We start from the raw sequence: 104,091 nt of genomic DNA, 5'->3' as shown, positions 1-104,091 counted from the left end.
GAGGATCGTGTGGTCATCTGCCCTCGATCGGATATCAATGATGAATCGTCAAATAACCTTCATCAAATTTCCATCACTCTCTTGCATACACATACATCATGCATGATTTTTATCTATATATGTTTTTATAAAGAAAATGTATTTTTGATTGAATCGACGTGCATTGATGGGATGAAAGGTGTCGATGTTGCACTATGTCGGTTAGTAACTTGGCATGGGGACATCGTTTCGTGGACCCACCTAAGGATGAGGGCAAGTGATAGAGTGGTAGGGTGGAAGATGTAAGGTATAAACATTGGAAACGGCAATGGCTCTTAACGGCATTTTGGCCTTTGGGATGAAAACGCATAGATGATCTTCAATTGTGTTTAATAAAATGCAAGGACAGACTGGTTGGGATTGTTCTCAGTCCTCTGCCTTAATGTGGAAGAATCAAGAAAGAAAACTCTGTTAGATGAGTAAAACCCTCTGCGAGTGTAACCCCATTATTTGCTTATTGGAAGGAAATACATGCATTGCCTCACCTCAATCTCGTTTTTGAGTTGATTGTGTTCTTCATCCCATCCCTTTTTCCTCACTAACCTATGCAGGTTCATAAGGAAAAAGGGTAAGGGCACCACTTTTCAGCCACCTTTATTTTCGATAAGTCCCATCGATGATTTCAAAATTCCATGTATTTTGTACAGAGAATTTATATGATGGGTGGCCGTGAAAACACGTGAAATCTGAAAAAAGTAGGTACGGCCCACTTTTTTCGATGATCCAAACCGTTCATCTGTTTGGGCACAACGTAAATAGGTTGTGCCCCAAAAATCATTTACATAGGATGATCCTAACCCTCCGATCTGTAGAAGATTCCATAAATGATTTTTGGAAATCTCCATTTACAGATCAGTTCAGATCTATGGAAATGATTTTTGGAACATACCCTATTTACATTGTGCCCAAACAGATGAACGGTTTGGATCATAAAAAAGTGGGCCGTACCTACTTTTTTAGACTTCACGTGTTTTCACGGCCACCCATCACATAAATTCTCATTTTGTACATTCCAAACTGGGCCATAGAGCATTTGTAGCAAGCAGGCTAATCTGGACCGTCAGATTAGCCTTTAATTACATAAATACTTAATGTTAAAATAGTACACATGTCTATAGATCTGAACCGTCCGATCAGCCGCCTCGTTTGACCACCTCAAAAGCTATTCTAAATAAGAAACTATTTCCTAATTTTATCACATTCGAGAAGCATATGATGAAGACCCACACGACACGGGCTTTACACCCTTCTTTTTCTTTTTCTTTTTCTTTTTAACTTGGGACAGCACTCTGTTGTGCAAAAGAGTATTCATAAATACGCAAGAGGGGGCTGTCCCAAGTAAAAATAAAAAAAGAGGCGAATATATCACTTCCCTTATTTATTTATTTCATGAGGAATGCTAAACTTACGGGGGGCCCTTGTAAAAATGAGGTGAAAGGGCGTCCCCATTGGATGAACCACACCATCATATTTGATTTTTCAGCCACCATTAATACACTTTGTTGATTTGCAGCCAATAGGGGCGCCCTTTCAACTTTTTTTTTGCAAGGGCGCACTTCATTCTAGCATTTCTCTTATTACATTTCACATTGTGCTTGCTTAATTGGCACAAAAAGTGGGACCCATTGACTCTTTTTTCTCTCTAACGCAAAATCATGACATGTTCCTTTTTTAAGGCATCAATAATGAGGATTGCTAATAACAATCGCCAACCAACTTTCACCCCTTCTTTTGGACCTATTTTATACCTAGAATCTGAATATGTTGATCCTGACCGTTCAATTTCCTGGCCCCACGGTATCACACCCTATACATCCTTGCACAAAATGATGATCTAAGTTTTGTAGTGGGGCATAGAAATGGGCAAGAAGAAAAGTTAGGGAGAGTGATACTAGCAATCCTCTAGAAGAAGGCAAAATAAAGGAGTGGAAACACATTTTTATCTATCTTGTGACCGTTGTTGAGTTGTTTAGAAAATTTCAAACGTCTAGAAGACTTTTGAGATTTCTTCAAATCCAAGCAATAAGAGGGAAACCCATTTAAGAAGATCTAAGTTTTATAGAGGTAATCCATTTAAAAATGGTCGCACCCTTTGATTTGGTGGGCCACCACCGATCCAGACCATTGTCTTCATAATCAATGCTATCGGATGATCCTGACCATCCAATCCGGGGGGAACAAGGGCGCTCCCATGGGTCTAACTTAAGAAAGTGCATATTTATGGTGGCAAAGAAAAATATGGAAATGATGTTAACAAGTATAAGATTAAAGAAACCATAAATATTGCACTTTTGTTGAAAAATGGTTTTAAATTTCTACCGAAATCCAAAATTTCGAATTTCGATCGAGACCATAACCTAAATGCACCGAAACCGAAATTGCCAAAATTTACTACATTTCGGTCAAAATTTCTATAAAATGGTTATTTTTTATTTTTTTACCGAATTTGGGACTAAATTACCGTAATTTCAGCCTAGAAAACTGAAATTTCGTATCTTTGTACTGAATTTCAGCGAAAATTTCGGTTTCGGCTGAGTCCGAAACCGAAACCGAAACCGAAATTTAAAACCATGTGTTGAAAAGGACCAATCAGAACCGCCCTTGCAGCTGGTTTTTGCTGGTTTTTGCAAGGGCGCCCTTCATTCTATCATTCCTCAAATAAGAATCCTTTTAAAATTTACCTATTATTATCAACGGTTGAGTTTCAGGAGGTCGGCCTAAAGTTTCAGGAGGTCGACCTAAAGTTTCGTTGTTTATTTGACAATGCAATGACCAAAGTGGTCAACGGTTAAAACTTTCCTTACCATAAACAGAAACGCGTTTGTTAGAAATACAGCCTGTAGAGATAACCGACAATGTGTCTATATAAAGAGTGTTTATGTTTCTTCAGAAATTCGTGAATTGTTTGAATCTTTATTATCTGTGTTTTTCAAATTCCAACAAGGGAGAAAAAAATACCAACTTGGTCATTTCTTTTTTGAATTTGTTTTCAAGTTTTGAGAAGGAAAAATGCCTTTGATTGCATGCAAAGGACCTTCTGGGTTTTCTGCTAATTCAACAGCAGAACAAGTCACAGAAGGGATTGATGGAACTGGCCTTGTTGCCATTGTTACAGGTTGGTTTTTAGTTTACTCTCAAATTTCTATTGGTTTTGGTTTTTTCAATTGCATTTTGTGTTGTTTGGGTTATTAGATGTGATAAAAGTGGAAATGATTCTGTGTGTGTGTGTTTTTTTTTTTTTTTTTTGGTTTTTATTGAGGTAGTTGGAGGTGGGTTCTGATTGGAATCTCGATTTTTCTAGTTTTTTTTTTGTTTGGTTTTAGATTTCGGTTGATGTAGATTAGTAATGAATTGGGTTGTGGATGTTATAGAAGTGGAATTTTTTTGGTTTTTCTATAGATATTGCAATTGGGTTTGGTGTTGAATTCTGTTAGCTGGTGTTTCTTGAGGACTTTGTTTTTTTCCTGGAATTGGGTTGATGAGAACCATGAAAGTATGGAACATTTGATTTGATGAAAGTGGGAAATGGTTTGTATTTTCTATTTTTAAGGATTCTGTTTGTTCTGTTTTTTTGCATTTTTTTTTAGTAAAACTGATATTTAATAAATAATTTCAGAATGCTTTATAGACTTAAAAACAATATCAACTTTTCTAATTTGACCCAAACCGCTATGATATTTAGATTGGGTTAATGTCTTTTGTTTGCTTTTATTGGGTTTCTATTATCACAAATTTTATGAAACAATAGTTTTTATATAATGAAGAGTAGCAATAGGCTTTTAAAATCATCCAATGATATAAATATGTAATTATGGGTTCTTTTCCTTTCTTTTACTTGATTTTTTGTTGATTTAGTTACATGGGAAATTGTGTAGTAGTGCTTTGGAAGATGTGAACACTATTTTTATTGTTTTTGATTTTTTGGTTACTTCTGTTTGAATTATTCTAACCTTGTATTTTTCTATATTATGCTAGTTTGTGTGTTTGGGTTACTTGATTGTAGCATACCATTGAAGTCTTGAGTATCCTTGTAACCTGTCTATTATACTTATTATTCCATATTCATTGTAATTGCAGGAGCATCTAATGGTATTGGCACTGAGACAGCTCGTGTTCTTGCATTGCGCGGTGTTCATGTTATTATGGCCGTCAGGAATGTTAAAGCTGGTGGGGATGTTAGAGAGACAATCATCAAAGAAATTCCCACTGCTAAAGTTGATGTCATGGAGTTAGATCTCAGCTCAATGGCATCAGTAAGAAAATTCGCATCCGAATTCAAGTCTAGGGGTCTTTCACTGAACATCCTCATGTAAGAAAATTTAACAACTAGAGTTAATTTTATCAATTCTCTACCAAGTAACCTCTTAAGACTGTTTAATTTCAGTTCATCAATAAATGGGATGTTGATTTATATGTCTTGTTTATCTGAAGTAACAATGCGGGAATCATGGCGACTCCCTATAAGCTTTCGGAAGATGGCATAGAGATGCAGTTTGCAACAAACCACATAGGTATGTGTTACATACTCACATTGTGTCCATGATTAATATATATTAGTCTGAGGCCTTGTTTGTTTTGGACTCGCAATCGATTCCCAAAATCCAAAACGAACAAGGCCTAGGAACGGCCCATTGGGAGTTCTAATTTTGAATGGCCTGATAGACGACACATTTTTTTTTTGCAGGTCATTTTCTGTTGACACATCTTCTTTTAGAGACCATGAAAGAAACAGCCGGGAAAAGTAAAATTGAAGGAAAGATTATTAATGTTTCATCTGATGGACATGGGTTTGCAAATAGCTCTGGAATTCCTTTTGATAAAGATAAGCTCAATGAGGAGTCAGGGTAATGTTATCTCAAAATCATGCAAAGATGCATTAATCACAGCTTTGTAGTTTACATTTTATGATTAATAATCTTTTTTTTACTCTTTTGTAATTCTTCTTTTCTGTTTTCGCTTCGAAATGCTCTGCAAACAGCAAAATTCATAACTGATTGGTCTTCCAACTTGTTTTACTTGCAGCTACACCCCTCTTGTTGCATATGGTCGATCAAAGCTTGCTAACATATTGCATGCCAATGAACTTGCCAGACGTTTCAAGGTAACTGGATTATATATAAGTTAATTCAATGATTTGATGCTGAAGAAGTAAAATAGTAGGTGAATCATTTTAAATGGAATTAGATAATTTTTCTGAGCCGGATTAATTACCGTGATTATTAAAAAAAACTTTCGGGGACTCTCAAATCAGAACTGTTTTCTTGTCCATATTATCTAAATAAGTTATAAACTTCTGAAGTCATACCATTGAATAATAATGGTTTTGTAGACCCCTTCTCTTCCTATTCTGAATTTTCTGTTCTGTATGTGAACTAGCATTTGTTGGTCATTTAAAAAAGTTTGGAATAATGGTTTAAGTTACGTCATTTCTCAAAGGAGGTTCAGGTTTAAAGTCATTATGCACATGCTATGTAGATGTTTTCAACATATCTTAAATCTATTTTATTGGTTTTTACCAGTTTGCAACCTCGAACCATTGTTACAGCAGTAATTTGGTATATTTGATATGACAACTAAAGGTTGCACTTAGCCATTGGGCCATTCATTCCATGATAACAGTGTAACATGCATAAATGAAACTGAAATGGGGATTTTGGAAGAGATCGAATATCATGAGACTTGATACATAGTACAATGAGTTTTTTAGTAGAGGTCTACCGGATCTTCTTTGATCATATTACCTAGTTTTTGAAACCATTTTATGCCTAAACTCCATAAAAGAAATCCATTTTTTCCATAGTTGCTTCGTTTCCACTTTCCAAAACTCCCTTTGGTTATACTTCAAAGATCCTTTTTTGTATCAGGGTCTTCAAAACATTTCCATATTGATCATTCAATTGTGTCTCAGTTTAAACCATGTAAAAAGTAGTTAATTGTTTCATACCCCATAAATGACCACATGCCTACAAAAATAACAGCATTTATGTGGAAGTTTTTTTGTCATTAAAAATACAAGCTCGATCTGAGACAGCAAACTTATAAAGGATGTGAAGGACTCCATAAATGACTCTAGTAGCAACGAGTATAGCTCTGTAGTGCCTGCTTGATTTATTCATTCACGAGGAATGTAAGTATAGGAAATAAATGGTAAAAAAAATGGAAAACAAAGAAATCGTAGAATTGCCAAAACATGGTTGTAATTGTCTACTTACGAGACACACGGTGCATGTGATGGTTTATGAATTGTAAATACAAGGTGGATACATTAAAACATAGGCTTATGTACATTATCTAACCAACAGTACAATTCTATTATCACACATAATTTAAGACAGTTACAAACTGTAATATTGTGTGCAATATATTCAATGTTAATACCCATTTCCATTTCCATCTTGTCATGTATCCATTGATATCACATTTAAATGGCATGATACTTCTATGGGCTAGTATGGCACGTGGATTCATTAACTTGTAAAGGTGTTCATACAATGTAGAGTTTGGGTTGTCCATTCCTTAGCCTATATGCCATCAACTAATCTATGTTCATAAATCTCTTTTCAATAAATTCTTCGTCGTGGAAAAAGAAATCTAGCTTCCTTGATGAACTGTGGATGTCGCTGACCTTGGTTTAATCTCATAATGTGTCATAATGGCTATGTGGTTTTTTTTGTTAAAGTGCTTGCATTGATCATGACAATGATTGTTTGTACTTTTTATTTTACAGGAAGAAGGGGTGGATATAACTGCTAATTCACTTCATCCCGGAAATATCCAGACCACTCTTCTGCAGCACCGCCCCATTGTACATGGTAAATCACTGCCTTAAGTTCTTTGATGGATCACTTTAACTTAAAAAAACATTTTGTTTCTTCAAAATCTTGCTGAGCCAGTTAACCATTGTCTCAATGGTTTTTTGAGGTAAATCAAGAGATTACAAACCTCTGGGAAATTGATTTTCACTTACTTTTTTGCCCGATTCTTGGTTTCATGCAACCATTAGAAAAAAAAAATTCACGTGCATAGTTGACAATTTTCTTCTGTTGTTTTGGTGCAGGTGCTATCACTATGCTCGGCAAAGTCTTTAAAACCATTCCACAGGTGAGTTCAACACTGACTGAACAGCAGATTCCTTCTGAAACAAAGGACATAAAAAACCTACACTAACTGAAACTGCATATGTGTAATGAGGAATATTTCAGCTAAAATTTATGGGAGCCAAAAAAGCACTTCCATCTTAATACCGACTATACGAACCTCATGGGAGCTGTTATCCACATTTTTCCTTAGTTTAAGCCATGGTTTTAAATATTGTGATATATTGATTGATATATGTCGGTGTTGGCCAGTGACACAAACAATTTCTCCAAAAGCTTAAGCTGTTAGAGTTGATGTTATTTAATCATTTATACTTCAACATGGCTCCCTTTCGACATGTTCATCAGTTTAAGCCATGGTTTTAAATATTGTGATATATTGATATATGTTGGTGTTGGCCAGTGAAACAAACAATTTCTCCAAAAGCTTAAGCTGTTAGAGTTGGTGTTAATCAATCATTTATACTTCAACATGGCCCCCTTTTGACATGTTCATGAATATTCTGGAATATTCCTGACATGTATGCTGATATATCAATATTGGAGGGGCTCCGATATGGTCGACACATTGGGACCTTCAAACCTTGGTTTACATCTCTATGATTGCATGTTGACAGCTTAATATTGGAGGGGCTCCAATATGGTCGACACATTGGGACCTTCAAACCTTGGTTTAAATCTCTATGATTGCATGTTGACAGCTTGTTGGGAACTCTAAAAGCCAATGATCTATCTTTACAATATAGGCGCCAATATCAAAACAAGAATGAAAATATCAGTTCCCTTATCATAACTATAGAATACCCTCATTGTCCAAGTGTTGGACGTCACCTCTCCTTGTGAGGGAGGTCTCTGGCTCCTGTCCTGCCATAATCTGGTTTCAGCATTCCTGAATCAATTTTTTAACAAAGAAAAAGAACTATAATTTCTCCTTTTCATTTGTATGTATGTCACTATATCTGTTACTTATCTTTGAACTTTGTTGCAGGGCGCATCTACACAATGCTACATGGCTTTGAATCCGCAGGTCCACAGGGTCACTGGCACATACTTCAGTAACAATAATGTAGCCAAGGCGCAGACCCAAGCTATGGACATGGAATTGGCAAAGAAACTGTGGGATTTCAGCATGACTTTGATTCAGTGATGTGTTGCAAACTAAAGACCGAAGTTACAGATATGTAATTTGCAAAGAACCAATGTGATTTCATGTTGCTTATGATTCTTTTCTTTGTATTTTTTCTCTTTTGGGGTGGGAGCTTGAGTTTTATCCAGTGATGTGCTTGTATTGTAGCAAATCTATTTTCTAGATGGGCTACTAAGGACATGAGTAATGTATGTATCCTATATAAAAATGATATGAATTAGCTTCTTACAAAATGTTTCATGTATCAGAAAAGCTCTAGTGTGTTCATATTCTATCTGTTTCTTCTAAGATAGAAATTTGATAAAGAGAAAAAAGAGATTACCTTCTGCGACCCATTAATTACTGAAAAAGTACTGGAAATTTGTCCCTGTTATCGATACGAACCCCATTCCACCTGACCAACTCTGCCATGTACGAAGTACTCTTCAATAAATCCCAAGTCGTCAGCTATCTTTTGCCTGGATGAGTTTTTCCCAAGACCCAATTCTTTCTATCAAGTCAACCAAAACTTCTTTGAGTACCTTTGACCTGAGCAATGGACCAAATGAATTTTTCTTTCTTAGTGGTGGTATAACACCAACTCCCGCACTGCTACAAGAACATCATATGAGGCATTATATGGACAGTCACCTCCTATGCATGTTGCTTATGGCTCTGGTGACCCCTTGTGTAGTCAATTTGGATCAACATCTAAAGGAACATAAAAGGAGAGAAGTGTGGTGGATTATTCTCAAGGTTTAAAATTTCGGTTTCGGACCTTGAAATTTCAAAATTTCGGTCGAAATCTGGTACAAAACCCGAAACTAATAATTTCGGTCGAAATTTCGGTGAAATATTAAATTAATATTAAAAAAAAAGATTTTTCGGGTCAAATTTCGGAAAAACCGAAAATTCGGTCGAAATAAATGACCGTTTCGGTTTTCATCGATTTCGGTGTCGGTCCGAAATTTTGGATTTTGGTCGAAATTTAAAACCATGATTATACTGTCTGGTCAGGACGACGGTGACTAATGTTCCCAAGATCTCGATGGCTAGTTGGAAACAGGGTAATGGTGTGCGCACACGTAGGGTCTCTTTCGCAGTTGGTACAGTGATAGGTTTCCAGGTTGCAGATGATGGTTGGAGGATGATAGTACCTGTATTGGGGAGGATGGATTGAGATCCCTCTCCAGGGTTGACTAGGTGAGTCAATGGGTTGGCAGCTACACATGTGGATTGGTCGTATTGATCGAATCGGGAGGAGTCAGGACTGAGATGATTCGAGGGTGTGTAGCTGGCACTTCCAAAGGCCAATGGTGGTTTGTGGCGATAAAGAATCGGTGACGACATCAACGGAAAATCTTCTGGTGACTGGGAAATAAGTCAACATGGAGATTGTTGGAAAAGTTGCCTTATCTCCCATCCACGTGGGTTGCTTGGGTGGGAAGGCAAAAGTGAAATAGAAAGTGGTTTTTCTAGAAAACCTAAGGCTATAAAAAGAGAACGTGTGTGTTCTCTTGGTGTGTGCGGCAAAAACAAGAGTGGGTGAGAGGTGTGCTCGGCTACCTCTTGAGAGAGAGAGAGAGAGAGAGAGAGAGAGAGAGAGAGATCCTTCTTAGGTTTTTTCTTGGGTATTCTCTCAGGGTTTCTCATAGGTTACTCTTGTGTACGCTCTTAGTTAGTGTGAAGCAACGAAAGGGTTGCGGCTTTGTGGGTTTGGATTAATCCATTGTAATCCTTGTATATTGTTTTCTCATAGTGGAAGATCATGTTTCCAGCCTGTGGATGTTGGCTTGGCCAAACCATGTAAAATCTTGGTGTTCATCTTGTGGCTTGTTTTATTGTTTTACTTCCGTTTAATTTGTGCACGATCGGATTAGATTTGCCCGGTGGATTTTCTCAACAAAATCATTATATCTATGTAACCTACGAAAATTTTCAATATATTACTTTTTATAACCATATTATCATGTAAAAAATAAAGTTTGAGAATGGGAAAAATAAAATTTTCTTTACCTTCTCTTTTCCCAATTTCCTCTTCTGTAAGAATGTAATATACACCCAAGGATGAGAAGAAACAAATACAAATTTTTTTTTTCTTTACAACTTTACAATTATGAGAAAAAGAATTGCAGGCGAAAAAATTACCCAACAGATTCTGGTGTGCCAGAAACAAACTACAACAGGTTGTTCTTTACCTTCTCTTTTCCCAATTTCCTCTTTTGTAAGAACGTAATATACACCCAAGGATGAGAAGAAACAAATACAAAAAAAAATTTCTTTACAACTTTACAATTATGAGAAAAAGAATTGCAGGCAAAAAAATTACCCAACAGATTCTGGTGTGCCAGAAACAAACTACAACAGGTTGACTGCTCGTTGAGACTCAAAATTCTCGATGATCCCGATGGATCCTGTTTGCTTGGCTGAATCCATAACCATCGAAAAACTTATCGGCAACCATTTCGGCTTCTTTATGTATTTGTATTTTCCTTTTTTGTAAGAATGTAATATACACCCTTTCAAGTTACCCCCGGGGAAGCCCATGGAACAGGTGTTGGAGGATTAGAAGAACCCGATGCTTCTTGATTTAAACCAGGCGTGGGAGTGGGCGTCGGGTTTTGCGGGGAGTTCCCAGTGACTCTTTGTTGGTGGAATTTGCTGTTGTCTGAGAGATGGGCATGGATTGTAGTTGGTTCTGCTGTGGGGGAGACTTCGGCTGGAGGCTCTCAATCTCCGGGGTTGTTACCACTAGATGAGGAGCTCCTGGTGGGGGACTGCGCCCACCACCTCCCTGCCACACTTTTCCATCTTTGTCGGCGAAATTCCTGACATATGCCTGCAATTTAAATTGCCAAAATCAGTTTATTGTCAGCTAAGTCACAAATATGGGGATTTCTCGACAAGCGGAAATCTCGGAATGTATTAATATTTTTTATTTTTTCGGGTTTATATCAGGAAAAAATGATACAAATAAAATTATTTAAAAAGGTGTAAATTAAGAAGAAAAAAGTTAAAAATATCGTGATATTATCGCGCTAAATGAAAATATCGCTCTATTTTTTTTTTTTAAATTCTAAGGATTATTTAGAGATTTTGTCGTTTTATCCAAATGTTGTGATAAAATCTCTATATTTTGAAAATGTTGGAGATATTTGTGACATAGATTGTCAACTGATCAACGAGGGACCTGTCATGCATGCATTTTTTCTTTCTGTTCTGTATACTGCACTGAATTTTCATGTCAGAAGATTTGTTGATATGGCAGTATGGGTGCAATTTGGGTCGGGTTGAGCTTTTGCTAAAAAAATGAATAGGAATCAACCCAAACTCGGTCTCGATTTTATGGTAAAATCTCAAACAAAATTCTTCAACATCGACCAGAGTTGCACCCCTATATGGAAGGAAGAGGGTTTGCAGTTTTGTACCTTAGAATTGAAATTCAATTCGCCGCCGGCCAAGTGAGAAATGCTCAATCGTCCGGTAATATCTTCGGGCTTCTTGGTTGAATCTGAGATTCAATCAGCAGCGAGATTTAGAACCACTGTTTAAACAATTGGAAAATTTGGCAGAAGACAATTCTCAAACCACTCTAGCCAATTAAGTAACACAAATTGCATTTAAAGCATGATGTTCATTCTTTCAGGGAATATGAGAATGAGAAAAATTACATACATTTTCACATTTCTTAGTACATTGATTGAGCCTTTAAGATGGACAAAACATTCCTCCAAATGATCATAGTGAAATTCATTTCCATGTAGGGTTTTCTTGTGGAGGCTCAGGCAATTTAGTCATTAATTTCGAATCATTTCAGAAAATTGGAAGGCTTTAGCCAAATTTTGAAGTGTGGGGATGTGCAAGTAACTAAAAAGATAAGTTATAAACACCTAACTAAAATAATTAAGTTATAAACACCTCTAAACTAGAATACAAAGGAACATTGAAGACAAGAAAAACTGCTTTCACAGTGTGCACTATCATGTTATGAAGCCTTAAGCTTAAGTAGGCCAGTTCTTCAAAACAGAAGCGTGTATATTCCCTTAGCTTGTCCAAAGTAGTCATCCAAAACACAAATAGCCAAAAAAGCACAACTTTTTTACAATTATTTTCAACAAGGTTTAACTACTACTTTTGTAGAAATCTTTTTTATTTTTCTTTTTGTTTGTTTTTTTTTTGGGGCAAAAGTCTGTGTTCTCCATTACGCTACAATCGAGATTTTAGATTTGTCAAAAAAAAAAAGAAAAAGAACAAACTTTGGTGCCTAGTTGATGTTACTGATTATGCTTCTTCCTTCATCTATAGCTGTTTTTCCTTTATAGATCTTGACTTTACTTTTTCAAATTCCAACAGTGATCTGTGGAGTGCCCTCCATTTTGATGGAATAGACAACATACATTCAGGTTCTACCTTTTCTTACGAACACAACAATCAATTTCACATGAGGAACACTAAGACATTAAAAAGTACAGGCGAAATCATGATTCTAGATTTGTTTAAAGGCTATTTTTGTCATAAAAAAGTTTTTTGCCTGCTTGAAGTTAGTGTTTATATGCACCTTTTGGAAATATTTTTCGATGAGTCGAAACCTTTTTTGGCCATTTCATGATTTAGAAGACTAATCAGGATACACTTTAGAAATTAAGGATTTGTAGGAAAAAATTGGTCAAGTACTTGTTAAAATAATGAGTAAAAAAATAAATGACTCATACCAGTAATCTGAGCTCTTTCACTTTTATTATGACTATAATATGGCTAGCCAATTTCCAGTTCGGGCCACTTTGCCAGCTGATTGCCCATAAAGAGCCAGCAACACCGCGGGTTCGCAGAGCCTGACCCACCTAGGCTGCCCAGCATTATGGTTTCCCACTTGTGTTTTTAATCTACGGTCCTTTGAAAGTACATATGTCCATGTATGCAAACAGATAGAAAGCATGCAAGGACATGCATCCATGGCTCTATGCAAAAGGGTATACCCACAAGTGATGCACAGAAATAAAGAGATCATTAAAAAGAACACATACATGCACATATAGTAAAATCCAACCAACAAGAAATATTCAGATGGCTCCAAGGATGTGGTCCTGAACACATGTATGTGCAGTTCTGGGCAACATAAACTAGATGCATCGATGGACAGGAAAAAGTCAGCTTTGCCCTTGTTTTTTTGAAAGGTAACAGTAAACATTCCATTCACCAGAAAAATCAAGTTACAACTCGGAGGGGACAAGTTGACCCAAAAGAGAAATAGAACATGATCACCTGCGATCAGAGTACAAGTAAAATATCAAAAGCCTAGGATACATAAAGCCTAAAATCCCAAGGTGTTATCATGCAAAAATCAAGAGGCTACCCGACACCATCGTGATGGGTATTAAGCACCACAGCCACGGAACGTAGATCAACCCCATCCTTCGCAAGTCAGTCAGCCATTTCATTGGCCGACCTTCTCATATGTTGTATTTTGGGGCAAATAACACGAACCAAGTCCTGTATTTCAGCGGTGATGTCTTCAAGTTTCCAAGCTAAATTGGAGAGTCGGAAACTGGTGATGGTGTGACTACAAGATAAATTGTAGATCTGATTAGCCAATGGGTCCAACCTGTTGACATCCCTAATACCTTTTTTTTTTGAAATAGATACCGATTTAATTAAGGATAAAGAATTACAAAAGCACTTCGGCGGAGCACGCGCACACTTGGGGGGGAGGGGGGGGGGGGGGGGGGGGGGGGGGGGGGGGCGGGAGGGAAGGGAGGTGGGGTGGGGTGTAAGAATTGCCCCATACACATGAGACACTTGATGCTTCTGATTTGGCATTTTGGCCGAGCGATCAGCCAAGTCATTAGCCCTCCTAGGAATGAGAGAAAATGAGAATACATCATGCAAAAGGATTCAGAGACATGGTTGGCTCCACGCATGAAACACATCACATTAATGGATATTCATGCATAGACTACACGAACAGAGGGAAGAATTCATCCTTCTCTCCTCTTGAGAGGGTGAATTGCTATTATTTGTGGATATGGTACAGACATGAGTGTCGCGTATTGACACGGACACGGCAAACCCCCAAAATTTAGAAACGGGGATACAGCTAAAATAGAAAGTAGATATAATCATAATTTGTGGAAATGGATTCGTATGTCAAGTTTTGACATGGATACGAGCTGTCCGGCATGACGATATCTAAAAATCTAAAAAAGGTGAAACGTACATACATATAAATTACCAATTACTGTATAATTTGTAACAATATAAATATGATAATCATTTAACAAATTAATAAATCTCAACTATAATCTAAAACAAACATGAGATAATCAAACAACAACACATTCATCAATTTAATCTAGTTCTGTTTCGTCTCCAATATACAGCGAGTAAGGGAGACCAATATGATATAATGAACATAGTATTGGTCCGATTGGAGTAAGAGTTTGTTTAGAGTTTTAGGTTTAGGAAGGGGGGGGGGGGGGGGGGGTAGGAGTGGGATGGATGGGATGGATATAACAACAAATATTAGTTAAAGAAGAGCCGAAAAAGAGTTTATAATAAAAGAAGAGTTAATAATAAAAGAAGTATATACAATATTCTATAATAAAATAGAATGTCACACTTGGCACGGTACAAAAACGTGTCCACACTCCCATATTAAGTCTAACACTTCTAGCATTACATTTAAATGTGTCTAAAGGAGTGTCGACGGGTGTGGACACGACATGACACGTGTGTCGGTAATAAATTCATAGTGCCAGCAAAATCATAGGTGAATTGGTAACTGCATCCAATCTCCGTAAAAGTCCCTATTGTTTCGATTAATCAAATTTTGGAATGGGATATGGACTGAATCCCTATGAATAGGAGCAAACCTTATTCCATGATTGTGCAGACAATGGCATAAGAAATATAAACCACTTAAGAAATGCATACAGATTCTGGATTTGAAGGCCAGAAAACGTTTGTAGGTGGCAAATTTGGAATCATGAATGCTAACCGTCAGGAGGTTCTTCGGCAATAATTATGTCCGGGTCAATGTTGGCATGGATAATATGACCATCAGTGCCACGGCGAACAGTTCCTTTTATGCCCATCAAGCAGTGTTCCTACTCCACAGAATGAGGACACAAATTATAACAAGATATTTATCCATAAAACAAAAAATGAAGATATATCCACCAAACAGAAAATATTAATGCAATTATAACCTACCTTAGAGGGCTGAAAAAGAGTATGCAAATCATGCCGCGTTCCTGGAGTCGCATTCAACCTGTTTGTCTTCACCCAACATATATCCTCACATCTCCGAAATCCCCACTAAATTACCAATGAGAAAAAAATACCATACTGACAAAAAAGAAGCACATTAGAGGATGAAAGGGTATATTACAGTTGAAAACATTACTGCATTCCAGCAGGGGGCAATGCAATGAAGTTTTTTTTTTGTCTGTATTCTGTGTGAGCATAAAGTTCAAAGCAACTCATTTTCCAAAAATAAATAAATAAATAAATGAATAAATTCCAAAGCAATGCAATGAAGTTGAGAGATGTTAAGAGATGTTATCATGTTAATGCTATCAGATATTTTCTATAGGGTCCTCTCTTAGCTGTGGTAATCAAGATCAATACTCAATTCCGATGTAAGTGAAATAGTAATTTCTGTAAAACTCAACTAACACACCTTTAGGCAAAGGCGTCCCTGCTCAAGACCCACGCCATCACCAACCCAAAGGAAGATAAATGAAGGAGTGTCAGCAATTGCCTGAAAACATGGTAAGAGCAGGGTTAAGACTTCAGAGAAAAGCACAAGGTTATAAAATAATATGAATGGACAGCAAATTTGCATATGTAATTATGTAAATAGATTTGAGAGAAAATAAAGACATCCAAAAGCCATATCATATACGCCAACACTGAAGTGAATAAACTTAGGACAAGTAAATGGCGTACCTCAATTTTTAGATTTTGTATTTCTTCTGGTGTCCAGTACTCCATATGGTCAGTAACTCCGGGAGCCCGATGGACATATTCCTCCCATGAGGGATCGACAAGAATGACATCGAACTTGGTGCCAAAAAATTCAGGGGACAACACATGCTCGGCGCGAGTGAGCACTTGTAATACATGGGTGGGGATGAAGATTTGGCCACAATTTCATCTTTCCTCTGAATAAGTTCCCTCAGCTTTGGGTAATCCTCCACAACACTGGTAAGTTCTAGCCCCCTGATGAAATTCTGTGGTCGCATACCAGTATCACAAAATTTTGGGAGTAGTCATTTTGCTCTCCCCTTGAAGGAGCTTTACCAGGGGGAGCACTAATCCTAGGTGGACCCCAACCCATTGGAGCATTATCATGAGGTACTCCACGTCCAATTGGTCCCATTATATTAAATCCAGGACCAGTTATGCTAGAAGATACTCCTCTTCCAGGGCCAAATTGATTAAAATACATTGCATGGTTTGGGCCAGTCCCCATATTAGGAAGGAATCGTGGTCCTGACAATCGTGGTGGTGGTATGGGGGAAAGTCCAGGTGGGGCAGCCAACGTATTCATATCAAAACCTCGCTGGAGATGGAGGAATGAAAATCGGTACAATTGGTGGGCCTGGAGCTGTGAACATGTTCGGGCCAATGGGCCGCATGGGTCCAGGTGGCAAGCCCAAGTGACCAAAGGGAGGTCCCACCATAGGCACTGGGATTACATGTTGCCCGTTCCTCCCCTGAACCCCTCCTCCTCTTCCTCTCCTGCTTCCTTTTCTTCCTTGAGGAATGCCCGTATTGAAAGACCCCGGTCCCTGGTTATTTCCAAATGGAGGCAGTGAACCCCGACTAGAAGTCTGGCCTGCACTAGTATGCCTAGAAAACTTGGATCCAGACTCCTCTCTCTCATAATTGAGAGACTTGGGCCTGATCTCTATCACATCAGAATACTCATTTTTAGTTCCAACACTCGAGGTTTTCATGCCTTCAGTCCTGGTTCTGTCTTTTCTATAAGCAGGTTTACCATGAAGCTTCTCATTATCCATTCTATCCTGTTCCATTGTATCCCGTTCACGCCTCTGTGAGTCCCATTCCTTTTTATAGTCAAAACCACCATCCCCATCTTTTGCCTCTTTATCATTCCTGCTCTGCTGCCTTTTCCTCCAACTATCTTTAGAACCTCCCCAATCCCTATCTCTGCCTTTGGATCTATCATTTCCGTAAGCTTCTTTTTCACTTTGCCTCCCTTTGTGGCTAATACTTCTTTCATTGTCAGATTGAGAGAAACCTCGATCAATTTCATCTGACTCTTGACGATGTCTCTCAATTCTCTCAGGGCTTCGTGACCTTTTAGTGCGCCTCACTTTCCTACCACTTCTATCTGTATTATCAGACCTCTCTCGACTTTCCGCGTCATCACGGCCACTATGTGCAAGGTCTCGTTGCTGTCTGTTCTTTTCAGTTTTCTCTCCATGGGCTCTGGAGCTCAGCCTATGGGCGCTAGACTCAACATCCTTCACCATTTTCTCTCTGACACTCATTTGCCTATTGTCTCTAACACCTTCTGATCTTTCTTCTTGAGCCTCTGACATGCCTCTACTTTTACTCCTCTCTCCATCAACCCTTCTCTCTTCCTTGTTGCTTGATCTAACACCCTTATCAATGTTTGAATCTAAAGCCCTCCTTTTACTCTCTTCTGATTCAATTCTTGCATCAACATTTTTCTCTCTAGAAGAAGCATGCTTATGATCCAAATAACCACCATCATCGGCCTTTCTGACAGATTCAGATTCATCCCATCTTCTCCTCGGATTCCTTTCCCGTTCACGACTTCCAAGACCTGTATCTCTGCCACTTTCCATCCTTCCTGAATACCACGAATCCTTATCCCGCGCATTTTCAAACGACCCATCATGGGAATTATCCGCCTTGCTTCTAATTTTGCCCTGAGAAGCCTCTTGAGAGGACGTCTTTGTGTTCGATTTCCTCAGAGAGTTCCTCTCATTTTCATCAGCTAAACAATATACTTCACTCCTTACAACATCCCTTCCCTTTCTACTAATTTCTGATTCTCTATCCTGACACACACTACTCAATATCTTCATTCTCTTCTCCTCATGGGTTTTCTTCATTATCTTCGAACATGATTCCTCGTCCCCACTGCCCCCTCTGCTTGAGCCCCCTAACTTTTTTCTAACATCATTTTTGTCCCCGACTCTCTTTCTTTTTCCACCATCGTCCCATTCTTCATTTTCTTCTGGAATGTTGCGCTTTCTTGCTTGACCCGCGCTTCCTATTATCAACAATCTCCCTATCTTCCTCTTCTTCAACCCTATAACCCTTCATGTCTGAATTCTCCTCCAAATCCTGTACCGGGTAACTCCGAATTGATTCAAGTGCATCCATTACAAAGAAAGACTGTCAAATACAACTGATTTACAATTGCAACTTCAACAATGAAATAACGCTAAAATTCATCTAATAAGAGTGTCTATAACATGATAAACCAAATAAAGCATTAGCCCCGAATCGACAACTCGTTTCCAAACCTGCAATAAAAGAAACAGAAAATCAAGCATCCATGGCATTTTAAACCAACTGATTAACTCACACAGACACGCATGCACACAAAAATACCGCAATCCCAAAACCCTAACCCTAATAAATAGAAAAAAAAACCTAATAAATAGATAAAAAACCAACAAAACCCTAAACAAATAGAAAAAAAAAAAAAATCACACCATCCGTCTAACCGAAGACACGAAAAGAAAATTGATTCCTCTAGTCCAAACCAAAACCCGAAAAACTGAAAAGAATTGATCCTATATATAACCAAAAACTAAAAAAAGAATTCAACCAAGACCCACATTTTCAAAAAAATAAAAATAAAAATCAACCAAGACCCTATATATTAAACTCGATTCAAATTCAAAGGAATCGAAATCCTATTACATAAACCAAAATCATAGAAGATGGGAAATATTCTATCTGCACGTATAAAAACCTGAAAATCTTCATCAGAATCAAATAAAAAAAAAAAAAACTAAAATCTCTTATAGTACAAAAGGAAAGAAGAAGAAAGAAATGAGGAGAGTGAAGAAGAGAAGGGTACCGGGAATTCTATATGGGTCTGACCCTAAACTCCTCTGAAGATATGAAATGATAGGATTTTTTTCGCTTTCTTTTTTTTTTCCCCTTGAATTTTTTGTTTGTTAAAGAATAGAAGAGTGATGTGTTGTACGCACTCTTCAGTGAGAAGGTGTGATTGATTACACAAAGTATTCGCGGAATGCGTAGTACGCACCCCTCTCTTTCTACCTTTTAAGAACGGAAAGAAGGAAGGAAGGAAGGTGTTCCTCCGGACAATCTTTGCCGAAGTTTATACGGTGAACTCGCGCCATATATATTGCGGCAAACGAAAGGGCAGTGATGAGGAGAGGGGGCGAATATATCATTTTCTGTAATAAATTCACCCCTTTTCGGATAAGTTCACCCTATATATTTTACAACCGAATAACTGATACACTCTCCCCATTTTTATTACAACGTATACTCTCTCTCTCTCTCTGACATGAACCTCTGGTGGGGCCTCAGAGGTGAATTGTTTAGATCTTTGAACCAGGTAGGCCCCACCTGTATGTGCTTGTTCTGGCCAAGGTTTAAAATTTCGGTTTCGGTAACCGTTTCGGACCCCACCAAAAACCGAAATTTCGGTCCAAAATTTGGTAATTTGGTTCCAAATTCCGAAATTTCGAACCGAAATTTCGAAATTCCTAAATTCCGGCCGAAATTTTGTAACACTTTTTTTTGTTTTAATAAATAATGTCATTAATTTCGAACCGAAATCCGAAATTTCGGTCCGAAATTTGGTAAAGGGCAAAAAATGAATTTTGGAAAATTCCGGTTTTGGTCCCCCACGGGTATCCGAAATTTTGGATTTCGGTCGAAATTTTAAACCATGGTTCTGGCAAACGGGCGGGTTGGGTTGGGTTACGTTACCCGCTGGTCATGTGGGTGCGGGTCAAACGTGTTGACCCACATCCATACGGGTCAGCACTTAGGTGACCCGCATCCACTGCGGGTGGCCAACCTGTTGGTTTGAGTACATTTTTTTTGGGTGAATAAGGAAATTATAGCAGAAAAAAAAAAAATAGAACAAGAGACTTAGAAAAATGCCGGAGTACCCCCATTGCAAACGAACCCTTGTCCCTTTTATACTAGGTTGCATTTCCTCTTAATCTAGACCGTCAAATTCTCTTTTTCTTTGATCTCACGGTTCGTATGGATTGTTTCTCAATGAAGTAACACAAAATGCGGGTACCCACGGGTTCACCCGACCCAACCCATGTTTTGGCGGGTTGGGTGACCTGCGGGTCACTAATTTTGACAGGTCACTCAAATGCCAACCCATACCCACAAATTTGCGGGTGATCAGTTGTGTCGACCCACGGGCATGAGTCGATTTTGCCTGGTCTAGTTCTCACAAATAGTACTCTCTCCTCTCTCTTTGAGCACAAACAGTCCAAAGAAAGAATGGTTTAGATCTTTCAAGAAGGTGGACATCATAAAAGGTCTATTTACAAAAAAGAGAAAGAAAAAATCAATTGTCCCGCTTGATTCGAAGATCCAAACTGTTCATAGGATGATCAATTGGGCCCACCTGGCCCATAAAATCAATTGAGCCCACCTGGCCCATAAAATCAACTCCGTAGGATGATCCACTCCGATAAGATTTTACAGATCGGAGAGTTAGGATCATCATAAAAAGTGTATTTATAAAAAAAATCACTTCGGCCCACTTGATTCGAAGATCCAAATTGTTAATTTTTTTGGGCACCAGTGTAAATAAGCCTTTCCCATAAAATCAACCCCAAAGGATGATCCAAACCTTCCGATTGGGGAGTTAGGATCATTATATGGAGATGGTTTTTGGGGAAAGGCCAATTAACATTGGACCCCATCAAATGAACGGTTTGGATATTTGAATAAGGATCATAATGAATTTTCTAATAAATATGTGTTATATATGGTACTGATATTGAAACCTATGCTTATAGACCATGCAAGCAATGCAAGGTCTTCCAAAACAAGAAGTTTGAAATTTTGTCTTCAACTTAGAAGGGTTGACAGCAGAGGAGAGACAAGATGCATATGCTAATCTTGTGACTATCGATGTGGAACACTTCAATGTGATTAAAGAGCTTAATGATGAAGAGAAGCGGAAATGGATCTAACTTCTAAGCCAACGCCCACCAACCTAACCGGCATGGCTTCTTTTTGGCAAAATCACATAAAAAGTCCTACCAATCAACATGCATAGTTCTGATTAGGGCTGCAATAGGGTCGGGTTGGGTCGGGTTTTTCAAAACCCTAGCCCAACCTTGGATCCCATTATCTCGGTCCTGACCCGCCCTGACCCTGAGTCAGGGCCGAAGAACCTCAACCCATGGCCCGCCCTACAGGGCTTAGTGCTGGCCCAGGCCCGCCCTGATTGGCCCTGATTGGGCATGGCCGGGCCGGGCCGGCCCTAATTGACCCTAGTGCAAATACCTGTTAACTTGTTAAGAGTGCCAAAAATAAAGCAACCACTTATCATATAGAACAAAATGATCAATAAACAGAGAAAGGGAATAAAATAAGACAATATGAATTCAACAACATGACGGGCAACAGAGACAATTAATAATAATAATCTAAAGAAACATCAATCCAAGATAATAGAAAACATTAGCAAAAGAAACATGCATAGATGGTTCAATTCTATAATAGAAAACTCAGGGTCGGGTCGGGTCAGGGTACCCGAGGCACTAACCCAGAACCTGACCCGACCTGAGTCAGGGTCTAAAAAAATGAACCCTGACCCGCCCTCAGGGTTGGAAAATCCAGCCCTGACCCTGTTCGGGTTCAGGGCGGGTCAGGGCTGACAGGACCAAACTTGCACCCCTAGATCTGATATTGATGAATGTTTTGTTCTTCATTTGTTTAATTTAAAGATCAATTAACTTTTATTTACATGATATGTGCTTTCTTCACTGAACGTTGGAAGAAGAATTTGGAAAGCAGGGTCACTGAGCCTAGCCTGCACTTGTTAAGCTTGGCATATTAATTAAATACTCCCTGTATACAAGAATCTGTCTAGATATGTCAACGTATGACTGAATATTCTCTCAATTTCATTGCAGTACTTGGATACAAAAAAAGGCATAGTTTAGCTCATTGCGCTACTTTCTTAAGGGTTATTGTTTGTTGTATAAATGTTTCCCAGCTGCATTTATTTTTTGCTATACATACATGTTTCCCAGTTGCACATTGCAGTACTTTCTTAGATCCAAATGGGATCCATGCTTCTGTAGCAAGTGATTTCAAAGTCAGACCCTTCTTCTTGTTTGCCTAAGTAAGCAGTTGAACCCTTATACATATCTCATGAGTATCTCATTATAGAGGTCCACACCACACATGGGAATTTGGCTCCAAGTCGCCCAGCTTTTGAATGACCCAACTGGTGTTGGATGCCATGAGGCAATCAATCAGCCCCTCTTTCAAGTTAATTGAGTTGTGATTAGTAGTCTTTATAGGACATGTAATCTGTGTATAGGAATAACTACTTTGCTGTTTTCTCCGCATTTTTAGTTTTAGCTTCTCATGATGAACACTAAAAAGGGTGGTTGCTATATCATTTTGCCATATTGAATACTAAATGGAATCCCTCTTTGAATGCGTGTGACCATGTTCACGGATTGGAAAGGGGCCCTGAGCATAGTTAACTGATAATGGTATAAAAATTAAAATGAAAAATCAGTTTCCCACTCAATATAGCCATTGAACCTGCTAGTTCAGCTCCGGAAATTTATTTGTCAGCTGAATTCAGCCATTTCTACAAGTACTTTTTGGTTCACAAACGGATAAAGATAGTTATATACCTTTCTGTTAACTTGGATGAATGGGCATGTGAAGACTCTGTATTCCAATTTCTAAGACTTAAACATATATGCTTGCATATTTGATGAAGATGTAAAAGTTCAAAGAAATAATTTTTTTTTCACTAACTTAAAAAAAAGGGTTTTTCACCATCATTTGTTGGGTTTGTCACTAATCTAATCTCTCTCCATTATCTGCATTTCTTTGACAGGCAGAGGTTGTTCAACCTGCCTTTGCACTAGGAAAGCCTCAACTTCAGGGACTCCTATACATGAATGGAGCATGGTAATGGAGATGCACCGAGTCATGATCGTTTTTGTACATGACAACTACTTTGAGAACAACCAATTTGTTATATACTTTTAGATCAAATTAAAGTCTGCCCACAGTTCATGTTAAATGGGGGGCACATAATCCTACGCGCGGGCGTGGGGTGGGGGATCATCTCCCCAAACTAATTTGTAAATAGTTGTAGACACCCAATTTTGTCAAGGTGGAACTAATGGTAGGTTGTCGCGAGGAAGAATCTCATGTCGAGTCCTAAAGCATCGGTTCCTTTTCTCTCAATCTCTCTTTAGGTTATTGAAACAGAAAAATACTTTTCGAAAATGATTTTAACTCAAAGATGCAACAAAAGCATGTCTTTACGCATCACCCTCCTTTTACGGTAGAACCAAAAAGCCCGTTATCACACGGCATGTCAGCCGAGAAGTTAACTTTGAGTAAAAAACATCCATTTTTACCCAACAACACTTCGTGTCCCGAAAGCTAACGATATTAGATTCATTAGAATCTCCCCGGAACGAGGAATCTAACGGATTTGACCGCACGCGATTCGGAGTCCAATCGGAGGAGTTATGGTCAGCCGAAATTCCCCAAAAGAGATGAAAAATCAGTCTTTGACAAAACACAAAAGACGGGAAATCACATTTCCCCATACAACCGGCATGGCACTGATGGGACTCCAAATTTCGTAAATTGTGAAATTGGATTTTCTAATTTCGCAATTTGCGAAATTTGAGTGGAAATTTACAAAAATACCCCCCCAAATTCTATAAATAGAGGGCGCGTAAATCAGATTTTAACTTCTCTCTGGTTTAGATTTTTAACTTCTGGATATTTCTCTTCTGGTTTTTCAGTTCAAAACATTTTCCTGATTTCCAGAAAACCCTAGTTTCTTTACTTTAGAAGAGAGAAAGTAGAGAAATTCTTAGGTAGCTCACACTGGGCGTCGGCATTCCACCGAATTTCCGAAGATCCGTAGCGACATCTTTCAAATATTGCCGTTCTTCCGCCGAATTTAATAGAACTACGAGCTATTTTTTTCAATAATAGCGTCGTTGTACAAATAAATCCTATGTCCAATTCACTTGATATTGATTCATATAGGCTCCAAAGGGTTTTCTAACTCCAATTGGCTTTCCAATTGAGTTTATGAGTGTTAGAATTCTGTTTAGAGGGTTAAGGAACATATATATAGGCTAGGGTGAAAACTAGTTGTTTGAGTGGCATTTTAGTAAAAACCACCAAGTTCGAAGAACTAAGCAGATCTCGGCGCACACTTTCTATCTGTTCTCTCTATTCTTGTTTGTACATTTGGTTCTATCTTTAGCTAGTTGCAGTCTTGTGCGATGCACGGGGCGAAGAAAAAATTATGATCTTACGGATTTGTACAAATCAATTTAGAAATGTTCCTATTTTTATGGGATTCTTTATTGGGAAATTTTATTGTGTTAAATATTTATTGGAAAACTTTATTGCGTTAAATGCGTATTTTGCAATTTAGATGAAATCAATTCAGAAAAGTTCCTATTTTTTTGGGACTCTTTATTGGAAAACTTTTTTGCGTTAAATGTTTATTGGAAAAAGATACTTTACTAAGGTTTCGTGTGATAGAGGAATACGTGTGAAAGGCGGTTCATTTTCCTATTTTTGTTTAGCTACTCTTAAAGAACTTTTGGAATTTCAAAAGTGTGAAACGGTGTGCAACATCCCCTTAAAGCGTTTTTAAATTTCGGAATGCAGTGGGGGTGCCACATGGTGCCACCCCAGCTTACCACATTCAGCTTTCTATATATAGATAGATAGATTTGTGGATTGTTGTTTGATTTGCCATTAAGTTTGAATTCCACATTATTTCTGGCAAAAGTTTTTAAGACCCAATTTACCCCGCTCTTGGGTTGCCATCTCACTTTGTATTTTCATAATAGTAATCTAGTTACCACAACAATAGTCAGTAAAACGTGATTCAGCAAAAAAATAGGAAAGACAAAATTTCGAGTTTTATACGGCATTGGTTAAGAAAAAGGAAGTAAAAAAACGGAAACACAAGAAAATGAGTTTAGAATTTTGTCATTTACAAAATATGGTGGGGTCAAATAAGAAAGTTGGCCCAAAAAATATGTTTAAAACGTTTAAAACGCCTTTAAAATGTGTTTTAAACATTTGCCTTAAAAAAATGGAGTTTTCTTCGTAGTAAAAGTTTTAAATGGCACACTAATAAAATACTTTTTTTTTTGGAAAAAAAAAACGCCATTTAAAACGGAGTTTTGCAAACAATGGTCAGTATTGGATTGGATTTATCCATATCCCACATGTACCTGTTGTAGTTATCCATGAGACCTGTCAGTTGTGATTACTTAGATAGAATTTCCCTTTTTAAAGAACTCTCAATTGAAGAGAGCATTCATTCGTTTCTTATCATCCTATTGACCACCACAAATTAGCTTAAAATAATGGGATTTTTGCTGATTAGTCCCTACATGACAAAATAATTGCTTATTAGTCCCTCAGAATAGCATATTAGTTGAACAGTCCTACTTTTAGAAAATATTTGCTAAAAGGTCTCTAAAACTCACGAACTTCATTTTTCTCGGTTAAAATTTTTAAAATGACAAATTTACCCTCCAACCCATTTAATTAGTTTTAGCGTTTTTTGATTTCCCTTCCAATATTTTTGGAAAAAAACTAGGAAATAAGCAACAATATTATCTCTTCCAATATTCTTGTTAAAAAACCTTTAAAAAAAATCATTGTAGGAATTAAACAAATTTAAAATCCCTCTAAAATAAATTAAATAGGGTCAGTTTGAGATATCTTTTCTTTATCGAAAAATAAAGTAAGAAATTATCGGAATATTTTTTGTTTCTAACTTTTCTAAGAAATTCCTATCTTGGTTGGACTGCAAGAAAATATCTCTGATGGAAAATTATTACTATGGAAATTTTTTTCCATTGAGGAATTATGTCTGATTAATTTAGAGGGATAACATCATAAACCGAAGGTCCCTAACACCTTGTCAATAAATATAGAAATGCTATCAAGTAATTTTTTTGGTTCAAGATGCTAATTTAGCCTTTGTTGCACTACATTATATACCTAATAAGTGAGAAATATTTTATAGAACTCATTGAGAATAGACAGGATGACGAAAATTGATACATTTATTACCTGGAGCAATGTACCCAATAGTTCCCTTTAATCCAGTTGTGCTGCTTTGATCTTTAGATGAGCTCTGAATGATTCTTGGATAAAACTTGGCTAACCCAAAATCACCCACATGAGCATTCATGTCTTCATCCAAAAAAATGTTGCTTGGCTTTAGATCACAATGAGCAATCGGTGTATGGCAATGATGGTGAAGATAATCCAGTGCAGAAGCTATGTCAATTGCTATGTTTAATCTCTTAATGAAGTTTAAACTTCCTAATTGATGTTGCCCATCTAATTTTGAATGCAACCACTTCTCTAGACTCCCATTTGGCATGAACTCAAGCACGAGAGCTTTGAAATCATTACCTCCAAAATCGATGCTTGAACAAGAAGTTATGATCTTCACAAGATTTCGATGACGAATGTTTCTCAATGCGTTGCATTCAGCTATGAAACTCTTTGAAGCTCCCCTTAAGTGAAGGTTGAGCACTTTGACAGCAACAACATTTTCAATGCGACTGAGGATTCCCTTATAAACTGATCCATAACTTCCCGTGCCTATCAAATTGGCTGAAGAGAACCCATCTGTTGCTTTACAGAGCTCTGCATAAGAAACCTTTAAATGCCGGCCCTCCATAGAAGATAAGGAAGATGGTTTCTTCCTTGACTTTCTTACTCAATAAAGTGAAGCAGGGACACACAATAAGAAAATCAAACATACAACCGCACAAACTACTAGGATGATTACTCTAGAAAGATGGGCTTTTCCTCGTCTGCCATTAGCTAGCACTGGGCATGCAGGCAACATTAATTTTGGGATACCACCACAAAGATTATCATTTCCGACGACTGAAATTGCACTGGCATTTCCAAAGACCCCTTGTTTTGGAACTTCACCCTCAAAATTATTGAAAGACAAGTTTAGATATTGTAGAAACTTAAACCCCTCTAGATATTTTGGAATCTTCCCTGAGAAGTTATTGTATGAAAGATCAAGGGCTTCAATGGAAGTTAATGTAGTAAAAACTGACGAAACATCTCCTTGGTAGGCATTACCCTGCATATAAAGTTCTTGCATGCTCTTACAATTTGCAAGAGTACGTGGAATTTCACCTGACAATTTGTTCCCAGAAACATCCAATAGCTCTAGAAGTTTCAAGTTACCCACTTCTGATGGGAGAGAGCCAGTAAAAAAATTTCTAGATAAATAGAGTGCAATTGATAGCGAAGAAAGGCCAATAATTTGTTTTGGTATCGTACCACGAGGGTTATTTCGAGAAAGTCTCAATGTTAAAAGTTTTGTACAGTTTGCAAGAGATAGAGGTATGCTTCCTTGCAGGTTGTTTGATCCTAAATCGAGGTTGGTCAATTGAGTAATATTTCCAATATCGTATGGGATTTTCCCGGACAAACTATTATTTCCCAAGTAGAGTCGTTGTAAGTTCTGGAGCCTCCCAATTGAAGTGGGAATAGAACCCGTGATGAAGGTTTCATATATACCCAAAGTTTGTAAGTTGATGAGATTCCCGATCTGACTAGGGATGTTACCAGAAATTTGGTTTTCTCCTATTCCCAACAAATAAAGGTGAGTTGAGAGATTGGCTATGGAGTTGGGAAGTGGGCCAGCAAAATGATTTCTCTGTAAGGACAACTCATATAGATTATTACAGTTGGTCAAAGAAGTGATAAATTTCAAGTCGTCAGCTCTACCAAGGCCTAGGTAATTATAGCTCAAGTCAAATCTGAGTAGATTCTTTGCCCATCCAATATTTTCAGGCACTGGTCCGCTAAACTGGTTATCATCCATATCAAGCCATTCAAGACTTGAAACATTGGATAATGAATTTGGAATGTGTCCGGTAAATTGATTGCCTCCTAAAAGTAGATATTGGAGATTAGGAAGAGAGAATCCTATGTTGGGTGGAAGGGTTCCGTGTAACTGGTTATTTGTCAAGGCAAACTGGTTAATAGACGAGAGATAATTATAAAAAGAGGAAGGAACCGTACCAGATAATGAATTTACAGAAAGGACGATTCATTTCAAGTTATTAATTCGGACCAGGTCATCTGGGATGTGTCCCACCAAACTATTTGCACCTAAATCGAAATAGATGAGAGATGAAACGTTCCCTACTTGAGGTGGAATGCTCCCTGTAAGATGATTATGACGAAGAAACAACCCGGATAGCTCCGGTGGAGTGCTAAGTTGTATGGGAATTTTCCCTGTTAACTCATTGTAACTCAATTGGATGACTCTGAGGTCCCTACAGTGGGTGAGATGGGAATTATAGCTCATATTAAGATGTCGCAGTCTAAATAGACGGCCAATATCTGGGGATATTTGGCCATTGAAGCTGTTTTCTTGGAGGTGTATTTCCCTAAGAAAGGTGAGGTTGGATATGGCAGGAGATAAAGTACCCACCTAGTTCTGCCCACTAAGGTTCAATACAGTGACCCTTTGATGCCTCCGACCGCACGTGATTCCATTCCAGTGGCAGAAATGGTTCCATGAGGATAAGGCTCCAAGAGGATCACTTCTTATCCCATCCTTGAAGGCGAGCAGAGCCATTCGATCGGTTTCGTTTCCAAGTAAGGTGGTGGTGGTTGCAGAATTCGAATGTACTATGTTCATGGCAAAGAAGAGATTTACAGAGAAGATGATTGACCAAAGCACACTAAGAAGACTCATACCTAGTAGCTCCATCCGGGTTGAAGCTCTTCTTGTGCCGAGCAGAGACAAGATTTTATTTATTTTTTGTCTCCCAATTTCATTTGATCACACTCGACCTTTATACAGTACGAAATGATGATCACACTAGAATACGAGACCCTCTAACTGGCACCAGCCGCCCCTCTCAGTCTCTCACACTGATATCGACACATATATTTTGATACTGACACCACTAACACACTAATATCCACAGTTATCTATGTTCATATTGGCACCACCCACACAGTTATCTATTTTGATACTGACACCACTCACACCGGGACCATTTTTCCACCGTCACTTCACGCGGCAGATAAATTAAGTTTGAAAAGGACACGAATACCCTTTATTTATAGCGTAGTATGGCCTATGGCCCTATGGGTGGCATTATGATCTTCCCACCCTTCCTTTGGATTTATGGAATCTTGTGGAAAGTTTGGAAAGGGAAAAAAAATTAAAATTGCCTACTCTTTACTCATGGAAAAAATAACTTGAACCCACCCAAAGAGAGCCACAACAATCCATTTCTTTCACTAATATAATTTTGTCCCTCGAGGTACTGTTTTCGTTTTGCTGTTGGGCGTTCTCTTTTTGCACCCAAAGGGGCGGATCGAGGCACATATAGCATGAGTGGGCCATGGCCCCCTAATTAATTGCAAAATCCCTTTTATGGTTTATGGCCCTACATGCATGCTTAGCTAGTTTAGTGGCTTTACATACAAGCTTAGTGGTCATGGGAAAGCGAAATGAATCATATGAAAAGGGAAATCGATTTTAGGCGAGGCCTGGGAGAGTGTTTTTAGAATTGATAAATTCACACCTAAAGAATTCAGTTAGGCCCCCAAAGGGGCAACTTTATCAGCTCCCATCGAAGGCAAAAAAAGTAGTAATTGTTGGTGTTGGGGATTTTAAAAATAAAAGTGGTGTTGAAAATAAAAAGGTTTTAATATTTTAGAAAAGAAGTGGTTTTTAAAATATAAGATTTGCAGGCAAAACATACAAAGAGTCAAAGATGACGAATTTTTTTGTCTCCCAATTTCATTTTAATATTTTCTTGACTCGAGTAGCTTTGGTCTTGCTCGTGTTTCACGAAAGCCTCACCTACCAATGAAATTTCTTGACACCTAATTCCACTCCAAAAAAATTCTTAACTTGTGTAGGGTATCAATTAAATTGACTTCATGAGTTTATTTATTAGGTCTTTAGATTAAATTACACGGCTTGCACAGTTATTAAAAGACCTCCCTCTAGTGTGTGTTCAAACTTAAAGCCAATCTGTCAAATGGGACCGAATTACTAAGAGAACATCCGGTTTGACTGATTCAACGATGTGGCATTACAGTTTCAATCGTGAGAAGGTGGATGATAACTACCTGAACAATGGAGGACCTCAGAATAAGGGAACACATCATGGGTAGTTACAAAAAATGTTCCCTCCAAGATAACGTTGGGTAATGAAGAACGGTTACCAGATTAAAGTTAGCAATGAATTTATCTTCTTAGGTGAGTCTATCTCTTTAATTAAAGTATCCCTCACCAGCGTTCTGTCTGTAATACACGGCCTCTCAACAATTAAATATAAGATTTGTTTTATGTTATTAGATTAGAAATTTAAATACGAAGTGGGGGCTACTTGAAGACACCTATAAGAAAATTGATACAACTACTGTCTTAGTTGATCGGCGGTCGGATATTTCACAAGAGAGATTAGATTGATTGAAAAGCTGTAGATCTTTGGTCGGACTGTTGGGACCCTCAGATCACCAATCCCATAATCAAGATTTTCGAACGTTTTAGCCCTGTTGAACGGCTTATCACATTGGATTTGACACCGAGTTTAGGAAGCGTATACCAAAAGCGCCTTTTGCACAAGTTGGAGTGTATGTTTTCGACTTATCTATGTTGCCTGATGCAAGTTGATTCCGACTTCGTCGATTGCCGAATCAAAATAAAATAAATAAACTAGAATCTTAGCTATGAAAGCGGATGCATTGCCCATCTAAAAAGGAGAGTTTCCAAACTTAACACAGCCTATTATAGATGCGCAACCTATAAACCTACCAAGAAATTTCCACTCCAAAAAATTTCTTAACTTGTGTAGGGTATGCCTCGGTTGAAAATTACTACAAATTACATCAACTTTTTTTGTGAGGAGGAAAAATCATTGCTCTCTTGGATTGAGTCCGCCATCAATTGACTTGACTTCATCAGTTTATTTATTAGGTCTTTGGATTAAATAACATAGCTCGCTCAAAGCTTTTGGCTTGTATGGGAATCTAGAAAGATGAACAGTTATTAGAAGCATGGTTTTAAATTTCGGACCATGGGAATCTAGAAAGATGAACAGTTATTAGAAGCATGGGTGGGGACCGAAACTGAAATTTGGCAAAATTTCGTGAATTTCAGTCCAAAATTTTGAGAAAACCCAGATTTGTTTTCAAAAAAAGAAATGTTACAAAATTTTGTCCAAAATTTCAAAATTATTTAAATAACCTTTTTAAATTATTACCAAACTTCGACCGAAATTTTGGAATTTCAGGGGTCCGAAACCGATACCGAAACCCATATTTTAAACCATGATTAGAAGACCCCTCTAGTGTGTGTTCAAACTTAAAGCCAGTCTGTCAAATGGGATCGAATTACTAAGAGAACATCCGGTTTGACTGATTCAAGGATGGGGCATTACAGTTTCAATCGTGAGAAGGTGGATGATAACCACTTGGACAATGGAGGACCTGAGAATAAGGGAACCCATCATGGGTAGTTACAAAAAAAGTTCCCGGCCTCCAAGAGAACGTGGGGTAATGAAGAACGGTTACCAGAATAAAGCTATATAAGGAGACGTTTGTCTCCATGGAAGAGGTCACAAAACCAAATCCAAACATGTTTTTAGCATTTTATCTTTTCTTTTAAGCACTTGTACCCTTTACTTTTCATAACTGTAGCTATACTTGGATTAAGTTAGCAATGAATTCATCTTCTTAGGTGAGTCTATCTCTTTAACTAAACTATCCCTCGCACTAGCGTTCTGTCTGTGTCCCTTTTGTCATTTAGCTTGAGTCCAACGATCTACTGCCCCTGAGAGTCTCTATGTTTAGAAGTCACGAGTACACTTGAAAAGTCCTTTCCATCTGTGTAAGTACAGAGGAACCCTCACACACCCTCACACACTCCACATGCACACACCAAAATCAGATGGTCACACTGACTGACGGCGCAGGAGCGCCCCTCCATACCAATCGAAAGCCACCACTCTTTTTGGCACGTACAGTGGGACACGATGCATTGCATAGCATTTAGATGGCTCACAATACATGACGTAAAACTACGGGCCTCAGTGTTTCCCGGAATTCTAGTGACTCTAATGTTTCTAGTAGTGTTGATATACATGATAAAGTGACTTCTAACTGGGAAAATCCTTTGCTAGAGGAAAATCTAAATAACGCTGAATTTTTTTGTCTCCCAATTTCATTTTTTCTCACTTGACCTTTATATGGAAAGAAATGAAGATGCATTGACTACCGATTACATTTTATCTATCAATGAAATTTCTTGACTCCTAATTCCACTCCAAAAAATTTCTTTACTTGTGAGGAAAATTACTACACATTGCATCAACTTTTTTTGTGAGGAAAAATTATTGTTCTTGGATTATGTCGGCCATCAAGTGACTTGACTTCATCAGTTTATTTATTAGGTCTTTAGACTAGATGAGTTGTTATATGATGAAAGGTTTCAGACTCCATTATTTTTCAAAAAGTACCGTACGGCCCACACCATAGGATGATCCAAACCGTCCATAAGATGGGACACAGCCTAAATAGGTTGTGCCCCAAAAATCATTTCCATAGGTTGATCCGAACCATCTGATCTATGGAGGGACTGCACATCAGAGGGTTGATCATAGAACGGATGGTTAGGATCAACCTATGGATATGATTTTTCGGGCACAGCCTATTTAGGTGTGTCCGAAAGTCCATAGTGGGCGACTCTTTTTGCAAAAACCCCTAGATTAAATAACACGGCTCGCTCAAAGCTTTTGGCCCTCTTTGTTTTGGATTTTTAGAATCAATTTTGATAACAAAACTGATTATTGGATGCAAATTACGTTTAGTTTTGAGTCCAATGATCTGTTTTGGACTCAAAATCGATTCACAAAATCCAACACAAAAGCGGGCTTAGAAAATTTCATGACTAACCGTTTATAGTTGGGTCAACATAGTATATGCCATGCTGGCATTTAATGAGCGTGTGGAGGAATGTGCCTATATGGGAATCTAGAAAGATGAACAGTTATTAGAAGACCGGCTCGCAAATCGTAGGGTTGGAATGATCCTATAGAGCTGATTTTTTGTGGACACCCTATCTATGTGAGGGCCAATTAAATGAATGGTGTGGATCACCCAAAAAATATGCCCTACACTGTATTTTAAGCTAGTGTGTAGACAACTTATTTACACTTGTGTGTAGAAACCGTTCTCTCTCTCTCTCTCTCTCTCTCTCTCTATATATATATATATATATATATATATATATATATATATATATATATATATATATATATGAGGAAAGTGTCTCTAGTCTCTCCCCTAGATAAGCTTATCTACTCCTCCCTTTAAAAAACCACAGTGGGCCCACGCTGTTTGGATGATCCAAAGCATTCATTTGATAGATCCTAACATAGATAGGGTGTGCCCAAAAACTCAGCACCAAAGGGTCATCCTAGAACTTCGTTTTGTTGGGCACACCGTGTCCAAAATGGACGCATATAAATGTGGACGTTTATATGTGTCCATTCTGGGTACCACAAGGCACCAGGGTTCCCATGGGTTAAATCATTCACCTTACCTTCTTGTTTTGATGCTAACAAACCAAAATTGATTAGCATTGATGGACTAATGTGTTGCTTTGATATGTTGTGTTCTATACAGAAATTTCATATGTCAATCGTCATTATACAACTCAACACAGCACATGGCTTGCAGATCCACACACATAATGATCAAGAGCTTGCACTCACAGTGAAGACATCATCCTTTGAAGATGTTCAAGTCAAGAAGCTCGAGATGAAGATCTCACAAGCTACCTAGCAAGTGTCAAGAAGAAGCTTGGAGTTGAACTAGCCATTGGTGACACCTCATGCACCTGTCAACATGCATTGAAGATTGGAGGAGTCATAAGAGCCAAACAAGGTCAAGAAGTTAACTCTCAAGTTGAAGGAGTCCAAGAAAGTGTTAGGAGCCAAGACAATCCAAAAAGAATCAAGGTTTACATCTTTTAGATTGTATTTGGAGTCCTCTTGGTTTTATGCACTTTCAAAGGTTTTCAAATGGTTTTCATACTTCACTTTTTATATCTTTGAAACCATACATACACTCAAAAATGTGTTTGAAAACCTAAGACTAAAGCCCAAAGACCATGGCCCAAAGCCCTTGAATTTTAAAGTTAAAATGAAATTTTATAGAGGGCCGGTCGACCGGGGTGTCCCGAGCGACCACGACAAGTTTGCTGGAATTCCACCACTTGCGGAAAAATAGCGGGCCGGTTGACCGGGGGTTAGCCGGACGATCACGGAATTGTTTATGTTGAAATAGAAACAATCCGTCATGGTTTGGGCGGGCGACTGCGATGGGTTGGTTGACCGCGATAGTATTTTTGAGCCGAATTTTTATTCAAATAGATTGCCCTTGCTGGGCGACCGCCATAGGGCCGGTCGACCGCGCCGGTTTGAAATTTGAATTTAAAAAAGAGAGCCCGATAAGGAAAAGCAATGTGTAGATAAGCATTTCTGGCTACCTAAATATGAATTGGGTAAGGAAAAGCAAGGGTTATTCATTTCTTTTTTAGTACATTGATGAATAAATTATGTCAGAACTTTGAACTTCAACTTCCCGGCCTGTCTAAACAATGGCTTAGGGGTTCTACCAGTTGTATCGGCTGCAATATTCATTTTTTTGTCAGATTTGATGCTGTATTTGACTAGAATTGCTTACTTGGTGTGGCCTAAAAATAAAGAAGTCTCGCAAGTGATATCACCTCAGGAGCCAGAGCTCCAACATAGATGCAACAATTTTGGTGCCAAAACAAATGTTTCCATTTACAGTCTTCCTAGAAAATAAATAGTAAGCATGCAGTTGTCCCATAGGAGGACATACACCATATCTTGATTAATTTAGTTTATGCTGGTCTTATTGACTTGATCTTCATATGTTTTAAGAGGCCAAGTCAGTCATTGCCTATCCAGGAAGTGTATTTTTCCCTTTCTTTTTCCTTTTTGTTACTTTTGATTTAGTGGTACTTGATAATAGTTGTTTCGTTCTATGGAGTTAAATAAACAATGTGATGATGGTCTTTGAATTTAAATGTTGTCTAAGAATTTGTTGGAATGAAACCAACGAGGTTGGGGGGAGAAGATGAGTTTCAAGAGAAGAAGATTGTTCTCTTGATGCCAAACACACAAAGAAAGTAACCCAAGTTGTTGTGCAACTCAAAAAACTTCAAATTTCACTAAAAAACCTTACAAATGAAGAAGATACAAGGTCTAAATCTTAGCCCTCATTACAAATCCGAAATTAGCTTTTCTTAGCTATTAGCTTTCCTAAGCACCACTAACACACTATTACATGAAAAGTAAATGGCTAGCACAATTCCAAAACACAAAACATAGTCCCTAGGCCATTAAATACCACAAAAGAGATTTCCAATGTGGTCAAGTCTTATCTTCCAGGCCAAGAAAGTCAAGTAGATAGATGATCAAGATCTAGTGGTGAAGATTAAATTTCAAACAACCCCCCTTAAGCTAGACCACTACAATACCGAGTTTTGCCTTCATCTTGATGAATGTACCGGTCTTCAAAACATTCGCAACTTGATCTTTAGTTTTGCAGAAGCGAACATTGACAACTCTATCATTTACCAAGTCTCGAATGAAATGATACTTGATCCTTATATGCGTGATTTTGCCATGAAAAACTGGATTCTTTGTGAGTGAAATCACCGAACTATTATCACAAAATAAACCTGTACCACCTTGTTGCGGATGTTTGAGTTCTTCTAATATCCATCGTAGCCAGAGAGCTTGACAACGCGCCGAAGATAATGAAATGTACTCCGCTTCCGCCGTAGAAAGAGCAACAACCGATTGCTTCTTTGATGCCCATGAAATTGCACCCGAACCAATGTTAAAAACATAGCCGGAAGTACTCTTGCTATCATAAACACTTCCGCCTGTGGACCCCGATCCGAGAGAGGCAGGGGGATGGGCCCCACACGAAGTCTCAGGGTCATCCACGTGAATGGAGAGCTCTACCAAGGAACTCTCGAAAAAAGTGCCCCTCACAGTATGAGTGGCGATAAAAGGTGAGATACCTCTCGATTCGGGAACTAGCCCAGATTCGAGGCGTACCTTAAACAAAGAAGAGTCGCCATCCAAGGAAGTGGGCCATGGATCCCATACTACGCTCTATTGCAACGGATAACCAGAGATATAAAAGAAGGTTCGTGCCTGGTTACGAATTTGGAAGGTCCGAAGAGCACCTCATCAGCCCAAGTGCAAACACTTGGTCTCTTATGCCATTTACTTAATGATTTTAAAGAGTTTTAGGTGAAAGTCATATGAAATGAGAACGAATATCTCCGAGAAGATGTCTATCCAATCATGCATGTCTCGAAGATGATTAATAAGCACACATAAAAGAAATGAAATAAGTGTCACCTGAGAATAGCTAGGTTATGAGTGTCATACCTAATTAGTGTCTAAGTTCTGGTGTGCAAACACATGCATGCTACAGCTAAAGGTATAGGATCTGTACATGAAAGTAAGAAAACACAGCAAAACATACAACACAAATCAACTCTATACATGACTGGACAAGATGAATCCTAAAACTCTAATGCAGGACTTGACTCGGACCAAGATGGCCATCCATCCCAGCTGCTCTACGTATCCCGGCCTCGGGAAGAATCGGAGTCAACGTAGTTCGATGACCCATTCTAAACTACGATGCCTAACCATCTAGAACCGCTATCCTAGACTCGATCCACTAGACTCGACTGATTTTTAAAGCTTTTTGTACGATTGCTTAAATTCAAGTGAATTATAATTTTTAGGACTCTCTATATGCCCTAACTAATGCAAGTTGATTAGCCTTAAACTAATGCAGGTGGGCCCTACATCCTATGTGTAACTAGGCTGTGCATCCTAAAGAACACCATGGGCTGACTATATGCTTCTTAGTCTAACCAATCAACTTGAGGCCTCCTAACTCTAGGGACACTCATACGACAGGACACACCATATCAATACAAATCAGGACAGCCTCTTAACTCTAAAACACCCCAAATAGTTAGGACAGACTCCTAACTCTAGGGGAAGATCTTTTTGAAAAGGTTTTGAAGATTTTTGTATTTTTGGGAAGGTTTGAAATGTTTATTTTTAAAGGTTTGGCTGGACTTGGGATGTGAATCCCAAGTTGCACTACGTACCCTATAGAAAGGGATCAAGCCAACGTAGTTCTGAAAAGAATTTCCTAACCACTCCTAATGACTCATGATTTTTGAGATTTTTGGTTTTTCAAATGTTTTACAATTGTTTTTGAATTTTCAAGTGTTTTTTACTCAAGAGGACAAATTCCTATCATCATGAGAGTATGACAGACACCTGATATCCCGCAAAGGTTGGACAGCGTCCTATGCTTTGCGGGGGAAAAAGACAGAATCACGACTCTGCAAGGGTTGGACAGCATCCTATACCTTGCAAGAGTGGATAAAAATCACATGATTTGATGAGAAGTTGGAAAGAATCCTAACCCCTATGATGATAGGACAGACTCCTGAAAGAAGGACTGACTCTCTATCTAAGGACAGACTCCTATGCTAATAATTCTAAGAGAGGTGCTAATGAGACATGGTTAGTCTCCTAAAAGAAGAGGAGATAAAGAAGGGTGCTAGTTAGACTGGACAAGTCTCCTAAACATAGAGATGGGCTCCAAGTAACCTTATCATTGCCCTTGCAATGAGAGAGGAGATTCTAGTGTTCAAAGGGGATACACATCTAAAAGACTGGGCAAGTCTTTTAAATAAAAGAGGGGAGTGCTACTTGGACTGAGCAAGTCCCTAATGATGGGCTTAGGCTAACGCCTTCATCGCCTACAGAAAAAAAAATTGAAATTGAATCTTTATACATTTACTTGTAGACACCCCATTTTGAACGAACCCTAATACTGTTGTTTGAATAAAAATCCTTTTAAATGAGTGATTTAATGTCCCCAAATAAACCATAGGGTAGGTTAGGATCCCATGTTGGTCCCTTCAAAATTTCATCGAAATCCGTCGAGGTTCGCCTAGCGAACGAGCGAGGTAGGTAGCATAGTGTACACATAGTGTAAAAAAGTGGAGTGAGTTATCCAATTTAGGGTGACCCAAGAAAGAAGGATGGAATATTTCTTAATGCATTTGAATGTGCTATAGCGGAGTGCACTATCCAAATGAGAGTTGTCCTAGAAAATAAAAGGGAAGGATGTATTATTGATTATCCAAGAGGTGATTGTCCAAGTAAAAAGGGGAGTATATTATCATACAAAAGGGGTGGCTGTCATGAAAAATGAAACAAAATTTAATCGTTCATCTATAAAAGGCAAAGGAAAATGTGAGAGAAGGGTATCCCATTCTCGTTAAGAAGGGGAGTGCAAATACCAAATCAAGGGGTGCTAATATCAGCCCCCATCTCCATCTATTAAAAGAAGTTTGATTGAGTGTTTTTAAGGGGGTCTCACTTTGTAACAGCAAAAATAGAGATAGCAGAGAGAGAGAGAGAGAGAGAGGGGAAAAAGGGGATCGGCATCATCTTCTTCATCTTCTCCGGCAATTTTGCCGGAATCCGGCGAAAAATTTCTAAGCTCCGACCTCATTGCCACCATTAAAGCTACCATTACTTTCGATCACTTCTGACCTCAACCATAGATTTAGCCATTTTCACCCTAGAAACCCTAGATTTCACTTTTAGAAACCCTGGCTCAAGTACAAAAGGCTGAGATTCCCCATTTTCTTCCTTAGAAACCTTGAAATTTTCGTGTTCCTGGCCTCAAACCCTAGATCGATGCTCTTTAACTATAGATCTGCTATTTTCAAGTCTCAAAACTGTGGATCCCTCATTTCTTCAGTGTTAGGCTTCAGATTCAGCTTAGATCGGAGCAACATTAATTTGGATCACTCTTTTCTGGAAAGTTTTCATAGAATTTAGAGGTACAAGAAGAGATTTGAGATCTGATAAGAGGATGGAGGAGCAAGTAGAGGAAAAATTCTATCGGAGCTAAAAGAGGCAGAGGAAAGAAGAAGAAAAAGTGAAGTCCAGGCCATTAGAATTCTGAAGTAATCTTCATTTTTTTTATGCTTAAGATCAAATTACATTTGATACTATTAAGTTGAATTGATGCTTGTGCTTTGTTTTATCTCTATGTCATAAGATTCTGTTGTGTTGCTTGATTTAGATCTGCTTTCAAATCATTTCCAATTTTTGTTAAAGGTTCATGTTCCAATTATTCAAGAGGATAATCAGAGTTTACATGTTTAATATGTTGATATGATATGATCTGTGTGCTTGCGTTACTCTTTGTGTTTGTGTTACTTTGATACTCGGATATGTAGAGTAGATCAGAAGCTAATCATGATTGAGCATTTGATTTGATGAAAAATCCGTTCCCCAGCTTGTTCATCACTTGGAATTTCTTATACTCAGTGTATAGTTAAATAGATCATTATTGTGGTACCTGTGTAGTCCAAATTATTTTGAATGGCGATAATAAAGGATAAGGGTTGCTAGTGTAGCTATCAAAGTAGAGCAGTAATCATATCATTATTGCATATTATCTACCGGTGGATGTTACTATATATTGTTTAATTGCACAAGGGCGGATTACCTGTTTTTTTTTTTTTTTAAGACAAGTGATAGATCATAGAGTTATGCATTTGGGAAATTGCAAGAATATTCACCTGCTTTCAAAATGAAGAAGGGGAGGAGATCAGTTCATACGGTTGTACAAATATGATACTTGCAGCCCACACCCCTTTTTGATAAGTGCAGCCCCTAACCCCTTTTTGATAATTGCAGCCCCTTACCCCTTTTTGATAATTGCAACCCACACCCCTTTTTGATAATTGCAGCCCCTAACCCCTTTTTGATAAGTGCAGCCCCTAACCCCTTTTTGATAATTGCAGCCCACACCTCTTTTTGATATGTGCAACCTCTAACCCCTTTTTATATTGTCAGCCCTCACATTCTCTTTTGATTTTGACAGCCTTTATACACTTGTGTGTGTGTGTGTGTGTGTGTGTGGGCGGGGTGTTCATGTTCACTTACATAGGAAAACTATATATACTGTTGTGGGCCTTATTTATCCTTGAGTTTCGGTGTTGGTATGTTTTAAATGATTGTCATCAGTTGAGTCAAGTAATGGATTTATTTTAGGATCACGATAATTAATTATAAGCCTGAGTATTTGAAAAGGTCAGGATGGAGCCATGGAATTACTGAAATATGGTAGTGTTTATATATGAATCTTTAGATTTTTTATAGTAACACTAATCAATTTTAATGGTCACACGAAGTTATTTTGCCTCCCTGACTTCAACAGATTCACTTCATTTTTGCTCTAACTGTTGTTCTGATAATCTTTAAGAATAGAAATGAAATGGTTGGTCATCAGTTATATAGAGTAATGAAAATGAGAAAGGGTAATGATGGTATAAGTTCATTCTAATAGTTTGTGGGTAGGTTCTAATTTTTATTTTGATTGGGTTTAGTTTTTATTAGCCAGGTTCTAATCTGTATGATTTTAGGGTGGTATCTTTCCTACCATTTGTCAGTTAAGAAATGGATATTATGCATGTACCTAGTGTGTTGGTCTTTTGTAGAGGTTATAAAAATTATGTTAATTTCTAAGCATTTCTTTCTCTTTCTTGCTTTTAGAAGGTTTCCTAGTTTATTAGACATCTACCAATAGACATAACCCTTTATCATTGTGAGGGCGATGAATGAGTCATCCCAAGCCCATCTTTAGGGTACTTGCTTAGTCCTAGTAGCACTCCCCTCTGTTGTTTAGTAGGCTTACCCAGCCTTTTAGATGTTTTAATATTTTTTTAAATCCTTCACATTGCAAGGGCGATGAAGGAGTCATCCCTAGCCCATCTTTTAGGAGAACTTGTTTAAGTCCTGTATAGCATCTCTTTCTCTTTATTTTAGAAGGCTTTCCAAATCTTTCAGATACCCTTTTTAGACATATTTTATCTGATTGCCGTTTCACTTGTTTGTGATCATGTGTAGACACCCCATTTTGACCGGACCCAAGTTCGCTATGCTTGGGCGAAATCCCGTTCAATCATTTCTGCCATGTTTCGCACTTTTCCGTTAAGTGTTGAGAGAGATTATTCCCAAGAATCCGAGCAAGAGAGAATTTGGATCCGATTGATGGGCCCGTCTTGAGCATTTGTTTAGATTTGGATCAAACAGGGTGGCCCGCGCATTGTTTTAGTGAAAAATGAGTTTTGAACCTACTTCGATCCAACACCTAAAGATGATCATCAAGAGAACGGTCAAGATCTCAGAGAAGTCGTTTTAACAACCAATTTTGTTACGATCATCAGGTTGAGTTACTCGGATCAGCCCATTGAAATGATTTAGGAGGACACAACCTACTTAGGTAGGGGACCCATCAATTGGATGGTCTGGATCGTCATAGAGGAATGATTTAAGGGGGCACAACCAATTTACATTGCGACCCACCATTTGAACGGTCAAGATCATCAATTGTCGCCCATCAAATGGACGGTTCGGATCATCAAATGGGAGTGATTTAAAAATGGGGTAACATATTCACATTTTGATCTATTGGATGGTTTGGATCAACCCATAGGATTGATTAGTGGAGCACAAATTAAATCACATCCCAGCCCACTATTTGAACGGTCAAGATCATCAATTGTCGCCCATCAAATGGACGGTTCGGATCATCAAATGGGAGTGATTTAAAACTGGGGTAACATATTCACATTTTGATCTATTGGATGGCTTGGATCAGCCCATAGGATTGATTAGCGGAGCACAAATTAAATCACATTGTCGCCCATCAAATGAACGGTTCCGATCATACTTTGGAGTGGGGCATATGATTTTATGCACAATTGGGAATTTGGTCACATATGGGACCCATTTGGGTTATCTTTTACCTACTCAAAAGGACTTTAAAAAACATGCATGGGGCCACACACATGTCAAAATTCAATGTCCACAATGGTGGCCACCTACCATGGAATATGTCCACAATGGTGGCCACCTACCATGGAATAAGTCCACAATGGTGGCCACCACCCTCCCATTCCTTTGCTATAAATGGTTCAATGAGGGTGAGTAAGAAGGAGAACTCATTTCTCTTCTATCATGTGTTCTAACAAAGTTGCTATGAGGGGTTGAAAAGAAAAAAAAAAGAAAAGAAACAAGAAAAGAAGAAAAAGAAACAAAAAAGAAGCAAAAAGAGAAAGAAAGCGGAAGCGATCGCACGGAGGCGGAATTTTCGAGTTTTTCGGCTCTCGGATTCGGCGAGGATTTCGATCACAGGTAGGTACACCGTTCTCGGAATTTTTTTTAGAATTATTTGGTATATTTTCGGATTTTTGCATGATTTTTAACAAAGAAAACTAAACGATATACTAAACAGATTCCAAAAATAATGAAATTTCGTGGGAAAATAATATGATAATGATACATTCTACCATGAATTTGTGAGAATTTTTGGATTTTGTTTGGTATATTATTTTACGCATTCTTTGAAAATTATCAGATTTTGGGAGAATTGTTACTGACGTCAAATCACAGATAAAATTCTCCAAAGTTTTACAGTAGTCTTAAATTCTATACTTCTTGCTTCTGTAAAATTTTCAAGTGATTTGGATCTTGTTTCATATGAGCTGTAGTGTTAATTCATAATCTGGTTTGAAATTTGAAAAATCCGAAACTGATAGTAAATAGTTTTCTAAATTCATGGAAATCTCACAGCATGCTATTTTCACTTATCTCTTACTACTGTAGAAATTTCATGGAATTTAGATATCTATTTCTAGTAGTTTATGTGTTATTTTTGCAATCTGGTTAATTAATTTTTAAATCCATATTAAATATGAGTTTAATGTAAAAATCTGTAAAAATCTTCCAGTAAATTACATCTCATCATATCTTGTTGGTGGAGAAGTTTCAACTCATTTCGAGTTCGTTTGCAACAGCTTCACTTATAAAATCACTCATATGGTTAAAAATTGGTAAAATCCATTAAAAAAATAAAAATTAAGTGAAAATCATCTTAAAATCTCTAAAGCACCTTCATCTTTGTGTGTGTTTGGGAGACCCGCCCGGTCTCATTCTCTCGTTAGTCCTCTTTGTGCGCCGTTTGGTTTTGGAAGAACGCCCTACTCGGCTTGGCTCCATACCCCTACCCTTATGGGTATTGGGTTGCACATTTGTTGCACCCTAGGGCTAGGTAGCTGTCCGGCCCGGCTGGGTGTTTTACCTCTGCCAAATGTGCAAATTCGTGTTTCCTTTTCTCTTAGAGAGTCTTTGACTCATCTATCCTTTAGTTGGTGTTATTGGAGTCTTTGACTCATGTTTCCATTTCTTTTAGAGAGTCTTTGACTCATTCGTTCTTTTGTTGTATTACTAGGAAGTCTTTGACTCATTGGTTCTTCTGTTGACGTTATTTGGGAGTCTTTGACTCATTCCTCCTCTAAGTTGTAGTATTAGAGAGTCTCTGACTCATTTGTTCCTCTCTTTAGTGTTGTTAGTTCGGAGTTTCTCCTTTAGAGTTGTTGATTACTTCGCTTTGATTAGAGGCTAACTCAGTCTTATTAAAGCTTTGCTTGCTTGGGATCTTGGATCGTTTTCTCTCTTCTTGGGACGCTATCTTTCTTGTTGTGGTTCGTCTCTTTGAGGCGTTAGTTGCTTGTTTGGGGTTTTCCCTTTTTGCTTTAGGGCTTTGCCCTAGTTTATGGTTATGCTTGTTTGTTGTCTGTAAGAGTGAATTCATCTAAAGGTCCTGAGCATTGGAAAAGCTTTAAAATCCAAAAACATTAGAAATTTAAAACTCAAAAACATTTGAAAACTTTAAAAAACCTTAAAAAATCTGAAGTGTGAGTGTTTCTTTTAGAAGCGTAGTTTGAGAGTTCGTTTCGAACTACGTTGGCTTGATCCTCTTCCGAGGTACGTAGTGCAGCTTGGGATTTACATCCCAAGTCCAGCCAAACTTTTTTGTAAATAACTATTTTAAACCTTCTTAAAAAACCTTTAAAATCTTGTTTTCAAAAGATCTTCTTCTAGAGTTAGGAGTTTCTCCTAGATAGAGAGTTTTAGAGTTAGGGTTTTTCTTTTGATAGGTTATTTGATTGTTTGTTTGTTGTGTGCTTGTTTTAGAGTTAGGGGTCTGTCCTAGAGTTATAGGAGCGCCTCCGTCCGGTCAGTCGGCGATCCACATCGCCGAGTGATGACTAGAGTATGATACGCTAGTCCACCCTTGGTTTTCCTTAAGAAATACAGCCTAGTCACACATAGGTTGTAAGAACCACCTGCATTAGCTTAGGGCTAATCTGCATTTAGTTAGGGCATATAGGGTGTCATAAAATCCACAATTCACTGAAATTTAAATAATCGTACAAGAAACTTTAATAACCGGTTCGGTCTTTTAGATCGAGTCTAGGATAGAAGTCTAGGTGTCTTAGGCATCCTAGCTTAGAATAGGCGCGGAGAACTACGTTGCCTTGATTCTCGTGGAGGCGGGGATACGTAGGCTTCTTTGGATGAATACCAGATCATCTGAGGACTCGGGCTAATCACTTTTAAAACTGTTGAAACAATCAAATCACTTAGGATTTTCCATGAAATTAGAATTTTAGGAGAACTTTCACTTAGATTACCAATTAAGAAATCAAGATACACATTTAGGATTCACATTGAAATTAGATCATAGGATGCATGTCACATAGATAGCACATTAACAGAGAGTTGAATGAGCCATTAAAAATGAATTTAAAAGAGTTAACTTTTGGAATTGAAGACCGATTATCGGGCAGGAATGGTGCATGTGGTGGATAAATCCCCATACCTTCCATTCTTGTAACCAGGTAGCGAGTCTAGATTTCTGGTTAATTATGGGTCCTAGATCCCACATCTAGGTGGCGACTCTGTCAGTCTCTTTTGTGTGGAATTCGGATTGCCTTAGTGATCCCAAGTTCACATAAAAGATGAATTAAAATTAATAATAAAAGGCACACGCCAATCGCGTGGGTACGAGAGACCAAGAGATAGTGCGTGGCGGCTCGCGCCACCACCCCTCTCGCGGGATCGGGTCCCACAGACTGGCGACTCTGCTGGGGACAACCTAACTTCATTACAATTCCAAAGGATAACTCATTTGAATCTATTTCAACCGGCTCATGAAAACTCTATCTCTTTTATGCTTGTTAGATTACTTTGTATGCTTTATTTTCTCATCACATTTACTCAAACTTAATCTAACAAAACCTGAAGGCATCATAGATTGCGCGAACTTATTGCACACACTTACATCACTTTCATCTAAACCCTGCATCTCACATGCACACACGTCCTATTTTAGGAACCCGGAGTGTTATCTAGCATGGTTGACTGGGATTTCATCACCTGGTGCCTCTGTGCTAGAGAAGCATTCCACCCTTAGCCTAGTACTTTTATGGTACGTAAACGGATCTCTTGTTCACGTACTGATACGCCGGACACTGGTACAGTATATCGAACATGGATTCGCGCTAAGGGAACTCTTGGCCTTACCCCTAGATTAACCCACACATGCATGTAGTATACGAACACATGTGCATCACGTGTGTGAGCCTAGTTTAGGATATCTTACCCAATTGTGTGTATGAGCCTAGTTTAGGATATCCTACCCATTTGTGTCTAGATTAGGCCGTAGTCCATCTTTCAATGGCTACGATCGGTCCTAGGTACACAAACAAAGTCATGAGTCGAGATCCTCTCTCCACTCCGCTAGATTAGGGTTAGGATTGATGCCTTCAGGTAACACTGATAAAATGTGCGAAGATTAAAAAAACTTTTCCTTTGGGGTTAGGATGTAAATCCCATTCATTTCCAAAGATCTCATAGGATTAGTCATTCATGATCCATCCGTTGAAAGCAATCTTATGCTATCTCATCTCATCTTGATCTAATCACATTGATCTACAGTTGTTGATATCCATCATTCAGATTTTAGATCTGGCCCTGGACTCTACTTTTGTCATTCTTATGGCCATGGTCTATTATCTGAGCCATTGATTTTTCATTGATCAATGTTTACCTATCATATATCTTTTACCTTTGGATCATATCGAAATCATTGATGGAAAAGTTTGATCTTACCTGTATTCTTTGAGTGCATGATCGTTGCTGAGATCGAAACTTATTCTGATTAGGGATGTTTATCGTTCCTGACTCTTTCATTCCCAAAAGAAGAACGGTTATACCCAAAGAACATCTTAAGGAATAGATTGAGGATTTTTTCCAAATTAACATACCCGTTGATGTATTTCAAGATTACTCTTTTCTCTATTTGTTTAGAATTTTTATCCCATGACTATTGAGATAGTGTGATTGCTTCTAAGTCAAAAGTCTGTGTTCAACAAAAAGCCCCTCTTCCAAAAGACTGACCATTTCTGAATTCATTCGATACATCAGTCTATTGCTTTACCCACATTGTCAGCATAAGCCTTTTGTTGCCCCATTTAACCTAGACCTTGTGGAGTTGCCTTTTCTGGGATTCCTACTTCGGGATCGAACTTTATAATTATCATTATCATGAAGAAAGGTGTATCACCTATAAACTTTCAGTGCCGGTTCACTACCTTTGAAGAAGTGTCCTGTGTCTTTAGATTTGTCTTTCATTAAGTGTACATCAACTTTCTTCTCTCGAACTTGGAAAAGTTCAGTTATGTTGATGTTAAAAAAAGAAAAGAAAATGTGTCATGTCAATCAGTCTTTCTCGTTCAGAGTCGGTGTTTAGCTTTTTGATTAAATTCAATGTAGAGCCTACTGAGGCGCGTTCAAAGTCATCTATGTACTTCAAAGTATTTCAATTCAATAAAGCATTTGAGTCTGTATCTTCAATTTTTTATGATTCACTCTTGGATTAAATGTTTAAAACAACTACAAGACCCCCTTCTTGGATGAGAATGCAGACGAAATTCCCCTCGAGATTTGAAAGATGGTCAAACGAGAGGAAGAGCGTCGAGCATAGCCACTTGAAGAAGAAATCGAAGCCATTGATAGTGGTATCGAAATTCGAAACTCGGGAGAAATGGATTGGAAAAACTTTATCTCCTAAGGAGCGCAAAGAATTGATAAACCTGTTTAGAGGGGTTTGAGGTAGTCTTGCTTGATCCTATAAGGATAAACCAGGGGAATGCCCTGTCGTTGAGCAAAGCAAGACTTCATCTGCTTTAGGCATCCAGTTGAAGAGTACAATTTTAAAGAGATAAGTATCAGATATCCTGTGGAGCTGATGAAGAAGTGAGAGAAGACTTTCTCGAAATGAAGTCATAGATTTGAGCCCTAAAAGAAAAATTGGGCTGTGTATTTTCATTATGATTTCAAGGCAAGATGGGAGTGAAGCACAATGGTTGAAGTTTTGCCAGAAAACCGCCAGACTCCTCGAATAAAAATTTTCAAAGGCTTTGAACCTTAAACAAAAGAGCTTGTACATCAAATACATCAGGAGGCCATCATTGGACGTTTGAGCCTTAATAGCCAAAATCGTAACGTTTTAAAATCCTTTTGAGAACCCTTTGGGCCAACAATTTAAAGCCAATGTTTCTTTTCAAACACATTATAAACCCGGGGCATTTATGCACCCGAACTACGTCGGACCTGATCCCCATTTCTTCAGGGGTACGTAGGCAACTTGATTAATTCAAGTTCGGTCAAACCTTGGGATAAAATCCCTTTTCAAAATTTTGAAGCTAAATGCTAAACCATTCTTTGAAAAATCCTTAAGCGAACTACGCGGACCTGATCCTCCATTTTTGGGGTACGTAGGTAGTCTGGCTAGACCAGATTCGGTCCAAATCCTTAGAACCTTAGGTATTCAACCCTTTTGAACCCGAGCCCACCTAGAAAGTCCTTCTGGTGAAACAAGTAAAGGTTCGAGGCGAATGAAAAGAAAAACAGAAAGAAAAGAATGAGAGTCTGAAGATCCGCTAGGTTGAAAACCCGAAAGGGCGGCCTAGAGAAAGGTGAAAGTCGTTTTTCTTGCTAAGTCAACAAGCAAAATGATTGACTTATCAGAAGGTAAGGGTAGTGGTATGCTGGATTGAAAACTTGAAGAGACAATCTAGTCAGAGGCAAATACTTCCCATGAAAAGTTGAGTTGAATAGAAGCAGAAGGAGGTCCTCAGTTACGTAGAATTCCCAAGTTTGAGTACAAGCAAAAATTGAGATAAGTAGTCTTTTAGACTGAAAGCTTGGAAAGCAAAAGTTGAGATAAGTGGTCTTTTAGACTGAAAACTTGGAAGACATTAATTTTGACTTCTTCCGAAAAGACAAATCAAGGAGACTGAGAAGCAACCTCTATAGGGCAGGATCCTGGAATCCGAATAGTGTCAGCAAGGCTTACTTTGACACCTTTTTAAACTAGGGGCATTAAAACCGAGCAATCCGAAGGGGTATAACCATGACGGATGTCCTGATGGAGGAAACTAGAGCCTTTTGGCATGGTTTTTGAGACTACTCTAAGAGTGGCTGACCTTACCATTTAAAAAATTATACATTTGATTTAAGAGTGAATCAAAATTTAGTCAAGTCCCTTGAATATTGTAAGTCTTCTTTGAAAGAGTCCTCAGGAGTCTGTTCCTTGTTTATCATTGTTTTCTTTTAGAATCCAAAGTGTTTGGCACTGAAAAGAATGGGTGTACACCTTCCGAAATGTAAAGAAAAATCTAGAGTAGATCCTGGTTTAAGAATCAAGGAAAGGGCAAGAAACATTTGGTCCAAACCTACCAGACACATCAAGCCTCAAGTAATGTTCATCAATGAAAGGAAGAATCTTAGTTCAGCCTTTGTGAAGGTGGTCTTACCATTATACCAAAGAAAGAACCCATGCAAACTCAAATTTTTCCTACTTACCTTGGTTCTGCTTTCTTAAAACCTTGTCATGGAAGCACATCATACTAGGGGCATCTTTTATGACTTGCGTCATAAAAGATATTACACAATGATAACTGGGATATCTATTCTTAGCAAATAGAAACCAGAGAAGCTTGAACATACTCTTTGAGTTGAATTCCCTTGATCAAGTTGTTTCTTTTGGAGTCAAAGTTTCATAAACTTCAATTCCCAGCGGGGTATATAATCTACTCCTGCATCCTTCAAACCTCATTAGAATGCTTTTCATCTGTTAAAGAGAGTCAGCACCTAAAAATCTCATCAATCTACTTGAGTTTTGCTTTCAGCAAAGATCATGCACTCCCATTTATTCTCGGCAGGAGATCGCTATGCTATCAATGAACTCGATATAAGATCGATAAATATTTTTGTGTTGATTTGAGACTCTTTGAGTAGTTGAGACCCTTTGAGTGTTACAGACTCTTCGGGTAGTTGAGGCTCTTTGAGTATAAATGTTTTGTGTTGATTTGAGACTCTTTGAGTAGTTGAGACCCTTCGAGTGTTACAGACTCTTCGGGTAGTTGAGACTCTTTGAGTATAAATGTTTTTGTTGATTTCAGACTCTTTGAGTAGTTGAGACCCTTTGAGTGTTACAGACTCTTCGGGTAGTTGAGACTCCTTGAGTATAAATGTTTTGTGTTGGTTTGAGACTCTTTGAGTAGTTGGGACCCTTTGAGTGTTACAGACTCTTCGGGTAGTTGCGACTCTTTGAGTATAAATAGTTTTTGATGTATTTGAGACTCTTTGAGTAGTTAAGGCCCTTTGAGTGTTACAGACTCTTCGGGTAGTTGAGACTCTTTGAGTATAAATAGTTTTTGATGTATTTGAGACTCTTTGAGTAGTTGAGATCCTTTGAGTGTTACAGACTCTTCGGGTAGTTGAGGCTCTTTGAGTATAAAAGTTTCTTTGATGTGTTTGAGACTCTTTGAGTAGTTGAGACCCTTTGAGTGTTACAGACTCTTCGGGTAGTTGAGGCTCTTTGAGTATAAAGGTTTCTCTATGTAGTTGAGACTCTTTCGAGTATAAAGGTTTTGCATGTGTCTGAGACTCTTTGAGTAGTTGAGACCCTTTGAGTGTTACAGACTCTTCGGGTGGTTGAGACTCTTTGGGTATAAATAGATTTTGGTGTATTTGAGACTCTTTGAGTAGTTGAGACCCTTTGAGTGTTACAGACTCTTCGGGTAGTTGAGGCTCTTTGAGTATAAATGTTTCTCTATGTAGTTGAGACTCTTTCGAGTATAAATGGTTTTTGTGTATTTGAGACTCTTTGAGTAGTTGAGACCCTTCGAGTGTTACAGACTCTTCGAGTAATTGAGACTCTTTGAGTATAAATGTTTTTTTGTGTGCGCTTGAGACTCTTTGAGTAGTTGAGATCCTGTGAGTGTTACAGACTCTTCCGGTGGTTGAGACTCTTTCGAGTATAAAGATTTTTGCATGTGACTCTTTGAGTAGTTGAGACCCTTTGAATGTTACAGACTCTTCGGGTGGTCGAGGCTCTTTGAGTATAAAGATTTCTGTGTATGTTTGTTTTTAGATTCTTAGAGTGTTACAGACTCTTTGAGTGATTGTTTCACATTTGTTTGAGTGATTGATTTATATTTGCATTGATAATGGCCTGCATTCTCTAAAAGTAATTTCATTGCGTTAGTTTTCTTAAAACTTTGTTGTTAAAAAGTGTGTGTTTGTGTTTGCTTTAATAGAGCCCTTGCGTATTTGTTTTAGATAGTTGAGTCGTGAGTATTAGAGAGAGGCCATCTCATTGAGATGTCGTGATTGCCGAGTTAAGGGTCGGTGAGAGGTCATCTCCCTTTTGCTTCTAGTCTTTCAGTCTCGTAGTGCTATTTTGTTGTTTTACCCTGGTGAACATCATTTTAAAAACAAAAAAAAAAAAAAAAAAAAAAAAAAAACTTGTTTTACTTTGTTTTCGGGCCGGCCAAAATGTGTCGTCTGTTCAGCTTTGCCATTCGCGTGTTACACACGCTTTGCCAAAGAGGGGCATCTGTAGACACCCCATTTTGACCGGACCCAAGTTCGCTATGCTTGGGCGAAATCCCGTTCAATCATTTCTGCCATGTTTCGCACTTTTCCGTTAAGTGTTGAGAGAGATTATTCCCAAGAATCCGAGCAAGAGAGAATTTGGATCCGATTGATGGGCCCGTCTTGAGCATTTGTTTAGATTTGGATCAAACAGGGTGGCCCGCGCATTGTTTTAGTGAAAAATGAGTTTTGAACCTACTTCGATCCAACACCTAAAGATGATCATCAAGAGAACGGTCAAGATCTCAGAGAAGTCGTTTTAACAACCAATTTTGTTACGATCATCAGGTTGAGTTACTCGGATCAGCCCATTGAAATGATTTAGGAGGACACAACCTACTTAGGTAGGGGACCCATCAATTGGATGGTCTGGATCGTCATAGAGGAATGATTTAAGGGGGCACAACCAATTTACATTGCGACCCACCATTTGAACGGTCAAGATCATCAATTGTCGCCCATCAAATGGACGGTTCGGATCATCAAATGGGAGTGATTTAAAAATGGGGTAACATATTCACATTTTGATCTATTGGATGGTTTGGATCAACCCATAGGATTGATTAGTGGAGCACAAATTAAATCACATCCCAGCCCACTATTTGAACGGTCAAGATCATCAATTGTCGCCCATCAAATGGACGGTTCGGATCATCAAATGGGAGTGATTTAAAACTGGGGTAACATATTCACATTTTGATCTATTGGATGGCTTGGATCAGCCCATAGGATTGATTAGCGGAGCACAAATTAAATCACATTGTCGCCCATCAAATGAACGGTTCCGATCATACTTTGGAGTGGGGCATATGATTTTATGCACAATTGGGAATTTGGTCACATATGGGACCCATTTGGGTTATCTTTTACCTACTCAAAAGGACTTTAAAAAACATGCATGGGGCCACACACATGTCAAAATTCAATGTCCACAATGGTGGCCACCTACCATGGAATATGTCCACAATGGTGGCCACCTACCATGGAATAAGTCCACAATGGTGGCCACCACCCTCCCATTCCTTTGCTATAAATGGTTCAATGAGGGTGAGTAAGAAGGAGAACTCATTTCTCTTCTATCATGTGTTCTAACAAAGTTGCTATGAGGGGTTGAAAAGAAAAAAAAAAGAAAAGAAACAAGAAAAGAAGAAAAAGAAACAAAAAAGAAGCAAAAAGAGAAAGAAAGCGGAAGCGATCGCACGGAGGCGGAATTTTCGAGTTTTTCGGCTCTCGGATTCGGCGAGGATTTCGATCACAGGTAGGTACACCGTTCTCGGAATTTTTTTTAGAATTATTTGGTATATTTTCGGATTTTTGCATGATTTTTAACAAAGAAAACTAAACGATATACTAAACAGATTCCAAAAATAATGAAATTTCGTGGGAAAATAATATGATAATGATACATTCTACCATGAATTTGTGAGAATTTTTGGATTTTGTTTGGTATATTATTTTACGCATTCTTTGAAAATTATCAGATTTTGGGAGAATTGTTACTGACGTCAAATCACAGATAAAATTCTCCAAAGTTTTACAGTAGTCTTAAATTCTATACTTCTTGCTTCTGTAAAATTTTCAAGTGATTTGGATCTTGTTTCATATGAGCTGTAGTGTTAATTCATAATCTGGTTTGAAATTTGAAAAATCCGAAACTGATAGTAAATAGTTTTCTAAATTCATGGAAATCTCACAGCATGCTATTTTCACTTATCTCTTACTACTGTAGAAATTTCATGGAATTTAGATATCTATTTCTAGTAGTTTATGTGTTATTTTTGCAATCTGGTTAATTAATTTTTAAATCCATATTAAATATGAGTTTAATGTAAAAATCTGTAAAAATCTTCCAGTAAATTACATCTCATCATATCTTGTTGGTGGAGAAGTTTCAACTCATTTCGAGTTCGTTTGCAACAGCTTCACTTATAAAATCACTCATATGGTTAAAAATTGGTAAAATCCATTAAAAAAATAAAAATTAAGTGAAAATCATCTTAAAATCTCTAAAGCACCTTCATCTTTGTGTGTGTTTGGGAGACCCGCCCGGTCTCATTCTCTTGTTAGTCCTCTTTGTGCGCCGTTTGGTTTTGGAAGAACGCCCTACTCGGCTTGGCTCCATACCCCTACCCTTATGGGTATTGGGTTGCACATTTGTTGCACCCTAGGGCTAGGTAGCTGTCCGGCCCGGCTGGGTGTTTTACCTCTGCCAAATGTGCAAATTCGTGTTTCCTTTTCTCTTAGAGAGTCTTTGACTCATCTATCCTTTAGTTGGTGTTATTGGAGTCTTTGACTCATGTTTCCATTTCTTTTAGAGAGTCTTTGACTCATTCGTTCTTTTGTTGTATTACTAGGAAGTCTTTGACTCATTGGTTCTTCTGTTGACGTTATTTGGGAGTCTTTGACTCATTCCTCCTCTAAGTTGTAGTATTAGAGAGTCTCTGACTCATTTGTTCCTCTCTTTAGTGTTGTTAGTTCGGAGTTTCTCCTTTAGAGTTGTTGATTACTTCGCTTTGATTAGAGGCTAACTCAGTCTTATTAAAGCTTTGCTTGCTTGGGATCTTGGATCGTTTTCTCTCTTCTTGGGACGCTATCTTTCTTGTTGTGGTTCGTCTCTTTGAGGCGTTAGTTGCTTGTTTGGGGTTTTCCCTTTTTGCTTTAGGGCTTTGCCCTAGTTTATGGTTATGCTTGTTTGTTGTCTGTAAGAGTGAATTCATCTAAAGGTCCTGAGCATTGGAAAAGCTTTAAAATCCAAAAACATTAGAAATTTAAAACTCAAAAACATTTGAAAACTTTAAAAAACCTTAAAAAATCTGAAGTGTGAGTGTTTCTTTTAGAAGCGTAGTTTGAGAGTTCGTTTCGAACTACGTTGGCTTGATCCTCTTCCGAGGTACGTAGTGCAGCTTGGGATTTACATCCCAAGTCCAGCCAAACTTTTTTGTAAATAACTATTTTAAACCTTCTTAAAAAACCTTTAAAATCTTGTTTTCAAAAGATCTTCTTCTAGAGTTAGGAGTTTCTCCTAGATAGAGAGTTTTAGAGTTAGGGTTTTTCTTTTGATAGGTTATTTGATTGTTTGTTTGTTGTGTGCTTGTTTTAGAGTTAGGGGTCTGTCCTAGAGTTATAGGAGCGCCTCCGTCCGGTCAGTCGGCGATCCACATCGCCGAGTGATGACTAGAGTATGATACGCTAGTCCACCCTTGGTTTTCCTTAAGAAATACAGCCTAGTCACACATAGGTTGTAAGAACCACCTGCATTAGCTTAGGGCTAATCTGCATTTAGTTAGGGCATATAGGGTGTCATAAAATCCACAATTCACTGAAATTTAAATAATCGTACAAGAAACTTTAATAACCGGTTCGGTCTTTTAGATCGAGTCTAGGATAGAAGTCTAGGTGTCTTAGGCATCCTAGCTTAGAATAGGCGCGGAGAACTACGTTGCCTTGATTCTCGTGGAGGCGGGGATACGTAGGCTTCTTTGGATGAATACCAGATCATCTGAGGACTCGGGCTAATCACTTTTAAAACTGTTGAAACAATCAAATCACTTAGGATTTTCCATGAAATTAGAATTTTAGGAGAACTTTCACTTAGATTACCAATTAAGAAATCAAGATACACATTTAGGATTCACATTGAAATTAGATCATAGGATGCATGTCACATAGATAGCACATTAACAGAGAGTTGAATGAGCCATTAAAAATGAATTTAAAAGAGTTAACTTTTGGAATTGAAGACCGATTATCGGGCAGGAATGGTGCATGTGGTGGATAAATCCCCATACCTTCCATTCTTGTAACCAGGTAGCGAGTCTAGATTTCTGGTTAATTATGGGTCCTAGATCCCACATCTAGGTGGCGACTCTGTCAGTCTCTTTTGTGTGGAATTCGGATTGCCTTAGTGATCCCAAGTTCACATAAAAGATGAATTAAAATTAATAATAAAAGGCACACGCCAATCGCGTGGGTACGAGAGACCAAGAGATAGTGCGTGGCGGCTCGCGCCACCACCCCTCTCGCGGGATCGGGTCCCACATCATGCTAGTTTACTTGTTTGTGACCACGCTGGTATACCTGTTTGTGAGCACGCTAGTTTACTTGCTTGTGAATCACATCTGTTTACTTGTTTAGCATTTTTATCTCGGAATATGTTTCGAACTACGTTGGCTTGATCCTCTTCCACGAGGTACGTAGTGCAGCTTGGGATCCATATCCCAAGTCCAGCCAAACTTTTGTAAATAGCATTTTAAACCTTTTTGAATAAACAACTTTGCAGCCTTGATTTCAAAAGCTCTTCCTCTAGAGTTAGGAGTTTCTCCTAGATAGAGAGTTTTAGAGTTAGGAGTTTGTCTTTGACTTGTTGTGTGCTTGTTTGTATTTGTTTTAGAGTTAGGGGTTTGTCCTAGAGTTATAGGAGCGCCTCCGTCCGGTCAGTTGGTGACTCACATCGCCGATTGATGACTAGGTCTTAGATACGCTAGTCCACCATTTGTTTTCCTTAGGAAACACAGCCTAGTTAGATATAGGTTGTGAGAACCACCTGCATTAGCTTAGGGCTAATCTGCATTTAGTTAGGGCATATAGGGTGTCCTAAAATCCACAATCTACTTGAATTTAAATAATCTCACAAGAAATTTTAAAAACTAGTCTAGTCTTTTAGGTCGAGTCTAAGATAGAGGTCCAGGTGTCTTAGGCATCATAGCTTAGAATAGGCGCGAAGAACTACGTTGCCTTGATTTTTGTGGAGGCGGGGATACGTAGGCTTCTTTGGATGAACATCAGATCATCTAAGGACTCGGGCTTAAACATTAGAGTCTTAGGGTCTGTTGTTAGCACTTAGGGCTTGTGTTCATATATCGATTCTTACATAGGATCATGATAGTTTGTGTTCATCTCCTTGCTTACTTACGTATTTAGCTATAGCATTTACCTGCTTATATGTTTTACCTAGTTGCTTAGCTGTAGTTCTTACCTGCTTAGCTGTAGTTCTCACGTGCTTAGCTGTAATTCTCTATCGTTATTAGGTTATTGATTATTATCTTTTTACTATCATCTACTGACGTTTGCTCATTGCGCAGGTTTATCTTCTTAGTTGTGACACTTTACGGTATTACTGCATTTCCTATCTGTCATTTACTGCTTTCTAGATGGGATGTGTTAGGATTTTATATTAGGCGCTATGTATTCGCCCCATTGTAGATAGGCGCTATGTGCACGCCATAGGTTTTTTACTGCGTTTCCTATCTGTCATTTACTGCTTTCTAGATGGGATGTGTTAGGATTTTATATTAGGCGCTATGTATTCGCCCCATTGTAGATAGGCGCTATGTGCACGCCATAGGTTTTTTACTGCGTTTCCTATCTGTCATTTACTGCTTTCTAGATGGGATGTGTTAGGATTTTATATTAGGCGCTATGTATTCGCCCCATTGTAGATAGGCGCTATGTGCACGCCGTAGGTTTTTTATTTCATTATTCTGCTATTTGTCTGGCATTTTGTTTATTTCTTATTTCATTTACTATTCATGATTAACTGTTAATTTTAGATTTACTTTCATGTACGGATCCTATACTTTTAGCTGTAGCGTGCATGTGTTTGTCCACCGGAACTTAGACACTCATGAGGAATGTCACTCATAATCTAGCTATGCTTAGGTGGCACACTTCTTTCATTTATCTTTTTTATACTTATTATTTCTATATTCAGGAAATGCATGCTTAGGTAAACGACTCCTGAGGATTGTTCCCATTTCATATGATTTTACCCAAAATTCTTTGGATCTAATAATAAATGGCATAAGAGACCAAGTGCTTGCACTCGGACGAATTGCAGGCGCTCTTCGGACCTTCTCCATTCGTAATCAGGCACGAACCCATTCATTTCTGGTTATCCATGGTATACAGAGCTTATTTTTTTTAGGATCCATGGCCGTATACCATGGATGGCGACTCTGAGTTTTGTTTTGTTTCGAGAGTTCCTTGGTAAAGCTCTCCTTCACGCGTGGATGATCCAAGAGGCCGCTGGGGGCTCGTCCCTCACCTCTCTCCCGGATCGGGGTCCACATTACTGTGACAGTATTCTTCAGTTTATCAAGAATGAAGACAAAGAAGGCCATAGATGTAACCTCAAACAGAAAAACAGCAAAGAACTTACAGATCAAGACAATTAATGTCCTAATTCAGCATAATCCAAGAACTTGTCCTTGTCATATCCATGAATACCAGAGAAAGAATCATCAGACTAGTTTAGATATACCTGTGACGTTAGCACCTGGCGAAGGCCATGAACGACGAGTAATTCACCGTAATAAATGTCTGGAAAGATGACCGGAATTCCGCTCAACACTAAGATATCACCAGATCTGGTGACATTGATTAAAAATCCCTTGGAAAGAGTCTGTAACTCTGTTTCATTGTTCAAAAGATCCAGATCTCCATTCGCATCAATTTGCCTAACACTTGGTGGCTCTTGAAGTGCTGGAAGTGGCACAGAGACCACAACATTTTGTAGGTCAAACATCCCGGAAGCTTCATATTCAATGTTTACGTATGTCTCACTTCTGGAAACAGAGGGCCAGCAGTTGATGGTCAATGGCACAATAGACTCATCTGTGCTCTGCATATTTGAAAAAGAATGAAGATAGAATGCCTTGTGCTGCATTGTTGAATATTAGAAACATCGTAGCCCTTGAGTGGCCTTGCAGGATATCAAAGCTGCCAGAGCCTTTGAAAATGGCCATGACAAAAATGCCAAGAAAGTTGAATATAGCACCGTAGCCATACAGAAATAAATTCTGAAGGTAGATGCATGTCTCAAATTGGCTCTTCAGAGCATATTCATTGAAAACTGAGGCCAGAGATAGCACAGTAACAAAAACCATTGTATATATGTATGCACCAGTTGCAACTGGAAGTCCCAAAGCAGTAGTACCCTCAGGTAGTGACCGAAGCAGAACCTTCAGGTTGCTTAGCATTTTCACAGTAGCAGGGTTAAAATAAAGCTTCTGATGTCTAGCCTGGAGCAAGAGCATAACAATAACAAAGAAAACCTTTGTCCCCTATGTTAAAAAGTTAACACTGATGGGACTAAACTTGAAGCTCCCATCAACCTTAGACATAAAGACCAAAATAGGCTGAAGACCAACCAAGATGCAATCGCCAACAGCCAAAGGGATGTTGAGAGCGCGATGCTTTGATGAAAGTTTGCTCCTATGCCGGTCATATGCCCTTGACACAGTTTTGGTGACAGGATTTACCAATTTGGAATGGCAGACATTGCATTCTAGTATCTCGTTCTTCATCAGCTCGACCCTAAACCCTCACCGAGTACAGGCACTGTATCAACAATACACTAAGCTTGCAAATCGAAGTTGCGGCAGAACAAAAACCAAGTCTCCTCAATACATCTTCAAAGGATCGGATTCGAGCAATCAAAGCAAAATGAGGGAGATTTCTCAGATCTGATTTGAACTTTTACGAAATTATAACGCCGTTTCGCGAATCAGGTGGAGATTTCTATTGGCAAATCAGGTAGAGATTTCTAAGGCAAAAATCTGGTGAGAATTTTCTAGGGCATAGGAACGGAAAAAATGTAATATCCCTGCAGATGCGAGGAATATGCAGAGAGAGAGATCAAGGGTTAGGGTTTGGGGAAAACAAGATAGGGTTTGGATTTTAGGATTTTTCTTTTTCTCGCTCTCTGCTTCTCTCTTCTCACGGAAATCTCTCCTTTTCTTCACAAATCTCTCTCAATCTCTCTCTCTCTCTCTCTCTTTCTCAGATCTGATTTCTCTCTAAAGCTTTTTTTTTGCAAATTTCCCCTAATCTTTAGATCTTAGAAAATTAGAAAGAAAATAACATAAATCTAAGAAATTACAGAGTAGTAAGAATAGTTAAGACAAAGGAAAATGATAGGCCCGCGGTTTGATATCTGATGATGATAGAAAATCTTCTAAGGCCCGATGAAGTGTGAAGAAGGTGAGGGGATGTGCAGCCGGCCAGAGTAGGACGAAATTCCGGTGGGATCGGATCAATAGCAGACGAAGAAGAAGAAGAAAATAAGAAAACCCTCTTTGCTCCCTACCCTGTCACCTCTCTCTCTCTGCCATTTTTTCTTTTTTTTTTTAGATCTGGAAAATGAGCTCTCCCCTGTAAACGAATTTTTTTCTCATTTTTATAGGTTTATTTTGGAATTGATATTGGCACTCCAATTTTTGATGAGCGCACGGTTGCGCAAAGAAAATGATAGGCGCGAGGTTTTGCGCGTCCTATATGGCTAAGTTCAGCCCTCCCCAGGATAAACTCACCCCTCCTTCAGGATAAATTCGCACCCCTTTTATGGTTTACACTATGGTTCCCACTCGGCTCGTTCGCTAGGTAAACGTGCTCGGATTTTAACGAAATTTTGCAGGGACCTTGGTGGGACCCTAAGCTAGCTTAGGGTGGATTTTGGGATTTTAAAACATTGGTTTGGTTAGGTTTTCCTCAAACATGGGAGGTTTAGGGCACGGTCAAAATGGGGTGTCTACTACCGCCCCAATCACTATTACAATAACCAACCAAACTTGAATATTCAACTCTTCCATAACATATCCCATGATCAATGGTTCCACATACATACCTTAAGATTCTTTTGCCAGCTTCCCAATAACTTCTTTTTAGTGATTCCATAAATCTACTAATCATACTCACCGCAAACATAAGATCCGGTTTTGTGGCCATCAAGTACATGAGACTACCAACAAGACTTCTATAAAGAGTTGCATCAACTCCTTTCTCATCCTCATTCTTGCATAGTTTTAAGCCAACTTTCATAGGTGTGCTAATATGTGTAGCACCTTCCATTCTAAACTTCTTTAGCAAATCTTTTTCATACTTCTTTTGAGAAATAAAAATTCCATCATATCTTTGGTTGACCTCAATACTAAGAAATAAATGGAGAAGACCCATGTCGGTCATCTCAAATTCTTGCATCATATTTCTTTTGAATTCTTCACACATGCTTGAACTATTTCCGGTAAAAATCAAATCATCAACATATAAGCAAACAATCAAAAGCTCACCTGTTCTCTTTGATGTAGAGGGTGTATTCATAAGGACACATTTTGAAACCATTCTTCATGAAATATCCGTCAATGCGACTATACCATGCCTTTGGTGCTTGCTTCAAGCCATACAAGCCTTCTTCAATCGACACACACTTTGCTTTCTTCACCTTTCTTCACATAACCGGGAGGTTGATCAACATACACCTTCTCTTCAAGAAACCCATTCAAGAATGCCGATTTGACATCCATTTGATAAACTTTCCAACTATTTTGTGCCGCCAAAGCTAGAACCATACGAATTGTCTCAAGATGAGCAACGAGAGCAAACACTTCTTTATAATCAATGCCATACCTTTGCTTGTAGCCTTTTACTACTAAGCCAGCTTTATACTTTTTAACTTCACCACTTGCATTCAACTTTGTTATGTATACCCACTTCACACCAATAGTCTTTTGCCCATTTGGAAGCTCCGTTAGCTCCCATGTATTGTTCTTTTGAATTGAACACATTTCTTGATCCATTGCTTGCTTTCACTTTTCTTCCTGACAAGCTTCTTCAAAACTAATCGGACCGGCATCGGCATCGGCAAACAAAGAAAAATTCGCCAACTCTTCATTGGTAATTCTTCTAGACTTTTCATAAATTTTCCTTATGCTTTTTGTCTTGCTTGGAGGAGAGTCGGGGCTTGTTGAAGATGATGGAGCTGAAAAAGATGGAGAAGAGTATGGAGTGATAGGAGGGGCTATATCCTCTTCATTTTCTTCAATTCCACCATCATGAGTATCTTTTCTTTCATCCATATCTACCAAAACTTCTTTCTTCTTCTCACTTTGATTCCAATTCCAAGACTCTTCTTCATTGAACTTCACATCCCTACTTATGACAATTTTCTTAGTCATGAGATTGAAGAACTTGTACGCTTTTGAACTTTCTCTATACCCAACAAGGATGCATTTTTCGGATTTGTCATCCAACTTTCTTCTTATTTCATCCGGCAAGTGAGAGTAGGCAATACTACCAAATATTCTCAAGTGAGCAACACAAGGCTTATGACCACTCCAAGATTCTTGAGGAGTCATACCTTGAACACTTTTTGATGATGCCCGATTCAAGAGATAGATGGCACATGCAACGGCTTCCGCCCAAAACATATTAGGCATCCCTTTTGCTTTCAACATACTTCTTGCCAATTCCATAATTGTCCGATTCTTCCTTTCGGCAACCGCATTTTGTTGAGGTGTGTACCGAGTGGTAAGTTGATGCCGAATCCCATTTTCTTTCAAGAAATTCTCAAACTCATGAGAAACATATTCACCACCTCTATCGGAACGTAAAGTTTTCAACATGAAACCACTTTGCTTTTCAACCAAGCTCTTGAAAGTTTTAAAGCATCCAAAAATTTTTGATTTTTCTTTAAGGAAATAAACCCATGTCTTTCTACTATAATCATCAATGAAGGTGAGAAAATATCGATTACCTCCAATTGATGTTGTTTGCATAGGCTCGCATAAATCCGAATGCACTAGCTCAAGAGGATTTGATGCCCTCCAAGTCTTTCCAACGGGAAAAGAATCTCTTTGATGCTTTCCAAGTGCACACCCTTCACAGACTTGATCTTGGCGGTCCATGTTCGGCATGCCTCTCGCCATATGCTTCTTGTTCATGAGAGATAAAGTGCTAAAGCTCAAGTGACCATAGTGAAGTGCCATAGCCATGACATATCTTTGACAATGGTGTTGAAACAAGGTAGACCTTCACTTTGAAACTTTAGAGGAAACATCTTGTTTTGAGTCATTCTCACCTTGGCTATGAGAACATGATTTTTGTCTTTGATTTCACATACATCTTCCTTGAAATGAACATCATGACCTTTCATTAGAAGTTGCCCAACACTCAAGAGATTGTGCTTTAGACCGGGAACATAGAAAACATTGGAGATGTGCTTGACGCCTTTCTTTGTTTGAACAAGAATATCATCACTTCCCCTTACGGAAAGCCTCTTGCCATCACCCGTTCGAACTTCACTTTTGAGAGATTCATCCAATTTTACAAACACGCCTTTGTTGCCTGTCATGTGGTTACCACAACCACTATCAAGATACCACGTCTCATCAAGAGCCAGTTCTTGCACATTATAAGCAAGAAAAAGAGTGTCTTCTTCTTTACTTTCTTCTTTCTTATGCATGAAGGTAGATTCTTTCTTGCTTTCTTCCGCAATCTTCCTTCTACAATACTTCATGGTATGACCAAACCTTTGACAATGATAGCATTGAATTTGGGATACAGGTCTTCCTCTCTCTCTTCCTCTTGTAGAAGAACCACCTTCATCTTTTTCATATTCTTGATTTCTTCCTCCATCATTTCTCCCTCTTCCACGAAAAGAATTCATTCATCTTCCTCTTCCTCTTCCTCTAGAGTCACCCCTAAAAGAGACTTGAGTTTGAAAAGCTTGTTCTAGAGAAGAAGAATCAAATTGCTTCATTCACAGTTTATGGGATTGGAGTGATCCCAACAAACTTTCTAAGGATAAAGTAGCTAAATCCTTTGATTCTTCAATCGCAACAACAATATACTCAAATTTCAGAGTCAAACTTCTAAGGATTTTTTCAACAATTCTTCGATCTTGAATATCTTCACCATTTACTCTCAATTGATTTACAAGAGAAATAACACGATTGTAAAAATCTTCAATCGATTCTGAATCCTTCATCCTTAATGCATCAAACTCACATCTAAGGGTTTGTAATCTTACCAACTTTACTTTGTCTTCTCCTTTGTATGATGTATAGAGTGTATCTAATCTTCTTTTGCCGAAGTCACCGATGAAATTCGTTCAAAGATGACTTCATCCACCGCTTGATAGATAAAGAACAAACCTTCTTGTCCTTCTTCCGATTGTCTTTCAACTCATTGAGTTGCTGTGGAGTGAGAGGAGCTCTGTGTGTGCTATTTGTTTCAGGCAAATTTGTGAGTAGTGTGATAGTTTAAGGCTTGGTCCACTATGCACACGTACTTTGGATCTAGTCATGTGTGATTACTGAAAAAGTTGAAATGTGCTGGTTCAAGGCTAAGTCCACCATGTACTTACACTCACAATTTAGATAATCTATTTAGAAATTCAAGTCTTCGGACATTTTCATTTTGTGCAATGTAACTAGTGCTCTCTAATACTTGGTTGATAAGTTTGAAACTTGTGGGGGATTGTTGGATTTTGTTCCAAGAAATGAGTTTCGAATCTTCTATTAAACCTTGAGCATGTATCTAATAATGGTGAATATTGTATATAGAGATTCATGCACGATTTTTTGGATTAGGATTCATGTATGGCTCTATACTTATTGAAACATTAAATGTTAGAAGTTTCAGTGAATGTGGAGATTCATGCATGGATCTTAAGGACATGGAAATGCATGGCTCTTAGGACTTGGAATTTATGGAGAGAGTCATCTAGGAATTCATGCATGACCTTTATGATTAAGGATTCATGTATGACTCTTAGAAGACTCACCTATAATTACATGAATCCATTAATGGTCACCGTTAATGGGTGACCTCTGGGTTGCTACTTGAACTCTATAAATAGAGCCCTCATTCTAGCATCCGGAGACACCAAGAAAGGAAACTACTCTAGAGCATCTAAAGATAATAGAAAGTGTGATTCAATAGAGAGCTTGCTTGATCGGATTGTTGAGCGGTGCATTACAACAATCCATTCTCCTACAGTTCTTGTAGGTGGTTCGGTCGTGTGATCCTTGCACTGGAGTTGAGCTGAATAACACTTTAAGGTAGGCGTTCGAGGACGTTCGGCAGTATCGCAATCCAGATTGCTTGTCATCCTTCATTCAAGTCAGTAAAATTTATATTTCTGATTTAGGACTCTTAATGAGTAAGGTTGCAACTTGGGTCGCGTTTTACACGACCCGCATTGACCCGACCCAAAAATAGCATGGGTCAGGTTTAGAAATCATGGGTCTTGGGTAGGGTCGGGTTTTAGATTGAAAAACCTGACTCAATCTTGGGCAAGGTCAGGTTTAAAGAAAAAAACGAAACCCGAAACCCGACCCAACTCATATAGATGTACTATGACTTTAGTAAATATCTCTTGAATAAAATAGCAAATTATTTTCCAATATATTAATATAATTGTTTGGGATTTCCTAGCGACACATTAGAAGGCATTTTTCGGATGGTTTGTTGCATGTCAGACCAGCCACATAGGCTCGCTTTTCAGCAAATTTTGTCTTCACTCATGAGGTGCTTGTTCTGACATGCAACAGATCATCCGATCCTCAAGTTCTTCAATACCATTCTCAACAATATCCCATAGATCTTGAGATCCATACAACACCTTCATTTGAATGCTCCATTGGTTGTAGTTCTTGCCATTGAATTGAGGAAGTTGAGTTTGCAACATATTGGAAGCCATGATCAACCTCCAACCTATGCTTTGATACCACTTTGTTGGAATGAAACCAACGAGGTTGGAAGGAGAAGATGAGTTTCAAGAGAAGAAGATTGTTCTCTTGATGCCAAACACACAAAGAAAGTAACCCAAGTTGTTGTGCAACTCAAAAAACATCAAATTTCACTAAAAAACCTTACAAATGAAGAAGATACAAGGTCTAAATCTTAGCCCTCATTATAAATCAAAAAATAGCTTTTCTTAATTGCTATTAGCTTTCCTAAGCACCACTAACACACTATTATATGAAAAGTAAATGGCCAGCACAATTCCAAAACACAAAACATAGTCCCTACGCCATTAAATGCCACAAAGGAGATTTCCAATGTGGTCAAGTCTTATCTTCCAAGGCAAGAAAGTCAAGTAGATAGATGATCAAGATCTAGTGGTGAAGATTAAATTTTCAACATCCTTTCTATAGAACAACTAATTTACGTGAATGTGCATTGCACATGACAACAAAAGTTAAAATTGTAACATGTTATCATTCCAAAAGAAAAATAAAATTGTGATTTGTTCAATATACTCAAATATAAACATAATACGCTAAAGGGTGATGATAAATTCACACTCCCTGGAGAATAATTTGTTGGAGGTAGAAAGCAAACAATCTGTATTGTGATACTACCGTACGTCCTCAAACGCCCACCTTAAAGTGTTATTTGGCCGAAACATATGAGAAGTTTATGTAAAACATGTGTCAAAAAAAGAAATGTTAAAATTAATTAAATAACGTTTTTAAATTATTACCAATTTTGACCGAAATTTCAGAATTTCGGTCGAAATTTCAGGGGTCTGAAACTAGGAATTAAATTGAAATTACCATATTTTAAATTGAAATTATTTGCGTTTGTCCTCTCTATGAATTATTTGGCATCACCTTGAAGACCACCCTTATGGGCATCAGGATTGTTTTCTAGAATGATCTGTTCCTCTTTTTTTCTTCTTTTTTATGAATTTCACTCTCTGGTTCTTAAATACTTTGTTGTGGTTCTGAAATACTTCGCTGATTTTCACTTCATAGTTACCTTACTGTGTGTTTTCTTTGTATTTGGCGGTTTCTTAGATCTATGGTTGTTTTTTCATGTCCCCACCTGATTGGCATCTTGAGTTTCCCCAAGGGGTCTGTTTAATTTGAGCACTCTTCATCTTACCAACTAATTCTTTTAGTTTATTTTTTTCCTTTTTACATTTTGCTTACATTTTTCAAAAATATTTGAAATATATTATTTTTTTATGTAATTTGAATCAACTTTTAATTATCAATAAAAGTTGATAATTTTTTGTGTAATTTGCTTACATCTCAAGTTTTTTTTCCTCTCATCGAATAATACCCTTCTATTTTTATTGTCCCCCCGTTCATCACAAGGGTTTTTTCACTAGTATATATATATATATATATATATATATATATATATATAGGAAAGTGTTTCTAGTCGGCTGACTAGAAATCATTCTCTAATCCGCCGGCTTAAATCTCTCTCTCTCTCTCTCTCTCTCTCTCTCTATATATATATATATATATATATATATATATATATATATATATAGGGGAAAGTGATTGTGAGCGGCCCCTCATATAAGCTTATATGAGGTGACTGCTAAAATCATGGTGGGCCCACATTTTTGGGGTGATCCGAACCGGTCATTTGATAGGTCCTGACATAGATAGGGGGTGCCAAAAAAATCAGCTTCTTACCCGTCCATTTTCCTCTCTTTCACCTCCACAGTTCGAAGGGTTGGGATGATTATGGAGGGGATTTTTTGGGTACCCCCTATCTATGTCAGAGCCTATCAAATGACCGGTTTGGATCACCCCAAAAATGTGGGCCCACCATGTTTTTAGGGGTCACCTCATATAAGCTTATATGAGGGGCCGCTCACAATCACTTTCCCCATATATATATATATATATATATATATATATATATATATATATATATATATAGAGAGAGAGAGAGAGAGAGAGAGAGAGAGAGAGAGAGAGGATAGTGAAGCTACACACTCGTGTAGCTAACTTAGCTACACCGCCGGCTTCAAATAAAGCTACACACTCGTGTAGCTAACTTAGCTACACCGCCGGCTTCAAATACAGTGGGCCCACATTGTTTGGGCGATCCAAGCCATTCATTTGATAGGCTTTCACATTGATAGGGTGTGCCCAAAAAATAGCTCCATAGGATCATCCCAACCCTTCAAACTGTGGAGGCAAAAATGGACAGATTTGTGAAGGTTTTTACACGTCCATTTTTGCCTCCGCAAATCATAGGGTCGGGATGATCCTATGGAGCTGACTTTTTGGACACACCCTATCTATGTGAGGGCCCATCAAATCAATGGTTTGCATTACCCAAACATTGTGGGGCCCACTGTTTGGATAATGAAGAGTGTAAAAATTGCGAGAAACGTTGGATAATGAAGAGTCACAATGTTTGGGGGTTTTGAATGTTTGGACGTTTTTGGGTTTTTTTAAATTGCGGGATGGAGGGTGGATGCCACGTAGGATCAAACGCCGGATGGGGGGACTGTTCAAGTGGGCGTGAACAGTGAAATCCCCATCCAGCTATATATATATATATATATATATATATATATATATATATATATATATATATATATATATATATATATATATGAGAAAAGTGTTTCTAAGCACGTGCTTAGATAGCTTATCTAAGCACGTGCTCAAAAACACATGTGGCCCCATATTTTTTGGGGGATCCAAAGCATTCATTTGGAGGGCCCTTTCATGGATCTACCAAAAATCAGCCCTATAGGATCATCCTATCATGTTATGAAGCCTTAGGCTTAAGTAGGCCCGTTCTTCAAAATTGAAGCGTGTATATTCCCTTAGCTTGTCCAAATTAGTCATCCAAAACACAAATAGCTAAAAAAGCACAACTTTTTTACAATTATTTTCAACAAGGTTTAACTACTACTTTTATAGAAATCTTTTTTATTTTTCTTTTTCTTTTTGTTTGTTTGTTTTTTTTGGGCAAAAGTCGGTGTTCTCCATTACGCTACAATCAAGATTTTAGATATGTCAAAAAAAAAAAAAAAAACTTTAGTGCCTACTTGATGTTACTGATTATGCTTCTTCCTTCATCTATAGCTGTTTTTCCTTTATAAGATCTTGACTTTGGTTTTTCAAATTCCAACAGTGATCTGTGGAGTGGAGGCCTGTGGAGTGCCCTCCATTTTGGATGGAATTGACAAATACATTCAGGTTCTACCTTTTCTTACGAACACAACAATCAATTTCACATGAGGAACACTAAGAAATTAAAAAGTACAGGCAAAATCATGATTCTAGATTTGTTTAAAGGCTATTTTTGTCATAAAAAAGTTTTTGCCTGGTTGAAGTTAGTGTTTATCTATGTTGCATGGATTCTTTGCCCCCCTATGCCGAATCTGTGTCGACACGCCTCCACACGCGAATCGAACATGGATTCTCGTGGGACACACCCGGATTCTTGTAATAGCCGTGTCCCGCACGAATACTGTTTTTTTTCGGATGAATCCAACTCATCGGATTCTCTTTTAAAATGTGAATCCTATATATCTCCCCTTTAATTTTTTTTTTCTTCTTAACTTTTTTTTATATGAAGGCGCAACCTGTACTTTCTTACTAAAAACCCTAGCCCCTCGACCCTGGAAGATCGACTCCCCTTCCTCCTTCGACTCTAAATTCAAACGCATCGATCCTTCACCCTCAAAACTTTCATGAATATATATATAATTTTTAAAATTTATTTTATTTAAAAATTGCCGAATCCACGAATCCTAGTTTTTGGGGCTTGCCGAATCCGACACCTCGAAACCGTGTCGGAGTCCAACACGCGAATCCTAATCCATGCAACATAGGTGTTTATGCACCTTTTGGAAATATTTTTCGATGAGTCAAAACCTTTTTTGGCTATTTAATGATTTAGAAGACTAATCAGGATACACTTTAAAAATTAAGGATTTGTAGGAAAAAATTGGTCAAGTACTAGTTAAAAAAATGAGTAAAAAAATAAGAGACTCATACCAGTAATCTGAGCTCTTTCACGTTTATTATCACTATAATATGACTAGCCAATTTCCAGTTCGGGCCACTTGGCCAGCTGATTGCCCATAAAGAGCCAGCAACACCGCGGGTTCGCAGAGCCTGACCCACCTAGGCTGCCCAGCATTATGGTTTCCCACTTGTGTTTTTAATCTATGGGTCCTTCGAAAGTACATATGTCCATGAATGCAAACAGATAGAAAGCATGCAAGGACATGCATCCATGTCTCTAGCAAAAGGGGATACCCACAAGTGATGCACAGAAATAAAGAGATCATTAAAAAGAACAAATACATGCACATATAGTAAAATCCAACCAACAAGAAATATTCAGATGGTTCCAAGGATGTGGTCCTGAACACATGTATGTGCAGTTCTGGGCAACATAAACTAGATGCATCGATGGACAGGAAAAAGTCAGCTTTGCCCTTGTTTTTTTGAAAGGTAACAGTAAACATTCCATTCACCAAAAAAATCAAGTTACAACTCGGAGGGGACAAGCCGACCCAAAAGAGAACAGAACATGATTGCCTGCGATCAGAGTACAAGCAAAATATCAAAAGCCTAGGGATACATAAAGCCTAAAATCCCAAGGTGTTATCATGCAAAAATCAAGAGGCTATCCGACACCATCGTGATGGGTATTAAGCACCACAGCCACAGAACGTAGGTCGACCCCATGCTTCGCAAGTCAGTCAGCCATTTCATTGGCCGACCTTCTCATATGTGGGCAAATAACACGAACCAAGTCCTGTATTTCAGCGGTGATGTCTTCAAGTTTCCAAGCTAAATTGGATAGTCAGAAATTGGTGATGGTGTGACTACAAGATAAATTGTAGATCTGATTAGCCAATGGGTCCAACCTGTTGACATCCCTAATACCTTTTTTTTGAAATAGAAATCAATTTAATTAAGGATAAAGAATTACAAAAGCACTTCGGCGGAGCACGCGGGCACTGGTGGGGGTTTGTAAAAATTGCTCCATTTTTTTTTTTTTGAAAGCCAATGGGTCCAACCTGTTCACATCCCTAATACCCTTTTTTTTTCCAAAATAGATACCAATTTAATTAAGGATAAAGAATTACAAAAGCACTTTGGTGGAGCACGCACACACTTGGGGGGGGGGGGGGGGGGGGGGGTGGTAAAAATTGCCCCATACATGTGAGACACTTGATGCTCCTGATTTGGCTGAGCGATCAGCGAATTCATTAGAGCTCCTAGGAATGACAGAAAATGAGAATACATCATGCAAAAGGATTCAGAGATATGGTTAGCTCCACACATGAAACACATCACATTAATGGATATTTATGCATAGACTACACGAACAGAGGGAAGAATTCATCCTTTTCTCCTCTTGAGAGGGTGAATTGCTATGATTTGTGGATACGGATATGAGCTGTCAGACATGACGATATCTAAAAATCTAAAAATGGTGAAATGTACGTACATATAAATTACCAATTACTGTATAGTTTGTAACAATATAAATATGGAAATCATTTAACAAATTAATAAATCTCAACTATAATTCAAAACAAACATGAGATAATCAAATAACAACACATTCATCAATTTAATCTAGTTCTCTTCCGTCTCCAATATACAGCGAGTAAGGGAGACCAATATGTTATAATGAACATAGTATTGGTCCGATTGGAGCTAGAGTTTGTTTAGACTTTTAAGTTTAGGAGAAAGGAGAGGGGAAGGGGGGATGGGGGATGGGATGGATATAACAACAAATATTAGTTAAAGAAGAGCTAAAAACGAGCTTATAATAAAAGAAGAGTTAATAATAAAAGAAGTATATACAATATTCTATAATAAAATAAAATGTCACACTTGGCACGGTACAAAAACGTGTCCACTCGCCCATATTAAGTCTAACACTTGTAGCATTACATTTAAAGGTGTCTAAAGGAGTGTCGACGGGTGTGGACACGATATGACACGTGTGTCGATAATAAATTCAAAGTGCCAGCTAAATCATAGGTGAATTGGTAAGTGGTAACTGCATCCAATCTCCGAAAAAGTCCCTATTGTTTCGATTAATCAAATTTTGGAATGGGATATGGACCGAATGAAAGGGTATATTACAGTTGAAAACATTACTGCATTCCAGCAGGGGACAATGGAATGAAGTTTTTTTTTGTCTGTATTCTGTGTGAGCATAAAGTTCAAAGCAATTCATTTTCCAAAAATAAATAAATAAATAAATGAATAAATTCCAAAGCAATGCAATGAAGTTGAGAGATGTTAAGAGATGTTATCATGTTAATGCTATCAGATATTTTCTCTAGGGTCCTCTCTTAGCTGTGGTAATCAAGATCAATACTCAATTCAGATGTAAGTTAAATAATAATTTCTGTAAAACTCAACTAACACACCTTCTTTAGGCAAAGGCGTCCCTGCTCAAGACCCACGCCATCACCAACCCGAAGGAAGATAAATGAAGGAGTGTCAGCAATTGCCTGAAAACATGGTAAGATCAGGGTTAAGACTTCAGAGAAAAGCACAAGGTTATAAAATAATATGAATGGACAGCAAATTTGCATATGTAATTATGTAAAAAGATTTGAGGGAAAATAAAGACGTCCAAAAGCCATATCATATACGCCAACAATGAAGTGAATAAACTTAGGACAAGTAAATGATGTACCTCAATTTTTAGATTTTGTATTTCTTTTGGTCAGTAACACCAGGAGCCCGATGGAAATATTCCTCCCATGGGGGATCGACAAGAATGACATTGAACTTGGTGCCAAAAAATTCAGGGGACAACACATGGTTGCGCAGGTCGCACTTGTAATACATAGGTGGGGATGAAGATTTGGCCACAATTTCATCTTTCCTCTGAATAAGTTCCCTCAGCTTTGCCCTCAGCTTTGGGTAATCCTCCACAACACTGGTAAGTTCTAGCCCCCTGATGAAATTCTGTGGTCGCATACCAGTATCCACAAAATTTTGGGAGTAGTCATTTTGCTCTACCCTTGAAGGAGCTTTACCAGGGGGAGAACTAATCCTAGGTGGACCCCAACCCATTGGAGCATTATCATGAAGTACTCCACGTCCAATTGGTCCCATTATATTAAATCCAGGACCAGTTATGCTAGGAGATACTCCTCTTCAAGGGCCAAATTGATTAAAATACATTGCATGGTTTGGGCCAGTCCCCATATTAGGAAGGAATCGCGGTCGTAGCAATCGTGGTGGTGGTATGGGAGAAAGTCCAGGTGGGGCAGCCAACACATTCATATCAAAACCTCGAGGTCCAGGCCAAACAATTGGCCCTGGAGATGGAGGAATGAAAATCGGTATAATTGGTGGGCCTGGAACTGCTGACATGTTCTGGCCAATGGGCCGCATGGGTCCAGGTGGCAAGCTCAAGTGACCAAAGGGAGGTCCCACCATAGGCCCTGGGATTACATGTTGCCCGGTCCTACCATAGGCACTGGGATTACATGTTGCCCGTGTCCCTACCCTGAACCCCTCCTCCTCCTCCTCTCCTGCCTCCTTTTCTTCCTTGAGGAATGCCGGTATTGAAAGACCCCGGTCCCTGGTTATTTCCAAATGGAGGCAGTGAACCCCTACTAGAAGTCTGGCCTGCACTAGTATGCCTAGAAAACATGGATCCAGACTCCTCTCTCTCATAATCAAGAGACTTGGGCCTAATCTCTATCACATCAGAATACTCATTTTTAGTTCCAACACTCGAGGTTTTCATGCCTTCAGTCCTGCTTCTGTCTTTTCTATAAGCAGGTCTACCATGAAGCTTCTCATTATCCATTCTATCCCGTTCACGCCTCTGTGAGTCCCATTCCTTTTTATAGTCAAAATCACCATCCCCATCTTTTGCCTCTTTATCATTCCTGCTCTGCTGCCTTTTCCTCCAACTATGTTTAGAACCTCCCCAATCCCTCTCTCTGCCTTTGGATCTATCATTTCCGTAAGCTTCTTTTTCACTTTGCCTCCCTTTGTGGATAATACTTCTTTCATTGTCAGATTGAGAGAAACCTCGATCAATTTCATCCGACTCCTGACGATGTCTCTCAATTCTCTCAGGGCTTCGTGACCTTCTAGTGCGCCTCACTTCCCTACCACTTCTATTTGTATTATCAGACCTCTCTCGACTTTCCGCATCATCACGGCCACTATGTGCAAGGTCTCGTTGGTGTCTGTTCTTCTCAGTTTTCTTTCCATGGGCTCTGGAGCGCAGCCTATGGGCGCTAGACTCAACATCCTTCACCGTTTTCTCTCTGACACTCATCTGCCTATTGTCTCTAACACCTTCTGATCTTTCTTCTTGAGCCTCTCACATGCCTCTACTTTTACTCCTCTCTCCATCAACCCTTCTCTATTCCTTATTGCTTGATCTAACACCCTTATGAATGTTTGAATCTAAAGCCCTCCTTTTACTATCTTCCGATTCGATTCTTGCATCAACATTTCTCTCTCTAGAAGACGCATGCTTATGATCCAAATAACCACCATCATCGGCCTTTCTGACAGATTCAGATTCATTCCATCTTCTCCTCGGATTCCTTTCCCGTTCACGACTTCCAAGACCTTTATCTCTGCCACTTTCCATCCTTCCTGAATACCTCGAATCCTTATCCCGCGCATTTTCAAACGACCAATCATGGGAATTATCCGCCTTGCTTCTAATTTTGCTCTGAGAAGCCTCTTGAGACCCAACTGGTGTTAGATGCCATGAGGCAATCGATCAGCCCCTCTTACAAGTTAATTGAGTTGTGATTAGCAGTCTTTATAGGACATGTAATCTGTGTATAGGAATAACTACTTTGGTGTTTTCTTTGCATTTTTAGTTTTAGCTTCTCATGATGAACACTAAACAAGGTGGTTGCTATATCATTTTGCCGTATTGAATACTAAATGGAATCCCTCTTTGAATGCATGTGACCATGTTCACGGATTGGAAAGGGTTCCCGAGCATAGTTAACTGATAATGGTATAAAAATTCAAATGAAAAATCAGTTTCCTAAATATAGCCATTGAACCTGCTAGTTCAGCTCCCAAAATTTATTTGTCAGCGGAATTCAGCGATTTCTGTAAGTACTTTTTGGTTAACAAATGGATAAAGATAGTTATATACCTTTCTGTTAACTTGGATGAATGGGCATGTGAAGATTCTGTATTCCAATTTCTAAGACTTAATCATGCTTGCATATTTGATGAAGATGTAAAAGTTCAAAGATAGAAATTTTTTTTCACTAACATTTAAAAAAAGGGTTTTTCACCATCATTTGTTGGGTTTGTCACTAATCTAATCTCTCTCCATTATCTGCTTTTCTTTGACAGGCAGAGGTTGTTCAACCTGCCTTTGCACTAGGAAAGCCTCAACATCAGGGACTCCTATACATGAATGGAGCATGGTAATGGAGATGCACCGAGTCATGGTCGTTTTTGTACATGACAACTACTTTGAGATCAACCAATTTGTTATATACTTTTAGATCAAATTAAAGTCTGCCCACAATTCATGTTAAAAGTGGGGCACATAATCCTACGCGTGGGGGGTGGGGTGGGGGGGATCATCTCCCCAAACTAATTTGTAAATAGTTGAAGACACCCAATTTTGTCAAGGTGGGACTAATGGTAAGTTGTCGCAAGGAAGAATCTCATGTCGAGTCCTAGAGCACCGGTTCCTTTTCTCTCAATCTCTCTTTAGGTTATTGAAACAGGAAAATACTTTTCGAAAATGATTTTATCCCAGAGATGCAACAAAAGCCTGTCTTTACATATCACCCGCCTTTTACGGCAGAACCAAAAAGCCCATTATCACACAGCATAGCCGAGAAGTTAACTTTGAGTCAAAAACATCCGTTTTAACCCAAAAATACTTCGTGTCTCGAAAGCTAACGATATTAGATTCATTGGAATCTTCCCGGAACGAGGGATCCAACGGATTTGATCGCGCGTGATTCGGAGTCCAATCGGAGAACTTGCGGTTAGCCGAAATTCTCCAAAAGAGATGAAAAATCATAGTTTTCGAAAAAACACAAAAGATAGGAAATCACATTTCCCCATACAACCGACATGGCACTGATGTGACTCCAAATTTCGCAAATTGTGAAATTGGATTTTCCGATTTCGCACTTTGCGAAATTTGAGTGGAAATTTACAAAAATACCCCCCCCCCCGAATTCTATAAATAGAGGGGGCGTAAGCGTAAATCAGATTTTAACTTCTCTCTCGTTTAAATTTTTAACTTCTGGTTATTTCTCTTCTGTTTTTTCAGTTCAAAACCTTTTCCTGATTTCTAGAAAACCCTAGTTTCTTTACTTTAGAAGAGAGAAAGTAGAGAAATTTTTAGGTAGCTCAACTGGGTGTCGGTATTCTGCCGAATTTCCAAAGATCAGTAGCGACATCTTTCAAATATCGCCGTTCTTCTGCCGAATTTAACAGAACTACGAGCTATTTTTTTCAATAATAGTATCGTTGTAAAAAGAAATCCTATGTCCAATTCACTTGATATTGATTCAATAGGCTCCAAAGGGTTTTCGAACTCCAAAAGGCTTTCCAATTGAGTTTATGAGTGTTAGAATTCTGTTTAGAGGGTTAAGGAACATATATATAGGCTAGGGTGAAAACTAGTCGTTTGAGTGGCATTTTAGTAAAAGCTGCCAGGTTTCAAGAACTAAGCAAATCTCGACGCACACTTTCTATCTGCTCTCTCTATTCTTGTTTGTACATTTGGTTCTATCTTTAACTAGTTGTAGTCCCATGCAATGCACGGGGCGAAGAAAAAATTATGATCTTACGGATTTGTACAAATCAAGTTAGAAATGTTCCTATTTTTATGGGATTCTTTATTGGGAAATTTTATTGCGTTAAATATTTATTGGAAAACTTTATTGCGTTAAATGCGTATTTTGCAATTTAAATGAAATCAATTTAGAAATGTTCCTATTTTTTGGAACTCTTTATAGGAAAACTTTTTTGCGTTAAATGTTTATTGGAATAAGATACTTTACTAAGGTTTCGTATGATAGAGGAATACGTGTGAAAAGGCGTTTCATTTTCCTATTTTTGTTTAGCGACTCTTAAAGAACTTTTGGAATTTCAAAAGTGTGCAACATCCCCTTAAAGCGTTTTTAAATTTCGGAATGCAGTAGGGGTCCACGTGGCGCCACCCCAGCTTACCACATTCAGCTTGATATATATATATATATATATATATATATATATATATATATATATATATATATATATATTATATAGATTTGTGGATTGTTGTTTGATTTGCCATTAAGTTTGAATTCAACATTATTTATGGCAAAAGTTTTTACAACCCAATTTACCCCGCTATTGGGTTGCCATACCCTCACTTTGTATTTTCATAATACTAATCTAGTTACCACAACAATAGTCAATAAAACGTGATTCGGCAAAAAAATATGAAAGACAAAATTTCGAGTTTTATACGGCATTGGTTAAAAAAAAAACAAAGTTAAAAAAAAAACGGAAACACAAGAAAATGAGTTTAGAATTTTGTCATTTACAAAATATAGTGGGGTCAAATAAGAAAGTTGGCCCAAAAAATATGTTTAAAACGTTTAAAACGCCTTTAAAATGTGTTTAAAACGTTTGCCTTAAAAAACTGGAGTTTTATTTGTAGTAAAAGTTTTAAATGGCACACTAATAAAACACTTTTTTTTTTTGAAAAAAAAAACACCGTTTAAAATGGAGTTTTGCGAACAATGGTCAGTATTGGATTGGATTTATCCATACCCCACGTGTAACTATTGTAGTTATCCAGGAGACCTGTCAGTTGTGATTACTTAGATAGAATTTTCGTTTTTAAAGAACTCTGAATTGAAGAGAGCATTCATTCATTCGTTTCTTATCATCCTTATGCTCAGTTCTCTCGTCGGGAAAGGAAAGGGAAGGGAAGTGAAGGGAAGTAAACTGATGTGGCAGAAAAGAAAGTGAAGGAAAAGAAACATGTCAGATGAGCATTTCGTTGCATAGAAACCTGACAGAAACCTCACAGAAACTAACAGAAACTACCGAAATATGTGTTTCATTGCAGGGAAACTCAATAGAAACCTGTTAAATAGAAACTGTGACAAACTGATATGCAGAAATGATGCCAACATAGAATCTAGTCTAAAATAAGTGGGTCTAACCCTCTGAAGTCAATCAAAATAAGAAAACCATGACAAACAGAAGTTGAACAATAACAATCCCAATCAAATTGTCAGAAATATAGAGCTGCCAAGATATAAATCAGGCAACCAACATAGACTTGACAAAAAATTGTCACAAATATATAGTTGCCAAGAAGAAGCAGACCGTAATATCGCATAACAAAAAGACCAAGCCAAGTCCTTACATCTATAAGTCCAAACCAACTAACAAAAATAGTACATAAACATGTTCACCAAAAAAAACAGACAAGCCAACCAAAAAAAAGATCATGTCCAAATGAAGTCCACATCCAGAACCATCCAACAACCACATGTTTATGTAAGTCCACATCCACATCCACATCCACAATCACTCAGAATTCAAGGGTTTCCATCTTCCTCCACATGTAGCGCTCCCTCCTTTCTACTGTGTACTTCATAAAAGCACGAACCTCCGTAGGGTTACGGTTGAGGTACTCATAAGCCCTCTCCAAGATGTCCTCCTCGTATCCTTCTAACCCAAACACGGCATCATGAAGCTCGTCATTGTCAAAAGGTTCCTTCGATAGATCCTTGATTGCATCTGCAACCTTCTCCAAAGTTGAAGTAAACCCTTCCATAGAATTCATATATTTTGCTGCACTACGCTTCGTCCCCCTCTGACCTTCATTGCTTCTTGCAAAATCTCTAACCGGAGATGAAGTTCTAGGCCCAAGTCCCCTACTGCTCTCACCCACCATAGGAGACTCTGGAATTGTTTCAGTCTCAGGGGATAGTCAATATGCGGAGCTGAACTCTACACCTCCTGACTAGGGGCAACGTCATCCCTACTCCACCCACCCGTGGCATAGTCTTCACCAAAAATGTGACGAAAATCATCTATCAACACATGTTTCTCTGTAAAATATTTTTTATGTTCAGGGTGAACCTACAAGAAATTCGGAAAAATAGTTATAAATATTACGAGCCAGAGTAATTAACAAATGAAACAAAGATGTCACTTTGTACTCACAGCGACCCAAGCATTGTAGACATCTTCCGTCACTTCGATCTTCTTATTGACGTCATCCCAGCCAAATCCGCTTGTGTTTATTATAGTGTTGACGGCCACGAATTTCTTTTTTAGGGTCTTGACTCGATTTTTGATATGCTCTTTCGTCATATCTTTCCCATATCAACTATTCATTGCTCTGCTTGCCGCCGTGTAAGCGACATCTTTAAAGCCATTGAGTATCTTGTGCCCTTCCGATACTTGTTCCAATAACGCATCCACCAACACCTTATCCATCTCAGTATTCCAGTAATGGTTCCTACCCATGCGACTTGCAGCCATCCTATATGAATTGAAACAATAACGAGAAACTCATGAGACCATACAATAACGAGAAGCTCATAAGATCATACAATAACGAGAAACTCATGAGACCATACATAAAACTCATGAGACCATACAATAACGAGAAACTCATGAGACCATACAAAAACGAGAAACTTATGAGACCATACATAAAACTCATGAGACCATAGAATACGAGTTTATTGTTTTTTAAAAACAAGCTACAAACAAGCCATAAAAAAAAAGGCGATACATAAATCAATGTTGAAAGTCATTCCACATATTCGTGGTCAATTCATTTCTAATCCTAGTCCCCTCTCGTGCATCATCGGCCCTACTAAGTGGAACATATGGGACAGGCTCTTCTTCCTCAGGCGGGACCACTGCTCGTAACTCTAGATCTACGTCATCAAGAAGATCATCATCTGCCATCTCCCTTCGAATGAAATTGTGGACACAACAACAAGCTAGAACAATATCAATCTGTTTTTCGTAAAGGTACATCGGTTCCTCGTTTAAAATTCTAAAGCGCTTCTTGAGGACGCTGAATGCACGTTCCACTACATTCCAGAGCGATGAATGTATGTGATTAAGGAGTTCCTCTGGCGTTCGTGGTCTTCGACCCCTGATTTCATTTAAATGATACGCTATGCCTCGGTGCGGTGTTATAAAACTACGAAGTAAAGGATAGCCACCATCGCCGAGATAAAACTTCCCTACAACGAAGAAAGTATATTCTCAGTATCGCCATTGTCTATTCATAACTAACATAATAAGTAGAACGAAAGGTAAAGGATACCTGGAAGGCAAGGAAGCCCATTAGGTCGTGATGTTGCATTTCCTAATATCCTTGAGTCGGATGCCGATCCTTCCCACCCAGCCAAAATGTAATTGAACTTTAAATCGAAGTCACAAACTGCCAACACATTTTGAGAAGGATAACCTTTTCGATTAATAAACCGAGGCTTATATTCGGCTCTCACTTTAGCAGGAATATGAGTTCTGTCTATGGCACCAATGCAATCCTAGCATAGAAAGATTAAAATATATCAGTCGGTCTCTTGAAATAAGGCCAGAATCTTAGTATTTGAGGTTACCTTGAAATAAGGCCAGAATCTTGGATTAGTGCGAATGACTTCTGGTATCTCACTCGTCGGAGGTTTTATAAACTCGGATTTCAAGCTTAGAATAGTTTTCAAGACCTTGTTGAAATAACGAGAAACCGTGGAACCTGATCGTTGTGTGAAGGCTCTAATTGACCGGTTCCGTTGATTGTGAGATACAATATGTAAGAACATTGCAACCTGCTCATCAATGTTACAATGTATTGTATCTTTAAGTTCGCCGGTGCTTCTAAGCAGTCGAAAAAATCGTCCGAAGCACCAGACGTTCATCCTGAGTGCTTGCAATGTTCGTCTGACGTCACGGCACGCGTAATAAATTCCCGATCTGTGAAGTAGTTGTTTTCGTATGGAGCTCTTCGTAGGTATTCGTCGTAATACTGTTGGAAGAATACGAGTGCAGTGGTTGCTGCGCTCACTATTGTCGCAACAGCACTCACAATCAACTTTGCCCTCTTTGTGGGGCGACCATCCTCGGTTCTAAGTCTCCTATCATCCATCTAACAACAAGTGGATAGTACTCAAAAACAAATCATGAGTTAATAATAACAATTAAAACGTGAACAGTCAAAACCCAATTAAAACATGAATCATGAGTTAACAATTATGTGGTTTAACACAGCAAAAACACAGAGTACACGACAGAAGAGTGCTATAACATAAAGAAAATAAATGTTCAGATCCCATCAAGACATGAAATAGTCTCAATTCAAATCATGAAAAATCAAAGTAGAGAAATTTGAACAGAGGAAACCCTAGGTTCAAATCGACTTAGATCAAGAGAGTACAAAAAAAAATCAACAGAAACCAACATGAACAATTCACATTACAAAAAAAAGAAAAAGAAAAGAAGACGATGAGAATTTGGGATCAGCATTACCTTGGGTATAGATCTACAAAATAGGAGCAGAAACTAGATTTTCTTGTGTAGCAAAACCAGGTGAGCTCAGCTTCTTAAATACCCAAACTCATCTCACATCTAACAACAATTGAAAAGGGGAAAAAATCGATTATTATAAAGAAAATAAGAGAGACGAATAATAATCAGAAAAATCAAACAGTAATATCAACATCAAGAACATGGATGTAGCTTACAAGATAATTCATAATCACAACGAAATCAATACAGTACAGATAATACAAGATCATTTCATCTTTGAGAACCTTACAAACATTCATAGAAGATAGAAAACCCTATAGATAGAAACAGAAAATCGAAAAGAGAATAACCTTTTTAGCATCTTAACTGAAAGAAAAAGATCTAAAAAAATTAGTCCTCCTATGCAAGCCAAAAAAGTTGGTAGTATCAAGAGCTTTACAAGTGCAAAAAATAAGGGATAAAACAAAAACCCTAAAATTACAGCATATCGAATCTAGTATTTCAGTAAATCAAACAATAGAGAGCAACTTGAATGAAGAAACTTCCATAGATTAAATAAGAAACGAGTAAGAAACCCCATAAAATCAAGATTTCACGACATCACAGTAAAAGCCCTATATTTTGAGCAGATTAGAAGCACGGCTTTCAGAAAGCGAATTAGATGTGCCATGGAAAGGAAAAATCAAACCAGAATAGTGTAAGAAATAAAAAGGAAAAACTAAAATAAAGACGGGATAAAAACCCCATTTACGCCATTAGGAGCCCCTTCTCCACAGCCTTCTTTGCCTTTCATGTTTGAAAAAAACCCCATTTACGCCATTGACAGATCATCTATCTTCTCCATTAACACCTATTTCTGCCATTAGGAGTCCCTTATCACATGTTCTTTGCTGCCATCAACGATGGCTGTGGAGAGAGAGAGAGAGAGAGAGAGAGAGAGAGAGAGAGAGAGAGAGAGAGAGAGAGAGAGAGAGAGAGAGAGAGAATACCTGGTTTGGGAATGGCTGAAATGGAAGATGTGGAGAGACGATGGAGGCGATGAGCAGCTTCTTCTTCTTCTTCTTCTTGCGGAAAGGTAAGCGAAAGTTAGGGTTTCCGATAGTTTATATCGGAAACTCAAGTGAAGAAAAGTCGAGGGAACCCATTTTCCACGTAATAAATTTTATTTTCCACGTTTGAAAAAACGTTTCCGAGGAAAGTCAAAAGAACACGTTATTTTTTTGTTTCCCTAGAAAATAAGGCTGGTTTCTGCGGAAACCAGCGTAAGAGAACAGAGCATTATTGACCACCGCAAATTAGCTTAAAATAATCACTGATGTTTTTACATTTGCCAGTGGTAAGGACCACCTGTCACATTTTAGCAAGGGAAATGATATCACCACAACCATGTTTTAATAGTTGCACTTCCCCAACTTGTCTTTTCTTTTAAATTTTCTTGTGGGAACTGTAATAACCTTCTGACATCTCTTTAAATATTAAAAGACAAGATGCTTTAGTGGAAATATAAAAACATGGTAGTGCTGATATCATTTCTTAGCAAGCAATTAACCATTTTTGTTACATGTTCAAGCAATTAGGGTTATTATATTAATGTGAGTTTTGTGCAATGACCATTCTACTCTTTTTCGTCGACCAATATTATAGATTATCAGTTTACATGTGTGCCACTTTAAATATTAAAAGACAAGCTGCTTTTGTGGAAATATCAAAACATGCTGATATCATTTCTTAGCAAGCAATTGCCCAGTTTTGTTACATGTTCAAGCAAATAGGGTTGTTAAGTTAATGTGAGTTTTGTGCAATGACCATTCTAATCTTTTCGTTGACTAATATCATAGATTATCAGTTTACATGTTTGCTCCCTGAATAATTGAGATAGTTGCAGCATGACATAAAATAACATATATTGCTTTGTTGAATCTCAGATTTATCCAAAATTATTCGGTGAAAACAAGACTCGAATCTTTATACGTTAGACTGTGAGCTTCGAAAAAACTCTTGACTGGACCATTTAATGTATCGTATTGGTTTAAAACTAGACTTGGGCTTTGTGCAATTAGCCCTTCCATCAACAATCGGTAACAGTATGAGTTGAAAACTCTTGTGTGCGAGGTAGTGTTGTTGTTTTAAGCTTAATAAATAACTAAGCTTAGATCTTTCGTATCTAACTTTTAAAATTTATGCTTTTATAAATAAAAATGGAAATGGAAATGGAAGTGGGAGAGTGAGGCAAAACAAACTATAAATGGCTTTTGTCTTTTGTCACCTGCTGTTTGTTTTGGGGAAATGATTTCAACACACACATCTTTTGACACAAGAGGCTCATGTTTCTTGTCTTTTATATTTAAAGAGCTGTAAAAGGTTTTTTACTGTCTCCAAAAAGCACTTACCTGACAAGTAAATGCTAAAAGACAAGATACATGAGCGCATGTATCAAAACATAGTTGTGCTGAAATCATTTCCCTTGTTTTTACTTCTCTTATTGTTTGACAGATAACCCACCAACCCCAAATCTCAATTAATCACTCCTCAATGGATTGGAATTGAAAACTTTTTCTTATTTTCATGTGGTTAGAGTAGAGTAGAAGGTGGTACTGTACCATTCACCCTTCCTAAAACAGGGTATTCTTCACCCATCTTTTAGGACAGTAGTTCTAGGCTTTATTCTTCCTAAAATTGGTTTTATATTACACATCACGGAGTAATATAAAACGTCCTTTATTCCTCATGTTTAATCATAGCTAGCAAAACTCTGTTTACTGGTACGAGTGTACAATGAAAGAAAATGTAGAACTTATGTCCTGTGTTGCATTTTTACTGGTAGGAGTGTCAAAATCTTCTGACATGGGTTTCTAGTGTCAAATTCAGTAAACCTAAAAAAGAATGATTTGTAGATTTGCCAAAATATTTTAATCATTTGACAAATTTTAATTTTTTTTCATAATACTATTATTTTAACCAATAACATATTTAACTTTTAATAAGTTAAATAAATATAATGTTTTATTTCTTTTTAAAAAAAATTACTAATAGGATGGGTAAAATTCAAAATGTGTGATAATTATAAAGTTGAGGCAGTAGCATCCAGAAAGAACTGAAAAGAGATAAAAGAGATCGACTGTCTTAGAGACTCCTGCAATTTGAGACATACATGTCCCACACGGGTTCTCAACATGATTTTTTCATCTAAAACCAACCAAGTCTCAGTGATTACACATGCAAAAGCACTACAAAAGTAGATCAAATTAAACTTCATACTATTTGTAAGGTAAAAAATTCGTAGAAGTAGAAGGAAATGAAATGATATCATTTTCTAAGTACAAACAAAATAGTTGTAAATATCATCTTTAATTTCACTTTCATGTTGACTTGGGAGAGGCAACTTAAAAGGCAATTGTTTAAAATCCATTAAACACAAGAAAGTAGAATGAATAGTGCACGCCAACCAAACGTGTCTCGAAAAGGGAAATGGCATAATTTTACCCTCCTTTCCAAGGGTAACACTATTTCAGTCACAACATTAATCCAAAAGTCTCATATTTATTATTAGTAATTATTAGAAACCTCCTTGACCTATATTTATCAAACACATTAAATTTAGGGGTTATGGGCCCTAAGTCCTGGACATGACTCTGTCTAGAACCATATAACTAGACTAGGAAAGTATCGCTTGTCATGTGCTCAAGCTCTTTTGGAGAACATAATTCATCTTTCTTCCAAACCACTTTTCTTTGAAAAAATCACCAAAAGTTGAAATGTTTGACTAGGGATTAATAGAAACAACTATTTATTAGAAAGAAAGCAAGGGTTCTTAGTGTGGGAAGCATCCTCCACTGACATCTAGAGGAAAGTGTGTGCACCTTCAGCAGATGGCGTGGAGTGAAACTGTGATGCGCCAATTGGGATCTTTGGCGGCAGTCATTTATCTGGAAATCCTTGTGAGGCCGATGCCAGAAAGTGGCTACTTGACCCCCACCCTTCGTACGAACCAGTGGAATGAAAACAAATACCTAACTCTATGTTTTTTTTTTTGAAAATTGACATTGCATTAATAGTCAAAAAGTATTGGGCAGGGACAAGATGTCCCACACATGATACTTCAGAGTGGTCCGCATACCCACTACAAAGCCTGTTAGATAGGTGGGATAACCGGCAACACGACTAACATGGACTCCCTAAGGACTCCTTCCTTTGCTAGAATATCTGCCGCCTCATTAGCTGACCTCCTATGATGCTCAATCCTTGGCTCCAATAATCTTATTAAGTTCAAAATCTCCACAATTAATGCTGTAACCACAAAATTTACAGATGCTGTAACCACAAAATCTATAGATGCAAGAGGAGACAATGTGTTATACCTTCGTGGATGAGTAGTTGCTAAATGTTCGGCTTTGTCACACTCCTCAGAGTGTTATACCTTCGTTCAAGGGTGGTTGCCGATTGTCCAGCTCTAGACAATCTTGGCAAATGGTTCACCCAATCTTTGAAATGGCAAAGGGGTTGAACACATGGTTTCAGGCTGTGGCAATGACGCCTAGCGGTAGTGGGATCCAATCAAACAGGGGCTCGTCCGATTGGCCAACTCCAGGGTATTTTGGTCCTTTTTGAAAAGTTGGATAATTTTGAAAAAAGGCACTTTTCATGGTACTTTTGCTTTTTTCATTGGAATATATTTTCTCTCATGGGTCTTTGGGGTGTTTTACTACTCTAGCTCATTTAAGAAGCACGATTTGATTCATCATTGGAGTGTTGGGCCATTTTATGTTGAGAAACATTAGTGATGGGTTTTTTTGGAAATTTACAAAATTTTTCATTATTTTCTAATAATATTAGAGATTTTATTGAATAATTGAATAATTACTACTCCGAATTTTTCCAAAATTATAACTTTTTAAGCAGTTGCGAGATTACCATTTTCTACACAACTATTTTGCATAAAGAACTCATGGTCATAGGTACTAAAAAGGCCGCCTATTATTCGGGTGACATGTACGAGACCACTTGATGTAAAATAACATTCCTATATACTCTGTCAATAAATATAGAAATGCTATCAAGTAATTTTTTTGATTCAAGATGCTAAATTAGCCTTTGTTGCACTACATTATATACCTAATAAGTGAGAATTATTTTAAAAAGCTCATTGAGAATAGATAGGATGACGAAAATTGATCAAATTATTACCTGGAGCAATGTACCCAATAGTTCCCTTTAATCCAGTTGTGCTGCTTTGGTCTTTAGATGAGCTCTGAATGATTCTTGGATAAAACTTGGCTAACCCAAAATCACCCACATGAGCATTCATGTCTTCATCCAAAAAAATGTTGCTTGGCTTTAGATCACAATGAGCAATCGGTGTATGGCAATGATGGTGAAGATAATCATGTGCAGAAGCTATGCCAATTGCTATGTTTAATCTCTTAATGAAGTTTAAACTTCCTAATTGATGTTGCCCATCTAATTTTGAATGCAACCACTTCTCTAGACTTCCATTTGGCATGAACTCAAGCACGAGAGCTTTGAAATCATTACCCCCAAAATCGATGCTTGAACAAGAAGTTATGATCTTCACAAGATTTCAATGACGAATGTTTCTCAACGCGTTGCTTTCAGCTACGAAACTCTTTGAAGCTCCCCTTAAGCGAAGGTTGAGCACTTTGACAACAACAACATTTTCAATGTGCCCGAGGATTCCCTTGTACACTGATCCATAACTTCCTGCTCCTATCAAATTGGCTGAAGAGAACCCATCTGTTGCTTTAAAGAGCTCTGCATAAGAAACCTTTAAATGCCGACCCTCCATAGAAGATATGGAAGATGGTTTCTTGCTTGACTTTCTTATCCAGTAAAGTGAAGCAGGGACACACAATAAGAAAATCAAACATACAACCGCACTTACTACTAGAATGATTACTCTAGAAACATGGGCTTTTCCTCGTCTGTCATTAGCTAGCACTGGGCATGTAGGCAACTTTAATTCTAGGATACCACCACAAAGATTATCATTTCCCACGACTGAAATTGCACTGGCATTTCCAAAGACCCCTTGTTTTGGAACTTCACCCTCAAAATTATTGAAAGAAAAGTTTAGATAATGTAGAAACTGAAACCCCTCTAGATATTTTGGAATCTTCCCTGAGAAGTTATTGTATTGAAGATCAAGGACTTCAATGGATGTTAATGTAGTAAAAACTGACGAAACATCTCCTCGGAAGGTGTTACCCTGCATATAAAGTTCTCGCATGCTCTTACAATCTACAAGAGTGCTTGGGATTTCACCTGACAATTTATTCTGAGAAACATCCAATATCTCTAGAATTTCCAAGTTACCCACATCTGATGGGAGAGAGCCAGTAAATTTTTTTTGAGACAAATCGAGTGCAATTGATAGCGAAGAAAGGCCAATAATTTGTTTTGGTATCGTACCTCGAAGGTTATTTCCAGAAAGGAACAATTCTAAAAGTTTTGTACAGTTTGCAAGAGATAGACGTATGCTTCCTTGCAGGTTGTTATATCCTAAATCAAGTTTGATCAATAGAGTAATATTTCCAATATTGTATGGGATTCTCCCGGACAGACTATTATTTCCCAAGTAGAGGTGTTGTAGGTTCTGGAGCATCCCAATTGAAGTGGGAATATAACCCGTGATGAAGGTTGAATATATAGCCAAACTTTGTAAGTTCATGAGATTCCCGATCTGCCTAGGGATGTTACCAGAAATTTGGTTTTCTCCTATTGCCAACTGATAAAGGTGAGTTGAGAGATTGGCTATGGAGTTGGGAAGTGGGCCAGCAAAATGATTTCTCTGTATGTCCAACAAATTTAGATTACTACAGTTGGTCAAAGAAGTGATAAATTTCAAGTCATCAGCTCTACCAAGGCCTAGGTAATTATAGCTCAAGCCTAATACGAATAGATTCTTTCCCCATCCAATATTTTCAGGCACTGGTCCGCTAAACTGGTTCTCTTCCATTTCAAGCCATTCAAGACTTGAAACATTGGATAATGAATTTGGAATGTGTCCGGTAAATTGATTGCCTCCTAAAAGTAGATATTTGAGATTAGGAATAGAGAATCCTATGTTGCATGGAACGGTTCCGTGTAACTGGTTATTTGACACGGCAAAGGTCACAAGAAACGAGAGATTATTATAAAAAGAGGAAGGAACGATACCAGATAATAAATTTGAAGAAAGGATGATCAATTTCAAGTGATTAATTCGGGCCAGGTCATCTGGGATGTGTCCCACCAAACTATTTTCCCTTAAATTGAGATACATGAGAGATGAAAGGTTCCCTAGTTGAGGTGGAATGCTCCCTGTAAGATTATTAGGACCCAGACACAACCAGGATAGCTTCGGTAGAGTGCTAAGTTGGATGGGAATTTTCCCTGTCAACTCATTGTAATTCAAATAGATGACTCTGAGGTCCCTACAGTGCGTGAGATTGGATGGAATTTCCCCTCCCAAGGAATTATGGCTCATATTAAGATGTCGCAGTCTAAATAGACGGCCAATATCTTGGGATATTTTGCCATTGAAGCTGTTTTCTTGGAGGTGGATTTCCTTAAGGAATGTGAGGTTGGATATGGCAGGAGACAAATAACCCACCAATTTCTGCCCACTAAGGTTCAATACAGTGACCCTTTGATGCCTCCGACCGCACGTGACTCCATTCCAATTGCAGAAATGGAGAGTATGGTTCCATGATAATAAGGCTCCAAGAGGATCACTCCTTATACCATCCTTGAAGGAGAGCAGAGCCATTCGATCGGTTTCGTTTCCTAGTAAGGTGGTGGTGGTTATAGTTTCTGAAAGTAGTACATTCATAGCAAAGAAGAGGTTTAGAGAGAGGATAAATGACCAAAGCTCCATCCTGGTTGAAGCTCTTCTTGTGCTGAACAGATACACCATTTTTTTTTGTCTGCCCATTTTCATTTCATCTCATCTCACTAGACCTTTATGTGGAATTTGGACTCCAAATTTCAAAGTCTAGTATTTGGTTTTTTTCCCCTTCAAGGGGGTCCACGAAAGTCACCTTTCAATTAAATTTCTGTACTCTTAACTCCAGTCCAAAAAATTTCTCCATCGTGAGAATACATTAGTCGAGGGAAAATCATATGTTCTCTCGATTATAGTGATTGGTGATGTAGCCATCAATTGACTTGACCTCGTCAATCCCTTCAATTATAACACTGCTCGCTCCAAGCCGGCCCAGTAGGGTTTTGGCTTTTCTTTTTTTTTTTGAAATGGAAATGGTTTTTGGCTTTTAAAATCAATTTTTTATCCAAAACTGATTACCGAGTCAAATTGTGTTTATTTTTTAGTCCAATGTTCAGCTTTGGACTCAAAATCCAAAACATAAACGGGCTTAGAGAATTCCATGACTAACCATTTGTAGTTAATGAGAGTTTGCATAGTGTCAGAAAACGTGTCACAAGGTGTCTAGGCATTAGAGTTACTAGTTAAGTCGGGTATTGAGAATCGGTTTTTAGACAAAAAACTGATTATAGTTTGGACTAAAAATCAATTCTCAAAATCCAAAACGAATAGGACCAAAGTCTTTCACAGAGGATCACTTGTTATACCATCCTTAAAGGCGAGCAGAGCCATTCAATCGGTTTCGTTTCCTAGTAAGGTGGTGGTGGTTGCAGAATTCGAGTGTACTACGTTCATGGCTAGGAAGAGATTGACCAAAGCACACTAAGAAGACTCATACCTGGTAGCTCCGTCCGGCTTGAAGCTCTTCGTGTGCTGAGCAAAGACAAGATTTTATTTATGTTTTGTCTCCCAATTTCATTTGATCACACTCGACCTTTATACAGAACGAAATGATGAAGAAATTATTTCCCTCTATCTAATGTTTTTTTATGAAATTTGGACTCCTAATTTCCATGTACACGCTTGTCACATGCGTTCACGATGTGTTACACACGACTCACATGAACGGGGTTTAGATTATATAACAGCCCAGAGCTTTAGGCCTGTTGGTGTTGGATTTTTAGAAGCAATTACTGGACTGAAATTACGTTTTATTTTGAGTCCTATTATCAGTTTTGGACTAAAAATCTATGTTGTTGTTGGATTTTTAGAAGCAGTTACTGGACTGAAATTACGTTTTATTTTGAGTCCTATTATCCGTTTTGGACTAAAAATCTATTCTAAAAAGGGTGGGGCCTGGGGAGAGCTAGATGTATTCAGCCTTTACCCCTATTTTGAAGAGAGGATGTTTCATTGACTCGAACCCGTGACCACCATGTGACAATAGAGCAACCTTACCATTACACCGAGGCTCGGTCTCGACTAAAAATCAATTCTAAAAATCCAAAACAAAAATGGGCTTAAAATCAATTGACTTGACTTCATTAGTTTATTTATTAGGTCTTTAGCTTAAATAACACGGCTCGCTCAAAGCTTTTGGCCTGTATGGGAATCTAGAAAGATGAACAGTTATTCGAAGGCCCCCTCTAGTGTGTGTTCAAACTTAAAGCGAATCTGTCAAATGGGACCGAATTACTAAGAGAACATCCGGTTTGACTGATTCAAGGATGTGGCGCGCATTACAGTTTCCAATCATGAGAAGGTGGATGATAACCACTTGGACAATGGAGGACCTGGGAATAAGGGAACCCATCATGGGTAGTTACAAAAAAAGTTCCCGGCCTCCAAGAGAACGTTGGGTAATGAAGAACAGTTACCAGAATAAAGCTATATAAGGAGACGTTTGTCTCCATGGAAGAGGTCACAAAACCAAATCCAAACATTTTTTTAGCTTTTATCTTTTCTTTTATTCACTTGTACCCTTTACTTTTCGTACCGAGTCAAATTGTGTTTATTTTTTAGTCCAATGTTCAGCTTTGGACTCAAAATTCAAAACATAAACGGGCTTACAGAACTCCATGACTAACCATTTGTAGTTAATGAGAGTTTGCATAGTGTCAGAAAACGTGTCACAAGGTGTCTAGGCATTAGAGTTACTAGTTAAGTCCCTATTTGTTTTGGATATTGATTATATTTTGGACTAAAAATCAATTCTCAAAATCCAAAACGAACAGGACCAAAGTTTTTCACAGAGGATCACTTCTTATACCATCCTTAAAGGCGAGCAGAGCCATTCGATCAGTTTCGTTTCCTAGTAAGGTGGTGGTGGTTGCAGAATTTGAATGTACTACTTTTAAAGAGCTTTAAAAGGGTTTTTACTGTCCCCAAAAAGCACTTACCTAACAATTAAATGCTAAAAGACAAGATACATGCGCGCATGTATCAAAACATAGTTGTGCTGAAATCATTTCCCTTGTTTTTACTTCTCTTATAGTTTGACAGAGAACCCACCAACCTCAAATCTCAATTAATCACTTCTCAATGGATTGGAATTGAAAACTTTTTTCGGGTTAGAGTAGAGTAGAAGGTGGTGCGTAACCATTCACCCTTCCTAAAACAGGGTATTCTTCACCCATCAGGACAGTAGTTCTAGGCTTTATTCTTCCTAAAACTGGTTTTATATTACACATCACAAAGTAATATAAAACGCCCTTTATTCCTCATGATTAATCATAGTTAGCAAAACTCTGTTTAAAACGGTGTTTTTTCTTTTTGTTTTATTGTGTGCCGTTTAAAACTTTTACAAAGAATAAAACTCTATTTTTTTTAGGCAAATGTTTTAAACACGTTTAAAATGCATTTTAAACATTTTAAACACGTTTTTTCAACCAACTTTCTAATTTTAGTGCCACCATATTTTGTAAATGACAAAATTCTAAACTCATTTTCTTGTGTTTCTATTTTTTTGCTATGGTTTTTTCAACCAGTACCGTATTAAACTCGAATTTTTGTTGTCCCGTTTTTTTTTTTGCCGAATCACGTTTTGCTAACTATGGGATTACTTGGTTTGTGCGTGATGAGTCCAATAAAGGAAAAAATCAAGTGGTCGCCTAAAGGAAGGAAATATCAAAGAGAAAGGAAAACAAAAGCTAAAAAATTCAAAGGAGAACAAAAAGAAGAAAAAGTAGGAGAGTGTTTCTCATCAAAATAGGCCTATCTCACTCCATACAAACTTGGAGAGAGGTTTTCTCCAATACTGAATGTGAAGAAACGCATTCATCACATACAAATTCAAATGAAAGGAGAAAAAAGGAGAATGAAGAATAAAGCCTTCTTCCACAAACTTATCTTTAATTTCCAACATGTCGCTACCTTATTTTAATTAATGGCTTGGTAATCATCTTCCATAAATCTCCCAAGATGGAATGATCAATGTATTGCAATGGAAACCTTCACACTCAAGATTTGATAGTAATTTTGTATTAATAGGTAAAGAAAATATAGATATGAGAAAAAAACATTACTTGCAAGTGGCACCACCAAACAAAACGCATATAATATAACATTAACTTGCAAATACATCAAAGAAATAACATGTAAAATAGTAATCTTTGTCCAGTGGGAAACAAAAGCGGATGTAGCAGTGAAATTTTTTTTTTCATAGTATCTCAAAAATTACTGAGGTAAGATAAACCTTCAGTGACAAATAAGGCCCTATTTCATCATTCTCTGTGGATCCCAGCACCAAGATATATGTTTCTAATAGAACACATTTCCTTTACAACACCTCCCATCTCCATTCGTTCTCTCGGAGATTCTGCAGAACACACCACTACAATCCTCACTAAAGATACCAAACACTCCTGCAAACGAGGTATCTTGTCATTGTAATTCTCAGTAATGTTTGTAGCTCTTCCTTCATCATCATCTACAAGAACTAATGGATCCAGAATCTCCATCACTCGATCAGGCAAAGACAACTGGACAAATTTGTGAAGACTTAGGCCATCCTTAAACATTTCATATGTGGGGCGCTTTCCAGTGAATATCTCTAATAAAAGAATCCCATAGCTATACACATCTCCGGTTGTGGACACACGGCCACCTGCCCCATATTCTGCAATTCCACACATCTTTTACACTTTTTGTTGTGATAAAGGATATAAGATACCAGTTAGAAACTAAAAGCAAATATGAGGTTTGATTTTGAAAAAAAGGTGTAGCTCTTCTCTTCACATTTAGAAACCTAAGTTGCATGGAAAGAGTCTAGAATTTTTAGAGAAACACATAAGAAATGATTTAGCACAATGAAAGAAAATATAGAAGTTATGTCCTATGTTGCATTAGTATAGGACCTATAGGTAAGAGTGTCAGAATCTGACATGGTTATCTAGTGTCAAATTCAGCAAACCTCAAGAAGAATGATTTGTAGATTCGCCAAAATATTTTAGTCAATTGTCAAATTTTAATTTTTGGCATAATAATATTATTTTAACCAGTAACATATTTAAATTTTGATAAGTTAAGTAGATATAATATTCTATTTTTTTAAGAAAATAACTAATAGGATGGGTAAAATTCAAAATGTGTGATAATTATGAAGTTGTCGCAGTGGCATCCTGTAAAACAGAAAACAGATAAAAGGGATCTAGAACTGTCTTAGAGACTCGTGCAATTTGAGACGTACATGTCCCACACGGGTACTTCACCCATTTAGAAGAATCAATGTAACATGGATTTCTGCCAATCAAGTCATGTAAGTGATGAATAGCATTCCAATATGTATTACTCAAAAATGCTAGCCAATTTTCGACCATGATAATTTCTCAACATGATTTTTTCATCTAAAACCAACCAAGTCTCAGTGATTACACATGCAAAAGCACTACAGAAGTAGATTAAATTTAATTTTATACTACTTATACGGTAAAAAATAAGAAGAAGTAGAAGGAAAGTGAAATGATGTAATTTTCTAAGTACAAACAAAATAGTTGAAAATGTCAAATCTTTAATTTCACTTTCATGTTGACTTGGGAGAGGCAACTTAAAAGGCAATTGTTGAAAAATCCATTAAACACAAGGAAGTAGAAGCAATAGTGCACACCAACCAAACGTGTCTCGGAAAGGAAAATGTCATCATTTAACCTTCCTTTCCAAGAGAAACACTATTTCAGTCACAACATTAATCCAAAAGTCTCGTATTTATTCTTAGGAATTATTAGAAACCTCCTTGACTTATATTTATCAAACACCTTAAATTTAGGATAATTGGCAAACAGAACTTAAGATGGTTACCAAAAGGCTACAATTATTCGCATGACCATGTTTTCATTATGAGTAAGACTCCCATTGTTTTACACTTTTTAATGAGCTACTGAGAGTTTTGTTTGGAATTGTAACAACCTTTGATAGCTGGTTAAACAATAATCATTCCTTGGATTTGCCCACATCCTACTATTGCCTTGCCCTAGCCTCCGCATTCCTGGTGCTAGATTTGCCATATATCACGTATGGCAACTATAAATATTCCTCCCTCTTTTCTCTTCTGATCGGGGATTGCCAAAAATTCATTCCTTGGATTAGACACGCACACGAACACACACACACACACACCGCATTCTTACGATCCTAGAAGGAATGAGGTAATGTACCACTTATTACCCTAAAATCACCAAATAAGGATTATGAGCCCTAAGTCCCGGACATGACTATGTATAGAACCATCTAACCAGACTAGGAAAGTGTTGCTTGCCATGTGCTCAAGCTCTTTTGGAGAACATAGTTCATCTTTCTTCCAAACCACTTTTCTTTGAAAAAAATCACCAAAAGTTGAAATGTTTGACTAGGGATTAATAGAAACAACTATTTATTAGAAAGAAAGCAAGGGTTTTGAGTGTGGGAACCATCCTCCACTGACATCTAGAGGGAAGTGTGTGCACCTTCAACAGATGGCGTGGAGTGAACTTGTGATGCGCCAACTGGGATCTTTGGCGGCAGTCATTTATCTGGAAATCCTTGTGAGGCCGATGCCAGAAACTGGCTACTTGACCCCCACCCTTCGTCTGAACCAGTGGAATGAAAACAAATACCTAACTCTATGTTTTTTTTTTAATTGACATTGCATTAATAGTCAAAAAGTATTGGGCCGGGACAAGGTGTCCCACACATGATACTTAAGAGTGGTCCGCAGACCCACTACAAAGCCTATTAGATAGGTGGGATAACCGGCAACACGACTAACATGGACTCCCTAAGGACTCCTTCCTTTGCTAGAATATCCGCCGCCTCATTAGCTGACCTCCTACGATGCTCAATCCTTGGCTCCAATAATCTTATTAAGTTCAAAATCTCCATAATTAATGCTGTAACCACAAAATTTACAGATGCTGTAACCACAAAATCTACAGATGCAAGAGGAGACAATGTGTTATACCTTCGTGGATGAGTAGTTGCTAAATGTTCGGCTTTATCACACTCCTCAGAGTGTTATACCTTCATTCAAGGGTGGTTGCCGATTGTCCAGCTCTAGACAATCTTGGCAAATGGTTCACCCAATCTTTGAAATGGCAAAGGGGTTGCGCACATGGTTTCAGGCTGTGGCAATGATGCCCAGCGGTAGTGGGATCCAATCGAACAGGGGCCTGTCCAATTGGCCAACTCTAGAGTATTTTGGTCCTTTTTGAAAGGTTGGATAATTTTGAAAAAAAATGCACTTTTCATGGTACTTTTGCTTCTTTCATTGGAATATATTTTATCTCATGGGTCTTTGGGGTGTTTTACTGCTCTAGCTCATTTAAGAAGCACGATTTGATTCATCATTGGAGTGTTGGGCCATTTTTTGTTGAAAAACATTAGTCATGGGTTTTTTGGAAATTTATTTGCAAAATTTCTCATTATTTTCTAATAATATTAGAGATTTTATTGAATAATTACTTCTCCAAATTTTTCAAAAATTATAATTTTTTAACCATTTACATGATTAGCATTTTCTACACAACTATTTTGAATAAAAAAACTCATGGTCATAGGTACTAAAAAGGCCACCTGTTATTTGGGTGACATGTACGAGACCACTTGATTTAAAATAACATTCCTATATACTCTGTCAATAAATATAAAAATGTTATCCAGTTTTTGGTTCAAGATGCTAATTTAGCCTTTGTTGCACTACATTATATACCTAATAAGTGAGAAATATTTTATAAAAGTCATTGAGGATAGACAGGATGACAAAAATTGATAAAATTATTACCTAGAGCAATGTACCCAATAGTTCCCTTTAATCCAGTTGTGCTGCTTTGATCTTCAGATGAGCTCTGAATGATTCTTGGATAAAACTTGGCTAACCCAAAATCACCCACATGAGCATTCATGTCTTCATCCAAAAAAATGTAGCTTGGCTTTAGATCACAATGAGCAATCGGTGTATGGCAATGATGGTGAAGATAATCCAGCGCAGAAGCTATGTCAATTGCTATGTTTAATCTTTTAATGAACTTTAAACTTCCTAATTAATTTTGCCCATCTAATTTTGAATGCAACCACTTCTCTAGACTCCCATTTGGCATGAACTCAAGCACGAGAGCTTTGAAATCATTACCTCCATAATCGATGCTTGAACAAGAAGTTATGATCTTCACAAGATTTCGATGACGAATGTTTCTCAATGCGTTGCATTCAGCTATGAAACTCTTTGACGCCCCCCTTAAGTGAGGGTTGAGCACTTTGACAGCAACAACATTTTCAATGCGACTGAGGATTCCCTTATAAACTGATCCATAACTTCCCGTGCCTATCAAATTGGCTGACGAAAACCCATATGTTGCTTTACAGAGCTCTGCATAAGAAACCTTTAAATGCCGGCCCTCCATAGAAGATAGGGAAGATGGTTTCTTCCTTGACTTTCTTACCCAGTAAAGTGAAGCAGGGACACACAAATAAGAAAATCAAACATACAATCGCACTTACTACTAGGATGGTTACTCTAGAAACATGGGCTTTTCGTCGTCTGTCATTAGCTAGCACTGGGCGTGTAGGCAACTTTAATTCTGGGATACCACCACAAATATTATCATTTCCCGTGACTGAAATTGCACTGGCATTTCCAAAGACCCCTTGTTTTGGAGCTTCACCCTCAAAATGATTGAAAGACAAGTTTAGATACTGTAGAAACTTAAACCCCTCTAGATATTTTGGAATCTTTCCTGAGAAGTTATTGTATGAAAGATCAAGGGCTTCAATGGATGTTAATGTAGTAAAAACTGACGAAACATCTCCTTGGAAGGCGTTACCCTGCATATAAAGTTCTCGCATGCTCTTACAATTTGCAAGAGTCCTTGGGATTTCACCTGACAATTTGTTCTGAGAAACATCCAATAGCGTTAGAATTTCCAAGTTACCTACTTCTGATGAGAGAGAGCCAAGAAAAAAAAATTGAGACAAATCGAGTGCAATTGATAGCGAAGAAAGGCCAATAATTTGTTTTGGTATCGTACCTCGATGGTTCTTTCGAGAAAGGATCAATTCTAAAAGTTTTGTACAGTTTGCAAGAGATAGAGGTATGCTTCCTTGCAGGTTGTTATATCCTAAATCGAGGTTGGTCAATTGAGTAATATTTCCAATATTGTATGGGATTTTCCCAGACAGCTATTATTTCCCAAGTAGAGGTGTTGTAGGTTCTGGAGCATCCCAACTGAAGTGGGAATAGAACCCGTGATGAAGGTTGAATATATAGCCAAACTTTGTAAGTTGATGAGATTCCCGATCTGACTAGGGATGTTACCAGAAATTTAGTTTTCTCCTATTGACAACCAATAAAGGTGAGTTGAGAGATTGGCTATGGAGTTGGGAAATATGCCAACAAAATGATTTCTATGTATGAACAACTTATTTAGGTTACTACAGTTGGTCAAAGAAGTGATAAATTTCAAGTCATCAGCTCTACCAAGGCCTAGGTAATTATAGCTCAAGTCAAATCCGAGTAGATTATTTGCCCATCCAATATTTTCAGGCACTGGTCCGCTAAACTGGTTCCCTTCCATTCCAAGCCATTCAAGACTTGAAACATTGGATAATGAATTTGGAATGTGTCCGGTAAATTGATTGCCTCCTAAAAGTAGATATTTGAGTTTAGGAAGAGAGAATCCTATGTTGGGTGGAAGGGTTCCGTGTAACTGGTTATATTCCACCGCAAACTCCACAAGAAACGAGAGATTATTAGAAAAAGAGGAAGGAACCGTACCAGATAATAAATCTGAAGAAAGGTTGATCCTTTTCAAGTTATTAATTCGGGCCAGGTCATCTGAGATGTGTCCCACCAAATTATTTTCAAATAAATAGAGAGTGGTGAGAGATGAAACGTTCCCTAGTTGAGGTGGAATGCTCCCTGTAAGATGATTATGAGATAGAAACAACAAGGATAGCTTCGGTAGAGTGCTAAGTTGGATGGGAATTTTCCCTGTCAACTCATTGAAACTCAAATGGATGACTCTGAGGTCCCTACAATGGGTGAGATTGGATGGAATTTCCCCTCCCAAGGAATTATGGCTCATATTAAGATGTCGCAGTCTGAATAGACGGCCAATATCTTTGGATATTTGGCCATAGAAGCTGTTTCCTTGGAGTGGATTTCCGTAAGGAAGGTGAGGTTGGATATGGCAGGAGATAGAGTACCCACCAAGTTCTGCCCACTAAGGTTCAATACAGTTACCCTTTGATGCCTCCGACCGCACATGATTCCATTCCCCTTGCAGAAATGGAGAGTATGGTTCCATGATGATAAGGCTCCAAGAGGATCACTCATTATACCAACCTTGAATGAGAGCAGAGCCATTCGATCGGTTTCGTTTCCTAGGTTGAAAATTACTACAAGTTATATCAACCTTTTTTGTGAGGAAGAAAAATCATTGCTTTCTTGGATTGGGTCGGCCATCAATTGACTTGACTTCATCAGTTTATTTATTAGGTCTTTAGATTAAATAACATGACTCGCTCAAAGCTTTTGGCCTGTATGGAATCTAGAAAGACGAACAGTTATTAGAAGCATGGTTTTAAATTTCGACCGAAATCCGAAATTTCGGACCATGGGAATCTAGAACGATGAACAGTTATTAGAAGCATGGTTTTAAATTTCGACCGAAATCCGGTGAGGACCGAAACCGAAATTTGGCGAAATTTCGAGAATTTAGGTCCAAAATTTCGAGAAAACCCAATTTTTTTTTTCAAAAAAAGAAATGTTTCAAAATTTTGTATGATATTTCAGAATTTTGGTCCTTTATGTCAAAATTAATTAAATAACCTTTTTAAATTATTACCAAATTTCGACCGAAATTTCAAAATTTCAGGGGTCCGAAACCGGTACTGAAACCAAAATTTTAAACCATGATTAGATGACCCCCTCTAGTGTGTGTTCAAACTTAAAGCCAATCTGTCAAATGGGACCGAATTACTAAGAGAACATTCGGTTTGACTGATTCAAGTATGTGGCATTACAGTTTCCAATCATGAGAAGGTGGATGATCACCACTTGGACAATGGAGGACCTGAGAATAAGGGGACCCATCATGGGTAGTTACAAAAAAGGTTCCCGGCCTCCAAGAGAACATTGGGTAATGAAGAACGGTTATGAGAATAAAGCTATATAAGGAGACGTTTGTCTCCATGGAAGAGGTCACAAAACCAAATCCAAACATGTTTTTAGAATTTTGTCTTTTCTTTTAAGCTCTTGTATCCTTTACTTTTCGTAACTGTAGCTATACTTGGATTAAGTTAGCAATGAATTCATCTTCTCTGGTGACTCTATCTCTTTAACTAAACTATCCCTCGCACTAGCGTTCTGTCTGTGTCACTTTTGTCATTTAGCTTGAGTCCAACGATCTGCTGACCCTGAGAGTCTCTATGTTTAGAAGTCACGAGTACACCTGAAAAGTCCTTTCGATCTATGTAAGTACAGAGGAACCCGCACACACTTTCACAAGCTCCACACGCACACACCAATATTATTTATGTATAATTGATACCATTGATCTTATAGACCGTCAGAAAACTTCCCACGTAGCTCTGATACCAATTAATTCAGAGGCGTTGAGGAGAAGCACTTTTAGGATAAGGGGCTAGGATCATCCGATCAAAATGGGTTCAAGGGCAATGGAGCACGGATGTGAATGTTGATCAGTTCAATGGATCCAATCACTTGTCCGTGGTACATTTCGGCATGAAAACCAAAAACGGTTACTACACACAAGTGTAGATAAGTTATCTACACACTAGCTTAAAATACAGTTGAGGGTGTATTGTTTGGGTGATCCAAAGCATTCATTTGATGGGCCATCATAGATAGGGTGTCCACAAAAAATCAGCTTCTTAGGATCATCCCAACCCTACGTCCATTTTACCTCCACAAATCGTAGGGTTGAGATGATCCTATGGAGCTAATTTTTTGTGGACACTCTATCTATGTGAGGGCCAATTAAATGAATGCTTTGGATACCCCAAACAATGTGGGCCCCCACTGTATTTTAAGCTAGTGTGTAGATAACTTATCTACAGTAGTGGGTAGAAACCTTTTTCTCAACCAATATTATATATTATCCAATGCTCTGGCCAATAATTTGGGAGGCCCAGATCATTTGACACATCGCCATATTATATAGTAGAGGCACAGGTGTAAGAACCATTATACTGTGTCCCCACCCCAATTTTTAGGGTGGGACTATTCCCTATGTCATTAAAAAAAGATAAAAAAAAGAACCATGATGCTAATTATAGGGGTGCCACTCGAGCCCGGTTCAGTCGGTTTGTGACCAACCTAACCGAAGCAGAGGTCACATGATCTCAACCCTAGCCCGACCCAATCCGAACCGCAGGTTGAGGAGGGTCAACTCTAATCCAAACAGCCTATAAATCTATCAACCCTAGCCCAACCCATCTAACCCGATAGAGGGTCGGGTTCGGCTTGGTCGCGACAAAAACAGAAACAAAATATTAAAAAAACGTATATTAGGGGGCGAGGGTTAACTCTAACCCAAACAGCCTTTAAAAATATCAACCCTAATCCAACCCATCTAACCCGATAGAGGGTCGGGCTCGGCTTGGTCGCGACAAAAACAGAAAAAATAAAATATAAAAAATGTATATTACGGGGACAACATCGGGTTCGGGTCAGGTCAGATGGCGAAGACTTCAAAACCTAAACCCAACCCAGAATTAAATCGAGTTGGCTTTTACCAGCCCAACCCTAGGTAGGTTAACCCATCAGGTTCAGGTTAGACCCTACGCAAGTTGCACCCCTAACAAATTCGCATTACAATTGCTAGAAGACCAGAGGCAACCATGGGCATCTCATTTTGGCCTGCAAAAACACAAGAATACCTAGAAGAAGGGAAAATCCCATTTAGCGAAACAGACCCGCATTTTGGCCTGCAAAAAAACAAGAATACCTAGAAAAAGAAGCTTCCGCCTATTCTCAGAAGAATGAATTTTCGCCATCTTTTTATGGCACGGATTCAATTCGGGTGATTCTCATTCTCCCATTTCTGCCTGTTTCATCTGCTCTTCCAGCAAGAGAAAGAGAATAGTTGCCGAACAAGCCCCATACAAATAACTACTCCAATCTCATTCATCATATAAAATCTCTTCCTATATTTCCTACATTTAATCTTGGCAGACAAGAATTTAGGATTAAGTAGATACAGGATCACATTATGTATGAACACCAGCAAGTAAGGGTATATCATATCAAACAGTAAGCAAACTATGTATCACGCAGTAAGAAAACACTGTATTATGCTCAGATACATACATCATCATCATCTCTGTGTACCTTTTTTTTTGTCATCATCTCTCAGAGGTCGGCCGAGGTGGTGCCCTGAATGACTGAACCTCGTCACTGTCCTCCCACGAGCACGTCTTTAAACCGTGAAATGGGGCCAAGCATCCAATTTATATCTTCTGCAAATGTTTTTTCTTTTTTTTTCAAATGGCAATAATTATATATAGCAAATTTAGGAGGCCAAGATGGACCACCCATATCTACAATAGGAAGCAAGAAAGAAACAGGAACGAAGAAAAAACAAAATACAGAGAAAACCCCTTCTCAGGGAGGAAGGTGGTCGAACCACATAATAGAACCACCGGAGACACCACGCTTAGCTAGCGCATCCGCCTTATCATTTGCCGATCTTCTGACATGTTGAAAGCCGACAGCGGATCCCGCAGTTAAGGCCTCAATCTCATAAAAAATGAAAAGAAATCTTCACGGAGGAGCCACCCCACCTTTCAGCCAACGAATCACATTTAACGAATCTCCCTCAACAATTGTCTGATCCATCAACCTTCTATCAATATTAAAAATGCCAAAATGTGCCGCCCTCACTTCCGCATATGAGGAATCAGACACACCAATAGAGCCGTAGTATGCCCATACAACATCCCCCTTATCATTGTGACAAACCCCTCCCACTCCTGCCGGATTGCCGGAACTCGCACCATCGAAATTAACCTTATACATGTTTTGAGCAGGGGGCTTCCACCTTTCCAAAATAAGATCTCTGCGCTCAACACTAAAGCACACCTCCCGCCAACCTTCCCAAAGATCAAAAGCCGATACAAACCAGAAGGATGGGAGGCATCTCACCCAAGATATATATAACTAAGGTGATGATCTTCAAGTAAATCCAATGAGGATTCATGGCTTTCCCCTCAAAGACTCTAGAGTTCCTCTCCTTCCATATAGACCACCACGTAGCTTGTAAACAAAAATTCCACAAGATTTTTCCTTTTTCCTTCCAAGGAACCCCTCCCCATTGGTGCAATAGCGACGGAATAGATTCTGGAAAAACCCAACAAATCCCAAATCTCATGAAGATGAATTGCCATATGATCCTAGTGAACGAACAATGCATAAACAAATAATCCACAGATTCCCTATCATGCAGACATAGTGGGCAATGATCAATAAGTCACATACCACGGTTTCTCAGAAAATTAATAGTTTGTATTCTATCACAACAAACCGCCCAACCAAAAATACAAACTCTAGGTGGGCAGTGAAATTTCCATACCTTTGCCGAACATGAAGGGTTAGAAATGGGCATAATACTTTTATAGAAAGATTTAACCGAGAAAGTCCCAGAAGGTTCCTCAATCCAAAGCCTTTTATCCTCCCCATTCCTTTTAATGTAACAACCCTCAAGAAGGGCCCGCAGGCTAGAGACCAATTCCACCTCCCACTCAAAAAATGATCTAAACCCAGGGTTCCACACAAGAACACCCTCATTCCACTCAAAGCAATCGCTAACAAAGGCCTCCCTATTTGAAGCCATATTGAATAATCTCGGAAATCGACACTTAAAGGACACATCCCCACACCACACATCCTGCCAAAATGATATTCTATCACCCCTATACACTCTAAATCTAACCTTTAACTTGAAAAGAAAAGACATTTTTAGAATGTCTCTCCAAACCGACAACCCTTTTTTTGCAAACAAGTCAAAGGATTCCCATCTCCCCATATCACATCCATACTTACTACTAATGACCTTGACCCACCAACGATCATGCTCATCCCCAAATCTCCATAACCATTTACCCAAGAGCGCATGATTAAAATCTCTAATTCTCCTAATACCCAAACCACCCAACTTGATGGGGACACAAACCTCCTCCCATTTGACCAAAGCAATTCCTCTCTTATCCTCATTCCCACCCCACAAGAATCTCCTCTGGATCTGTTCAATCCTAAGGGAGACAATAACAGGGCATTTAAATAAAGACATGAAGTATATATGTATATTGGACAACACCGCCTTAACCATCACAAGCCTACCCTCACGAGAAACAAGATTCCTTTTCCATGTACCTAATCTTCTCTCGATCCTCTCAACTATAGGAACCCACAGATCTTTATTCGGTCTACCAACCCTAACGGAAGGCCCAAATATGAGGAATGCAACGAGTCCAGCTGACATCCCAGAATCACAGCAATTTCCTGACCCCTCTCCTCAGGAATATTCAAAGCAAAAATTTTAGACGTGTGGAAATTAGATTTTTGGCCCGAAATGAGCTCATAGCATCTAAAAATGGCTTTTAAGTTTCTCACTTGCCCAATCTCCGGCTCACAAAATAATAATGTATCATCAGCAAATTGCAAGTGGGAGACCTCCACCTCCTCCAAGCCGATCCTGAATCCTCTAAAAAGATCAAGGCCACTTCCCATCGCCAGTAACCTACTAAGGATTTCCGCCACAATGACAAACAAGAAAGGGGATAAAGGATCCCCTTGTCTAAGCCCTCTAGACGACTTGAAGAAACCCTTTGGAGATCCATTAATGAGAATAGAAAACCAAGCAGATGACACACAACTCTTCATCCACGAACGCCATAGACATCCGAATCACATACGCTCAAGAGAGTAATCCAGACATCCCCAATCCACTCTATCATAAGCTTTCTCCATGTCCAACTTACACAAGATGCCTTGCTTACGAAGTTTACGATATGAGTCAATAGCCTCATTTGCAATCAAGGAGCAATCTAAAATTTCTCTTTTTTCTACGAAAGCACATTGATAATCTGATATGATTGATGGAAGTACCATTTTTAAGCGATCCGCTAAAACTTTAGCCAAAACCTTATAAAGGCATCCAACAAGAGTGATAAG

General features: G+C 38.2%; 2 protein-coding genes and 3 pseudogenes across 2 annotated transcripts; 1 reads left to right on the top strand and 4 right to left on the bottom strand.

Moving 5' to 3' along the window:
- Window positions 1-2,864: 2,864 nt before the first annotated feature.
- Window positions 2,865-8,516, top strand: LOC143858907 (short-chain dehydrogenase TIC 32, chloroplastic-like). The gene is made up of 8 exons (XM_077369596.1): window positions 2,865-3,154; window positions 4,117-4,348; window positions 4,471-4,550; window positions 4,724-4,883; window positions 5,062-5,140; window positions 6,767-6,851; window positions 7,097-7,140; window positions 8,125-8,516. The coding sequence occupies exons 1-8, from the start codon at window positions 3,049-3,051 to the stop codon at window positions 8,281-8,283; spliced, it is 945 nt and encodes a 314-aa protein (XP_077225711.1). The 5' UTR covers window positions 2,865-3,048; the 3' UTR covers window positions 8,284-8,516.
- A 2,010-nt stretch (window positions 8,517-10,526) lies between these two features.
- On the bottom strand, window positions 10,527-18,371 carry LOC143858976 (N6-adenosine-methyltransferase non-catalytic subunit MTB-like; annotated as a pseudogene).
- A 115-nt stretch (window positions 18,372-18,486) lies between these two features.
- Window positions 18,487-27,226, bottom strand: LOC143858975 (putative LRR receptor-like serine/threonine-protein kinase At3g47570). The gene is made up of 4 exons (XM_077369663.1): window positions 26,608-27,226; window positions 19,244-19,251; window positions 18,747-18,788; window positions 18,487-18,657 (listed from the first exon to the last, which is right to left on the bottom strand). Exons 1-4 carry the CDS (start codon window positions 27,224-27,226, stop codon window positions 18,487-18,489), a joined length of 840 nt encoding a protein of 279 aa, XP_077225778.1.
- Window positions 27,227-62,999: 35,773 nt separating this feature from the next.
- Window positions 63,000-78,436, bottom strand: LOC143858974 (uncharacterized; annotated as a pseudogene).
- Window positions 78,437-84,743: 6,307 nt separating this feature from the next.
- LOC143858973 (receptor kinase-like protein Xa21) lies at window positions 84,744-88,376 on the bottom strand (annotated as a pseudogene).
- Between the last annotated feature and the right edge of the window lie 15,715 nt (window positions 88,377-104,091).

This window comes from Tasmannia lanceolata, unplaced genomic scaffold (assembly GCF_043159265.1).
Source record: "Tasmannia lanceolata isolate RefF3 unplaced genomic scaffold, GAP_Taslan_0.1 ptg000029l, whole genome shotgun sequence".
Taxonomy (NCBI): domain Eukaryota; kingdom Viridiplantae; phylum Streptophyta; class Magnoliopsida; order Canellales; family Winteraceae; genus Tasmannia; species Tasmannia lanceolata.
The sequence above is the reverse complement of the archived record's forward strand: the minus strand, read 5'-3'. Positions and strand labels throughout refer to the sequence as shown.

What these genes read in the sequence shown, in the direction of transcription:
- LOC143858907 (XM_077369596.1), top strand. Translation starts at nt 3,049, where the DNA reads ATGCCTTTGATTGCATGCAAAGGACCTTCTGGGTTTTCTGCTAATTCA. An exon ending in CCTTGTTGCCATTGTTACAG is followed by an intron (nt 3,155 to 4,116) that starts GTTGGTTTTTAG and finishes TTGTAATTGCAG; the next exon opens with GAGCATCTAATGGTATTGGC. An exon ending in TCTTTAAAACCATTCCACAG is followed by an intron (nt 7,141 to 8,124) that starts GTGAGTTCAACA and finishes ACTTTGTTGCAG; the next exon opens with GGCGCATCTACACAATGCTA.
- LOC143858975 (XM_077369663.1), bottom strand. Translation starts at nt 27,226, where the DNA reads ATGGAGGGCCGGCATTTAAAGGTTTCTTATGCAGAGCTCTGTAAAGCA. An exon ending in CGGGGCTAATGCTTTATTTG is followed by an intron (nt 18,658 to 18,746) that starts GTTTATCATGTT and finishes TGTATTTGACAG; the next exon opens with TCTTTCTTTGTAATGGATGC.